Source organism: Nelumbo lutea, chromosome 3 (genome assembly GCF_056320005.1).
Source record: "Nelumbo lutea isolate HS-2025 chromosome 3, American lotus-T2T, whole genome shotgun sequence".
NCBI classification, from domain to species: Eukaryota; Viridiplantae; Streptophyta; class Magnoliopsida; order Proteales; family Nelumbonaceae; genus Nelumbo; species Nelumbo lutea.
Genome location: NC_142686.1, coordinates 29643456 through 29754559, shown reverse-complemented (window position 1 = coordinate 29754559; position 111104 = coordinate 29643456). Strand labels below are relative to the sequence as shown.

Sequence of the window (111104 nt, the reverse complement as noted above, 5' to 3'; positions counted from 1 at the left end):
TTGGCTCAAGTTCCTTAGCAGGGGAAAACTATCATTCAAAAGGCTCTGCTCAGGTCAGTGAAGTCTATGCAGATCATCCATTTTTCATTAGCCTTTTTTACCATCACCACATTCGCCAACCAATCCAAGTATGTCATTTCTCGGATGAATCCAACATTGAGCAGTTTTTGCACTTCTTCGCTGACCACTTTCCACTATTCTGAGGCAAAGCTCCTCTTCTTCTACCTCACGAGTCAATAGTGTGGGTTGGTATTCAAGTGGGTGATGACCTTGGGGTTAATCCCCAGCATGTCTACTACTGATTAGGTGAATACATCGATGTTGTCTCTAAGGAGTTGCACAATGTCATCTCAGAGGCGACCTTCTAGGAGATATCCTACTTGGACCATCTTCTCGGGGTTATTGCTGGACAGGTGCACCTAGACGAGGTCCATGCTTTTTTGTGGTGAGCGTTTCAATGGCGTATGGTCTCCCTTTGCAAGTTGTCAAGTAACATTGCGTCGCAGTTCCTGGTTTTCACGAGCTACGCCCACTCTGTATGGGGTTGGGAACTTCACGACCAGGTGGTACGTGGAGATTGAGGCTTGTAGAGCGTTCAACGTAGGTTGGCTGAGGATGGCATTGTAGAGGGACAAGATGCGAATGACGATGAAGTCTACCATCACTATGGTGGTGATGAGGTCGTTGCCTATTAGCAGTGGTAAAGTGATTTTCCCCTGGGGTATCAGTGAGTCTCCAGAGAATCCCACCAGGGGGTGTTAACTGGCGTCAGACGGTCCTTCCCAATGTCGAGCAATTCAAAGGTTTCTTCAAAGAGGATGTCAGCTGAGCTTCCTGTGTCCACCAATATGCGTCAGATCTCAAAGTTAGTGATCTTGGCAGTTATCACAAGGGCATTGTCATGCAGTGTCTAAACCCCCATGAGATCGTCGTTAGTGAATGTGATGGGAGCATCCTGCCTTTGTCTCGTTGGTTCCTTATCTTCAACCTGATGTAGTATGGCATAGACCTTGTAGGCCGAGTTGCTCTCTCCTCTGGAGGCCATTCTACCTGAGATGGCAGCAATGACTTCGACTGGGGGAGCTCGGGTTTGTGGTGCATTAGTGTGGCGCTCTTCTCCCCTTGGCTTGTGCTCTTTGATGTCCATCAACCTGCCGAGGTACCCGCACCAGGCGAGGTCCTTTAAGTGGTAGTGTAGGTCATGACAGCTCTCAGTTTCGTGGTTGTGGTCTTGATGGACATCGCAGTAATTGTCTCGATTCCTTTTGTTGTTCTAGGACTTCATTTTTTCGGGCCACCTGACGAAGCTGCGATCATGGATTTACATCAACATTTTGGCCAGTGGCACGTTCAAAGGAGTAAAGTTTCAATACATTGATGGCGGGGTCCTCGGTTTGCGGTTAAGTCGGTGGTCATGTCTCTTGCTGTCTCTGTCCAATCTGTGCTCATCATGGTCCTTCTACTTCCGATCATGTTGGTTCTATTCACTCCTTTGTAGTGCTTAGGTTTCCTCAGCGTTCATGTACTTCTACACATGCTTCACGAGCGCAGTTAGGTTGGGTAGAGGGTTCTTTTGTAGCAAGAAGTTGAACAGTGAGGAGCGCAGCCCACTCATGATGACTGTCACAACTACCAACTAGTCTAGAGTTTAGACATGAAGGGCCTCGTACTTGCATGAGGTTGGCCAACATCTTCCAATGCCTTTGCCTGGCGGTGAACTGTTGTATGAACTGTGTCTCCAACTGCTCCTAGGAGAATATGAATCGTGGCAGAAGGGAGGCGTACCAGGTTCTGGCAACTTCGTGGAGGGTGGTGATGAAGGCTTTGTACATGAGACCCTCGAAGGAGTCATGCAACATCATTTTCGCCTTGAACCCCTCAATGTGATTGATGGGGTTCAAGGCTCCATCGTACTTTTCGAACTGCGGTTGCTCGTGGTCAGATTGGGCCTTATGTCTGTTTGTGTGGCGCCTTTTGGGGCCCTCGGTGTGAGGATTGACTATAGTAAGCACCTGCATGGCAGGGCGAGTAGCTTAAGGGGCATGTTCTAGTTTCCCCAACGTCTCCGTCATGGCTAGGATACGGTCAACCTTCTACTGCATGGCTTGAAACTGTGCGAGGTCGACCGTTGCCTGATGTTGGGGCTCTCGAGGTGGGAAGTTGCGGAGTGAACGGGATCCTCGAGATGGGGAACATGCTCTAAAACGATTGAATGTGTTCTTAGGCATGGTTGTTTTTAGTGCACGATGAAGGGTTTGGGAAATGACATTTCCCACAGATGATGCCAATCTGAGATATTCTAAACCAAGGACATGATCAGATAGTCCTTCCAACTAGACAAGGCTGAGGTGGAAGGACAAAGCCGTGCACCGGGATCTGCAACTAGGAGAAAGGTCAGAGGCATGAGGAGTTGTTCCTTGGGTAGGTATTCCGATGCTCAAGTCAGTAGGATAGAGAATGATGTGGTCGGAATGAGCAAGTTGAGATAATTAGGCATCCGTGTCCTATTTATAGTTGGGCGTTCCCAAAAGTACAATTCCCAAACAGTGCATTTCCCAAAAGTCCCTTACCCCAAGTAGTGAGTACCTATTTATAGTTAGGCATTTGTGTCCTAAATGGATAGGGTCTTCAGGGTTGTCGAGATGAGGGTGTCCGCTGAGGTCTTCGAGAGGTTTTCTCTTATCCAACAGAGTTCACTTCCTTATTCGTATGAGGCACTCCTTTTTAGTTGTACTCTTCCGTAACACATGACATTGACATGGCCTAAAAGAGAGGTGGCCGCAAAGATAGCCATATGACATCCTTGACGAATTCAACCATCATCAGAACACTAGCCTAGATAAAACCCGGCTCTTGGCCTTACCCAAGAATTGAAGATCGAGTAGAAGCCCGAAATTTGTCTTGTTCATGATGATGGTGCATGTGAGGGTTATAATTATATCAATGCCATTGATATGGAGTTTAACCTGCTGTTCAAACAAAATTTGACAGGATAGTAATTGAAATTTTAGTCCAATAATTGAAGTCAAAGTTGAGTTGGATTGAGATCAACTTCGCCATACAATTTTATGTGGTATTGATAAGACGTTGTAGAGAAAAGTGGAAACAATTGATGGTGTGTTTATAGAACAAATGCACTTCAGCTTCATTTACCCAAACAAAATTCTTTACCGTTTAGCTTAACATGAGCAATTAGATGGGTTATTAAGAATTACATAGGATAATTGATTTAATAATTAACATATAATAATTTTACATGATTGTCTTGGATATTCGATTTAAGGATCTTCTACATTTTCATATGGATATTAATTATATATTTATATGATTATTAATTATTATTTAATTAAAAAAAATAACAGCATATGTAATAATTTGTAAATTGATATACAGCGTACATATTGGACCTTTGGTTTCTATATTATGAGTGGCCAGGGAATGGGATATGCACATGTGCAAATAAAGGGTAAAGATAAACTTAACGTTATGTAATAAAATTTAACATTTATGCCTTCACCATAACAGAGGTAAGTATCCACTTTATATGTTATAGATATTAAGGTTATTGTATTATATCCCATGTCTTGGTATGTTGATGCCATACAAACTATTAAAGTACATTTTTCTTGTAATCATAGTTTTCAACTTCAGATTTAGTGTTATTAATGCATCTATGAGATTTATGGGTGTTTTATTAATATTTTAATGTGTACCTAGATATCTTCCCACTATATCCATGCATATCCAAAGCATATCTCAATACACATCTATTTCCAAGTCCCAAAATTGTCATTTGTCAACACACTTTGCCATACCAAAATACCAAACCTTGGCTACAATGCATTAGGACTGTTTGGAAAGAATGCAAATACAAATATATACAGTACGAATACAAGGTTTAGAGTCTTTAGGCGCTTCTTTAATGAAAAGTTTAGAAAGTGATATAGTTGTTTGGGACAGCCCTCCTGCTTGTATAGACCCTCTGTATCTTTGTTAATATAGTTTTTTACTTTTCCCAAACTGAGTCCAGACGAATTTAGGTTACACTCCATTCCCTTTTATTATACTTCACCAAATCAAGTATAAATAAGGCTATGTAATTCAATAAATAGAATAAGGTTCAAGTTCCTCAACCCGAGTAGAGAAACTATAGTAGATGAAAAAATTTCATTCCACTAGAGGGTTGAAAATATAGAAAAGAAAAATCTCAAGTAACCATTTTCCCTCTCACAATCTGACTGGGAATAGCCTTTGATGGCAGAAAGACATCGACAAATTGCACAGTTAGCCTCAATTAGGCTTCTGTGTTCTTCTTGGGTTACTTGACAAGTATTAACTCATCCAACCTATATGAATAAAACAAATTACATTTTAGTAAGAAAATCAAGGTGGGGAGAAAAAATGATGGCGAAAAATAGGTATCTCGAAGTCACAATGACCTTAGGCTGTGTTTGGTTTGAAAGAAAAGGAAAGGAAAGTAGAAAACCTGTAGGTTCTAAATTCTTGCTTAGAGATTTCTAAAAGCCCAAGAGCACCAAATGATTGCAACTGCATGGAATCATAATCCATAAAATACATACAATAAAAAAAGTGATATCACAAAGCAAATTAATAGCATAAACCAGAAATTAGATATAACCAAGCATACATCATTACATGTTTGGCTCTGCACCATATCAGTTGAAGACAATGAGATAAAACAGAATAGAGGTGCACCATTTTCTGAAATCAAGATCGTTCCATTGTCTTGCAGGAGTATCTAGTACCTACTGGGTTTTTATGCAAAATCACTTAAATAAAAGAGCCTGCAAAAAAAGGGCCAGGGAAAATAAAAAACTTACAAATTGAGTCAATTGACAATAATAGAACCTGAAGAATCACTTCACTGCACATGTGAAAGTACATGATCAAACTTCTTGTTTCTTGCATGCCATCATATGGACTCTCATCAGAACCTGAATTTTAGGTAATGTCCACACTGGATTTGGGTCAGTAATGTCTCATGTTCCTAATCAGAAAGATTTATACAAAGAAAATCAATAGAATAGAGGTAGATTGCTCATTTGAAATCAAGATCCTTTCATTGGTCTAGACAAGTGGTAATCAGAAAAATTTATACAAAGAAAATCAATAGAATAGAGGTAGATTGCTCATTTGAAATCAAGATCCCTTCATAGGTCTAGACAAGTGGTAACCAATGAGCACAGACCATACATGTTTATATCTCACTAGACAAAAGATAGGAAAAAATTGGTCAATGCATTCAGAAAATGAGTTTTTTTATAACAAAAAATAATGCAAATTGCCAACCCTAATCAAAAAAGAATTGACAAGAAATAATCATAATATAAGTTGTAATTAGACATCAAAGTTCTGTCAGCATTTCTGTTCCCACAATGTTTTTTTATATAAACCTCAAAAGTCGAAGCAAAATGTTGAAAAAATGGAGTGCGGATCTGCTCCTCACAGAGCACGCCTCACACTGACCTCATAACCTGTCCTGGCCACATATTGGGAACATCTCCCGTACTTGTATTTATTATTCATGGGGAGATGTTCCCAATACAGGGTGGGATGTCGCTGTGAGGTGTGTTCTGTGAGGAGCAGATCCCAATTCAAAAAATGAGTGTGGCCATGATGTGAATGTTGAGATGGATGAATAGGAAAAGTAGAGAGGATAGGACCTGGTGAAGGGACTACAAGAGCTAGGGGAAGACCGGAAAGGACATGGGCTGAAGCAGTGATAATGATTTAAAGGCTCTTTTAAGAATGGATATGGCACTGAACAAAACAGGATGTCAGAATAGGATCCATGTAGCTAACCCATATCACTGGGACAAGGCTTGGGGGGTGTTCAACAACATGGTTGGCCTTGTTTTTGAAAACAAAAACAACTGCCTCAATCAGCAAACTTATAATGCAGCAGTTTTTTTTTATTTGTTTTCAAAAACAAAACCATGTTGTCGAACACCCCATTACATGATGACAGTGAAAATTGGTACAATTTCTATATCACTGTTTCTAATCTCTCTTGATCTCCCTCTCTGAAAATATTTAATGCTTTTATAGTATTCGCCTTTGGATTCTTTTGGATTGTTAGTTCTAATTAATTCCATGGACCATTTAATGATAATTAAAACCAAAATTTATCTATAAATCTTTAAATTTCTTAACAATACCATGGAGAACATATACTAGTCCACTGGATCCACAAATTGCATTCACAAAAGATGCAAATGCTGACTACACATTCTTGGATAAAACCAACATGAAGAACTCAAGAACAAAAGCAACATATCAAGATAGCATCATTACTAAATCAAGTAGAAACATCATGCCTGAATGTGATCCTCAGGAAGTATGGTTTTTCTGACATCAAGAAACTTGTGATGGTAAACGCTTAAGCACAAGTGTCAGTTTGTAATCATGAACCACCACAAGGTAGTGGTACTTTCTGATTCACCATTCTATAAGCTCCAGTGCTTCCTTTGGCTTCCAACAAATTGTAGGGTCAAGGCCAGGCCTTCCACTGTAATAATGGTGTCCAAATTCCATTCCTAAAACAATAATAAAGTGATCAATGAGCAGAAAGGTTAATATGATGAAGTTGGTATATTGAACTCAATTTGCATTTTATCACTCGATATCCATTTTGGCAGGATTTAAGAATGTGAGATTTCATGATTTGCAATGAGGCTGAGATAAATCAATCTACAACTCAGCATTTTGTGAAAAATACATAAGATATACATGTAAAGATCACCAGTGTGGGGGTTTCCCTCTCATACATTCACACAATCCTTTTATACTTTATTCAATAAAATAACCAAGTTTCTGTCTTTGATTGAAAGAGAGAACCTTTTCATTTGTTCCACAATCAGATCAAAATATCTTTCTTAATATCAAAACTGACAAGTACAAACACCTAGTTTCCAAAAGATGGGAACTACACTTTGAATTCAAGGTTCAAAATATTGATACATGAAATATACAAAGATTGTGTATTGGGAAATTCAAAGGGGTGATAAATTTGGTTTAAAAAAATATTTAAGTTTCAAGATTTGGGCCAGGACACCTCTAGGAAGGGTATTATTCTTCAAAAGTGGCCAGATGTCCTAACCCATAGTATTTAGCGTATTGTTGGGTTCAAAACCCAATACTGTACAAAATGCATTGATACATATCGATACTTTGAATCTTGCTTGAACTTTACAAGAAAGTAAGAAGAATGCATAAATTACATAGCAAAAACATGAAGTGCTGCGACATTTGCACTATTTTGGCATAGCTGCACCAGGTACAAAGTTTCTCTCTCCACCTCTCTGGATAGTAGGGGAGTTCACATCTGTGCCCCACAAGGGGGTGCCCCAAAACGTTCCACAGCACATCCCCGCCATGTATTGGGAACATCTCCCAATGATGACATCATCATTTCTGGTACTATCATCGGGAGATGTTCCCAATACACGGCGGGGATGTGCTGTGGGACGTTGTGGGGCGCAGATGTGAACTCCTAGTAGGGGTGATGATCATGGACCAGGCTTAGCACCTATAATAGGGATTATAGTCTGGACTTGAAAATCCAACACCCGACCCGGCATCCAATCTGATTCTTCGGATTTGGATGTTAAAACCTGCATCCGTTTAAGCTCAGTTTGGAAGAGTAAACATACAAGTATGTAGAGTGCAGAACCTTGTATTTTGTATTATTTTTATGTATTTGTACTGTACATATTTGTATTTGTACTCTTCCCAAACCGAGCCTTAGTAATTGAATTGAATGCAGATTTGACCCCATCAATTAAACCCCTTGACTGGAACAGCAAAACTTGCATAAATGCATTACAGACGCACAATCTCTGTAGAGATAAGGTGTTAAAGAGGTGATTTTTCCAAGTTTAACAACAGAACTTTAGGTTCTTCAGACTGGTTTTCCTTGCCAGCACAGAGGGTGTGCTGGCAGTTCTTATGTTCTGCTTTACTAGATACCAATAAATAAAAAAGGATATAATTTCAAAACTGACTAGGCATAAATCCTAGGATCTTATGATTATCACGAGGATTTAAAGAAAAGGTGGTTGAATTACAGAGGATGTCAGAATTGTACCAGTCACTTGTACTCACAGCATCCTTGTTTGGCTCTTGATCATGGTGCCAATTTAGAACTACAACTACCCATAGAATGATACATTCTGGATATGTGCTATTTTTGGCCAGTCTTCTCCTTCCCTGTTCAAACGGCTTTTAAGTTTTTCAGGACACCTCCAGATGGTTAAAGAGCAAAGACTGCTAGGTAGCCCCTCATCCAGCAAGGATGTAATACTGTAACAATCGCTGATTTGTAGTTCTTGGAGAGAGTTTAGGTTATGTAAACCCCTAGGTAGGGTCTTCAATTGATCAAATCCCCCAAGAGAAAGACGTTTAAGCATCGGGGGAAGGCTCCCCTCTTGATCCAGAAACAACATTATTCTATCACATCTATCAATAGTTAATTCCATCAAAGAGGTCAAGTTGTGAAGTCCTCTGGGCAAGTACTTGAGATTGTTACAGCTATATATCTGCAAACGTTTAAGCATGGGGGGATAGGTCATCCCTCCTCCTCTTCCATCATCATTTTCTTCTTCTGAAAATGATGTAAATTGATCACAATCACCAATGGTCAAGTATTCAAGAGAGCTTAGTTTGTGAAAACCTTTGGGCAAGGACATAAGATTATCGCATCCACTGATTTCTAAATACTGGAGAGAAGCAAGGTCTTGTAATCCTACATCCTCTGTCAGCAACCTAAGCCTTGGAAAATCATTGATCTGCAAATTTTGAAGTGATGCTGCCAAGGGTCGTAGCATTGCTCGGGGCAGGGATGTTGGATTTCGAAAATTAGAAATATCCAAGGAGGATAAGGATGTGCAATGATGCATCCAACTTAATATCGTCTCATCACAATTTCCTAATCTTAGCTTGAAAATTGATTGAAGTCTTGGAAGAGAGGTCAAAGCATCACATGAGTATATCTCTAATTCTTTCACAGTGGGCAAGAGTGGGGGCAGTTTACTCAGTTTGCGGCAACATTTAATTACAAGCTCTTTGAGGCAAGGGAACTCACCTTCCTCAGATCCATACCATTCCTCCAATCCATCCATCTCCTTGAATGTTAAGAACTTCAACTTTTGAAACCCCTTTTTACTACCATCTATGTTTTTATCCCCATAAAACTCATGACTGACACATTTAACTTCCACCAGTCCATCAATCTCCAGAGACTCTAGTGCTGGTAGTTGCCCAAGAGGTGGGAGAAACTTGCATTTTTTACAATTGGAGAGTGTCAATGAGACCAATTTATTATAAACTGATAATTCCATCATCATCCAGTTTGGAAATACCAAACTTTTGTAGCCGATGATCTTGAGACTCTTAATAGTTGTGTGTGGTTGTAGGCCTTCAAGGACAGCTCTAATGTCATCCTCATCTCGAAGATTTTGAGTTCTGTCACTCCATTTTAATAATAAGTGATCAAGGTTTTGTTTGTGCTTCAAATCAGCTTCCATGGCCTCCATACCACTAGCTACACTCTCTAGGTTGTAAATATGAAGTTCACCCTTGAGGTACTGAAATTCTTTCAAGTCTCTTATCCTAAAACCATCATCTTGACTCAAAAAAATAGGAGGAAATGTTTGGAGAAAACGTAATCTCCCAATTCCCACTGGTGTGGAGCGAATAGCAGTACCTTCCATCATTATGTGCCGGAGGTGGATTAGGCTTTCAATATTTGTAGGCAACCTAGAAAAGAAGAGACAATTCTTCAATACCAATGTCTGCAAATTGAAAAGGTTACATGTGGATTCAGGTAACTCTCTAATACCAGAATAACTAAGGTTAAGGTATCGTAAATGCTTCAGATTTCCAATGGAATCTGGCAGCCGCATGGGCTCGTATCCTTTTAGATCCAACACACGCAAGCATCTGAACCCTTCAAAGAACTCATGAGTGACCTCTCCAAAGAAAAAGATGTTAAAATCATAGTCTGGTAATAGAAATGTGGATGTCCCCTTACAATCATACAATTCTTTATTAACTGAATCAAGATCATCATTAATCAATGACATGTGACGTGCATTCTCAGAGTTCAATTTATCACATGGTTTGACAAAAGCAGGGCTAAAACAAATCTCCCTAGAAACTGACCGTGATACATCATGCATGAGTTCATGCATCACGAATCTTTCCTCAGATGTTTGATCAATCAATGTATATATTTTCTGAAAGAAAGACCTGTGCAACAGATCATCAAAGTACTGGATACCAATAACTTCCATTTTCTCAATTTCATTAGATGGAAGAAATCCTTCTGCCATCCAAAGTAAGACTAGGGTTTCTTTTTCAAATTCATAATCCTTGGGAAACAAAGAGCAATGTTGGAAACAGATCTTCAAATGTGCTGGCAGATGATGGTAACTCAAACTTAAAGTTGAAAAAATTTGGTTTTCCTCTAGATCTAGCACCTGGCCTTTGAGGATGTATTCCCACTTTTTCTCATCTAGTTCCCCATATAAAAGCTCTCCAAGTGTACTTATTAGCAAAGGCACACCATTGCATTTATGTACAATTTTCTTACCAATTGCTTCCAAGAATGGATGTGCATCAGAATTCTCATCAATAAATGCCTTGTTTTTAAACAATGTCCAGCAATCTTCATTTGATAAACCTCCCAAAGAAAGAGTTTCCACGGAACCCATGATGGATGAAACTCTTTGACTCCGACTAGTTACTATAATTCTACTTCCTTTATCTGCAGCACAAAAAGGAAGCCGTAGGGCATCCCAGATGCCACGGTTTTCACTCCAGACATCATCTAGCACAAGTAGAAACCTCCGTTCCCTCACCCTATCCTGAAGTTCAAGTTGTAACGACTCTAGTTCCTTGAGATCACAAGTTTTCCTTGTTTCCAACTCTAATATTGCTCTAGTTAACCTGTCAACAGTAAAATCCACAGACACACAGATCCACCATCTCATACTGAAATGTTCTTTAATTTCTGGGTCATTGTATATAAGCTGGGCAAGTTTTGTCTTGCCCACACCCCCCATTCCAACAATTGAAACCACAGGAACCTCCCTTCCATCATATTGATTAGACAACAATACGTTCTTCACATAATAAGCCTCTTCTTTCCTACCAAAAATGTACGACTCACCAACTAATGAGCTACTCATCTGCCTGATATCTCTAAAGTGAATAGCTCCTTGTCTATTTTGACTATTTAGCATTCCAGAGTGCTTCACTGTAGAAGGTCCTCCCAAGTAATGGGGTTGGAGCTTCTTTTCAATATCAGCTAATTTCTCATCAATTTTAGTTATGAAACTTGCAACATCAGGTGAACATGCGTTATGGGTATTTAGAAAAGATAAGAAAAGCGAACGCACCTGCTTCTTTTTCCTTCCCTGACTCCTCTCATCCCTCTCTTTGAGAACTTCATAGATGAACTCGTCCAGAGCATCATCAACATAGTAGGCCACACCCCTAAGATCTCTCAACAAAACCTTCACTAGCTCATCTCTTACTTGTAGCTCCTCCATGAAACCCAACATTGCTTGGATCGTTTGAAGTGTTTTGCGGAGCTCTGCCAGCTCAAATCCGACTTCCCATGACGATCCGAAGTCCCGGAGCTCAGGGGAGCTCAACTTGTCAAGCATTGACTGCACAATTGGGGATACCACCACGTCCGTTCTTGTCGTTCGGATCATAATTTTTCTCTTTAAAAAAGGAAAAGCCGAAAAGCAACCAGAATAATAAATCTGCTCAACTTCAATGGTAGCAATGAAATATAAAGGAAGCATAGATGAAAGGTCGCCCGCCGCCCGGTAACTGATCAACTGTTCACTTTCTATGCAGCATCTCATCTTTTTCCCTGAAGTATCATTGACACTGAACTTGTTTTTTCGTTGTTGTTGTTTTGCTCGGGCATTGACTGAACCACGTCCGTTCTTATGCAACAACCAAACCGCCCATCCATTGCACCCGTGCATTGGGAACATCTCTCAATGACAACGTACGGAAAATGTTCCCATTGCACGCTCTGATCTCGCTACAGCTACTCAAGCGTCAACCACAATATGATAACCGGCTAAATATAAAATTATATAAAGTAGGAATGCCAATTAAATATTTAAATGGGTAAAATATAAAAATTTTTGACAATCATAAAGCCTTCCCTTATAGTTTAATTTTAGCATAAACCTTCTTTCTATTTTCAAAAAAATTGACAAAAACCTTCCTTCCGTCAACGATGAAGACGAAAAATATTAAACCGATGATAATTTTTTTCAAAATACCTATTTTACCCCTCCAGCTGCAATGCATGGCACAACCATGAATTCTCTCAATGCGGCGGCGATCTCTTCGTTTCTATCTCCACTCGGCTCAACCATTTCTCCGGCGAGATCCCGGCATCACTTGGGAGATTGCTAGTGACAGTGAGCTTCGATCTGAGGCATAACAACCTCACTGGAGAAATCCCTCAGATTGGAAGGTAGACAGCTAGGACGAGCCTCTCCCCGGCATCACTTTCTTCATGCAGTTTTCAGTTTTAAAAGAGGAAACCTCGTGCCTTTCTCCAATTTAAAAACTACTCTCGTATCTTCCTATTTGTCCAAACTCCTCCTCGCCCCTGGAGTTCCGTCGGCAGATTGATGAAATTTCACCGGGAATCCAGTAAATATGACGGAGAATTTCACAATTGCTTCTTTCCCGGTGATCTTCTTTGATGGGGAGCATGAAATCGACCTCGACAACGTCAATGTGCATTTGTCTCTGGAGTTCAAGAATTTCCGATCCTTTCTGAGTCAAAAAATCGGAATCCCTCCTCAACAGATCGCCATTTCTCTCATCCGTCGGAAACCATCAAGATGATCACCGAGAAATTGCCACAGAATTCCGATTACCGACAAGGTAGATATTTCTACAAATCTTGAAGACAAAGATTGCTTCTTCTTCGTCACAATGATGAAGCGGTCAAGGAGGGAGAGAAGAGGGATAGGGGATAATTACATACTGCCTCGACCAAACGATTTATTGCATGAGAAAATACTTCCACTAGATCCGACGGGATTCTGGCATGTTATTGTCATTCTATAGTCAAACTGCAATGCCGGAGTGTTTATCCACAGGACAAGGGATGCTGGGATTGGGGCGCGTGGATAATGAGAACCAGATATGGAAGCTACATGAACTCACGTCCGTGTATAGAACACGAAAGCGTTATAGAGCATATCCTGATGAATAGTTCAGTATCAGTCGTCTGCGAGGTGTGTGCGGATGCAGAGGTACCATTTTTCCAATGCGTATACGATGCCGTGACGATGGGGTTTCGCTCTTCGGACAGTCCAATTGCTAGGCCGCCCAAATCCGGTTAGCTTGATTCTTACGTTTTTAATTTCTAGGTCCATTGTTTCTTTGATTGATTTGTTTATTTAGGAGGCTCATCCCAGCTGTCTGCGTTCCAGTTTGAGGGATTTCTCCGCTGAGGTTATTATGCCTCAGATCGAAGCTCACCGTCACCGGCAATCTCCCAAGTGAAGCCGGGATCTCGTTGGAGAAATGATTGAGCCAACTAGAATTAGAAACGAAGGGATTGCCGCCGTAGAGAGAGAACTCATGGTTGCCATGCGTCGTAGCCGGAGGGGTAAATAGGTATTTTGAAAAAAAAATATCATCGGTTTAACATTTTTCGTCTTGCTCGTTGATGGAAGGGAGTTTTTTGACAGTTTTTTTTTTTTAATATAAAGGAGATTTTTGCTGAAGTTAAACTATAAGAAAAGTTTTTATGATTGTCATAAACTTAGGGAAGGTTTTTGTATTTTACCCTATTTAAATATAATACTCTCCGGTCACCGTCCCGTCCCCATTTCTGAGTTCTGACCAATTCCCCCACCCTGTCATCGATCATGTCACGTCAGCGAAAGAGTTATGGCAGGGATGTTAATGGGTTAAACAGAAATCCGGCTTGAGGATCGGGTTAAGGTTTTGGTTTTTTTTACCGGATTCAGTTTAAGTTTTAACCGGCCTACCGTCAGGTCATGATAATCTATATTCTTATAATTTTTTGACTTAAAGTTTATGATTTATTTATATAATGGTTTTGATTTTCTTTTTTTTTAATGAAAAAAAAGGAACGCCTTAGAATTTATAAAACATTATCTTAAATTAACGTATTTTAGATCTTCAAAACATGTTAAAAAAATACATTTGAGACGCTAGGTCAGAATTGGATTAAATCTTATAAGGTTGGGTCGGGTTAAAAAATAATGTATTTTTTAGCGGGAATAGATCTGGTTTGGGTTGGGGTGTTGGAGGTTCGGTTAGGATTGGAGCAAACCCATGCCGAACCTGACCCGTTGGCATTTCCTAGGCCTTTTACCGTCCACTCCACCTCAGAACGCGTTCTAACCAGATTTGCTCTCAAGACGGGCCTGCTTTGAACTTGAAGGGTATAGGTACAGAATACAAAACTAACTTCTTTTTTATTTAGTACATAGAATAGTGGTCTAGTCATTTAGGATTGGTATCAGGATCATTCCAAATTTTTAATTCCATTTTAGTTTGGGATTGGAATTTCATTCCCATTTCTCGAATGACATTTCTCCATTTGAGGGATAATCATTTCCCCCTCCTTTAGGAATGAAATCTCATTCCCACTTATTCCAATGCTCATTATGACCTTAACCAAATAGATTATGGGAATAGACCATTCCTATTCTGTGGGATTTTGATTTCATTTCTAATTCTGGCTTCAAAAACAGACCCTAAATGCTTACTATGACCAAGCCATAAAACCCATTTATTGGATGTCCACCTTGCTCTATTTATTTTTCCTTTTCATCTAATTTATAAAAAAAAATTAAATAAGCAAAGTTGCATCATCCTCTTTTGTCTACCTCTGATTCTCTCTCTTTCTCCACTGAAATCCTCACCAGTATGTTTTTAAAACCGGATTGGACTGAATGGTTGAACTGGAAAAACTAGGAATCAATTAGGTGACTGGTTTCGATTTTTCTCAAAACTGGAATTTCTTCAAAAACTGTTGATTTTGATAAGCAAACTGCTGATCCGAGCAGTTAACTATTCAAATTGTTTTGACCATTTTTTTTATTTTTTTATCAGAACAGGTCAACTGTTTGGTTGAATAATCGGACTGTTCGACTCGGTAACTGGACCCCAGACCGGTTCGGTTTTAAAAACCATACTCACTATAGAGTTTGGATCCGGTCCTCATAGAGTGCGTCTCATACCGACCTTAATACAATACGTTTCAGCCATGTATCTGGAACATCTCAGTAATTATAAATTTTTATTCATGGAGAGACATTCTCAATGCACGGCTGGAACGTGCTGTGAGGTCGATGTGAGGCAAGTCCTGTGAATAGCAGATCCGAACTCCTCACTATATCCTTCAAATATGAAATAAACCGGGCCATATAAGGTGGGGAGTCGATCAAATAAATCCATATTGCACCATCAGTGGCCTCCGCATCATCCACGTGTGCAGGCCCCGTCCAGCCCAAGCAAATAGAAAGCGTCTTGTATACTAACTGCAACATAGCAGTAGCTAAAAAAACGCAGTAACTGTATGTAGAGGTGTCAATTGAACTGGATTAGACGGACGAACAAGATGTATTGGATAGGACCAATTTGGTCCAAATTTTTTATTAGATTGGATTGGACTGGACGGATCCAATCCAAAATCGGTCCACTGATACCCTTACATGTATGACCTGCTGATCAAAAAGACCCATCAAAAATATATGGGAACGTCAGCTTCAGCATCCTCGTTCCATAGTTTGCCGTTACCATTCACTTCCATCGTCAGCTGTACTGTATCCATAAAACGGAGAGGATTATCCATCCAACTGCTAGTTATAGAAAAGAATCTAGTATGATGAAAATATTCCTGAAACTGTGGCTATCTTAGAAAAAGGAAGAAAAAAAAAAAGAAAAACTAGCAGCCAGAATAAACTTTCAGCTCAGCCTGAATTGCACATTCCCTAACACCCATTATTACTATAACATACAAGTCCATTTTTTCTAATAATTATATGAACTCCCTTTCACTTTCTAACATTTTCTCAAGGGTCATTACATCCCTTTCTTTTCTCCAATTCTCTTGAACATACCCTAACTTTTGATGTCTCCCCACATATCCCCTCCCTTAGAGACTTTTTATTGTTAGATACTGGCCTTCCGTCAGGGGTTGTTCACTTTGCTAAGGCGGAAGTGTAAGTAGGATGGGAAGGCAATGAAGAGTGGTTTCCTTGAAGGATAGAGGATGACTAGGAGTCTAGGTAGAGATAAAAGGGTAGTTGTAAGAGGCATGGGAGCTTGGGGAATTAGGAAGCAGGAAGGATTCTTGGGGTTGATCTCTGGTGTCTGGGCTCTTGAATCTCTCCTTTTTTATAGAAGAGATCCAAAAACCATAAAGAGAAATGTCAAAATAAGGGCTTTTCTCATTAGGAAATGAGATCATGATTCTTTGATCTTTATCGAATAAATTCCACCAGGGTCTTGCCATGTATCCAATGAGATCCTCTGCGATTAAGATTTTCTCTTCTTTTAGGATGCGACCCTTAATAGACTTTTTTCGTGGTCAAATGTTGGGGATTGGGTTTTCTTTAAGCCATCAACGTGTCTAGGTGGCTTAATTGGAATGCAACTGTTAGGATTAAACTCTGAATTACCGATTAATTAGTATGGCAAAAAAGAAAAAATAATTGAGGAATATGTGAATTATAAAGCAAATAATAAGAGCAAAAGAAAGGTAAAGATGGCACCAGATTTACGTGGTTCGGTCAAAGAGACCTACATCAACGGGAGAAGAAAGAAAAAAAACATGTTTATTTATGTCCTTGATGAGAGAACTACAAACTGACCACCTTACTAGTGCCAAAATGCCTTTAACAAAGCCTTGAAGCACTCAAAAAATGGCATAGATGACTCCTTTGAGCTGGTGTGAGAGAAACCCTTAATGGCAGCAAAGAAGAATAAGAATGATTTAAACAGAGTAGGAGCAGATCTTGTCAGAAGATGATGATGAAGTTCTCCCAATCTTTTCAGTCTTCTAATGCTCTCTCTCCATACACATACTACCCCTAGGAGGCACCCCTTTTATAGTAGAAAATAGGGAAGTGGAGAAGTCACAATAAGTGTAACAGTTTTTTGTGGTGTAATTGCGACTATTACAACATTCATACCAAAAAATAAATGTAACAGTTTTGGTGGTGTAATTGAAGTTGTTGAATTATTTAGCCACACTAAACGTCAATAGCAACAATGCAAATAGTTGTGGTTCATCGCAGTAGGTAGAAGGATGTTCTTCATTGATCGCAATTGTGGCTGATTGTGGGCAATGAATTTAGCTCAATGATTCATTTTTGCCATCCTAAAGTGTTTTTCACTCATCAAGAGGTTCCACAATAGTTTCTACTTGTGAAACTATTGGTTGTAGTAGTGTTTACCATAAAATGTTTTAATGGTTTAATTCCACACCCTCACAATACTCATCACAACGTATAATCTTCATGTATTTACGATTTAAGGCTCTCATTGTAATATCTGCGCTGTTAAACTATATGTACTTACAAAAAGAAAAGAAGAATTACACAATCCTATGGCTGGTACTTTGAAAGACATAAAAGAATTATACAATCCTAACTACTCCATATCTCCTCCTTGACCTTGCTTTGTTAACCAATCTACTGTCTTGTTGCCCTCCCTATGCGTATGTAATTGGTGAATCTGGCTTCCTATTATATATTTGCAAATTTTCATCAGCACCGTAATTATCCACATAAGTTCTCTCTCCTTTCATGCAGAACCAACAAATTAGCCGATCTTGAGAACTATTTTAAGGGCTGCAGGATCAATCGCTTTGTTCCACGTACATATAACCCAGAACCACTCAATCTTTCTTAAGTGAGTTTAAATCAGCCCCCCACAACGTCTCCCGATGATGACATCACTATTTCTGAGATTATCATCCGGAGATGTTTCTAATACACAGTGGGGATGTGCTGTGAGACGTTGTGGGGGGCTGATTTGGTCTCCTCTTAAATTGTTAAATCTCTTTAGGGGCCTCCAATTTTGTTGCTCAATTGTTATCTCTATTAGATCTTGTCTATTCCTCTGCCTTATGTATAGTATCTCATTTGTTCATTAATTGGCTCCACCTGATTTGTTTGCTTCAAACACGCTAGAGTTATTTACATTCTTTGTCAAAGAACAAAAAAAAAAAAACATCCTTTGTAATTGGAGTGTTTTGTTTTACACCCTATCACCTCTGTAACAGGATTCACTTGGCTAATTTGTACATCTAAACCTTAAACCCTAAATCCTAAAACCTATACACTAAAGACTAAACCCTTGTATTTGGCTTGAAAGAAAGGAAGAATTCCTTTTCTACCTTTTCTTTCAAACCAAACACAGACTATTTAAGAATTGTTGCTCGCCGTGCTACGTGTAATGGGTTATGTAACCAACCATGCAATGACGCAATGTACCATATACATGAGATCCACATCCATGGCGTGTTCACTTATAATTTGTTGACACAACAGGTTATACACAGCATGGGAGCAACAGATCTGGACTCAAAAATAAGGGGTAAAATGTATTTGATTGGATGCATGTCCTCCAATTAAATAGGAGCAAAAATATTTCCACCTGTAAAATGGTTGTAGCCTCCACTCAATTTTCTTGGTGGTTGTGGGGTAGGAAGTATCGTGACTTCATGAGTCATGGGATTTAGGTTTAGGCACATGTAGGAAGCTCCCCTCTGTTTATGGCAGGAAGATGCCAATGCCATACACATGGAGGATGACTAAACGGATACCCCTGATTTCCTGTGTGACGATGAAACTTAGTGCAGCTTTCTTGTCCTTGTTCCATGTTCTGGATGTAATCGTAGTAAGAGAATGAATTTTGGTCGAAACACCCTTTAGAGAATCATCGTTATATGGTTCCAGATTTCTGTTGCATGGAGACATTTTATGTAAAAATCACTGAATTCAAAGAAATTATTCAAACCCTTCACAAAGCTAAGCTCTCTAAGAAAGAAAACTAGAAGATGGAGATATTTTCAAATTTTAAGGTTTAGTTTGGAAGGAGTACAAATACAAATATAAATAAATATGTAGAGTGCAAAATTTTACATTATTTTGTATGTATTTACATTTTATATATTTGCATTTGTACTCTTTCCAAACTGAGCCTAAGACTCTATTTGGAAGGAGTATAAATACAAATTTGTAGAGTAGGTTCAGTTTGGTAGGAATATAAATACAAATATGTACTGTATAAATACATACAAAATAATACAAAATACAAGGTTTTGCCATATTCTACAAATTTGTGTTTATACTCATTCTAAATTGAGCATGTAGAGTACAAATACAAATATGTAGACTGCAAAACCTTATATTTTGTATGTATTTGCACGGTACATATCCGTATCCGTACTCCTTCCAAACTGAGCCTAAGGTACAACGGAAGCATCAGGGCATTAGTTCAGATTTAGTGCATTTGGACTCAAAGGGATTTTCTCTTCGAGTCCACTAAAACTTTGACACATCATTTCGTGCTTAACTGTCCATCACTTACAACGGATTGGAGCTTAAATAAAAATTGATAAAAGATATAAAAAAAAATCTACATATTGCAACTTGTGAAAAAGACTTACAGAGCAGTCTCTACAAAGCCCTGTGACTCAAACCTTCTCCCCCCCAACCAGTAACAACAACAAGCCTTATCAATGATGTTCAAATTGCAACAAAACGACAATTGTAGATTTTAGCAACGACAGCAATGGTATTAACGGAAAGCTTCAAACATCAAAGTGTTCAAAGTTGAATGAAACCCCAAAATACATAAGGCAGAAACTAAGAACAAAAAGGCTAATGAACCCGCTGACTTGTGTCCAAGAATCCTTTATAAGACTGAAGATCCTAACTCTAACTCATTTGGCAAGTTCTCAACACTGACCAAGTTAATGAACTCACTGATTTTTGTCCGAAAATCCCTAATACCACTTTTTCGTATTAAAATCTGAAATCCAAGAATCCTTTGAAAATAGAAATTTTTGAGAGCCTATCATGAAAGAAAATCCTGTGCATGACAACGTGACTGTTTGAATATATTTTTCTTAAAAAGATATCTTTAGAGAATTGGAGCTATTATTTTTACTTTCAGAAGCTTAGTATGGAGGAAAAAGAATACGTCTCATGTCTTGCAAATCCAAAGCCAAAACCAGGTTTGTCTTCCAATTAATGGTTGGAGGGGGCAAGGCTTGAGTTGCGTTTGAATTGAGAATGTAAGGATTTGTCTTACAAATCCAAAGCCACAACCGTGAAGAAGGTTTTGTCTTCCCGTTAATGATTGGGGGAGAAGGGTTGAGTATGAGAGCATGAGAGTTTCAAACTTTCTGTCAATATTTAATTAGATTTCTTTACAAAAATTTCATATTTATCAATTTTTATTTAAAAATATTTTTATCAATCATAACCATACTAAAACTTCATCCGATCGCTGCCTGTGATGAGCACCGAAAGACGCGTCAAAATTTTAGTGGATTCAAAGAGAAAATCCCTTCCGGTCCAAACACACTGAATCCGAAGTGCTCTATTCAGAGCAAAATCTGTCGTTGTCGGGGCTCGGATCTGCTACCTATGCGCTGTTCAGTGGGAACAACCTGTGTGTAGTGGATCCCGAATGGTAGTCGTCGTGGGTAAAATTAGAATTTTAAAAGTTATAGTATTATGTTATATTTTCTGTTGGGAGATTAATGGAAGCAGTGTATTTGAGCAATTAGTTAAAAGGTGAAGGGAGGTTTTTGTCAATATAGGAGAGGTTTAAGTAATTGTCAAATAATCGATAGACCCTATTAGGCAATTGCTTATTTCTGTTTTTTGCCTCATTTTAATTTATTGGTTTGTGTTGCAGATGAAGTAAAACAAAGTGTCAAACACCTTCTTGGCTTCTGTATTGTATTTGCATTGTCCTCTTGCCAAACCGAGCTAAAGTAGAAGAAAACCCAAAACAAAAGTGAATCAAAATTTGCATAATTTCATTTGCACTCTTATAAAATGAAATTACATTACAAGCAACCAGAGCCGCACCAAACAACAACAACAATAAAAAATAATTGAAGCAAGTAAAAGCTACATTTCTATAGCTTCTGCTCCAAACCAATTTTGATCAGTTTTTTGGGTGATGATAGTCAACAACAGTATAGATGGTCTGCACCAATGTGAGAAGCAGAGTGATGACAATGAGATTCACAATCTTGTCCCACTTGCTGGGCTTCACATAACCACGAATCTCATCCCTTACGACACAGAGATTCTGGTTGTTTACTACCTCCGGCAGGCGTAAATGCGCCAAGGTATGGTGCAATTTTTCCCCGCTTTCAGTATCGGCATCAATGATCCCATGTACTGCAAGGACCTTGGCATCTTCATGACTACGAACCAGCTCACTCATGAATTTCAGATATGCACAAACCTCACCACCGCTTCCGTCCTGATACAGCTTCCCTTCAAAATCAATCAAGCTCTCAAGCAGCGTATTTGCATTGGGTCCAATGGAGATGAACGGGAGGCAGAGATAAGCGTCAAATTTCAACCATTTTGTTTTGAATTTTATCCCTCTAATCCCCATCTCCTTGTTGTTTCCAAAGCCAATTCCAGCTTCCCGCAGCTCCGTCGCGCTACGGACGGTGGACCATACGTTGTCGCCTTCTTTGACGACACCACCACTTAAGTCAGGCCCAGTCAGAGTAAGCCAAAGAGCATGGAGAAGGGTTGGCTCTTCTTTTGCCAAACCGCTCTTCTTGCGGTGGATTAAGCCAAGAAATGATGTAGCTGCTCTTCTTCCATGTAAATCAAGCGTGGGCTTCACCAGACTGTCATACAGCACCATCCTCGCCAAGTCATGGGGTCGCTTCCATTTTCCCCTACTCAGCACAGCTTGGAAGAAGCTTTGCTCCATCAGCTTCTGGAGGATGAAGAGGGGAAATTGCTTATTGATGGAAAACATGGACGAAACCCACTGATCGATCATTTCCTTGTTCCAGTCTTTGCCCAGATTTCCGTCCTCTGGGTAACCCAGCGGTGCTAAACCACCCAAGGAGCACAAGGCCACTTGAAGTATGAAGCAGCCTGTCTTCACCATTATATCCACGAAATCGCCTCCCGTAGGGACTACATTGAATCTGTCTTTAGTATCATATATTTTTCTGGCTTGGCCCTCCAGAGCTGCAACTTCTTCTCTGTATTTTCATTTGGATCGGAGTTTCGTACAACATGTTGCCAGTACAGTTCTAAATCTGGAGATGCTAACGATTTGGTAAATCTTCCACAGAATTTAACACGCACCTGTTGTATTCTTCCGGACGGGTTGGAGCCGTTGCCCCAATGACAGTTTTGAGTCATGGCGATCCAATTCCCAGCCATGAATCGTGGTGGTTGAGAGAGAGAGATGCGTTGATGTCTTGGCGTAATTACAGGAAGTTGCAATAAAGATGTTGATGTCTGGAGTATTTATATTAATCGTTATCACTTACAGAGTTAATATTCTCGGAAGGATTTAAAACATTTCTTTCCATTTTCCGCTTTGGTGGCTGGTGAGAAACGCGTCTTCTGCTTCTTCCAAGAATGTCTCTCACCCATCCCCCCGGGGGGGGGGGGCATTGGCTTACGAATCCAAGTCTTTCTTTTTAGTCGAAAAAATTAAACATTTCGCCAAGTGCTCGGAAGGAGACAACCATCCTCCTTGATCCTTCTTGGAACGAGCCACCTACATTAATCACAGCAATGTTCAAACTTCAAAGTATATATACCCTTAAAACAATTGAAATCACCTAACTCATTATTAATATTTTTATAGTATCAGTAACCCTGAAAACCAATACCCATCGTAACAGTCATATTAGTTAATAGAGAAACATTGAAACTGAGGCCAGACCTGCATCCACAAGTGGCACATGACTGGAATCCGGAGACTATCTGCACTTGATGGTTGTGTTTAACCAATAACACCCCACATCAGTCATCAGCTATGCACGGGAATTGAGAGATTGGAGTGTGCTAATGGATTAGCCACATCTAGTCATCGACCCTTTCAGTTTAAACCAACTTGAGATATTAGGTTTGGAGCCTGAAGCTTAGTTCAAATCATTAGGCTGGTGTCTTGGTTCAAGTCATTTTACAGTAGTCCCGTGCCTGTTGGTTTAGGCGGGCTCGTATAGTTGACAACAGGATTCCACTTACATAGGCCAAGCTTAGGCAGCAACTAATAGCATTTTTGCTGGGAATTTGAAATAAAAAATCAGAAACATGAAATCCAAGCAAAAGGCAAGCAAAATTTAAGAAACTAGACAATGAACACTAACGCCAATATGGAATGTCTGATCTGACGCTCTGTTTTCCCTCTAAGAAGTGACGTGGACCAAAATAAGTTCTTAGTTTCATCTCAATCAAAGACATGACCTGAGCATTGCTCAATAGAGATCACTTTCCTTATGTGTGTGAATCACACAGTCTGATGTTGGATATGAGATGCATGTCAGCAAGTACCCCTTCTCCATCTGGTTCTCGTCAAGGAAGGATCCATCCGACTGGTCAACTGAACCTGACACTATCTGCCCAGCACAGGTTGAGCATGCGCCTGCCCTGCATGAGTAGGGCAGCTCCACTCTTGCACTCTCAGCTGAATCTAGGATATAAGCATCGTCAGGAGCATCAATCTCCTGCTCTTCCCCATTTGGTCCAATCAGCTTCACCGTGTACACTGCCATGGCAGATACTCTGAAGCAAGAGGAAGCCTTCAAGCCAAATAGCTTAGAAACGCTCTTCGCAGAAGCCGAAGAAGTTGGACTCTTGATTAAGGCACCACCATATCTTCTCTGCGCTACACTTTTGAACATACAAGTTGAGGGTAGGCTCACAGTTGACATGTTTAAACCTATGGCCAAAGATCCCAAACAGAATGATTAGATTTATAAATGAAAAATTATTTAATAGCCATGTCTGGGATAGTAACAATTAGTCAATAACACAACCATGGAACTATGCTCTATCCTCTGAAAACAGTTGAAGGAAATACATTCTTTGTTCCTTTTCCTGGATGCTTTCTAATTGACAAGAATATGAAGAATTACTGGCACATGTATGGCTTGAACCCACACTTCTTTTGTCCCAATTCTCAACCAAATATGATAAAATTAACCAGTAAGGCTTAGTTTGGAAGGAGTATGAAAAAAAATATGTAGAGTGCAAAACCCTGCTTCTAGTATTATTATGTATGTATTTGCACTGTACATATTTATATTCGTACTCCTTCCAAACTAAGTCTAACTGGGATTATCTTCAGTGCAATAAACCTTCTAGGCAAGTAAGACTATACATTCCATGATCCTTCTGGATGTGCATTAAGTGCAGTCCTACAAGGTCTACAACAGGTTTATTGGTAATACCTAGGTAATTTATGCCAAGCCATGGTTGAAGAGGATATGGAATCAAAGCATCCATCTCTCTCCAAAAAAATTGGCAAGTTCTAATGTTCGGAGCTCAATGAGAAGAACAAGCAAGAGGCTCTCTGTTCTTCACTCGAAGCTCTGTCTTTCAACCTGGAAATGGTCTATCCAGGTCAAAACTACTCATACACCAAGGCCCTGATTAAATACTTTGGAATATGAATTCCACTTACATCGGCCAAACAGATGTACCATCAAACAGTTAACTCCATGCTGGAAAGTAAGCTAAAACCATCCATCCATGATAAGCATGCCAATGTTCACCTTATGAGGCATTCAGAAATCAAGGCAGTATGGTCTCAACGATTCTGATTACTTGATCTAACATAGTGCTTATTTGGGAGGGCTTTAAAAACTAGTATAGTGCGGCGTTTGGGAGGGCTTTAAATGTGGAAAGCAAACCAATAGGCTTTAAAAAAAACTAGTGCCCATTTGGGAGGGCTTTCACACAGTGGCTTCTGGTGTTGCATGAGCCAAGAAACCCAGAAAGTTGTCACGCTGTGTTTGGTAAAAATCCAGAAAGTTGAAAAAAGGCTTACATGAGCCAAAACATTGACGTTCAAGCTATCATAGGCAGCTTCTCAGAGGCAGCTCAGTCAACTCAGCTCAATCACTGCAGAAGCCCTCCCAAATGGGGCTTCAGGTATGGAACTTGGAAAAGCCAGAGAAAACATAATGTGTTGCCGGCTATCTGTGGTTTTGGGGGAGAGGCAAACTGGATATGGACCTAATACTTGGCAATGTTTTGCACAAAGTGGCCAGACTCAAAATCAAACTTACATCTCAGACTTATCAGCCCAGTATTTTACCCTTACACCAAGCAATGGCTTCTCTCAAAAAAGGGATACAACATGAATAGTGAAGACTTCCGAAGAGGTTACCCATCACAGTACCAAGCATGCCTCATAGTTCTGAGTCTGGTATGGTTGTACCCAAGTTTCAATAGATGCTAGGAGCTAACTCCTGCCATTGCTAGAGACTACACACACTGGACTATTCATCAAAAGAATTACAAATAAAAAATAAAATAAACATGAAATTTGTGGAAGATGTCCGGAAGTCCAAGGGAAAGAGGGGGGGATGCAAAACTTGGATAGGTGATAGGTCATCCGCAACCCCCAGATCACAAGTTTCGCATCCCAGATAGGTTGCTTAATGCAGGTCCCATGCAAGGACAATCATATTAATAGCAATCAGGCTACCTAAGCCAACTCAGACCAACTTGTGAAAAAACTCAGAGTGGGACCTATGTACCTACACAAATTACACAAAAGAAAACAAAATAAAACCATGAAAACATAGATTAAAACAGAAAGAAAAAGAAAAGAAAAGAGAATGAAAAACAATAAAACCCTTCTATGACAAGGATGAGGTTGCTTATTTAAAATACTTTTAGTGATCACCACTGAAGCAGGTCTGGAGCTTCCATAAGGGGGAAAAGAAGATGAAAAAGAAACTAGGTAGGTTCTTTCAATTATTTGACTAAAAAGAGATGGCTTAATAGGAGCTTGATATGCTCCTGATTTTCTGATTAACCTAAGGAATATAAACATAAAAGCATTCAAATGAAACCCCACAAATAAACATTACCGTTTGTGAAAACTCTAATACTTTCAATTATGAACTGTAGCTACCCAAGAACAAAGCCATACTAGGGATTAACTCAGATCTTTACAGCAGAAATGGCAACTGCATTATTCTAATTTCTATTTTAACTGTATGGTTCTGGTTCAGTCCAGGTTTATTCAAAATTCATCAAACTTGCTTGATTTAGAATATATATCACAATCGAATAAATGCGAGGAGTAATAAGGATAACAATTTACAATAAAACAAAATAGGATAATAGCACAATTGTGTTATGTGGAATTCATAGAACACAAAAGGCAATCAAATAAAACCAAAATAGAAACAGAATAAAGAGTATGCACCAAAATAATCATCCAAAAGACCTGGACACGTTCTTAATAGAGATAGTTTTGCTCATGGGTGCTACAGAAAACCTAATAATGCTTTGGTGTTCAAGGTCTCCAACAGAAAACTTAACAGAGATAATTTTGCTCAAACATCGAGCTTGGCCATAAATATATTGGACTAAGGATGTTGGGAGTATGTATGTACTGTTAGAGGTGAAATGATGTTTGGGGGAAGAGAAGTATTGGAAAGGAAGTAGTGATCCAGAGAATCTCCAAGTGACAAATTCCACTTTGGATAATCAAATAAAGTATGAAAATAATGCAAGAATTTCTAGCAGCTGTCCAAGCATTAAAAACCAGATGTAAAGGAGAATGAATTTTCAACAACCATGTAGTCACCTCATACACCAAAGGCAAAATAAATTCGTAGAAAGAAAACCCTAATTTCTAAATGTTGAATTATCATATCAAGTGAAATCCAGGACAATGATAAACAAAAATTATGCAGCCACCACTAACTTGTCAAGTAACAAAAAAATTAAGAAAACAAAGAAAAAAGAGTAGATCCAACTTCCACTTGCATTTAACCACTTCATAGAATGAACATACTCTCTCACTTGCTAAGAAAATCTACACCTTCTTGCTTCAATTACGATTTTATAGTCCAATTGTCTAAATACCAAGGTCTATGATAAGCATAAATCTTCCAGCCTTACAAAGCATGGGCTAATAAAACGTACAGGGATTAAACAAAACAAACCAACTGATACAAATGAGCTAACAGAAACCCCTCATTTACAATGCGAAGGATGTAGAGATCTAAAACCTAAAGGACTTCAATGATATTCAAGAGAGAGAAATAAACCAATACAAAAAGACGAACAAAAAACAGAAATGTAGCATGGAACAAGGATAGAAAAAGCTTGCACAGATAGATCCCGATTGAAAGGAGTCAAAAATAACAAAAATAGATATCTAACCGAGCTGAAACAATCGAAGCAGAAATGATTCTAGAACAATTATTCCTTTATTTGTTCGCGTTTTCTTTTCTTTTTCGCTCTATTCGAGAGCGGTTTAGCCACGACTCACGAGAGTGCCTGAAAGGCTGATGAAACACACAGTATTCAAATGAAACGGGAGGATTCGCTTGGGATGCGTTTCGCAAGCCATTTTATATCTGACGACTGACGAGGCAGGCGAATGGGACACGTGACACTAATGAGCAACCCTACTGCCCGACAGAGCCAGACCGTTGGTCATGGACTGAAGATCAGACCCCAAAGGCCAAAATTTACTCGGAAGCTGCTATCGACAAGTTGTTCTCACATACCTCTACCCACACAGAACCACCACCACACCGTGTAATGGGAACATCTCCCCCTAAATGACAATAAAGATATTCCGAATGCGCAGTAGAGATGTGGGAACAGCTTGTGTGGGTAGTAGTTCCGAGCACATTTCCAATTTCAATCAGAATGTACCAATTATTAGCCACGTGTCTTATAACTAACATTGTATGATGTGGCAATCTCCAACTAGCCAAAATTTTAAGATAGCTTATTTAGATAACGACAATCGATTTGATCGGTATTGATTTGCCACTCACCGATGTTCTGCACATCGTTTTGAAAAAGCCCGCATCTCGTGTAGAAAAGAACCTGAGGGCTGAGGCCAACTGTAATGGTGTTGTCAGTACAGATAAATCACGAGGTTTCTACTACGCTGGGCTGGGCCTGCCTGGCCCAGTCATCACTCCTGTGTTACAAAGCCCAATAGTTTTGCCAAACTGTGGGTGTATAAGAGTTGAATGGTGGCCCAAATCGGTGGACTTCGATCCTATGCGGTTCAAGTCGTAAATTTTTGGCGAGTTCTCTTAGAGCGCCACATTAAAGGATTTTGTCCGGGTATTATTTAATCCATTAGCGGGGAGCCGTGTGATGCACGGAAAAATCTGAAAGATTTAATAATTTTATTTATTATTAATTAATATTAAATTAATAATCAAAATATATTGTTAATTAATTAAAATTATTCAAAGTTATTGCTAATATCTAAAATTTTAAAATTTAGATTTTTATTTAATGTTGATTTATAAAAAATAATTATTGTTAATTTAATGTGAATAAATATTTTTAGTGTATTTAGTTTTATTAATAATTTGTAGTAGTTTTAATAAATTTTTTATTACTTTTAAACAAATTTTTGATTGACTTTAAATAAATAAAAACAATTACAATATTTTATATTTTATTAATTTTACTAATAATTAACAATTATATAGGAATGACAACGGGGTGGTTAGGGCAGGGCACCCCATCCCTATCCATGCCCCATAGTCAAGACACGTTACCCCATCCCTGCCCCATCCCCTGTGTCAAGCGGGTTTAGGGCAAGGCAACTACTTCTCAATGTTGAGCGAGTTAAAGGGCAAGGCACCCCACTCCTCATCAATGATGGGGAATCCTTGAATTTTCCCACCCCGTCCCCAATATTGGGCAGGTTCAAATAGAGGTGTAAATTGAATCGTGTTGGGTCGATACAAGACGATCTACATGCGGCCCGCACAATGTGGGTCATTTCGTGCTGGCCCACAGGGCATCTCGGATCGTGCCTCCCTCCCCTAGGATCATTTGGGGGATTGGTTTAGCATAGCCCATGGCTCGAGCCTAGGGCCAAGCCATACCACATACTAGACCAAGTTATAAGAGGTTCATTTAAAAAAAAATGAAAAAGATGTTTAAATTTTTAATTTATATGATTTTTTATGTATACAATTGTTTATATATACAATTATACCAATTCATGGGCCAAGTAGCCCGACGACCCAACCCGGCCTAACTTGTTATTTTTCATGCTTGGACAAAATTTTAGGCCCATGGGCTCGAGCTTGGGCTTTCTCAAATAAGCCTGACCCGATACTATTACATATATAAAAAAAGTACTTATGTTATAATGTATATATATATATATATATATATATATATATATATATATATGCTTTTAAAATTATTAATAAATATCATTTTACTATTAGGAAATATAAATTAGTTTATTAAATTATTACTAAATTAATATAATATTAGTTTATAAAAGTATACTAAAAATAAGACATTCTGTATACAGATTGAGCTTTGGGGTTGAGTTTTAGGCTTTATATAAGGGCTGGGCTCGGGCTTGGGCTTGCACATTTTCTATTGATAAAGAGGCTCGTGTTAATTATAAAATTGTGATTTTTTACAAATTAAAAATTTATTTAATTCTAGTATAGTATACAAATATAAAATGTGTTATTTAAATATTATATAAAAATATTTATCATATAAGCATATAACTTCTAAGTTGAGATTATTCGGGATTGTTTAGCTTGGGACCTATTTGCTAAAGCCATCATTTGACTCCTAAAGTTTGATACCCAATAGACTTCAAATCTGATTATCCTTGATAATGTATGGGCATGGTGCATATCTCACCTAAACCTAACTCAAAAGAAAATAGTTGCTTAAGTCTCGGCTAAAACTAATTAAATATAACTTTTTGGTAATTAAATGTAATTTTTTACTATTTATAGCTTAAATTATAATTTAAAAATAATTATTGTTAATACGATTAACTAGGGTTGGGGGTAAAGATTAAATAATTGATATTGGGTATCATATTAGATAATTTGAATATAGATACGCTTTTGAAACTTACGGATAGAGATGAAAATTATGAAACCATTGAGATACATTTGTACAAATTCCATAAATGTGTTAATAGAATTAAGTTTAATGTCCATAAATGTATTAATAGAATTAAGTTTAATGTCCAAATAGCTACAAATAATGTATAAATACATAAGATTTGTATATTTTAATGATATATATCAAAAAATATATGACAATTAATATAGTGAGATGCATAGATTTTATACAAATTTATTGATATGTATCAATCAATAATCCAAGACACATACTATATAGATTTTTACAAATTAATACATTCACAAAGCCATTATTATTTTATTTTCTAATAAAGTCCAGGGCATAAAAACATATGAAACTATTATATTTGAATTATTATTTATAATTTTTTTATATTGACAAAAAAAAACTAATTATCAAATGTTTGGCAAACAATATTCTCATTTTTGTAAGCAATAAATATGTTATTATAAAATGTAAATTAAAATATGAATTAATAATTTATAAAAACATATAATCTTAACTTAAAATGTATCAAAACTATTAAATTTTGAAGATACCTATCATATGAAAAATCATAAATTTTAATTACTAAAATAATAATTTTATTATTAATATTTTATCTTTATATATTGTCTAAAATAAAAAGATTAAAGTATTAGATAAATGTATATTAGTAGATTTGATAAAATTAATTTGTGTTATTTTGAAGTATTTTGTAAATAATATTTTTATTTTTACAAATAATAAATACATTATTATTTAATGCAAATTAAAGTATTATATGATAATTTCTAAAATTTCAAGATTCATATTATATTACCATGTGCAAATTTATAAATTTTAAGTATTGAGATAATTGTTCTATTGTTAATATTTTTATTTATATAAATTTATTAAAATAAAAAAAAACATTTTTTGATATAAATGTAGATTTAATAGATTATTTATTCCATTGGTTTTTAAAATACTAATTTTGAATATTATTCTTTTTCAATTTGTAGTTAGAGTTGTTAACATGAGTGTATGTTGTTTGTTTGGAACTTTGGATTGCAGGTATACATTAACATTAATAAAAGTTAATTTATTGTGTTCATTGTCATGAAATAAAAGTTTGGCTTTGTGGTTAAGGATGTGTGTATTCTTTGGTATTAGACAATATGGGTTTTTGTGGTCAAATCGTATTATGTGCATTTTTTTTAATGAATCTATGCTTTTTGTGATCATATCATACCAATACTGTATGATATGCAGTAATACAGTGGTAATACAGTGGTGTAATAGACCAATATGCACTACTGGTAGGATATACATCCACAGCGCATCTCATGGCTGATATGATATTCATAAAAGGAAAAACTAAAATAAGTAAATGAAAATGAATACCTCTGAATTGTATTAAAGCAAGGATTATCCATAGTTTCCCCACAAATTATTACAATGAAGGTGGTATCTATTTCTCGAAACCACAAAATTAACTATTTTATTTATTTTTATTTGCCACACTGGGCTATACAACTAATGTAGGAATTCAAATTAACTTCATACAAAGCATGCCCCAATGCATATCTTAGCACACATGACTTGATCCAAATTCTCCACTACAGCTAGTATGAGACCTCAACTAGCATGTCAACAGGTAAAGTTGCTTGGATTATGACAATTTTGTGGTTTGATCTTCTATTTGGGTGATTGGTTATGCATATGTTTATGAATGTGTGCAGGCATGCATGCATTTATGTATTACATTTAGTTATTTGGTTACATAGATCATTGGTTTCTTGCTTATGTTGGTAATATTTTTTCTTTGAATATTTAATTATTTTAATGTAAATAATAATCATGTAGCTCACTAATTAGGGTTTTTAATGACCAATTATTTTGGTTTGGATAGTATATTAATTTCTAACCCATATTTAATGATAGAAGACAAGTCATGTCAAGAGTAAGAATCAACCTAAACAAGTTTTATCTTATTCAATCATATATTTCCTCATAAAAACTTATGAAGATTACAGCCAGTTCTTCTAAGGTTAAAGTTGTGGTTATCTTAAAAAACATTTTTTTTTTTATCTTATTAATATTATCCTATAAAAACTTTTTACTAGAATTGTAAGATTATGGGAATGCAATAGATGGCACTCATATCCCAAGAAAGGTGTCTATTAAGAAGACAAATTTCATTGAAGAAAAAAAAAAAAAAGGCAATGCAAAATGCGATGGCAACAGTTACATTGGTCGGGTGGAAGGGCTTAGTTATAAATGCTATAATTCTTTGTAAAAGAATTATAAATTTAATATGCCTATAGGTAAACTGCATAATTATTTGATCATCTATTACATACCACCAATTATTGCATAAATGTTATGTTATTTTTTCTTGATTATGTTTGATGAAAATATAGGAAAAGTAATAACTCGTATATGTTGGATACATAAACATATTACGATTTCTATTTCTTTATTAAAATAAATATACCACATTAATAAGTTAGGGGGTTAATTGTCAAAATCTTTAAGAGAAATTCAATCATTGACATTCCTCATTAAGAAATGCAATGGAACGTGTGTGCGAAACCATTCTTAATGTCACACAATACTTTGACTTTCCTATATAAGTAAAATTGTTGTGGCATTTAGTGTTATAGAATCGCATAATGGAAGTCGATCAATTTGACCAAATTACTTGATAAATGAACTAAAAAACAATAAACGTTTTATAGTAGATTAAGTAAAAAACGTAAATAATGATCCCCTTCAATAATCCTTAACGCAAATATTTCAAATGAATGAATTATCAAGATGGTCGTCATTTAAGGATCAAAGATCATGCATGTTTCGTGACTGGAGGAAAATGAACACATTATCTTTATTATTGTATGCTGAACATTATCACTCAACCCTAGTTGAATCTCTCTACCTTTTTGTGCTTCTATGACCATTCGGTAGGGTGGAAATCATCATCCGTATTTGGCGGGCAACCAATTCCATTCATGTTAATACCAAAAAAAGAATACCATTCATATTATGATTCCCGAAGATCCTAGTAGAGCATAGAGAAGTTCTGGTGTAATTTTATGCATACTTAAAGGGGTATTCTGGTAATTATGTAGAAAGGACAAGCATTTATTCCAAAAGTTTAAAAGTTGGATGAAGGTGACGACAATTCTCTTGCCCCGGGTCAAACCCATCCGACCAAACAGCCGGTTCATGCGAATTCGTCGTTTAGTAGACAACGTTAGTGGCACATTCCGTAAATACAGATCAATCCAGCTCTACCGAGATTAAACGCGGTGGCCGAGACGACCAACGGTAAACGCAGAGATTGTGAGAAACGGAAAGAGAAAGAGATTCAGAAACCGGAAGAAACATAAAATTAAAGGAAAAAAAGGAATCTCCCGAGGGTCTCGTATAGAGGGACGGACAAAGATAGGGGTTTTGTCTCAATATTGTTCGATCCGTCAGTCTGTTTTTACGATCTTTCGTTGGAAACTCACATTAGGGCACGTTTGGCTGAGTTTTATTTTTTTGTGCGATGCTTGATCTGCTATGAAAAACCTTGCAATGTTCCGATTCGAGGAGGAGAAGATTCGAAAGCGACTTTGAGTGTCTGAAGAAATTTTGGGCGCCATGGCGGACGCTCTATCGATAATTCCAGCGGCTGTGCTTCGAAACTTATCCGACAAGCTTTACGAGAAGCGCAAGAATGCCGCGCTTGAGGTTTGTGTATTTTCATGCAATTTTGGTTCTTTTCCTGTTTATTCTAATTGTCTAGGGTTTTTACTGGTTTAGGATACTTCGTTGCTTTTGGTAAATGTGAAATGAATGTTTCAGATTGAAGGAATTGTGAAGCAACTTGCCGCTGCTGGAGATCATGAGCGAATTACGGCCGTGATCAATCTATTGACCACCGAATTTACATATTCGCCACAGGCGAACCACCGGAAGGTTTGTAAATGAAGGGCACTATATGCTTAGCATCTCTGTTGTAATTCTTCGTGTTTGTGCTGACTTAGATGTTAAATGTTTTTGATCATGTAATTGTCTTGTGCTTCGTTTTAGTTCCAACGTTTTTATATTTGTATTGCTTCAGGGTGGATTAATTGGCCTTGCTGCTGCGACGGTTGGCTTGACAACAGAAGCCGCTCAGCATCTTGAGGTAAGCAATTCAAGAACTGATGATGGTTTCTTAGGGCCCATTTATGGAGTTGGTTTACAGATCGTTGTGTAATTTCTTGGGTGAAATAACTAAAACATTTTAAATTGGCTATGATTTGATAACTTTGCACTTGTGCATTTTGTGATGACTAGCTTGGATGGTAAAGTTGAAATGTCATGCATGACTGACAGAGACAATCCACCTTAACGTTGGTACGAGAATTAGTGTATATGGTATGTTAGACACACAATTGTGGAAACCATTTAAAGAAAACAAGAACACATAACTTTCAAAAATCAATGAGCTGACAGATCATATAGCTACCTTGTGTTAATATTTAATATTAATTCTTGCAACTAAAACATCAGAGCAATACTGTTAAATGGAAATGCATTAAGTTATTTTAATTGATATATTAAAAAATGGACAAGGAATCTGTAGTCACTGAAAACCTAAACAAGTGTCGTGGACAAGGGACAGCTTGTATTGGGGTCAAGTGATGTAATTGTACTGGTATGTTGCTTTTTCTATTACATATATTACAAGCTGTCCCTTGTAGCCCCCTGTTCTGCCAATCCACCAGTCAACCTGTTTGAAGATCTTGGAACCCATGATATGGTTGCTCTCAAAACACCCATATGTTTCCTATCTCCAGCACAACATATCTATACTTCCATGGAACCTTGTGGCTTCCCCTTACCCAGCCCACTACTACTTTGGGGTCCCCTTCTATAATTAGATTTGTGATATTCATGACTTTGGCTTTTCTTACTCCATGTAAAATTGCCCATGTTTCTGCCTTGAGAGAGTTTTCAATCCCTATGGCACCTGAGAAAATAACCATAATGTATCATGGGCAATATATTGAATTTATTATATGCTCAAATATGTAGCAACAGTTACAATATAATTGAGAAATTCTTTTGTAAAAGTCACAAATGGGTTGGGTCTGGGCTATGTCAGGGGAACTGCACCAAACTGATAAAGTAATATGCCGATCCAATCCTGACACAACTTACCCAGTTATTAATTGAGCCTATCGTGTCTGACCCTATAAGACCAATTATAATTGACAGCTCTAATTCAACCTATAATTTGATAATATATCTTCTTATGTGATAATAAACTTAGTATTCTTTTAAACAAAGATAATAAATTCCTATTTATTAGACATTGCAAGCATTGTTATCTTTTTTTTTGGTAATATAATCAATTAAACTAGAAACTAACATCATAATATCCCACATATAACAGACCAAACATAGAACTGAAACATGTAAGACCTAAATAAATACCATACCAAACCAAACTATGGAGGTTAACTTGATTTCAAGCTTATCCTATGAAGCTAAGCCTCAATATATCCCTTAAATCAATTTCAGAACATTTTTAAGGCGAAAAAAAGAAAAAAAGGAAAGAAATCACTTGAAAACTTGTACCATGGAATAAACCTGCCAGCCTGTCATAACTCTTTTAACTCTGGACTCATGAAAATATTGTGTTTTCTTGCCTTGCGAAACACTGGATTTCCTTCAAAGATCTGATGATACTGTCAATTCCCTTGCCCTTGTTTTATAGCCAACCCACCACCACCCCTGAGTTGCCTTCCACCTCCAAAAGTGTTGTAATTTAAAGATCTTGCCAATCTTAGTCCTCGAAATGCAATTAAAAATCGGTATATTATGATGTCCTTTTACACCTTTTGCCCTTATCCATACAATAAGATATTGTTTAGCTGCACTACACCTGAAATTTATACACCCCAATCATAGTTTTCATGGTGTCTAGGCGATTCTAGGCGAAGTGGAGCACCTATTTGCCTAGGAATTGCCTATGTAGGCAATAGAATTTCACAAAGAAATTACTAAATCCTATGTTAAATTGTTAATTCCATAATTTTGTATATTTCAATTAACATGCATATATTGAAAATGTAACCATGCTCTTTACTAATAACATTAATTTTCCAATTGATAGAAAACAGTAAGTTTTCTCTAAAAAAATAGAAAAAAAATCATTATATGTAAAAGGCAGGGATATTTTCAATTGGGCTTCCTAAAACTGAATTTTAATGGCAGCAGCCTTCGGAAACCCAGGTTTGTCAGGTATTGGGGGAGTATTCAGGAATGAGGAGGGGATTGTTTCAGCTATCTACTCTCTGGCCCTATTGGAGAGGGTGATTCTCTATGGGCTGAGGTCTTGGTGGCATTGGAGGGAGTTCAAAGAGCAAGGGAATTGAACATTAGGAGACTGATAATTGAAGGGGACTTGGAGGTGGTAATAAGATGGCTGGCTAAAGGAAGACAATGCTGCTATGTGCAATTACAGCAATGAAAGAAGATACCGAGATAAAATTCAGTTGGGTGTTGAGATCTGCTAACTCATTTGTGGATGGGTTAGCAAAGCAAAGGGTGATTAGGGATTCTTTGTTTTGGTCTCATTTCTAATCCTGTAATTTTGTTTTGTTGGATGCAACTTGCAAGGGAGTTAAGATAGCTTACCTCCCTCTGCTTGTATGTATACTTCTTATTTAATCTTAATGAAATTCTTGGTTATTGATAAAAAAAAATCAATCAATTGCTTTTAATATTTCAAACACAATGCTGTAACATAGTAAATATTTAGTAGAGCGATTGCATATCAGAAAATTATTAAAACTAAATAAAGATATAATCTTTACTAACCAAAACCTTTTGAGAGGGAGAGTAAAGAAAAGGGAGAATAACATGGGGAGATACTTTTTTATTTAATGTAAGAGAGGGAGAAACTGCAGAAAAAAGGAGAAAACCTCTTACTTTTCTCTACCTTCTTTATGTTTCTCTTGTGAAAACCCTTGTATTTGTTATCCTTATATATAGGCAACAGATAAATTTGATTAGTGAGGAGACCACTGCTTAAAAAGCAGCAGGCTTAAGCAAAGTACAGCAGGTTTCCAAAAACATCCAAAAACAAAACCAGCTCCAAAAGGCATGGAGCTCTAACAACAGAAATACAAACAGAAACCAGAAGTGATAAATAAATATTACAAGTCCCTCTAAGGCTGTCACGAGGCCATCTTGGTCTACTTCTTTCAGTGGATTTATTAAGCTGAACTTTGATGGTAGTAGTGAAGGAAATCCTGGTCCCTCGGGCATAGGAGAAATTTTCATAAATGATGAAGGCCGAATTGTTGCTCTCTTTTCAGGTTCTATAGGTGTGGGAGACTCCTTGAGGGCTGAAATTCTAGCTGTTATGGAAGGAGTTCAAAAAGTGAAGGAATTGAATATTTCTAAACTGGTAATTGAAGGGTACTCAAAGTTGGTTATAAGTTGAATTCAAATGGAGGTGGAGATAGGTTGGTGGGAAGGAATCAGATCCTGCTTCTTCAACCAGAAGATTAAAGGTTGTCAATCACCTTCCACCTCCACATTTTTTAAGTCCTTTAGCCTCAATTCCAACCCCTGAATTAAAGCTTTCTTTTCAGCCCTTGGGGAGTTGCCCTAATCCAATAGGCTCAGAGTAGCTTAGTAGGATGATATATGATAGGATCTCTTTTCAAAACCAGAATAAAAAATAGGTTGTATAGGTATTAACAAGCATAATAATAAGTAGCCCTAGTAATGATATTACAATAAAGCACCAGTCTTGAAATTTTTGTTGCCTAAGTTGGCGCTTAGTCGCTTAGACAACCGCCTTTTGTATATAAGCCATGGCATTTTGGTGAGGCACCAAACCATGTGCACCTTGTTGCCTAGGCGATGCCTTGACAATCATGCTCCCAATACAAAAGCACCAAGGTGAGGCATAAGGCAACTCCCAAAGAATGCCTTATCGCCTAGGCATTGCCTATGATGAAAGTTTACTTGCCCTTTAATGTTATATTTCATACAAGAAAACTGAAGTTTTAATACTTGTCAATAAATAGAATGAACTGAGCCATTCTTGCTGTTGTCACATGAAAGTTTTAAGTCTTGTCAATATTAGTGGCCAAGTTGGCTGAAGTCTTAGATGTAATAATGTTATTTAGTGTGACATACAGGAAGCAAGTTTGATTAGTTAGATGTAGTGAGATTCACATTCATAATAGGAAATTGTAATTGTCTTCGGGAAATAAAATAATTTACCCATATCTCAATTGTTTTCACTTGGGATGGTTGGGTTGCTCCGTTGTGACTTGGGTGACTGGGGTCAATTCTTGAAAACAGCCTCTGTATGTGCAGGGGTAAGGCCATAAGGCTGCATACATTTGTCCCTCCCTGGACCCCGCATTGATGGGAGCTTCATGCACTGGGCTGCCCTTTACTGTCAAAGCAAAACATGAAGCTTGTGAGATATGGGGCTAGGTTCATTGTACTTCCCTGTATCTGATTCATATCCTCACACTTTTGGGATACCATGTACATGCTATCTTTCTGCAAACTTTTATATTTATCATTTATTCTATATACTAATGAAATCACTAGTTACCTACTCAAAAATGGTTTGCATGTTTGATGTTCTTTCCCCATTATATCGTCATCGTATAAGTGTTATTCCAGCTATATGGAGTTGGCTGCACGAATCCTGTTTCTCCTTTCCTTTCTGTTTAATGCTATATCCATTGTTAAGCCATGTGTGCGTAAATCATATCTTACTACTTCGATCCATGTCCTTTTTGTTTGCCTGCCCCTAGCCCTTTTAGGCCCTTCAACTTGTAACTGTTTGCTATTCCTTATGGGTGCTTTAGGTGGTCTTCTATGCACGTGACTGAACCATCTAAGTCTACTTTATCTCATTTTATCACCTATGGGAGTTACTCCTAGGTTCCTCCAAATAACTTCATTTCTGACCCTATCCTTTCTGATTTTTACACTCATCCATTTCAGCATATGTATTTCTGCCACACCCACTTTTTGGACGGTTCCTTCTTGACTGCCCAATGCTATGCTCCAAACAGCATTGTTGGTTTTACACTGTTTTATAGAAATTTCCTTTTGATCTAAGTGGTATTTGCCTATCACATAAGACTCCAGATGCACACCTCCATTTTGCCCACCCTGCTCTAATTTTATGGGCAACATCTTCCTCAATCTCTTCTCTCCCTTGTTATGAATTACCAAGGTACCAGAAAAGGTCACATTGAAGTATCTCTTGGTCTCCAATCCTAAGTGTACCTTGATTTACACCCCTGTTATTATTAAATTTGCATTACATATATTCTGTTTTACTCCTTATTTTAAAACCTCTAGTTTCTAAGGTATCCTATTTATATTTCATTTCTTTTGGTATCAGCAAATTGTACCACCTGTTCTTAATTCCTTCTCTGATCAAGATAGCAGAGTTCGATATTATGCTTGTGAAGCCTTATATAACATTGCAAAGGTGAGAGTGGATCAGTTGGCTTTTACTCCATTGTATTATTATCCAATTATTTTCTTTGTGATGTTTTTAATATGTTGCTGTTGCAGTAACCATCGTCTCTAGCTGGTGTGCAGGTTGTAAGAGGAGATTTTATTGTATTTTTCAATCAGATCTTTGATGCACTATGTAAGCTTTCAGCAGACTCTGATGCTAATGTGCAAAGTGCTGCTCATCTTTTGGATCGACTTGTAAAGGTAATCGATTACTTTTATTCCATCTTATTTTGGCTTGTTTTGCTCATATTTTATAAATGCATATGCAATATTTTTCTTGATCAGTTATGCATATGCACATATTGATCTTATGCCTTTGGATAAACAGGATATTGTAACCGAAAGTGATCAATTCAGGTGAACTGTCTTCACTTCTAATTTTATATGTTCCAATTTTGATTTGAAGGCCAAAATTTGAAAATTTGAATACGAGCTTTGAAATTTGGTTAACTGACCAATTTATCGTTTTTGTGATCTGCATCAGTATTGAAGAATTTATACCATTGCTAAGGGAGCGCATGAATGTATTAAATCCCTATGTCCGCCAGTTTTTGGTAGGATGGATTACTGTATTGGATAGTGTTCCGGAAATTGACATGCTTGGTTTTCTGCCAGATTTTCTTGATGGTAAATATTTTTTTTCCATATCAAGGTCTGAAAGTTTCCTTTAAAGTGATTGGTAACTGTAATTACTCGTAGATCTTCTCCAAATTTCAGGTTTGTTCAACATGTTAAGTGATTCTAGTCATGAAATACGCCAACAAGCTGATTCAGCACTTTCTGAATTTCTCCAAGAGATCAAGAATTCTCCAGTAAGATTTCTGTTAATGTGGTAGGGGGAGGGGAGTTCTTTATTGATCATTTTTATTTTATTTTTTCTTTTGAAAATGTAAGCATTGATCAGTGTAAATGGGCAAACTACATCAACACCCATTTACACCAAGGAACTATGGGAACGTACAGGGCTATCCTTTATTGTTCATTTTTATGTATTTATGTAGACACACAACGTTATCCTTGAGAGACTGGTAGAAGATAGTGAAAGTTTTAAAGCTTTTGGTTTAAATTAATATGCAGGATGTGTCATAATTTGTAGAAGTGAAAAAAAAACATTTAATGGTTCTCTCTCTCTCTCTCTGTTTTTAAATTTTCTGACTTAAGCAGTGCTGCTTTGAAGTCTGTAGATTATGGTCGCATGGCTGAAATTTTGGTGCAGAGGGCAGGTTCTCCAGATGAATTTACTCGGCTCACAGCTGTGACATGGGTAAGGTGTTTGACATGTTATTGGATCACAGTAAACAGTCAGGCTGTCGGTTTCATATATTGGATTTATCTTCATGCTTAGTAGTGTAGTTTTTCCTATATTTCTTATCTTTGTAAAGGAGAATTTACTGTGTTATTATGAATTTAAACAAATGAATAGTTATTGATGTTTAATATCAGTGTGAAATGATACTTAGTACATCTGCTTGAGCATGCAGATAAACGAATTTGTAAAACTTGGTGGAGATCAGCTCATTCCTTACTATGCTGATATTTTGGGAGCCATTTTGCCCTGCATATCCGATAAAGAGGAGAGAATAAGAGTGGTATGGCATTCTTCTCTTGCACTGAAGTCAATCTGATTGCATGTAGCAATCAACCTTTTTTTATCATGCATCTCATATTGGTGCGCCTTGCATTTATTTTTGTTAGGCTGCTCGTGAAACCAATGATGAACTCCGTGCAATCAGGGCTGATCCAGCTGAGGGATTTGATATTGGTGCTATCCTTTCCATTGCAAGGAGGTGCAGTTTTTGTCACCTGGGAAAACAGCTAGGTTTTAAAGGTTACTAATGCTTCTGTAATCTGTGGGTTAATGTAGCTCCTGTGCTTCCAAGAGAGCAAGAAAGCTGTGAAGAAGGGCTAATTGTTTCATATTATATGATTGTTCGTTAACAATATTCATACTGAATGGCTTTGCCACAAGGTAAAATGACCTAGATTGTGATTACCAAGTTCTGTTTTCCATCAGGCAATTATCTAGTGAATGGGAGGCTACTAGAATTGAAGCATTGCATTGGATTTCAACTCTTTTAGCTAGACATCGTGTTGAGGTAATCACAAAAGCTTTCCTAAAATATGATGGCATACATGTATACTTCAAATCTGTTGTATGATTTTTTTTTTCAATTTTTTTTTCTGCTTTAGAATGTTGACCTAAATATTTGTCTTCAAAATTCCACAAAAATATGGATATGATTGAAGAGAATGCTAGGATTTTGCAAGGGCAGAATGAACTATTGGATCATTAGAATCTGATCCATCTTTTTTTTTTCTTTTTTTTTTCACTTGCTAAAATCAAGCAAGAATTAATTCTTGGAAGATTTGAGATTTCAGTGGTGAAATCTCTCTCTTTTGTGCCTCCTTGTTTAGATAAGTTAGAGAGCCTGTTGTTTGAGACATTAAGGGCTGTGTGCGAGGTGTTTAATGTTTGTTCACCAGTATTACATAGACTCTCCTGAAAGGATGATATATCCATGTCAAACACAAATCATTCTGATACTCCATGATGCCTTGAGGGACAACTATGTGTAACATTCTCTCATCTCTTAGATTATTTGAAATGAGCGAACAATTAATGTAGAAGATGAATTCCTAATAGCTAATGAATGTGCGGAGGACTTCAAGGAAGGGGAAAGAAAGGCTTTGTTTGTAAATTGGATCCAGAGAAAGCGTATGATTTAGTAGATTGGTCATTCTTGATAGAAACCTTGAGGAATTTTGGTTTTGGAGATAGGTGGTGTGGTTGGATTGAAGGCTGTGTGGCAACTGCTCATTATTTTGTGTTGGTTAACAGAGTGGTTAGAGATTTCTTTCTAGCTATTAGAGGACTGAGACAAGGGGATCCCCTCTCTCCCTTCCTCTTTACCTTGATACAGATGTTTTCAGTAGACATATCTCTAGAGCGGACAGGTTGAATTTGATTAGAGGATGGAGGGTTGGAAGAGAGGGTGTTATTGTTACACCCCTACAGTTTGCATATGACACTATCCTCTTTTGTGAGACTGGGGACCCTCAGATAACAAGGAATTTGAAAGGGGTGATAAAGTTGTTTGAGGTTGTGTCAAAGTTAAAAATCAACTTTCAAAAGAGTTGTGTAGTGGGGCTGAATTTGGAGGAGGAATTGGATGAAGTAGCCAAGGCGTTAGGTTGTTTAACATCTAATTGGCGATCGAGATACTTGGGTTTACCATTAGGAGCCAACCCCAGGGATGGAAGTTTTTGGAATCCTGTGGTGGAAAGTTGTGCTAGGAAATTGACGACCCGGAAGAGAAATTATGTGTCACTTGGGGGTTGAATCACTCTAATTTAATCCACCCTAGCGAATCTCCCAATTTACTTCCTTTTTATATTTAGGATGCTGCAAAGGGAGGTGGTGAAGGTAGAGAAGGTGATGAGACACTTTTTCTAGGAGCTTGGAGAAGGAAAGAAGGATCATTTGGTTAGATGGGAGTTAGTATGCAAGAGATAGGAGTAGGGGGTTTGGGATTGGGTAACCTAGAGAAGAAAACTCAGCTCTATTGGGCAAATGGCTTTGGAGAGGGAAAGACTTTGGCACAAAGTTGTAGGGAGTATACATGGAGCAGAAGGCAATAGTTGGGATGCTGACATTTCTTGAAGGGCCACGTTGAACTAGGGGTGATCATGGGCCGGGCCGGGCTTTGCACTTACGGTAAGGGCTATAGCTTAGGCCTGGGCCCGGCCTGGCCTGGCCTGGGGTTCTGGGCCTGAAACATAAGCCCTAGCCCAGGTCCATACGGGCCTAGGCCAGGCCAGGCCTGATTCTGGGCTAATGTCTTTCATATATATATAACATTACATATCTATAATATTTTATATTAAATGACATAACATGCATATAAACTTATTTTATACATTATATAATATAAAATATTACATATAATATAAATTATACATGTCATGTTATAATATTCATATATAAAATATATAATATAATGTAAAATAATTTGTATGCATATGTATCCATTATACACAAAATGTGTAAGTTTAAATATATGTGGGCCGGGACGGGCTTGAAGTATTAAGCCCAAGCCCGGCCCTAAAATTTGCCGGCCTGATGTGGGCCCGGGCCTGGGCCGGGCCTGAACACAAAACCTAGGCCCAAGCCTGGAATTTCCGGGCCGGGCTGGGCTGAAATGATCACCCCTACGTTGAACTCTCCTTGGAAGGCAATCTATGGCATTCTTCCCCAATTCTTAAACTTAATCGGGTATTCGGGTATGATGTATGTTCTAGGGGTTTTTGTTGGCTTTTTGATTTAATGTAATACTTTACATTACAGTTCTCAAAAAACAAAATGATGTACTGGGGATAGGGTTCTTATTCGGGTGGATTTGAGAGATTCTGAGCTTGACCAGACTGCACAGTTACTTTGTTTGCTTGATTCTATCTGTTTGGATCCTTTTAAACCGCATGCTCGTATTTGGTCCCCTAATTCTTCGGGTACCTTCTCTTGCGCCTCCTCCTTTTCTTCCTTATGCTCTGCCCCCAGCTCTCAGCCTTTTCCTTGTAAAGAGGTTTGGTCTAAACCCCTTTCTCCTAAAGTGGGAGCTCTTTGTTGGGAGGCCTCTCTTGAGAAACTAAACACCTTGAACAACTTGCAAAGAAGAAGACCTTATCTCAGTATCTCCCCCAATTGGTGTGCCTTTGCAAAGCAAATGGAGAAAGTTGTTACCATTTACTAATATCCTGTCCTTTTGTTGTAGGTTTGTAGGAAAAGCTTTTTAGTCTTTTCGGATGTAGGTGGACAATGTCGATGTAGATTAGAAATCTATTTGGACCTACAACTTTCAGGTGACCTAAGAAAAGAGGTAAAGTCTTGTGGAAGTGTGCTAGGGCTGCATTGGTTTGGACTGTCTAGGGGGAAAGAAATTCCAAAATTTTTGATGAGAAAGAAAGGAATGAGTTCATTGTTTGGGAATGTTTAATTAATAGATCCATCAATTGGGTGAAGATTTTGGGACTATGTTCTCCCTTCTCTTTTGATGATTTATGGAGAAATTGGGAAGTGGTTGCCAAAAGTTCTAGTATGAGAACTAAACTGACGGCAGAATGGAAACCTCAGAAGGCTGATGTTGATCAATGTTTTAAAATACGGAGGTGTGAGGTGTTCCACTACCTAGAGGCGTGAGGCGTAGTTTAGAATGTAAGAGGCGTAAGCCTCCTTAAGAGAAAAGGGGTCAAGAGGAAGGGGGAGGAACAAGAGGAAGGGGGGATCTCATTTTCTCTTTATTTTTAATAAAAATCTTTTATATTAAGAAGAATAAAGGTGCATAGCACTAGTTAAAAGGGGGGGTGTCTTGTTGAAGTGGAAGCGAAGCTTGCTCGTCGGAGCGGAGCAAGACCCCCCCTAACACAAAAAAAATGACTGCATTGAAAAGGGGGAGGGGTTTGGGGGGCTTTTCCCCCCAGCCGAAGGGGCCGGGGGTAGACCACTTTCTTTGCCCTTATTTTTTCTTCCCTTCCCTTTTCTTTCCTTTCCTTTCCTTTTTTTTTTTCTTTTCTTTCTTTCTTTTTCTTTCCCTTCCCTTTATTTTCTTTTCCTTTCCTTTCCTTTTTCTTTTTTCTTTTTTTTTTTCCTGTGTTTTTGTATGAGGTGTGCATGAGGTGCATGAGGCATACACCTCTAGCATGAAAAGAAGAGAGGAGAGGAAGAGAAGAGAAGAGGAGAGAAGAAGAATGAAAAGAAGGGAGCAGTTTTTTTCTATTCTGCCACCCAGATTTTGTATTTATAGGTTTCTATCATAAAGCAACTTACAAAGACCACTATACCCCTACTGACTAAGACTCTACTTAACAGAATATAACAATAACTAATGTAGACCCAAACTGATAAAATAAAGAAATAACTTAAAGAAATAACTACTACACTGTTTCTTTATAACCTCCTCAAGAGTGTCTCGTTAAGCTCAACTTTGATGGTAGCAGTTTAGGCAATCTGGGACCTTCTGGTGTTTGGGGAGTGTGTAGAAATACAGAGGGGTTAATTGTCACCTTATATTCTTGCCCTATAGGAGTAGGGGATTCAGTTAATGCAGAAATTCAAGCAGTGTTACAAGGAGCTGAATTTGCCAAGGAACTGAATTGTGAACAGCTTTTAATTGAAGGTGATTCCAAGCTAGTGATCCAGTGGTTAAAAGAACCAGAAACAAAAGCGTGGTCCTATAAGGGGGCTTTACGAAGATTCAAATGGCTAACTAGTCAGTCCAGTTCCAATGGGAACGAAGATCAGCAAATGGGTTAGCAGACTCACTAGCTAAACAAGGGCTGCATAGGAGTCATATGTTTTGTGCTAAACTGTAATTCTTTGTTTTAATCTGAGGCTGCATCTTGTGGCTCATTTTGGGAACTCTCCGTGTATCTTTTTGCTCCTAATCTTTTAATAAATCATTCATTACTCGTAAAAAATGTAGAAGATGAATGCCTATCAAATGTTACTTAGCAACAAAGGCAACATGTTAGACCCCTTTTGCGTACGTATATAATGTTAAAATTCAAAATAAAGCTGAACTGTGTTAATAGTATATGCTTCAACATAAATGTGTTTGCCAGAGCACATTTTTTTGTTTTATGGAGTTAGACTCTTGGATACATATTAGATCCTGACTCTTCTGTCAGTGTCTATGCAACATTTTTGTTGACTAGTTGCAGTTATGAAGAAATCAAGAGATAAAATTACCATCTAATATTTAGTCTGCTAATGTCAGTTTGAGCATGGTGGAATTTGGGCTTGGATATAGTGATGCTGTAAGCATCCCTATTACAACAATCAAACTCAATGGGGCAAATTACCTCAAATGGAACATCTGACTAGATGTCTATTGGTGGAAGCCCAGGAGGAGTAAATTGGGAGACTTGACAAGCAAGGTGGCTAAGCCTGTTATAGATGATTGCAAGTATGCATGTGTGTTTGATAGATTAGCCTCAAAGTATTTAAATTATAATATATATTAATATGTATTATGTATACTATAATTCTTTATTCATTTGAGGATACAGTTTATTTTTCATATGGAATTTGTATATTTATTTCTTTATTACATATATTTATTTTAATATGAACCATATGCTTTTAAAATTTTATTTGGTATTGTATTTTATTGCTAATAACCTTCTTTTCCTAAATAAAATAACCCATTTACTTAATTTGTATATTTACTTTATTTACATATATTCTAGTGTATTTTCAATATAAACTAATTTATATATTTTTTAAATTCATATTTTTTATCATATACTACCTTGTTGGAACTAAATGGCTTGTAAGTGAGAGTGGATATAATGAGTTTGACAATTTTGATTGTATTAATAAATTTTATTTCATTTATTTTTAGTTTAAATAAAAATCATAAATATCATTTATAGTTCTTAGATGGGTGGGTCTCATTATCATGTGTTATAAGTAGTGAATGGAGATGCTATTCTCACATTTGGTACATTGAGACATAGAATAGCATGTTATGATTATCACATTTAGTAAGAGAAAAACAGTGAGATTTTGGGTTGGGATATATTATGAGAGATTTTTGAGTGTAACCAACTAACTTATAAAGCTTTATTATATTTTGGAGGGTACTGTGTATTAATAAAGTTTTATTATATATATATATATATTATTTTTTTCTCAATTTTAATGATACTTAGATGAGGCCTACACCTCACCTGCCTCTTCTCACAGAAAAGGCAGGTAAGGAAAGGCGGTTTGGCTCTGCCTCACCTCAAGGTCTATGCCTCACTTCCCTTTAAAGCAGCGCTCTAAATTGGAAAAAGAAAATTTTAATGGTAATGTTGTGACTTGTTAATTTTATATAAGTATAACCACTTATTAGTAGGAATATCTTTTCCTGACTTGTAAAAGAAATCTAGGATAAGGTCAAGGGTAATTATTAATAGGCACTAAATCTTGCTCAAGTGTATAAAGGTCAACACTATTCATTAGGGAGAGAAGGTCCTAATGATGTACTACTCATCCCTTCAGGGCTTGTGGAAAGTGGTTGATTATTATGGGAGTATTGGGTGGGACACTGATTCTGATATGGAAATATTCATCAAATTGATAAAAAGGAATAAGGTGTTTGAGTTTCTTCTTTCTTGTAGGGCTAAACCCAGAATATTATATGACTGAACAACAATTGTCAGTTGTGACATTGTTTTTGTCAGGTCTATACTTTAGTTCACGGGGAGGAGAACCATTGGTTTTCTATGAGATACTTCATTGTGTAGTATTCTGCTTTGTCTCCTTCAAGCTGAAACTTGAAAGGTACTTCTGAAAAGGTGGTTTAGGGAGATTTTAAGGAGGAAATGAAGTATGACTACTGTGGGAAACCAAGGTGCACTAAATATTTTTATCGGAAGCTGAATTCAATCCATAATCGAGACTGGCCAGGTTCATGAAAGAAGATGGGAATAGAGAATATATGTAGAGCACAATGTAAAAAAGAAGAGAACTGCTATGTGGACAACATCTATGATACCTGGATATCTATACATGCCTAGCATGCCAGTATTGGATATGGTACTGAATACTGCATGGGTACTTCTAGATGTGCTTTTATTTATTTTTGATAAATGATGGTAATTTTAATATATCATAAATAGGTTCAAGATTGAAAGCTCATACATCACTTGGAGAGGCGCAAGTTGCAGCCTCCAACAAGATACAAGGAAAATAAAAAGCAACACAGATCACAATTGAGCCCAGAAAAGGTCTTCCTTGTTTGCCCCTTGTTTGGCTAACACATCCACCAAAGCATTTGCTGATCTTCCCATAGAAGTAGACATTATTCCTTATCAGCCATTTGAACTTCTTGATTTCATTTTTGTAACATCAAGCAGCATTCTGGGGGTTATTCAGTCAGCTCACCACTACCTTTGAGTCCCCTTCAATAATCAATTGCTATACCTCTATCTGGTTTGCAAAAAGAACCCCTTGTACGGCAGCTAGTAATTCTGTCCTAACAGAATCTCCATGTCCCAGAGGACCACTTCTAAAACAGAGAAGGTTCAGATCAATAGAGAAGAGGGGGAAATAGGATTTTCAGAGAAAGGAATTGTGGTTGTCTCCCAGCCCCTAAGATACTTTTGTTTGATCTAAACATAATTAAAAGTATAGTACCATAGTTACAAGAATGCCCTAAATAGGGTCGCTGCTAGAATAAACAGATAATTGGACCTTAGGCCTATTACAACTAAAAAAAGGAAAGTGAACAGCATCGGCTTGGGCCATCAGTTCAACAGTTAGAAAGGGAAAGAAGGATGCACGAGCTTTTAAACTGCTGCCAAACCTGCTCTGGTACCATATAGTTAATTGACAAGAGAAGAAAAGAGAAAATAGAGAAAAGACAGGTTTGAAAAAGGTTCTAAGTGGTTTGGTGGCACCCACTTAATTATAATATATTAGGATGTTGCAAAGATGGATAAAAAGACAAGTATGCCCTCGGGTACACCGTACACCTAAGTGACATAATACATCATTAGACGCAGCATTACAACACAATTCATTATTGGAGGAGTGTGAATTTATAATCCAGTTATTTATTTCTTTTAGTTGTGTTTGTGAAGTTTCTTTGGTAATTACCATTGGATCATTCTTGAAGATAAACCATCAATTATTGTTGATCTTAATTTAGTAATTTCACAACGTACCAAATTCATGTGTTTGAATCATTTTCTTCAAGGGTCTTTTCTTTCCGACCCCTTACCAAACTCAATATTTGTTTGGGTTATATAATGGGCCTTTTGAGTTTGTTTTCCATCCATACATATATTAGTTGGCATTGAAGTTGAAATTGATTATATCGCCAATAAAAATTATCAATTCACATCCGTCGTTTTGTTAATTATAAGTATTTTTTGATTATATCATCTACTGGTTAGTGCAAAAGTGGTAATCTTGGTGATAAGAAATTCATATGGTTGATGTATATTGTAAATGGGGAGGAATAGTTTTCCATCTGTTTGTCATTTTGTCATGTCTGTGTATATGCATTTTAGTATTTGAGAATTTCTAAAAAGCAGAAATAGTCTTATTATGTAAAATACAATTCCTTTATCCTTCTTCCTGAACAGGTCTTATCTTCCTTGAATGACATATTTGATACTCTTCTTGGAGCATTATCGGATACTTCTGATGAGGTGATTGCTTTTTCCTGGTTTTCTCCTTTATGCATGATCTTGTTTTTGGTTCATATATTTTTTTGATAAGTCTTGTTTTCAGTTCGTCTTAATGTTGGATTAGTTTTTTAAGTTGGTATTTTGCTCTTAGAAGTTTTTTTTTTTTTTTGTCTCTCTGATGTCTGATATTGAGAGAACATTTTGTTTATTGATTGTTAAAAAATGTATACTCACTATGTAATCAAAAAAATAGAGAAAGATTTATAAGTGCATTGATTTTCTAGAATATGATTTTGTTCATTGATTTTCTCCAGTATCACTTACTGAATTAGTTCTAGTCAAATCTTAGCAAAGTATATGGTTTAAAGCTTACTGTTCTCTGGAGTTATTTAAGTTACTTCGTTAATCAAACTCCCCTTTTTCTCATGTGTTGTTTGAGTTATGTAAGTTACTCCCCAAGAACAATAGAAAATAGAAGAACAAACACCAAAAGAACCTAATAGTTCATATCTGATGATAATCAACTCCAGATTTGATTGTTATCAATATGCATCATCAGTCTTCTTATTTCTTATGCCATCTTGTTTTTCTAGTTTAAGAACACTATGATATCTCCAAAAATAAATAAATAAGTAAATAAATAAAAGTTGGGTGGCAAGGGAATCAGTTATAACCTTTCAATGGGTGCAAAGATCAGAAAATGCCATGGCTGATGCTTTTTCTAAACAATGGGCAATAGGGAACAAATGTTTTGGGCTCAGACATAAATTGGCATAAATATGGGGTGCGTGGTTAGTCCAGCCTCAAGCTATGCAAACATTTTATTCTCAGAATTAGTAATAAAAATTTGTTACCTATGAAAAAAACAACAAAAGTAAAAATAATAGGAGTTTTTACAAAATAAATGACAAAATCAGTTATGCTTTTAAAATAATGACAAAAATGGTGAGCAAGAAAGATTTTTAATTTTTTAGGACAACATTGCTCTCAACTAAGAGAATTGTCTGAACACTATTCAACTTCTTACCTTTCGACACCGATGAAATCGACTATCCGTCTCTTGATAGAGGCGGTGGAACAGTGGGACACCCCTCTCCTCTCCAATCTCTCTCTCTCTCCTCACCGATTCTCTCTCTCTCTCTCTCTCTCTCTCTCTCTTCTAATCATTCTATCTCTCCACCCAATCGCCGAAGACGCGGTTCATCTTCTCCATTTGACACAACAGCGGCAGAGGACAATTTTCCTCCTAATCATTCTATCTCTCCACCCATAAGAAGTGATTTGTTTCAAGTCGAAGGGGCTAAAAGGGCTAGGGATAGACCAAAAAGGACTTGGGTAGATGTAGTAAAAAATGATTTAAGCGCCAATAGTGTAACAATGGATATGGCTTTGGAAGAATGAAATGGAAAAATTGGATTTAGGCAGCTAATCCCATATAATTGGGATTACACTTTGATGATGATGATGAAGCTGTAAACATTGCTCAATTATTCTCTCCCAAATTTTCATAGGCACTATAATTAACCCCATGGTAATTATTAAAACTTTATCTTTCACCTTTGTTTTTAAATATAGGCACTATGGTGTTCTTTCTCTTTCTCCATTCATCAGGCATCTTTTTTTTACTTTAATTAAGTAGTTTAGTTAGCCATAAGAAGCCTAACTTTCCTAGACCTTTCAACACTTTTATTGGAATCACAGCAGGTCCTAATGCCATTCCCTTAAGCATCTTATTTAAAACCTCCTTTACTTCATTAATTCTAATTTTATAAAGATACATGTTATTATTGGCACTATTAAGTTACTCCCCCCCCCCCATTAGCACCCTTTACATGTTGTTCATTTAATAAAATTTCAAAATATTTCCATTTTTCATTCCTTTCTCTCATCTTTGCTGGTTTATATATTCCATTTTCTTCCTTTTTAGAGTCTAAATGATGATATGGCTCATCATATGCTTTAAATTTAACTTAACATACTTTCTTTTTAACTTCATTTTTATTGTTTTATATTTTTATAAGTTTTCCCCATTTTTAGTCTTTTGTCAATCTTTATATATGTTCGTTATTATAAAAAATAAAGAACTCAGCTTGGTATGACATCATCATCATCATCAAAGCCTTGTCCCTGACTGTATGAGGTTGCTACTTGAGTCCTGTTGCCATTCCATTCCGTTTAGTGGCATAAGGTGTCATGATGCTTTTGAGAAACTGAAAATGACAGAAATACCTCTGCAACCATAATCTATTAATAAACCAGAAAATAATAATAGAACTAAAATAATAAATAACTGCCAAACAGAAACATATTCAGGAGTTCAGAGGTGCATGTTGTTTTTACATTACTGCTCCATTTGTTCTTGTTATAAATCTAGAGAACTGCAGATTGGATCAGGAATGTTGCTTAAGTTTGTGGTTCTGGTTCAGAGGTGCATGTTGGCTTTCTGTATTTGCATGATCTCAATTCTCGTTATTCTTGGTTCTGTAATGGCATGGTTAACTACAACATTTAAGTGGCATTAAGGATCCATTTTCCAAGGTTTTCCATTTACTGCTTTATCTGCCCATGGCATTTTTCTTATTAAGACAAGTAAGGATACACTCTGTATATTTGTCTCTAACCTTTATTTTGTGCTCAATATATTTCTGTGCTGGCAGCATGAGAAATCTTTGTATAAAATCAAGTTCATATTCTCTTGTTTTATGAGTTTAGTTGTGGTTCTCATAACATGTTTTTCTGCAGCTGTTCCTTAACTAAGGTGTTGTCATTGCGTAGGTAGTGCTCCTTGTGCTTGATGTGCATGCATGCATAGCAAGAGATGCACCTCATTTCCGCCAGCTTGTTGTTTTTCTAATGCACAACTTTCGGGTCAATCACTCGCTTCTTGAAAAGTGAGTTTCTTCCTTTATATTGACAATTCAATTTAATGAGTTCATTCTTGTTTAAAATTGGAAGTGTGTATCTTAGCAATGTTGATGAAAATGTCATGTTTGTGTTTTCCCAGGCGCGGTGCTTTGATAATCCGTAGGCTTTGTGTACTTTTGGATGCTGAACGGGTCTACAGGGAACTCTCTACAATCCTTGAGGGAGAAGATGACTTGGATTTTGCCTCCATTATGGTTCAGGTTTTATAATTTGTAATTATGCTCATATGTCCCTATTGAAAAAAAGAAGAGAAACAAGAGTCCTTGTTGAAGCCAAAATCATGGTTCCTAATGGTTGTATAATACATTTCCTTTTCATTTTCAGGCTCTGAATTTGATTTTACTTACTTCATCTGAGTTGTCTGATTTGCGGGATCTTCTAAAGAAATCACTGGTGAATGCTGCTGGAAAAGATTTATTTCTTTCTTTGTATTCCTCTTGGTGTCATTCTCCAATGGCAACAATAAGTCTTTGCTTATTAGCTCAGGTGTGTATTTTTCCATGGCTATCCAACCCCATCTTTGATTGACTTGTTGAATTTCTGTAATTGTTTGCAATCTTTTTTGTCAGGCTTACCAGCATGCCAGTTGTGTGATTCAGTCATTGGTGGAGGAAGATATAAATGTGAAATTCCTGGTTCAGCTGGACAAGTTGATCCGGTTGCTGGAGACTCCAATCTTTGCTTATCTAAGACTGCAGGTTAGTTGCGTTAGTTGCCAGCTAGGCAGCTGCTAGTTTTTTTCTATAATTGTAGAACTTCAAAAGTTTTTCTCATTCAATGCTTCAGTATCATTGCCATGGTACATAACCAATTTTCTTAGAAGGCAGAGGAATGAGGTGTGGGATTAGGCCGCCTCCTCCTCCTCATTGTCATTATCATCATCATCATCATCTCTCTCTCTCTCAAGAGTTTTAGGTGCTTTAAAACTAAAACATTCTTGAAAATAATTCGGGACATATGTAGATAGATTCTACTGTGAAATAAAACTAATTACAATTCTATTAAATGCTCGCGAAATGTTGCAAGCTCAGCTTGTGAGTTCAGGTGGCACTTGCCTGAGACTAGATTTATTAAGTTGAACTTTGATGGATGCAGTTTAGGCAGTTCTGGTGGTTTAGGACTTGGAGAAGTGTTCAGGGATGGCCATGCCATTATGACATCATCCTCTCTATGTACTCTGAGGCCATAGGACATGGTGAGTCTACAAGGCAAATCTGTTAGCAGTTTTACAAGGATTGGGATTAGCTAATACCCTGAACTATAGGGGTATTAGTGGAGGGAGATTTAAAGGTGGCTGTGGGATGGATCAAGTAACATAGATGGCATTTGGAAGTGTGCACCAATGCTTTAAAACACGGAGGCGTGATGTGAGGCATTCCATTACCTGGAGATGTGAGGCATAGTTCAGAACGTAAGAGGCGTAAGCCTCCCGAACACAAGGAGATGTCTTAAGAGGATTGGGATGAGGAGGAAGAAGGAAGGGGAGGAGGAGGAAGAAGAGGAGGAGGAAGAAGAGGAAGGAGGATGTCATTTTTTTTTTGTCTTTTTGTATGAGGCATACACCTCTAGCATGCCTCATGAACCTGAGGCATATACCTCTATCAATGCCTCTGGCATATGCCTAAGCGTTTTGGGGGCACCTTGCCAGGAGGCATGCCTCCAGGCACATGCTTCCCATGTCTTCTAAAACACTGGTATGGACATATCACGGGAGTAGTGCATAACTTGGATAGGGAGATAAAGACAATTTTCAATTGGGTTCAGAGATAAGCCAACTGTTTAGCTGATGTTTTGGTTAAACAAGGGGTTACAGTCTACAGAATTCAGTTGTATTGGTAATTTATCTCCCAAGTAGACTGCTTGTAAATTGGAATCTAAAGGTCAGTTTTTGATATTATAATTCATTTTTCATCATAAATCAATAAAAATTTCAGTTTGTTACTGATCAAAATCAAAAAATAAAACCTGAAAAGTGTCCAGAAAATGTGAAGTGTTAAGAACAACAAATATAGATCATCAGTTCGTTATTAACCCCTTGTTTGGCTAGATCAATAAATTTCAGTTCGTTATTTCCATATTTTCCATGTTGTTTTTCAACCATCCCACTACTGTCCTTGAATTCCTTTGGCAAATAACTTCTACTGGTTAAGTGCCGTGGCCATTTTCAGCCTTTTGCAATATCACTTCCATTTCAGCTTTCAATTAGGGGTGCAACTTGGGTGAGTTGGGTTGGGTTAAAGGTCAACCCAAGCCCAATCCTAATGGTGCAAACTTCAGGATCGGGCCTCGCCCAACCCAAGGTTAAGCCCAAGTTTATCAACCCAGGCTCAACCTGAGCTTAACCCAACACAACTTGGACTTGGGTTGGGTTAGTCGGGCTTGAGCAGGTTGGTCAGGTTTGAAAGAATTTATGTATATATTTTTACATAGTCATCTTTTATTAGGCTTTATGGCCCAGTTTAAGAGTAGAATTTTTTTTGAAGGTATAAGGTAAAGTATTTCTTTAAGATCAAAAAGCCAAAAATTTAAGAGTATAATTGATTGAAAATATGTTCAAATTTCATTTACAAATGAACATATGCATACTCATATATACATAATTAGAAAATGAGGTATTTTTTTATCAATAAAAGGAGATTATATTAAAATCAAGTTGAAGTATTACAACAATGGGGGAGTTTTCCCCATCTCACAGACTTATATATAATTTATAATGTTGCCCAAAACATTTGGTGCCTAGCTGTCCTTTGTTTAGCCAGATCATCTGCCATCCCATTTGTTGTTCTTTTTAATCATTTAAAGACAACATTAATCTCCCTTGCTATGCTTTCTATTTCCCAAGAAGTATGTCTATATATCCATGGGATTTGAGAGTTGCATTTTGTCCAAGAAATGACCACCTGAGACCCCTTCTACCTCCAAGTTGTGGAAACCAAATTTCTTAGCAAAATTTAAACCATGGAGTAGTCAATGCAGTTCAGCTGTCAATGCAATTACCATCTGCCAGGGGTCCTGAAAACAAAGCTAACACCTTTCCTTCTGTATCTCGGAAGACTCCACCTAATCCAGCTGCAACTTGATTGCCAATATAACTTCCCTCAAAGTTGAGTTTAACAAAGTTGGTTGCTGAGGGTGTCCAGTCCATATTATACATATTGTGTATTTTTATATAAATATAATGTACATATTATATCTTTTTTGGGTGGGCCTGGGTTGGATTGGGCCGGGATCGGGCTACCCAGGGCCTCAACCCAAGTTTATGTCAGGCCTGAGTTTTCTGGTCCAGTCCCAGTCCGTAGTTCGTAGCCTTAAAACTTAGGACCAACCCGTGCAAAAAAACTTGAGTTGGACTTGCACAAGTTGCACCCCTTCTTTCAGTGAATCACCTTGGACTGCTGAGTGGCTAAGCCTGAAAACTACTCTAATGCCTGAAGGGCCTAGGTTCCCTGTGGAGCAGCCATCAAAGTGTAATTTAATTATAGTAAATTCTGCTTCCAATGAATGGCAGGGTTATTCTGAACTCTATCTTTCCATGATGTGAACATTGTAGGTTCTCCTATCTCTTTGCTTTTTTTTTCCTTTTTTTTAATGGTGCGAAGGGACTGCCTTTTGTTAGGCCAGTATTCACTACCCAACCTTTTCTGAATACACTAATTTTCACATACAATTAATAATTCCATTTTGGTTACTCCCCTAAACATTTCTTTCCTATTAATTCCTTGCCTTGCACATGAATTGTCTAGATTGTGTTCTGATCTTGGCACCCATTTAACTGTTGCTTCCAATTCCTTTACTAGGCTGCTTATCTCTCTTAAAGTGTGCCTGTAATTCCTTGTGCCTTGATAGTTATTTCTTAACCATCCTTCCACAACTAGAGAATCTCCTTTCCACTGCTATGTTACTCAAATTTGATCATCCTTCCACAATGCCTTGTGCCTTGTATCTTGATAGTTATTTCTTAAGCCTTGTGGGCAGCCATCAACTCAGCTCTTGTAGAGTCCCCATAGCCTGTGGGACCTGAAAAAAAGAGCTATTTCTTTCTTTTCTTCCTTTTTTTTTTGAAGCCTAAAGAGCTACCTCTTTGTTTTTTTGATAAATAAAAGTTCATTAAGAATTCATTATCAACAAAAAGATAAAGACTGTTACAAGCATCCCAAGGGGAGGTGCAACGTGCAGCCTCACTTTTTAAAAGAAAAAAATAGCACAAAGATTACAATTGGGCCCAATACAACTGATCCCTAGTTACTCCTTGCTTGGATTGAAAGTTAGCAAATGCATTAGCCTCCCTTCCCATCTGTAGAGAAGATGGGCTGAAAGGCCCATAGCCCACAGTTGTGCTTTATATTTTTTATGTTCTGTTCTGTTAATGAGCCTATTAGCATTAGTTTTTTCTTGTTTTAATTAGCTAGCCACCCCACCATGGGCTTACTTGCAATTTTCTGATAATTAGTGATTAACCATTTTAATTAAAAGGATTAGGGAAGGGAGAGAGTGTACGATCAACTCATCTCTTTCATCCCTTTCTCTTCCATTGTTCTCTTTCTCTTCTTCTCCTCTTTTCTGTCTTTTTGCCTCTTCCTTCCTTTTGAATCAGATATTATTTTCTTTATTTGGGATTTCTTTTCTTCTTGGTATCAGAGCAGGCCCCTTTTCCTTTTTTTTTCTCTTTTTCTTAATCCCATAAACAATGTGTATGGAGAACTGAATCAATGATTGATTGAAGAAGATACTCAACCCAGTTGGTAGTGGTTTCTAGGAGAAAGGAGGATTGCTCACTTTTCAAAACATTTTTTTGGAATTTTGCCCGAAACCCTAGACAATTGGAGATTTCTGATTGCGGGTCCCATAGGAGGTTTCACCTTGGTGCTCAGTGGTTGAAGGGGTTCTCCTTTATTTTGTTGAAGATCGATCCAAGCAGAGTTTGGTTCTGGGAAGCCTACAAGGAGCGGCTGCTATTTCTCTGCTTCTCTCGGGTGCTGGGTAAGGTGCAGTTCTATTGTTGGGGATCTGTGAAGGTTGGTACTTGCTGTTTTTCTTTTTTGTCTTCCTTATTTGTCATCTGAAGATTGTTTTGGTATTTTTTGAGGAGGGAGGATGTGTCTGGAGTTGAGAATAAGCTTGGCTTTATAAGCACTCGTAGACTCTTTATTTTCTGTAACCATAGTCAAGCGTGATGGGACTAACTATCTAGCATGGTCACAATCAGTAAAGATACATGTTTGTAGTAGAGGCAAGTGGGGATATATTTCCGGTAGCAAGAAAACACCAAAGGAAGATGACCCATCTCATGAAAAATGGTTGCAAGAGAATTACACTGTTATTGGGTGGTTAGTGAATTTGATGAGTAGAAGATCAAGACTGTAATCAGTCTTGAATCCTAAAAGGTTTTAGGTTTGTAAAACAGAAAAGAAGATGAGAGAAAAGGGAGAGAATAGAAGAGAAGCAAGAGAACACAAGTTGCTGAAAGGAGGGACAAATTCTAACAGATCTGCCGCCGCCACTCTCTTAATATTTATAGGTTTATGTTTAGTACATGATGAAAGGACACATCTGCCCTTGGTACTTACATAATAAAGAACGTAAATAAAACTGAAATAAATAACAGCTGAATTAGCAAACTGACTCAAACTGACACTACTATAACTGAAACAAATACTACTGTCCTACGAACACAGTGGGGACCACTGTAGTGGGGCCCACATCAGTGTTCTCTACACTCCCCCTCAAGTTGGGAGTAGATATCTATCATGCCCAACTTGGATAGGTCTGTCTCTAACTTCTTCCTCGGTACAACCTTGGTGAGGATATCCGTGAGCTGCATATTGGATGTGATGTACGGAAGACACTTCTTGGGATATAACTCTTTCTCGCACAAAATGTCGATCAACTTCGATATGTTTAGTTCTGTCATGCTGCACTGGGTTGTGGGCTATATTAATAGCTACTTGATTATCACAATACAACATTAAGGGCTTTTCATAGTCAATACCCAACTTTTCAAGTAGTGACCTCAGCCATAAGATTTCAGCCACTCCATTAGCCATTGACCTGTATTCCGCTTCAGCACTGGAGCGGGAAACAACACTTTGCTTCTTACTCCTCCAAGAGACAATGTTACCTCCCACAAGGGCACAATATCCAGAGGTAGGCCTTCTGTCATCAACACTTCCAGCCCAATCGGCATCTGTATAGACTTCCACCATCATGTGATTATTGTTCTTGAGTAATATACCTCTACCCGGGCATCTCTTCAGGTATGCTAATATTCGTTCTGCCGCAAGAAGATGAGAAGTTCTAGGGGAGTGCATGTACTGGCTGACAACACTAACTGCATAGCTGATATCCGACCAAGTGAGACAGAGATATAGAAGCTTTCCAACCAACCGCTGGAACATAACTTTGTCCTCAAGAGGGTCCCCACCCTCTGCACCAATCTTGTGATTTTGTTCGATGGGTGTATCGGCCGGCTTAACACCCAACTTTCCAGTTTCCGCCAACAGGTCTAGAACATATTTTCTCTGAGAGATAAAAATCCCCTGCTTGGATCTAGCAACCTCAATACCCAAAAAATACCGTAGTGCACCAAGATCTTTTACCTCAATTTCTTGATGAAGGAGCTGCTTGAGAGACTCAATCTCATGACTGTCATTTCCTGTCACCACAATATCATCTACATATACTGCTAGTAGTGTCAGAGAGGACTCCATCCTTTTGATGAATAGTGTATGATCTGACTGGGCTTGTACATAACCAAACCTTCCAAGGGCTAATCTGAACCTATCAAACCAGACTCTAGGTGACTGCTTCAAACCATACAATGCCTTGTTCAGTCGGCAAACCTTCTTACCTGTCTCTGTATCATAGAATCCAAGAGGCAACTGCATGTAAACCCTCTTCTTGTAAGTCTCCATTCAGAAAGGCATTTTTAACATCCATTTGAAACAGGGGCCAAGAATGATTTGCTGCAAGGGATAACAAAACTCGAATGGTGGTCATCTTGGCTACTGGGGCAAAGGTCTCCAAGTAGTCTATACCATAAGTCTGAGTGAATCCCTTTGCAACCAGCCGGGCTTTGTATCTTTCAATAGAGCCATCAGCATTATGCTTCACAGTGAATACCCATCTGCATCCCACCGGTTTCTTTCCTTTTGGTGGGTCAACCAGTGTCCAAGTATTATTCTTCAACAGGGAATCCATTTCGACTTGCATTGCATCTTTCCATTCTGGAACCGATAAGGCTTCTTGCATTGTTCTTGGAATAGGGACATCGGCAATGGAAGTGAGATAGGACCGGTAATATGGTGATAGACGATCATAGGATAGGAACTGTGAGATGCTGTGAGCTGTAGAAGTGGTGCAATGTCGTTTCCCTTTGCGAATGGCAATAGGGAGATCAAGGTCATCCATAGGAGGGGAAGTGGCAATAGCGAGAGGTATCTCAGTAGGCTCTAGATCTGGAGCCGTAGAAGGAACTGGATCTGGCCGGGACTGCCGAAGACTAGGATCAACCTGCCTGCATCGCCTGTGATAGACTCTCAACTCCGGCTCCCTCTGACCACCCTCACCACTACAACCTTCATTACCCAGTGGAATAGGTAAAGGAACAACCCCACTTCCACTCTCACTGCTCAAAACAGCCCCACTTCCACTCTCACTGCTCTCCCCCTGAGGAAAGAAACTCAAAACAACCCCACTTTTACTGCTCTCCCCCTGAGGAGAAACCCTAGGATAGTAGGGTGTCTCCTCAAAGAAGGTGACATCCATAGAGACAAACCGTTTCCCTGAAACCGGATCATAGCAGCAATAACCCTTTTGAGTTTGTGCATAACCCAGGAAAATGCATTTGGAGGCCTTAGGGTCAAACTTGGAATGATGAGGCCCGAGAAGCTAGACGAAACAGGTACAACCAAAGGTTTTAAGGGGAACAATGAACAACTCCTTGTCTGGGTAAAGAAGGGAAAATGGGGTTCTCATATCAAGGACCCGGGAAGGAACTCGATTAATGAGATAAACTGCCTTGAGGATAGCATCACCCCAGAAGCGAATAGGTACATTGGAGGTAAACATAATGCTTCTAGCCACCTCCAAGATATGCCTATTCTTCCTTTCGGCAACGCCGTTCTGCTGCGGTGTATAAGGGCTTGTGCTCTAGTGAATAACTCCATGGCTACGAAGGTAGGAGGTCAATGGTTGAGCAAAGTATTCCTTTGCATTATCAGATCTGAGGACTTAGATTTTAGTTCCAAACTGAGTGAGAATCATCTGATGGAAGTTTTGGGTCAGAGCAGGAACCTCATCCCGAGAACGCATAAGATATACCCAAGAAAACCGGGTATAGTCATCAACAAACAGTAGAAAATATCTGTACCCACCCATAGAAGAGATATGATATGGCCCCCAAACATCAGTATGCACAATATCAAAAGGGAAATTACTCCTTTTATTACTTAAAGAATAAGATGTTCTACAATGTTTGGCAAGCTCACAACTCTCACACCTCAACTCTGATATCTCAACAGACTCAAATAAAGCAGGAAACAGACTCTTCAAAGACTTAAAAGACAAATGACCTAATCGGTTATGCCAAAGCATAACCGAACTCACAAATTGGGAAACAAAAGACTTCTTATCCACTGACTCTTCCCGTCGGGTACTCTCCCCAAGCAGATAGATCCCGTTCGTCTCACAGCCAGTTCCAATCACCTTCCTCGTCTCCAAATCTTGAAAAACACATCGGTCAGGGAAAAAGGTTACTGAACAGTTCATGTGTTTGGTAATACTACTAACTGAAAGGAGGTTGGTATCAAGCTTATGAACATGCAAAACAGAAGATAAAGAGATAGTGTCCGATAACTTGATGTCCCCCTTGCCCGAAATGGGAACAAGAGAGCCATCAACAATGGATACTCTATCTCGGCCAGAGGACAAGTTATAAGAGGTAAACAAAGATGGCAAGCTAGTCATATGGTCAGATGCACATGAATCTATTACCCAGTAGTGATTAGTATTACCTGGAGCTGAAGCATGGTAAGCTGAGGCTCGAGTACCTGAATGTGCAAATGCAGATGTAGCAGGAGCTGATGGGGACTGGGATGGCTGACCTGAACTTCCAACTTCTTTTTCCAATTGTATGAGGGCAGCCCGAACAACAACTAAAGTCTCCAGGGATGTACTTGATGAGGATGTTGAATCAGTGTTCACTGCCATATGAGCATTACCCTTCTTATTTCTCAGTTTTGCTGGGACCAAGTGAGGATGTAGCTTCCAACAAGTATCTTTTGTGTGCTTGGGTTTCTTGCAATGTTCACATACCAGATCCCGTTTATCTTCCTTCCGGTCCCTTTCTAAGTCACCCCCTGGCTTGGGTTTAATAGCTGTCAAGGCTGGGAAAGAAGGCTGAGGCTGCATCATAACTTTCCTCCTGGTCTCTTCACTATGCACCAAGGAGTATGCTTGAGAAAGGGTCACACTATCTCTTGTCAATATCTGTTGTCACACAATGTCATATCTGAATTCAAACCAGCCAGAAACTCAAATACCCTATTCGTCTCAACTTGTTTTCTCTGAGTCTGTGCATCTTTGGGACTCTCCCACTCAAGGGTCTCCAGATGGTCAATCTCATGCTACAAGGATTTCAAGGTAGAGAAGTAGACAGAAACTGGCTTCTCTCCTTGTTTAAGGTTGTTCACCTCACACTTCAGTTCATAGGCTCTGGAAACATTGATGGGTTGGGAATAGGTTTCTTTCACAACATCCCATATTTCTTTGGCTGTCTTTGCCCACAAGTAATTTCAGCTGATATGTGGCTGCATGGAATTACACAGCCATGCCATAACTAAATAGTTCTCTTGAACCCACTTGGTGTATATGGGGTCCTCCTTGGAAGGTTCTTTCACATCTCCCAAGAGGTAACCCAGTTTTCCCCTTCCTCCAATAGCCATCATGGCTGATTGTGCCCACTCCAAATAATTTGACCCATCAAATCTCATAGTTGTAATTTGAAACCCGGTTTCAGATACATTACCATAACTGTGGTTTCTAAAACTACTATCTCCCTGACCCTTGAACTCCATCTCCGATCAAGATTCAGTGGCTACAAACTGTTAGAGCAGTTATACCAAAAAACAGAGTCAATGAAGTAAGTCTGAAAGCTGATCCGAAACTGATCTGATCTGAAACTGATCTGATTTGATCAGAAATACCAACACAAAACCGATCTGAAACTGATCTGAAACTGGTCTGATCCGATCAGGAATACCAACACAAAACTGATCTGAAATCAATCGCCTATCAATCTGAGATGCTGTTCTCTGAAACCACTACTGTGGGGCCCACTACTGTGAGAGCAAAAATAGGGTTTCAACTGTAGGTTTGAAGAAAATTAGTGATCTGAAATCACTAAAGTGCTCAGCTGCACTCTCCAAGCAGTCCGCACCAGTAGGATTTGTTGTAGGGCACTGTGAAACCCTAAAAACTAATCCCCTTTGAAGAGGGGGTTCGGCCCAACAATCAAACCCTAGACACAAACTTAATCACAGTTCGGCAAGCCAAACCCTAGAGCAAACTTGAACACAGTTCGGCCCCTCTTTCTAGATAGGTCCAACCTATCTCGGCTGATTGCAATCTCTAAAAATCAGTAAAGAAACAAACTTACTTACTGATTACCTGCCTTCGGTGTACTGTCTTCTAGGGTTACCTGAACCCTAGCCTTCACTACCTCTTCCTGATTACCAACTCTCTGCAGGCTGTGGCAAGTCTTCAACTGCTGCGAACCTCTCCTGGTAATCTCCAAGATTCAGCCGCCGAAAAACTTCTTCAAGGCTTCCAGCCCTAGCTAGTTCTCATGTGATCGGCTGGACTAGATACACATGAGAAGCCCTAGATAGGCTCTAATACCAAGTAGAAGATCAAGACTGTAATCAGTCTTGAATCCTAAAAGGTTTTAGGTTTGTAAAATAGAAAAAAAGATGAGAGAAAAGGGAGAGAATAGAAGAGAAGCAAGAGAATACAACTTGCTGAAATGAGGGACAGATTCTAACAGATCTGCCGCCGCCACTCTCTTAATATTTATAGGTTTATGTTTAGTACATGATGAAAGGACACATCTGCCCTTGGTACTTACATAATAAAGAACGTAAATAAAACTGAAATAAATAACAGCTGAATTAGCAAACTGACTCAAACTGACACTACTATAACTGAAACAAATACTGCTGTCCTACGAACACAGTGGGGACCACTGCAGTGGGGCCCACATCAGTGTTCTCTACATGATGCAACCCCAAATTGGTCAGCACTATCTATTGGATCAATTCTGCTAAGGAGATATGGGATAGTGTTGCTGAAACCTATTCACAAAAATTGAATGTGGCCAAGGCATACAAGTTAAGAAGTGATGTGAACAATCTGAGGTAAGAGGAGAGACCTTTGGCAGTCTATTTCTCAATGCTGAAGTCCTTGTGGCAAGAGATAGATCTCATGGAAACTATTGTTTGGGAAAGTACAAAGGAAGCAGAAACATATAGGAGATTGGTTGAAAGGAATAGTCTTTGGATTCTTGATAGGGTTGAATCCAGAATTTGACATTACCAGGCATAATGTCCTAGCTAAAGACAATGTATCTTTGTCTTAGGCTTATGCCATGGTGAGCAGTGAGGAGATTAGGAGGCTGGTTCAGGTTCAAGGGGCAATTTCAGTTGACCATTGTGCTAATATGAGACTGAAACCTAAGGCAACTGAAGGGAAGAAGGAGGTTATATGTGAGCATTGCAAGAAGCTGAAACATTCCAATGATACATGTTGGAAGATCCACACCTTCTTCCACCTCGCTTTAGAAAGAAGGCCAAAAATGGGAAGATTGGGAGTGCCAATGCAGCCATAGTTCTAGATAATGACAGGAGTGCAATTGATGAGAATGCCGCTAGTGAACAATTAGATGTAATGAAGGCTGAGTATGAGAAATATGGGAGGATGATTAGCCATCTTGTGAGTGCAACCACTTCCTCCAATCCTTTAGGCAATCCAACTACTTTTGCATTTGCTCATTCAGGTATACGAGCTATTGCCAACCATGCAACCATCTTAGGTAATTGTAGAATCCCTTGGATTATAGATTGTGGAGCTTCTGATCATATGACCAGCATTTCTACCCTATTTAGTTCTTATGGCCTACTTTCTAGCTATGATAAGATTACCTTGGCCGATGGCTCTCTTGCTTCTATCTTTGGCAAGGGAGTCATCAAGGCCACAGACTCCCTTTCACTTACTTCTGTCCTTCATGTCCCTAAGCTGCACACTAATTTGATGTTAGTGAGCAGCATAACAAAATCCTTAAACTGTAGTATAACATTTTTTTCTCTCTTATTGTGTTTTTCAGGACCTGAAGTCTTAGAAAGTGAATGGGAATGGCCATGAGGCAAATGAAATATATCTGCTGGATACTCTTGGACAAAGCCAAAGACAACCTGAGAGAGTTTCTTTTGGGTCTACTTCTTCAGAGTCTTTTAGTCGTGTCATGTTATGTCATTTACGTTTGGGCCATTTATCCTTTCTTGCTTTTGAGTCATTTATTTCTAAAATTGTTCAAAGGAATTAACATGTTTAGTCTTCATTAGGAGTCATGTGAGTTTTCAAAACATTGTAGAGACTTATTCCTTGAGTAATAAGAGATCCACTTTTCCTTTTCATATTGTGCACTCTGATGTGTGGGGGCCGTACCACTTGTCTTATATGGGTGGCTATCAACATTTTATCTTGTTCATTAATGATTTTTCTCGGTATACTTGGTTATTTTTTATGAAATATTGTGATGAGGTTCCCAAACTTGTGAAACAATTCCATGAATTTGTTCTTACCTAGTTTGATACAAGAATCATGATGTTTTGGTTTGATAATACCAAAGAATATTTTGAGAAAAACCTCACTTCTTATCTCATTGACTTTGGGGTTATTCACAAGAGTTTTTGTGTTCGTACTCTGGAACAAAATGGAGTAGCCGAGAGGAAGAATTGTCATGTAGTTGAAGTTGCAAGGAGCATTTTGTTTGCTTCACATGTTCCTACAAAGTTTTGGGGGGACGTTGTTCTCACAACAGCATACCTAATCAATGGTATGCCATCTAGAGTCTTGGGCTTTAAGTCTCATTTTATTCTTCTTTATCCAAATAAGGAGCTTTTTTCTCTTCCCCTTCGAGTCTTTGGCTGTACCTATTATGTGCACATTTCTAGTACCTAGAGACATAAGTTTGAATTAAAGGCCCATAAGTGCATTTTCCTTGGTTATGCCTCCACACAGAAGGGTTATTGTTTATTGGATCCTAGTAGTAGCACTCATTTTGTCTCAATGGATGTCACTTTTGTCGAGTCTACTCCCTTCTATGGTTCATCTTAGGGGGAGTATTCTTCACAGTTGTTTGCACTCCTCCTTCCGATTCCTATTGAGTCTTCTTTTGTTGAGTCCAGAGGGGAACACTCATCCCCTAGTCCCTCCACTATTCTTGTTTCTTCACCATTGCCTCCTCGTCCTCCTACTATTCACAGGTGGTAGTAGCGGCAAAAGACCAGGAGTGAGCAAATTGTTTCTCCTACATCACATGAGCCTCCTACACTTCCAGTTGTTGGAGGAATCCTTATCTCTTATGGTCTCTCCAATTCCAGATAGGCTTGGGTTACCCTGACTGCTCTCATCAAAGTTTAGTTTTATAAAGCCTTTCATGGGCGGTGTCCAAATCAGCTGTGTTTTAGTTTTCTGCACTGAACTAGAACCCACTGAAAACCAATTCCTTCAAATTTCATCAAAGGAGAAATATCTAAACAGTTCCAAAGTTTGTAGCTAATGTATAGTTCTAGTCATTATACAATCCATAATTTGTTGTGTAATATCTAAAGAGCTACCTCTTTGCCATGCTGTGTTAAGAGATTCATTGGTGGCTTATTTTTTTAAAAGATCCCAAGCAGAACAACTGATATCCATCTTTATTAGAATTCTGGTACTTCCAAGTTCCAACAAAATTTAACCTAACAGTGATGGTTTCAGTATATTTTTTGGGTAAGCTCTAAGTGCTTTCCAACCAAACTTAAAACAAATCCAACTGAAGATTTCAGTAAAGGGAAAATTACTTAAACCTCTCCTATGTTTTCTGACAAATCTCTTGGGTTAGCTTTACCCCAAGAGTCAGCTGAAGCAAACAAATGGCCCAGGTTCCTAATGCTCGATGGTGCCACTGCTTCTTGTTCAAACTCTAAATGACCTGCTCTGGTTCTCCTTCTAGAATGATTTTCTTCATGTCATATGTTCTGGCTATTTCTGAGCTGTCCAGTCTTCTGCCACATTAACTGATGAAACTCCAAGAATATCTGCCTTGATGAAGGTTACTCTCCCTTTGCAATCGCTTCCTACACAATCACAAGCAATCTGACCATCTTATCTTTTATAAGCATCAAAATTAATTTTATATTCCTGATCCTTTGTCAGAACTATTTGATAATTACACTAGCCTTCTTATTATAAGATTCCGAGGCATTTAACTCCCACATATAATTTGGACATGATCCACACTTTTCTATTATAATAGGTGGGTATTCCTTTGTATTTTTTGAAAACAATTTCTTTCCTAACAAATTACACATTGCCTATAGAAATAAAGCGATTTTTTCCCAGTAGTGCTTAGAACTATCATTTTTATTAATTACTTTTACCACCATAATTAGATGTGTCTATCATCCAGTTTTGTACCTGGGCATGCTTTCTCTACTGTTATCCAGATCTGCTGTGCCAAAGGGCATCGCATGAAGATGTGATTGTTATCATCCATAGGATCATCACAACTTGAACATTCTGGATTAATATTCAGACCCAATTGAAACCTCGTTTCATGTTTCAAATAAATATGCAAACACACCCCTTCCGTTAATTGTCTTGATAAAGCCTAAAGTTTATACAAGTAGGTTTAAAGTTTTTAAAATCCTGTTTTTGCTCATGAAAAGTTTATTGGGATGAAGATTTATCAAATTACCACCCCCCCGGATAAAAAAGGTGATTCACTTTATGTAAGTAGGTTTCATTGTTTCATTTCATTGAGTGCATAAAGGCCAAATTGGGATTGAACTTGAGCATCCCTTATTAGCAAAATGCCATACTCAAGAATTTGAAGAGAGAATAACAGTGTTCGCTATGTACATTATGACAAGGACTCCGTTGACAGCCCTGGATGTGGTACCTCCAATTGAATATGGATTCTAAGTACTCAACTGAATGGATGATCTAATGAAATTCTGTTACTGTTTCTCAAAAAAAAAACCTGAATGGATGATCTTCAAGTGTTTGAACAATCTGTGTAAATGGTGAAATGAAGTACTTCATTAAATTTTATAGCTGTTGGCATTCTTCATTCTTATAAGATGGTCAATACTTTTCCAAATTGTTGAAAAATTCATACTTTAGTGCTCTACCAACTTTTGGGAATATTCATTGGTAGTTATTTTATTGGTTAGCAATGCCTTGGTAATTTGTTTGGGAAATACCTGTGAAAGCTAGGATCTTATAATGTCTAGCTTATCCAACTTTATGTGTCGCAGCTTCTTGAACCTGGAAGATACATATGGTTGTTGAAGGCCCTGTACGGTCTTCTTATGTTGCTACCGCAGGTATGCCTGAACAGCTGATTACTTATTCTCACCCATTTCTTTTTCTTTGTAATCCATGATTGTGTCATTGTGCAAGTCAAAGTGGGGGAAAAAACTTGGGCTGAAAAGTTTTCTCCACACATTAAGAATTTTAGTAGGGTTGGAAAGGTTAGTTTCTGCCCATAAAGAATCTGGATGTTGGCCATTGAACCTAAGTTATCTTGTAATCTTTTGAATACTGAAACAACTTGAAAGGTGATGTAAACTGATTGAAATATCAAAAAAGCAGCTCATTCAATGCCAGCAAAATTCAGCCTTCAAAACACATTGCCAAGTGGTTCACATATCATGATCTGCTTCAAAATTCAGCCTTCGAAAAACATTGAAATATCAAAAAACAATGCCTATTTACCAAATCCAGCATTTTTAATGCACCAACTATTGGGTGTACTTCTTGACATTTCTTCTTTAATATTGGTTTGTGCAATTTATCCCTTCATTGGTAGTTCATTCAATGCAGCAAAGTACAGCTTTCAAGATACTGCGAACTCGACTGAGAACTGTACCTTCATACTCCTTCAATGGTGAGCAATTGAAGCGAACATCTTCGGGGAACCCATACTCTCAGATTTTACATCACATGCCAAGCGGATCACATATCATGGAGGATGGTGACAGGAATCAGGATCCGGGGAATGCACATAATGGAATCAACTTTGCTTCACGGTTGCAGCAGTTTGAGAACATGCAGCACCAACATCGTACATGTGCAAAATCACAGTTGCAGTCTCGAAATTCCATTTCATCCAACTTATCCCAGGTTTGCTGAACTACCAGGCTACATTGTACGCCTACAAGTGCCTTGTAATTCTTGTTTGGGGAATAAGAGAATTTGATAATTTAATGTGCAGGCGGTTCAAAGACCTTTGGAAGAGTCCCGCCGACCTTCACCCATGCCGGATATGACGCGACCTCCTTCAAGGTCATCATGGAAAGGGCCAGGGCAATAACAACAATGATTATGTTTATTTTTCTTTTTTGTTTTTGCTATTGTTCACCTTTGCTATTCCACCAAGCCTTTGACAAATATGCGGATCCATTTTATATTCACAAGTCAGAATATCATCTGGTAGTGTAATTGTAAAATTGTATATCTTGGAGGTTTGTTGTGTTGAATTTCTGGAGGTTGTGGTGGTAGGAATTGAGCTTAATTGGCATAAGCCTGGGCATTTCCTGGGCTATTCTTTTGTGTTTATGGACAGGACTCGTGCTCATGTGGTTCTGTTATTTTTTTATTGAAGGCCACATGAGCAATAGAGAGAATTCGAATTTAGGGTATGCAGTTGGTTGTATTGTCCATTTGTTACAACAATTTCAAAGAGGTAAAGCATTCAGGGAATTATGTAAATTGATCTTTTGTAATTGTGTTTGTTGTTCCTTACCCATAACCCGTTTTCATTTTCATTTGATAGCCTTCTGTTAGTCTTGCTTTTTCTTTGACAGCCTTCAACAGTAGGCCGAGCATTATGAAGAACAAAGAAAATCATGACACCCTAAAATGTGTGTTAAGTGGTATCTACTGCGCTGAGATTCCTGGTGTTAATATACATATAAAATAATTTTCGGATTTTCCTAATTTTTGGGGGAAATCCAATAAATCTACTAATAAAAGTCTAAAACAGTAAAACATCATGGATCTAAATGAAACTTCAATATGAATTGTTGCTTGCTTATTTAAATATTTTTATATAAATAATACTTTTTATTTCTTCAAATAATCAATATGTTTTGTTTACTTATTTTTTTTGTAGATTAATTTATAAGATAAATAATTTTAGTTTAAAAATATATAGGGTTCATTAGAATTTCTAAGATACAGATAACGTGTGGTTCAAAATTCAGTTAGTAGTCATAAATACTAATATAAATATTTTATTTATTATTATATAAAGAAAAATATCACTTTTACATAAATTGCTTTTGGATCAATGGTTTTGATAAATCATTGGTAGAGATCATTTAAAACATATAAAATAAGTTATTTTGTAATTTTTTATTTTTTAGGAAAATTCGTAGACTATTAATCACAAATATAACAACAAATTACCATATTTTTACAATTGAAACACCAAAACACAGATCCATGGAACACGAGTGTTTAAAATTTAAATGAAAATAGTGCGAATACATATGCTGTCATTTTTCATGAATCGTGTTATATTTATATTTACACTGAACACATTTATATTTACACTCCTTCCAAATGGAGCCTCATGCAATTTTGAATTATTTTTGGTTTTTTGCAGGTTGGGGTCTCTCCAAATAGCTTACGTAATGAATATATGAGATAGTAAAATGACAAGAGGCTATTGTAGAGGATAAACTGTGTTGTGAAAAAGTTAGCAGAGAGGTTCCAGGTCCAACTTATACGTGGTATTTGTATCGATTGATACGTATCCGAGACAATACTAATACGGTTGATACCTTAAGAGCATAAGTGGAATGTTTGGTAGCAGGTCCATTCCACCTGTGGCCACATGTCGGTGGTGTTGGATACTGACAACATGTCTCCATTGTATCATGTCGATATTTTCATATTTTGAACCTCGGCTTGGCAGAGACGGTACCCACTGAGACTGAGCTAATTGAATAAACCATTGTTCTGCCGTAAGTTTCCAAGGGTTGCTCCAGATTTCTGAAGCAGCAGCATCAAATTTATCCAGGGCAAGTGGCATCCATGAGATTACTTGGTGAAGATTAGTTATTCTTTATATATTAATAATTCAGTATCCTACTAATATCCATCTCTCTTGCATTATAATTCGGTAAAATACTTGTGCTTCTCCTGGATTTTCTTAATATTTTGGTCAAATACTAAAACCTCCCTTTGGGTTTACCTAGTAACCTACCCAGTTTGAGATTGAGTCATTATTTTTTTTAAGTCTCAGTTTGGGGTTGAGTTATTCCACCCCTCCACTAACATAAAATTTAAAACTTTTAAAAATCCATTTTATCCGTTTTCTTACTTCTTTACAAGTTATGACATATAAATTAAGCTATTTTAGCCAACCCCATCTCAATATATCCTTGCATTCTAAATCACTGAGATATGTATATCTTCCAATATTGAAGGACTAAATGAAAAGAAAAAGATGCATTCTTCCTTTTTCTTCTTGATTCCAATAAGTTCTCTTGCATTGGTAAGATTTCAAGTGTTTTTTTTTTTAAATGCAAAACCATCTCATAGCCATAGGTAACTAAGATAAAATGTAAACCAGCAAAACATAAATCATTCGACCAGTATGTGGTCTGTATCAGTCTTGTCAACCTATGTCAATTCATATTGACATATACAATGCAGTATGGACCATATATAGTACCGAATCTATCGGCATATAGAACGAGTTGGCACCAAACCCATTTCCATATGTTGGCCTTTATGGAAACCAACACGGTATGCCTTTAGGAAATTTCTGTCATTGCCTTGCCATGGTCTAGAGCATGACATTCCGTTTCTCAGCATTGTGGTTCAAAGAGTTCTTATTATATCCATCCTAGAGTCAACAACTAATACAACATTTTGATCTTTGGGTTCTTTAAGAGTCTCTTCAAGATAAATTTCAAATACACCAAGAGAGTAACTTTGTGTTGGATTAGAGATCATATGGAATTGAATTCTCAGCATTTCATATGAGCCTGAGAACTACATGAATCCTGTTTCGCCAGTCCGTTCTGTTTAATGATACATTCATTGGTAAATTATTGATGCTCAAATCATTTTTTTACTACTTCTACCTACCTATGTCCTTTTTGCTTATCCCCAACCCTTTAGTTCTAGCCCATTCAATTATTGAACCATGAGCTCTTGCCCTCAAGAGCAACTGATAATTGAGAAGGACTAGCGGGGATTCTAACCACCAGGGTTCGAATTACCTGGACCCTGGAGGGATCATAAAACTAGAGGCCTAACTTAAGGAATGTACAAGCAGGGTAGGGAACCTCTGGACAGATAAAGAAGACTCAATTCTAACACTTGATTAGAATTCAAATATGATAAGTTAATAATGTTGGGTGGGTTCTCTTAAAATGATTGTTGCTGTTGCTGGCTCAGTTTGTCATTGTGAGTTTTGTTTGCATTGGTGTAAATGCATAGGAGTGCAAATGGGCTGAGTGTAATTCTAGTTTACTTTTGCTTTAGATTTGACTTTGTCTTATTTGTTTGTGAAAAGTAAAATGGAATGTAAAATGAAGTGACCTCCACTTTAAATGGAAGAGAATGGAGGTAGGAGGAGGATTCTGTCTAGGAATGAGGTAGGATGTGAGACGATGTAGCCCCCACTTTATTATGAGAAAAAAAATTGAGGTTGGAGGAAGGTGGTGCAAGTTTAGCATCGGTTTTTTTGGATGCAAAATTTGCACGGTCAGTGAGCGCAAAAGAGACAAAAAGTACAAATTTTGTATCAGGTAAAAATGTAAACCATAATAACAAACAAACAAAGTAAAACTAATTCACATCCTGTCAAGATTTGCACTGCACCCAAACACAACTTGCTAGAAAAATTTACAGGGAAGTAATGTGGATCATTAAAATTCTATCTGCTACCAGCAATATCTGACTTTTCACATCCTTCTATACCATCTTCCCTTAAGATACCCAAGAGATAAAGCAACCATTCAAGTCTGTAAGGGTGGTTGACTCACTGATTTATTGCAGGAAGCAATCCATTCGTGAAATCAAATATAAAATTGCAGGGTAAAATGCATGGGAGACCAGAACAACATTTATTTCTGAATCACTTGCATATACATAATCTACATAACGTTCCCCTCTATCTCCACTACAAAACAGAAGATTGCATCCAATCAATTTCCCCTTACAGAACTTGAAACCCAAAATTGGGTCTATGATTAAGGTCAAAAACAAACTTGACCAGCGGATACCACTGCTGCTGACCAACATCAGAGAATAATATATTTACAACACCTGAAATCAGTCTTTCACATGCTTAACACAGTTGACACAGTTATAAAGCATAGATCTTTTCATGGTCAGAATTATAAGCATCAGGATCTGAATAAGCAGAGTACAGAGACCACGAGAAAGACTTACTGCCACTAGCCCTCCTAATCCGTCTCTGGGAGTCATCACTAAATATTCTGAAATATTGTCGGAAAACAAAGTAGCACATGCTAACAAGAGTGCCCACAAGAATTGGTATACCCAATAATGTTATGGTAATAGCCATCCATGAGCTTTTACTCCCCACAACTATAAATGCCAATGACAAAAATGATCCGCAAGTGCTAAGACAGGCCGCCCACATTAGCTTGTTCACTACTGAAACAACCTGCTTTTGAGCCCTGGTATCCCAGGCAACCAGAGTGATCTGAACCACAACAACTGCTAGAGATATGAATAAAGATGTGGCATTCAAGAGGCAAAATACACGAAATCCAACATGATCAGCTATATGAGCTTTCCCAGCATCTTCTCCATCTTGAAAATATTGACCGGGCAAATTGAATATACCCATGAAAGCAATAGATGCAAAAAGAACTGAAACAACAGTCACAGAATTGGTGGTATTTTGAACTGCTTCTCTGTGTAGTTTCTGCAACTCTTTGGCAATTCCAGACATTCTTTTGTTGGTCTTTGCATTCTGTATAAATTGTGACTGCACCTCGTGCTTTATATCACTTACAGTTCTTTTCAGCTCCATGGTTTCATCCACTTGGCCTACATTCCTAGCATATTTTGCACCAGCATCTACTAAGGCTTCCTTAATTTCCAATGAAGGTTCTCCATACTGGAGCTTTTCTGCCAAATCCATTGCAGTTTCTTTCTGATTATTTATAGCATTGACCTCTATGGAGGTATAGCTTAATAGAAGGATTACTATCTGAAAAGAACAGAGAGCATATATGAGAAAGACATTAAAATGAGTTGTACAAAGCATTCAAATTCTACTTTATTATGTCAACTGCTTCCATTATCATTTACAAGAAATAGCATTTTCAACTGCTGAAAATATTTAACAGGGAAATATCATACACCAAAGTAATGCATTCCTTTCAATCAATTGAGAAAGAAAGTAGAGACTAAGGGAAGAGCCTAAACAGGACCACTGGACCAATGGCCCACAAAAACTCGTTAATATGAACCATAAATTAAAAATTCTTGGATCTTGTAACCATGATATTGGACACCTGAAGGTGCCAACACAACATTGACAACAAAAGTATATCATGAATTACTGAGAGTATTTTTACATCATGAACACTTATAAAATATATAGATAGTTTATTTTAATAAAGCATATTATAAGAAACTTTGTAAATATTGAAAATTCTATTGATACAAGCAGAGGAAATTTCACTTGGCCATAAAAAAAAAAAAAAGTAGAGCTAAAAGCAAGATATCATCATGTTGAATATGATACTTTTGTCCAATATGAAAATCTTGGATGATGAGACATTGAGATTACTTTTTGGTATTACATATTACACATTACAGGGGGTTAAGGGGTGGGGACAGAGCAGGATGCACGTGAGGTCCACTGACCTTACAACGGAGGGCCTGCAGTTATGTGGTTTGGTCCCGTGCCTCCATACTTGGAAGGACAACTAGTGACAATCTCAGCTACTGGGCCATCGTCAATCATGACCATTGACATTTAAGATTACCTATATCTATATCTATATCCATACCCATGTATGGCAATCTGGGGCTTGTGAAAACAAAAATTCCAAAATCCCAAGTGTGTAGTCTGAATTTACAGAAAACATAAGAGGGATACCTGGGGACGACATTTCCTTGTAGCTATATGCACAGCTGTGTTTCCCTTCTTGTCACGTGCATTTAGTATTGAAGGATCAGTAAGCAATATCTCCTCCACTACAGAAGGATCCTGACCTTTTACAGCCATATGAAGTGCAGTCTGGCCCTTCTTATCTTTGATAGAAACAATTCCTGGGTCTTTATCTATAAGTGCTCTTACTATTTGCAAATAACCATATCGTGCAGCAGTGTGAAGTGCAGTTTTCCCATTTTTTCTCACAATCCTTATTGAGCTCACATCTGCATCTAATATAGCATTCACTACATCCAAATGTTGCTGAACAGCAGCTGAATAAAGAGGACTAGTGTTTGAGGGATCACATGATTTTGTACAAAGCTCAGGCCACATGCTCAAAAGCTCTTTGACAATCCCTGTGATAAAAAAATAGTAAACAAATATTTCATAAAATAATAATTAAAATTAATAGAATGTTTGAAATTTGGTAAAATGCCAAAGTTATAGGAAACTGGTCCGAACTTATAAATGTTGGAAATTAAAAACTTCCTAGATTTTAAACAAAACCATAATATTCCCAAATCCCCTTCAAACTCTAAGACCATACTTGCAAGAATTACCATGACTTCACAGTGCCAACCAATGATTTGAATTCCAAAAATGATAGAACAAACTGTTTTTGGTGAACCGTTATATATATATTTTAAATTAATTATGTGGATGTGATTGTGTGATATCTTTGAATTTAATTGTAGAAATTAAAGGTTTAAAGATGAAAGTTTAATCAGTAAGTAATGGACCTGTTTAATGTCAACCAAAACACCAACTTAATTCTATATGGCAATGAAGACATTAAGACATGCCCAAGGGTTCAAATTTGAAGGAAGGAGAAAAGCCTAAAGGATCTAGGCACATAGAAACATCAATTAGTTCCATTCATCATGTTGGAAGAAGCCAGTTCACATGTGAAGACATTAAGACATGCCCAAGGGTTCAAATTTGAAGGAAGGTGAAGATAGATGGGATGATAGAGGAGAGAATGAGATAGGTATAAATGGTAACAAACATCAACTTGTCAAGAGCCTAGATCTAGGTTTTGGTCATGGAATCATATGTGAACTGGCTTCTTCCAACATGATGAATGGAACTAATTGATGTTTCTATGTGCCTAGATCCTTTAGGCTTTTCTCTTTTCTCTTTTACTTGTTTATTTTATTGCATTAGAGTTCATACCATAATGGAATGCACTATTAAGATTGTGGATTCAACATGCCACATTTGATGCGTAAGTTGTTTCATACGATGAAGGGATGTTGCTACAGAAGCATCCAGGAAAACATTGAACAATGTTTACAGGAAAGCTTCTATAGGAGTAACTAGGGTAATGTTTAGCAATCAGTATAATTGTTAGAGGTTCTTGACACTGCATCACAAGTGAAGCAGTTAACTACTGAAATCCCAGCTTAAGTATTTGCACTTAGTATTGTTCACTCTCCTATGAGGCTATGACTATTGCAACATTATCAAATCTTTAAATCCCTGATTTGATCAAATAGATCCCATTATTTATCCTAATTTATCAGGAATGCGCATGTTCATGAAACATGGCAGGACCACTGAAATGTATTTTAAAGTTCCTGTTCAATTTTATTTTCATAAGTTAAAAGAATAGTAATGGAAGAAGGATCTATTAAAAAAAACTAAATTAATTTCATGCTTTTGGGGACTCACATTATAAATGTAGTCTTCCTATTTCCAGAATTCTCCTTGAAGTTATAGCAGTGGACATAAGGTCCATGTGATTTACAACTTGGTCCTAGGAATTTCTATCCATTCTCATTGTAGGGTGAAAGGAACAATCAAAGTGAAAATCATGAGATTGAAGCCTGCCCGAACTATTAACAGGCTAATATAATAGCAGTGAATATCAGATCACTCTTATCTATAAAAAAGAAGCAGATCACGCTTGCTGCACAGCATATATGGCTCCTACATCATAACAATTGAAATTTTATACTGGACACATCACTGAGATTATTAATGATTTATGCACAGAATCTCAGAAAAGGAAATGAAAAAAAAAAAGAGAGAATGAATATTCTGTTATTTGATGGTAGAAGAGTATTTATAATTACACCACCGACTTCAGGCAACTTGTGCCAGGATACTTAACAAACTACATAACAGCCTGACAGATCAAAGAACACGTGGGCAAATTCTTCTCTAAGATTATGAACTTCAACCTCATTTTTTGTAGGAGATACATCCAAGTTATGGTATAGAATCATTCATATTTATCCAGAGTAGAATTGCATCAGCTCTACTTCTTATTTGACAGTAGAAGCACTTAGTTTGCAAAGCTGAAACAATCGCATAGAAAAAGTATGATCAACATATATGTTAGAAAAAAAGAAGTATTCCACTGTAATTAATATTTATCTAAAATCACAACATCGTAATTCAGAAAAAAATATCAATAGCAAGATATGCACAAATCTAATCTCACAGCGAAAAATCAGATAATAGTTTCCCCATCATTCAACTTAAAATCTCACATCAAAGACTGATAGTTCTATTAACAATCTTTTCCACATCAAAAGAATTCCACAAACAGTTCAAAGAAATCACACATCATCAATCATAACAAATTAACAATGAACCAAATTTTCAGGAAAATAAGGTACCCAAGTGTCCGCGCTTAGCAGCAACATGAAAAGCATCTATTTTCACAAACAGTTCAAAGAAATCACACATCATCAATCATAACAAATTAACAATGAACCAAATTTTCAGGAAAATAAGGTACCCAAGTGTCCGCGCTTAGCAGCAACATGAAAAGCATCTATTTTCATCTTGGACCTTATCATCACTGTCTGGAGATTACAAAACTTGATCAAGTAATTAAAGATCTCCTCAAAATTATTGTCAGCAGCGATATACAGAGCTGTTTCTCCAGCGTCGTTCTGCAGCGCCATTAAAGAAGAAACAGAAGCTTGATCCTCTCCTTCATCTCCGCTCGACTCTTTGACAACCAGCTTCAACGACTCGAGATTGCCGGACCGGACGGCAGAGAAGAAGGACTGATGAGAGATGAGCCGAAGCGATGTCGTGTCCATTAGAGAAAAATTTTATGATTAATTTTAGGGTTAGGGTTCTACTTTGTCCTTCTTCTTCTTCTTCTTCTTCTTCTTCTACTCTGTGGAAGAGAAGCTGTCAGGAGATATAGCTCATTAGCTCTATTCATTAAAACTTTTCCTCTCGGGAACACTTGACAGTAACTCGTCCGTTTACAGTTTACTGACCTTAACTCGAAACAGTTAAGCACCGCCGTGAGCAGAGATCATTTTTTATTTTATCAAAATAATGAAGTTGAAAAAAGGAAATAACGGCAGTTATGACAGGTATTTCCGTTTTTTAACTGCTCTAACGTCAACCCCGTTAGTCAACGAACATCGCTCAACAGGAAAAGGCCGATTTGGACCGTCCATTTAAAAGGACCCCACCTTTGAGATGAGATGGCCATAAATCAGTAGGTCCAACTCAATTAGGTACGCGTAGATACCAACTAACCGCTGATGTATGATTATGCCATGTGAATGGTAAGATGTGAGTTACTGTAAACGCCGCCCTATGAAAATCAGGTGGATAAGGGATTTCTGTTAGAAATTAATCAATTAAAAATTTATATTTAATTTAAGTGAAAGTCTAACGTGAGCCACACCGACTTGGTTTATAAACGCACAATAATGGCAACAACGTCATGATCTAAGGGAGAGCCCACGTGCGCATGTTAGCAGATTCCATTTATGATTTTTCTATCTATCTTTTGACCATACCTGTACCAGATCCTTAGTCGTGAAGTTATCGAAGGAGAGGGAAGGAGGAAATCATCAAGCCTAAGAACCGTAAGAACCGTGGATCAGAATCAAAACCACTCGTTGACTCAACTCAACGTAGTTAACTCTTTAGTCTTTACTCCCTTTTAAGTCACTTTTGATCGGATCTGCTCCTCACAAATGGGCGCCTCACAGGTATATCCACGTGCATCGAGAACATCTTCGATAAATAATAACAAAAAAGTATGGAAGATGTTCCCAATGCATAATAGGATGTATGTGTAAAACATATATGAGGCACCACGTGTGAGGAGTAGATCGGGTCTCCTTAGTATAGCAGTATATGCCCCACAACGTCTCACAGTACATCTTCACCGTGTATTAGAAGCATCTCGATGATATAGTAAAAATGATATAGCAAAAATAATGATGTCATCATTGGAAGATGTTTCCAATACGTGATGGGGATGTGCTGTGGGACATTGTGGGGCGCAGATCTGAACTCCCAAATTGTTTCTTTTAAATTTTTTTATTTAAATTTTGTAATAATGATATCAACTTGGACTGGGTTATTTCGAACCCGACTCGAAATGTCAGTTTGGATCGGATTGAAACTCAGGGTTTGGATTGAAAATGAAAACTACGAGTCCGATTTAACTTTGGGGTTGAAATCCAACCCAAAACAAATTTAATTTATATTTTGTGTGTAACTGTCTACTTACACGGTGTGAGGCACGTTTTATGCATTTGTCTAAATGAAGTTGCGTTTGGAAAGAGTACAAATACAGAAATAATGAGTACAAATTCAAATGTCTAGTTTAGAAAAATTCAAAGTTGGTTTAATTTTGTATTGATTGATACTTTGGTATTCTTTTCAAATGATTTTTAATTGTAATAAGTATAAACTAGCGAAGGGGGCCCTGCGTTGTAGGGGCTCGCTCATAAACCATCAGGCTTGAGCTCGATTCAAATTAGAGACTTGAGCTCGAGCTCGAGCTCGACTTGAGTTAAAAGCTCGGAAGTTCGAGCTTGGCTACCTTTGATTGCAGGTCTCTCAAGCAATCGAGGTGACGAGCTAAGGTCTCCCTCAATTGCTGAGGTGCCAAATCGAGGTTTTCCTTAGCTATTGAAGTGTTGAGCTGAGGTTTCCCTAACAGGCGAGGTATCGAGCTAAGGTTTCCCTTAATTGACAAGGTGCCGAGTTGGGGTTTCCCTTAGTTGTTGAGGTGCTGAGCCGAGATCTCCCTTAGTGACCGAGGTGCCGAGCCGAGGTTTCCCTCAGTGGTCGATGTGTCGTCTAGCTCGAACTCGATTCGAATTAGAGACTTGAGCTTGAGTTTAGAAGTTTGAGATCGGCTTGGCTTGAACTTGACTAACTTTGATTGCAGGTCTCTTAGCAACCGAGATGCCAAGTTGAGGTCTCCTTCAATTGGAGAAAGAGTGACATTTTTGTAATTTGAAAGAAAAAAAAAGCAAAAGAGAGAGTGACATTCTTATAATTTTTATGAAAAAATGCAAAATATAATGTTAGATTCCATTTCCCTCATCCTTACGTACACATTCCAGCTTAATATATTTACATAGATATGAATGTGGAGACGAAGTCCACCATTTTTATATTTAACAACTTGAGTGCAAAGTTTTGTTCTCATTTAATTGCAAATATGTTTTAGAATTTGTTTTTCTTGTCATTTTCAATACGCAAATACACTCTTTACCCAACAATGCAAAACTGTACTAGCGCATATATGTTGAATCAGAACTTGCACTTTTCCCAAATGCAGCCTTAGGGTAAAGATTAATTTGATGTTAATTATCAAATTTTACTTTTATGACATGCATTGAAACCAAGGCAAGTATTTATAATATTATGTAAGCAAGTAGGTATGTAGATAACTATATGAAACTTTGTATCCTTAGATAACTTTACTCTTTTACACATAATAATGCTGAAATTAAATCAACTTCAACCCTTGAGTGTAGCAAATAAGAGCATTTTACAAAAAGTAGAGAAGTTGGACCAACCCAAATCCAATTCAACATAAAATTCTCCAGTTGTACTTTCAATAGCTCAGGTTGGAGTAGTGTTGATCTCAACCAAGGTTTTAAAATGTTAAATGCATAGTTCAGGGGTAATGGCCCGAAAAGGTGAGGCATAAGCCTAAAAAATTAAAGTTCGTAAATGATAGGATAAAAAACATGGTATAACAAGTTAGAATGATAGAGGATACAAATATTCATTAAATAAAAGTTCAAGTCTTTAAGCATTAAGTTAAATAGGAATGGCAATAGGACAAGTTTGGGGTGGGAATCATGTTCCCCATCTTTGACCTCAAGTTTAAAATAAATCCATGTCCCAACCCTAATCCCATCAGAGATAAAATTTATCCTCCATCCCCATTCCCCGACAAAAATGGGTTCTTGTGGCAACCCAAATCCCCCAAAAACATTTAATTAACGGTATCTTTTGAAAATAATTAATAATATATATAATTGGGATTAGGGTGGGGTGGGAACTTCACTCCTCATCCCCGACCCTATCCCCGGTCAGGGATCCCTTTAATCCCTGTCCCCATCTCCACCCCACCAAGGCAATCTCCATCTCTGACTCCATTTGGGTCAAGGAGGCTGGGTATTTAGTGGGGAGGGAGAAAATTATAATCCCTAATGTTAAATAAAATAATGACTAATCAATTAACAATTATGAACCTTTTACATTTCAAATTTCAAAATCCAAAGTTCCCAAATTATTCAAAAGACCAACCATAATGTTTTAGATTATAAAAAATTCTGCATCAAAATTGTTTACATCACAAATGGGATTATATGATCAATCATTCATGCAATTGATATTAGATTTGTGATCAGCCAACAATTTAGAAGAAAGGAAACAACTTAGTTAATTTGCTCTATGCAAAAAAAAAAAAAATCAATAAAAAGAAAATAAATCTATCGAGAAGATAAATGAAAAAATGACAAATTTGGGATGCTAAATCTAAAACAACAAGAAAAAAGTCCCACTTGATTTGATCAAGAGAAACTAAGAACTTGAGTGCTTGATTGGCCCTTTTTTGTGTTGAATTATCTTAAAACCCTAAGAGAACTTGATATGTGTCGTTGGTTTTTCATTTTTACTCTTTTATTTGGCCCATAATTATGAAAGTACCCCTTCTATATATTTTGAGCTATAAAAATACATAAAATATACTTTTGTACTAAATCACTAAATAATCATTGATTGTTGATTTACCGTCTCAAATTATATGCTTTAAGCACATACCTCTTTCTAACAAAGGCCTAAGTCTCACATAAAAGTTGTAAGACTTAAGCCTCGACACAAATTCTATGCACCACATGACCGCACCTCAAGAACCAAAACTAAACAAAAAATTCCGTATCAACTTAGTAATAGCAATTCAATTTGAAAATAGACTCACAATTTGATTAATCGAACGGTGAATACCTCTCTGACTTAGGCCTTTTAAAACTTCGAGCCAGTTTAATTTGGCCCGACTTACACCCACTAGGTTATCTATCAACAGAGGGAAAACAGTTCAACCTGCAGCCACGTTTTAATAGTTGAAACAATAAGAGGATTCGAGGGGATAAATATGGCAGAGTTGTGATGCAACTCAGGCAAGTCATATAACGTTGACTCATGAAACCCTTTCCTTGCGTTTGGAATTAGTGTAAAACATCATCGATGTAAAAGTATATCGATGATATTTTAACCGTTACTTTTTAAAAGATGTGATGGGTGAAGAGTGTAAAGTTTTACATCAATAATCCATGTAAAACTTTACATTTGATAGGTTTTAAATCGATTATCGATATAAAATTTCACTCTATCCAAACATATGTAAAATTGAACCAGAGTGGTGTTTTACATCAATCATGATTACACTTTTATTCCAAATGCATATAAAATCAAACCAATATAAACTTTTACACCATTTTTTATTTACACTGATTCCAAACGTAGCCTTAAAAGCTAATCCTAAACCAAGCCAATCTTCTACTCAATGTGCTCAACCGTCAACCTTTGATTTGTTTGAACCGTGATAATCAATTTATTGCAGTCCACCAATGAGTCGCTATCTGCCCATGTGCATCATGTTTCTAGACCGGAAGCCCACCATTGGATGGGTCCAAAATCCAAACAAAAAACATTGGGTGTGAAAAAAAGAAAAAAAAAAAAACAAAAAGAAACGTAGGCCGCATTGGGTTTGACTGGTTTGTTTCTTGAAAATGCAATTTTTTTTCTCTTTTTCAAACAGTTTTTTTAGTTGCAAAAAAAGACACTTTTTAAAAAAGCACTTTTGTCCTCTCAAATGTAAAAAGCACAAAAAAAAAAAAAACTGTTGGAAAAGAACTCCTAAACGTGGCTTCAATATAATTAGATGATTTTTAACCATCTGATCTGATTGTATCATGGTTTTTAAAATCGGACCGGATCGGACCGGATGGTCGGACCAAAAAAATGGGAACCATCATTTGATCGATTCCGTTTTTCCCCAAAACTGTTTTTATCTCAAAACCGTTGATTTTGATCAGTAAATCGTTGAACCGGCCAATTAACCGTTTGAACGATTTTGACCATTTTTAATTTTTTTTAATTTTTTATTTTTTTTGTCAAAATGAACCAACCGTTCGGGTCGAGTGGTCCCAGTAACCAGACCCCTGACCGGTTCGATCACCGGATCAGTTTTAAAAACCATGGATTGTATCATTATTCTGCGGTTCATACTGATTGTTGGTCCAACTGAACCGAGAGGAGCCTTGTCTATGGTTCATACTTCATACACATGCACATAATAATGCATGCCTCAACTCGACCAACCAATTTTTCAGTCAAGGCCTCAACGTCAACTCGTCAAAGTTTGTCTGGTTAGATACATGCTTAGGTTTTGGCTTTGCCTAGCTAAGCCAAGTTATATTCCGGTGTGCTTAGAACCAACCTAAGCCAAATTTGTATTCCTGTGTGCTAAGGTAGGTTTCACAGCAGAAGAGTGACCATTTGTGCAAAAATTTGTCATTTCTTGCCTAAAAAATAGTTGTCACTGAACAAAATAGGGTGAACCTGAGGCACAACAGGGTGCATGTGAAGACTGAGGTCCCATTGGCCATACTTCCTCTCCTAAAAGGAGGGGTGTCAACTTACTCATGACTACTCCTCCCGATAGCTTCGTAAGTACTTTAAACCCTGGTCCATAGGTCGAATCACTAATATTTTTCCCCCTGGGCTAGTAGGTGAAGCCATAATATATTATCACTATAAAAACGGGAAAAAAAAATGGTGTCATTTGGTAATTTTTTTTTAAAGATTTTTTAATAAACTTGATAGTTAAAAGATGATGTGAGTTTTTGCATTAAAATTTGAGTAGTTTGAATATCGTTTGGTCAAGACGTATCTTTTCACACGAAAATGTGATGAAAAAGGTTGAAAATCTCCATTTGAAGCTTCTCGAAAATAGCATAAAATGGGCTTTGCGCATTTTTTTGGGGTATCATCTTTTAGAAGTTAGATATTTTTCCAACCAAATAAAAAAAACCAAAATACGAATTACCAAATTTCTAAACAGCTAACAGCCTATACGAAAAAACACACTAACGGGATTTATGATACCAAAAAGATATGGTTGAACTTTGATGAATACCACCTTATTGCCATCTCTATTATGATAGTCATAAGTTTTTACAGTATTCTGTTTTTCTGATATCATAGTCGAACAATTATAAAAAAAAAAAAAATGATACAAAAAACCAGTAACTCGCTAAATAGGTCAGATGGATCAACTGTTTAACTGTATGGATTAATCTGTCATTGACCAAGTTAACAGTTTTTGTAATATAATGGTCACCGAGTTGTGTGATCCAAATCGGGATTATCTGACTGGTCATCTTAATGACAAATTGACGATACTAGTTGAAAGAGATTTTGGTTTTGTTTTTTCTTTTTTGAAAGAGGAAAGAGAATTTATTTATTTATTTTTCTTTTTCTGAGGAGAGTGATTAAGGCATATCCAATTTCAAAAAAAAAAAAAAAAGCACCTCGTAGTGAAAAGACAAAAAAAGCCTATTACCACAGAAGCTAAAACATTGAAGTATTTTTTTTTTCTTTTAAGACATATTTTGAGTAATTCCCATCTCATCAAAATTAAAAAAAAAGGGATGTGCTCAAATCACTCCATATTATTTTTCTTTTTTTTTTTGTCACATATACCTATAAAGTTATTAACCAGTCTTCCATTACTTATTTGACGAAAAATTCTTGCACTTAATATTGGGAATTTTTTTTTTTGGGGGGGGTCTTCAATGTGAATTTTTTTCTAAACAAATTAAAACCATTTGGTTTAAAAACAAATTGATTCTTATAACAAAAACATGTTTTTGATTGTATGTGTTTTGAAACCAAAAAAAGGAAAAACACATTTTCTTAAACTTCTGATTAAAAAAAACATATTTTCATATAATGATCTTTCCTCATATTTCATCAATCATACAATATCTATACTCCATAATTTTGATGATTTCAAAAACATGATTTTCTTTTTGCAGTAAAATCTACTTGTGTTTTGCTTTTTAAAACAAAAACACAGTTTATTTATCAGAAAAAAAAGCAAAAACACAGTTTAATTTGCTGATGTGGCAAATTAAAAAAAAATGAAAACAAAAGCATTCACATTCTAGAACACCCCTTCAGTTGAATTTATGGGAGTGATCACAGTGAATAAATGATGTGAACGATACCATGCATGTCAATTGGCCCATAATTAACAAAAAAAAAAAAAAAGCTATACTGAGGATTTAGCTAAACCAATTGGAGTTACAACAATGAACATTCAGTGTGGCAGAAGCCTGGGCAGAGAGAGGGCAGCCCACATCTTTGCCATGAACTTGGAATTCAAAGGGTCTGTACAGAAGCAGACTCAAAATTAGTAATTTTTGTTGAGCAAATTACTAATTTAAAACTTAGTAATTGACTTCCATTGAACATGAGGGTGCTCATTGAAGACTGTAGGCAAATCATTTATCAGACAGAGGTGCAAGTGAAATATGCTACCCCTGTGTAGGGGGTGTAACTCAGATGAGCTAGGTCGAGTTGAGGTAGGGGTGTCAATGGACCGGTTTTGGATTGGTCCCGTCCAACTCGGGCCTGGCCCAATCTGAGGTCAAGCCCATGTTTACCAACCGAGGTCAACCTGAACTTGACTCAACACAACTTGAGCCAGGCTTGGGCTAACTCTTACAACAATGGCATAGCAACTCTGATAACCTTGATGGAGGAGTATTTGGGGTGTCTGTACCAAACAAATCATCCCAAACTTTTATAGATCAGATTTTGTCTGACTTTAAAGAGACAATAAGGCAGACCCATAGCAGAAGGATGTTATTTGTCCAATCGTAATGGGACTAAGACAAGGAGGGGGTATAAATTTGGACCTCCAATGTACTGTTTGGGCCTGAATATCAACTACCGCCCCAAGCTCGGGCTTAGGAGTGTAACTTGGGCCGGGTTGGGCTGATTGTGTATGACATGATTCAAAGTGACAAATTCTTACATTGAAATATTCTAAGTTTCAAGAATTGAACCAGGATATCTCTAGAAAGGGTATTAACCTTCAAAAGTGGTCACATGCCCTGACACATTAGTATTTGGTGGGTTCAAAATATTATTATTATTATTATTATTATTATTATTATTTCTCTTCAAATTTTTTATTGATTAACATTTCACAAGACGTACACAAAAAATGTATTTATCATTAAAGACTTTAGCTTCGTTAAAGATTCAAATGTGACATATCAATTTATCAATGGTTCATGTTTCTTGCTTCACGATATACACCGTAGATTTAGCCCTGTTTTAAATCAAAACAATTTCAGCCAAATAAAAAATTGAAAAAAGATCACCTGTCTTTTGTGGCATCAGGCGCCAAATATCAACTTAGTGAATCAATTACTCAATTCTTCAATGAATGAATGTAGAAGCATGGTTTGTGAATATATTCTTGGGAATATTGTAGGTAACCAGTGAATGGTATGGTACCCGAATTTTATCTTGGGAATATTGTAGGTAACGAGTGAATAGTATGGTACCCGAATTTTATCTTGGGAATATTGTAGGCAACAAGTAAATGGTATGGTACCCCAATTTTATGCCCTAGTAGCCAGACACTTTTAATTATTAAGCTTCATATATTTAGTGGGCGATGATTTAGAACTCAGATTAGGATGTACGCAGCCACGCACCACTGGATGGTTCCAGCCAAATGGCCCTGACCAAGGTTTGTTTCGATTTTGGAGACAAAAAGCAAATATACAATTAAAGAACTTATTTTTCCTTTTTTTTTGTTTTGTTTTAAGAATCAATTTATTTTCAAATCAGATGCTTTTAATTTGTTTTTAGAACTCACAACAAAAACAATTTACATTAACAACTAAAGTTGGGTCTGGTCTTCTCAGTTTAGAAACTGAGAAGCATCAGGCATCAGAATCCCAAAACAAACAAGTTAGTTGGTTTTCTTTTTATTTAAATAGAAACCCCATTGGATTGAATTATTGAACAGTTGTATCAAACAGAAACAAATCATGAACCTCTCTGGTCACAATTCACAAAAGCATGAATTCCTGAAAGGTACATAATATATCATTCTTCTTTCTGTTCTTCTTGGTTCCTCACATGACCTCCTGACAAGGGAAGCAGTGATTCAACAACCCGGTGCTAGTTCTAAGTGACTGATTTCCTGATTTAGAAAAAAAAAAAACTTTCTACATTCTTTTCAAACTCTAGAGTTAGTCATTTGGGTGGAGGGGGTTCAGTTGTTTCCACAAGCATACTCTATCTACTGTAAAAGGATTTTTTTTCCAAGTTTTATGAACTGGGCAACTACTAAAGAAAAGCTTCTCTAAGCCCACTGTAATTCTAAAAGAAGATGTGAAACCCAATTTGTGAGTTATTTTAGTTATATCAAGGAATTCTTCCTCCTTCCTCTTTCTAAAGGCCAAGCTTGCATTGCATTGGGCAGATCACAGCCAAGTTAAATGCAGAGAGTAAGAGAACTATATCCTACAAAATGCATGCTATTACTTTTTTGCTTAAATCTTAAAAATACTTGGTGGATCAAATTCAACCCTGTGTCGCATCGATTCATCTACAAAAACCTATCTCCTATGAGTGAATTTTCAAAGACTACAAATAAAGGTGGGGTATGGGTGTTAACTAGATTCCATTTCTAATGTCAGAGTAAGTTCACATGATGTGAGGGGCCTTATTAAAATCAACACCCTTTTGGAAAATAAGTGCATTGGAAATTGAAGATTCTCTTCCCCATTGTGTCATTGGTCGCTGTAAATGCGATTACCCAATGTTGGTCCCAGCTATCTAGGGTCTCAGGAGGAGGAATAGACTGAATATAATCCTAACCTTTGGCATATTTTTGTATAAGGTATTCGCTCTCAGACTTGAACCTGCATTTTGATGTTTGTCAGCTCAAGTTTTTATTATTTGTAATTTCTTTTTGTTGTAATTGTAGGACCGCCACAGCCAAATTTATCAATTATACTATTGGTTGAAAATACAAGACAAATTAAAAAAAAAAAAGCTTCCCAAGTCAATAGTAGACATCATGCAATTAAAGCAATGACAAGGCAACCATGCTTATCAATCAATAACAACAAAATGCAGTCAACTTTCCTTTGGTTGCATATACAGATTGGATAATCATCCACAGTGGGACTCTTAATCCCATCTAGCCTCTTTTATGGGCTGAGATTATCCAACAACTTGTTGATCTAATCCTCTGATTAACTTAACAAAATCATTAAACCATCCAAAATTTTTTCTCTCTACTGTGAATTGAGAACCTTGAATCAATTTCCTCTAGAGTTCTCCCTATTTGATCTGAGTTTTAATCCAAAAAGGGTATTTTTTGAATATCCATTTTTTATTTGGAATCTTGGCTTGGAGATGTGTTATTTGAAAAATAGAAAGGAAACAAAAAGGAAAATGACTTTCAGTTCATGTGAGGCAAGATTCCTTTGCAGGAATCTGTCTCCATCTATGTTGTAATCCTCTCCCTCTCAGCATCTCTTAATTAAACAATATATATTTTGGTGTTTACAATAAATAATGGATCTTTGTAGGTATTATTAGTATTGATGACTGCAGATGATGCAGTTGGTTTTTAGTCAGCTAAAATTAAGCAAAAAATAAATAAATAAAACAAGTAAGAAGCAGTTTTTTTTTTTTTTTTCTATATGGATCATGTAGCAAAGAGAGTCAAATGATGGGATTCCGCATGTTCTTTACATCACTCCTACCTCATATTCTCAAGTGAACAGCCTCAATAAGAGAAAGAAGCCCTTTTTTAGTGGGCATTTCCTAGGGTAGAAACACCACCACAAAGGCGTTTGAGTTTAATGGTCAACTATCTGTTTGGTTGGAGGCATTTTGAGTTATAACAGTCATAAAACATTTTGCATGGAAATCCCCATTAAGACTCAGTTTGGAAGGAGTATAGATGTAAATAAATACAGCGTAAATACATACAAAATAATACAAAATATAAGATTTTGCACTCTGCATATTTGCATTTGTACTCCCTTCCAAATTCAGCCTAAGGGAAGAAAAATCACTTCTGGGAAGCTAAATCTCAACACACCCTGACTGATGTGGCGCTTACATAGATGAAAAACACACATTTTTCACCAAATAAAATTCAGGTACAAAAAGCAATTTTTGTGTTTCAAGTATATACAGTGTTTCAACTCAAAGCATTGCAGATTAAAACACCAGTAATACCAAACACAACTTTATTGACAAATAGGATTGCTTATTTACTAAAACACTCTTACCCAATACCCATGTGCAAACATAAAACTATATCTATGTATTATTAATGCATAGCTAGGAGGACAGAAAGCTGCTCTAACCCACAATAATATGATTATTAAAGGGTTGAGTATCAAATGGATGGTTTGGATTGGGCCACATCATCCCTTTGGGTGGCGGATGGTTGAAGTTATTATTAAACTCATAAAGAATTTATTTATTTATTTTTCAATTAAATAAGAACAAAGTACTTAGGGGATTAGAGCCTTAGGTTTGAAAATTGAAGCAAAAGAGAGAATCGAAACCGTGCCATTGACCTTAACAATAGATTAATTGAATAAGCAGAGCAATTTGACCTAAATAATTAATGAATGCTTGTGTGACCAATTGCGTATTGATCTCATCTCTCATTCATGATTCTGCTCTGATTTATAAAATGTATATTTCAAATACAACTGCATCAAGTGACAATGAATGAAGATTAACTAAACAGAATCAAGAGTTGGGGCATCATCCTCTCAACATAAAATAAAGTCCCACTTGTGATTCTAAATTCCAAACCTAGAAAACGGCCTGTATGAGACATAAGAAAGCAAGCTAAGCTAACTTTGTTATATTATTATTTCATGTTTCTCAAGGGACATGCTTGATTAAGGAAATGCCATATATGGTTGTAATTTTTAGATTAAATTAAGCTAATAATTAGGATTATTTTAATTCATCGACTTAAGGCTTGATAACCGATACATGGAGCGACGTCGAATCTACATCCGGTTTTATTAATTTGATTATTAACAATATATTTTAGTATTTTTTATTATTAATTATACCACACTACCGCTTAATTAGTTGAGCTGATTGCTTTATCACCTACATTCAGATAAAATAAGTGAATATTAAAATAAATATTAACAACCCTAGATGACAGAGGGAGAGTATGCTAATGTCATCTATTTATTGAAGTTATTTTTATATAGATTTATTTATTGTAGAATGTAGAAATAATAAACCCAAAGTACAAAGAGAATGCAATTGCCATTTATTTATTTATAATAGTTCGAATCTGATCAGTGATCACAGATTCACAGTTGCGGTTTTGGGCTTCCATGGCTCGTCATGTGTTAGCTTAATCGGATGATTATGACCAACCATTGGACGGGACCCATGCCCACACCTAGAATTGCAGGGTAGACCATTTTTAACCGTCGGATTCAGGGTTAATAGATCTTTTTCTACTGTCTAGATATTAAGAAACCAAGGGTTGTGATCATGTGTCAAGCTGATTTTTGGCTGGCAATTTTGGGTGGGGTCTAGACCATGGTCCAAGCTTCTATCTTGGCCCACATCTATGTGTTCTAGTACCACTCACCAATCAATGGATCTCTCATAAGCAAACCCATCAACTCCTTATAATGTTAAGAAGTCAAAGTCCATGCATTTAACGGCCGTGATTTTATGATTACTTACAAGTGCAAGATATCTTGAGATTTGATGGAAGATTGGTAGGTCCCATCGACCACAACTCCACAAGCAAGAAAGATTAGGGAGGACTGAATCTTCACGTCCTCACAGTTACAGAGGTACACATCCCAAGGCTTGAAAATGGCAGATACTTGCATCAGATGGCCAGTATTTTTTTATCATTATTTAGATTTTTTAGTATTTTAATTAATAAAATATAATTACATGAAACTAAAAATGAGGAAAAGGCCAAAAAGGAATAAAAAGAGGGAGAGGAGTATTTATTCGGTGAAAAGCGAAATACGTCGAATCTCGGATCGGAGGAGATGATGTGTGGCCAGAGATTCAGCCAATCGGACTACCGGAGACTGGCCGATTTTTGCAGAAAAATACAAAAAGAAAAAATTTCTTATCTGAAAGTCGCTACACCGGTTGTCGTAGCTTTGTGCCGAAACTGTGGAATCATGGCCTTTGATGTATTGTACGGCCCCACCTTTAACCTCACAACAACAAGACATCGAGGGCCGTGATTCTATAGTTTTAACCCAATTCCTACGCGAGTGGCGTAGCAGAATTTTCTCGTCCTATGATGACCTCAAGTTCCAAGGCTGCAGTGGGTCCCATTCATTTAGGACCCGCGGAAACCGCTGCCCGCTGGAGCTATTATGGTTTCATGGACTCTACGCTCTAGGTTGTGCTGGAGGCACGTGTCGGTAAACCAGCAGTCTTAACCGACAAAACCAGAAGTCAGATTTTTTCCATCCCGGGGTTTAAATAGAAAATCCTGTGACCATAAATACCCTCTAAAATATATAAATTGGCAAAACTCACTTTATAGTTTATACACCCTGTTGGCCTCATTTGGCTTATACAATAAAGAAATGTGAATGAAAATCACTTCTGAAAATGGCTTTTTGATATCCAATAGCCTTTTCTATTGCTTGTTACTATTGAAGAGAGCTTCATTTTTATACCTTTTTATCCACTACTTAATCCACACTAACAAACCCATCTTATTTATCCATATTTGGATATTTTTTATATTTCTTGCATTTGTCTATTGATATTCGGTGCATATTAATAACTGACGGTTCGAACTTTTTTTCTCAAAGTACTGGTTGCGGGATACCAACAAACCACCGCTCAGTTGGTTCTTGTATTACAATAAGTGAGAATTTCTCCCTATTTTCTAGGGTATATTCTTCACTTGGGCAAGGTTTGGTGGTTAAATTTGCTAAAATGAAAATTTCTCCCTATTTTCTAGGGTATATTCTTCACATGGTTCAAAAAAATGTTTCAGGATGAGAGAGGGTAGAGATGGAATAAATTTCAGCTTTTCTCAATCTATATATTGATGTAACGTGATTATAGTAATATTTCCAGTTTTCTTTAAAACCTTGAATATGAGTCTATAACCATATCTGAATTACAAGAACAAGAACATGATCTTTTCATTGCTTATCATTCTTTATTCTTGTTCAATCAGGAACTTAAACTTATTCTTTACAACTTATAATACATTTCTCCGAAAATTTGAGAATATATGTAATGGAAGGTAGCCGGTAAATCTGACCATTACATATTAAACTGTGACTGTTGTTAATGTTAGAGAAAGAGATTCTTCACCGGCTATGGCTAATAGGCGACCTTTTACGTAAATTTTTAAGATTAATTATTTAATTTAATTATAATATTTTTTTAATGTTTTCAACTCCAAAGCACAGTATAAAAGCTACTCATCTCGCTTCCTTCCTTCACGTCTTATAAAGAACAAAGACACGATCCCAAGAGAAGTCTCGCTGTGTTCCTGGTTTTGTGTTCGATATGTCGCTGCTTTCTGATCTTGTCAACATGAACCTCTCCGACTCGACGGAGAAGGTCATTGCAGAATACATATGGTGAGCTTTTCTTTTTTTTTTTTCCCTCTGTTTTGTCTTTCTGGGTTTTTGCTCCTCTGCTTTTGATTAGATTGTTGTGTTTGTGGGTTCTTTTATCTTGGATTCTTGGTTATTGAATGGTTTTCTAAATTCTGTTTAATGGATGTTTGATGGGTTTCTTCTTCTTTTTTGTTTTTTTCATTTCTTGAGGTAGTTTTACCATTTCCATGGATCTGTTTCTTCAATGCTATTTTTGTTTGGGATTCTTGTCACTATTCTTGACTTCTGTTTCTTCAATCCAGTTCTTCTTCTTCTTTTTTCAATTGGCCGAAGTCTTCATTAACCCATGATTTAATTTTCTTTCATTTTTAATTTTGTTTTATGGGTGTTTCATTTTCTCTTTTCCCAACGTTGCTTATCCAAGAAAACAATCTTTCTTTCCCCAATGCTAGTCTTTCCTCAATGTTCATTTTGATTATTCAACAGGGTTGGTGGGTCTGGATTGGATATGAGAAGTAAAGCAAGGGTAACTACTTCTTTTCTCTGTTATTTGGTTCTTTTTACTTGTTTCTTGCTGATTTATCAATCTCTTTTTTCTGACATATTTGGCTGTTGGGTTGTTTTAGACGCTTTCTGGACCAGTTAGTGACCCCAGCAAGCTTCCTAAATGGAACTATGATGGTTCAAGCACAGGTCAGGCTCCCGGTGAAGATAGTGAAGTTATCTTGTAGTAAGTTTTCTTTCTTTGTCCTTTTTGTGTTTGTTCTTTTGTTTTTTGTTCTGCTGCTATGAGAGGTATATTGCCTTTTCTTTTCTCCCGCTATCTTTTCCTAATGAGGGCTTTCTTTTTTGTGATGTTTTAAAACAGTCCTCAGGCCATCTTCAGGGACCCATTTAGAAGAGGCAACAATATTCTTGTAAGCGCTTTCAGTTAATTCACATGAGCTATAATTCCTTGCTTCTGTTAATTTTCCTAATTTTCTCTGTTAATCGTTATTCTAAACATATAATTCATTCAGGTCATGTGTGATACTTACACTCCTTCTGGTGAGCCAATTCCCACCAACAAGAGATGCAATGCTGCAAAGATATTCAACCATCCTGATGTTCTTGCTGAAGAACTCTGGTATTTTTGTCTTTTTAAAGTTTATGACTCGCAGATATTCAAGTTGTCTTTGTTGCCTTTTTTGAAGTTTTTGATCTATTCTGTTATAGTGTTATTTGGTTCTTTACAAATTTTGGGTTCCTCTTGTGATTTTCCCAACTCACTTGATGCCAAAAACAGGTTTGGTATAGAGCAAGAGTACACGCTTTTGCAAAAAGATGTTAAATGGCCTGTTGGGTGGCCTGTAGGAGGTTTCCCTGGTCCACAGGTAATGAAATTTTGCACCAATTCCAGTTTCAATTTCTTGGGCTTCTTTTTCTAATTTTCTTTGTCTAGTAAGATTATTTAGGTCTAGGATTTCAATTAATTTCCTTTTTTAATTGTATTTTCTAGGTAATTGTTCCAAGTCTTAAAAGATTCTGGATTTACTTGAACTAATCACTTAAAATTCTAACTTTAGGAAGCTCAGTAAGGAAACATTGAATCAATTGTTTGTCTTCTCCAATTTCTAGCAATTCTGGGATACAATTTTAACCTAACAGGGATAATAGGAATGATTTCATTTATTTAATATGATGCTTAGTGAACCTCTTAGCTTTTGATGCTTCTACCTTATCTTGTCTTCCAGATTAGACTTAACTTGTCTATTACTGGAATGAGTTCAAGGCTTCTTATGAGTAGTTGTTGGCTCCTTCTCCTTATATCTTCTTCTTCTTCATGCATGTATGATAGAAATTTGAAGCTAGCTCTGGACATGTTTCTAATTGAAAATGCCAATTTACTGAAAACAGGGACCATACTACTGCGGTGTTGGTGCTGACAAAGCATGGGGGCGAGACATTGTTGATTCTCATTACAAAGCATGCCTTTATGCAGGCATCAACATCAGTGGAATCAATGGAGAAGTGATGCCAGGACAGGCAAAAACAAAATTCTCTGTTTCCTTATTTCTCTGTTTGGTTAAATTGGCATGTCAAATTTTATTTTCTTTTTGTACTTTCCTCACATTTCATCGTGCTTAATTTTGTTCAGTGGGAATTTCAAGTTGGTCCATCTGTTGGCATCTCTGCTGGGGATGAACTGTGGATTGCTCGTTACATTCTGGAGGTAATTTCTCTTAATTACGATCTGGAAAGATTTCTTTTTCTTAATGGATATGATTTATTTTCAGTTCTCTGAGATGCAAAGAATTGGATTGTTCTATGTTGTTCTTTCTATTTGAAAAAAGCCTATTAGAAACATGGGGTTTTGTGATGGAAGAATTCTTGAATAGTATTTTCTTTTGAACCTTCACAGAGGATTACAGAAATTGCTGGCGTTGTACTCTCCTTTGATCCCAAGCCCATCCAGGTAAGTCTTAATTTCATCCTCATCCACACCAAGTTTTCCAACATTTGAGCTTCATCCTAGTTTCCTGCAAAGTAGAATACAAAGGATATTTAAGCAGGAAATCTTTGTTCTTTCTTAGGGTGACTGGAATGGAGCTGGTGCTCACACAAACTACAGGTAACATGTCTGAATTTATTGAGAGGTTACCCTCATCTGTTTTGTTTCTTTGTTCCCAGTTCTGCAAATAATATGTAAACTCTCTTTTCTTCACCATATCTGATGAACTCTGTTATGGGGATTTCAGCACCAAATCCATGAGAAGTGAAGGAGGGTATGAGGTCATCAAAAGGGCAATTGAAAAGCTTGGGCTCAGGCACAAGGAACATATTTCTGCCTATGGAGAAGGCAATGAACGCCGTCTCACTGGACGCCATGAAACAGCTGATATCAATACCTTTGTTTGGGTAATAAACACTTGCTTCCCTCTCTAGATTGGAGCTAATACTCCTCACAGATTCTAATTCCGAAGATGGGTGCCCTTATTTTCCTTCATTATTTTTACAGGGTGTTGCAAACCGTGGGGCTTCCATTCGAGTGGGCAGAGACACAGAGAGAGCTGGCAAGGGTTATTTCGAAGATAGGAGGCCTGCTTCCAACATGGATCCTTATGTGGTTACTTCCATGATTGCAGAGACTACCATTCTGTGGAAACCATGAGAAACACAAAAAGGCCCATCTTCTGGTTGGTGTTCATTGTGGGACCTTGTCATGTTATTCTTCTAATTGGCACTTGTCAACAGAAATTGTCTCGGATTATGACCTCCGGTTCCCCATTTCTCTGCAGCGTTGGAATCACCGTTCATGTTCAGTCACTTTGTGGTCTTTGTTTTTTACTTCTGGTTTTGAGGTCGGCGGTTGAATGTACTAATTGCTTCCTGCTTTTGATTTTGCCTCTGTAGTTTGTTTGATAACAGCAAAATAATATCATCATTCATCAATAATATGAAAGGGCTGATTCCCGCTGATGTCATACAAGGAAATGTCTCATGTTTTTATATTTTGCATATTTTTTTTCTGCCAAGTGCTTAAACTCGGGCCAGGTTGGTTTGGGCTGATGTCAACCCTAGCCAATCCGATGTATCAAAATCTCAACGTTTCTCAAAAAATAAATAAATAGTAAATAATGAAAAATTAAAAACCCGAGACTAACCCAATGATGGTTGGGTGGCCGGTTGGAACTTTGTCTATCAAATTTTCATGCATAACTACAAGAATATCATATTCACGTAAGACACATATTACATGTGAAACTTTGGTTTGGTTGGATTGAGAGTTTTCAACGGGTTTGGATTGATCAAGTTTAGGGGTGCAACTTTGGTCAGGTTGGATTGAGAATTTGTGAATATTTCTTTTTTCAATAGACCAGAACCTTAACTAAGAGCAATGTAGTTGAAATTCTTTAAGTTGCCTAAGGCATCAACCCTCTCATCCAACTCAAACTTAAACTGGATTGGCATTTTCCACTCTGGCTAGCAAGGCTGAGTTTGGAAGGAGTAAAAATGTAAATATGTAGAGTGTAAAACCTTATATTTTGTATTAATTTATATGTATTTATGCTGTATATATTTGCATTTGTACTGCTTCCAAGCTGAGCCCAAAGGATCAGAATTAACCTATTTAAATTCAAATACAATCAAGTCAGATTCAGATATCATTTTAGACATAATTGGATCTGAAATTATGTTTTATTTATTAATTAGAAATATGGGTATGAATTTATTGTATTTTAATCAAATTGAATTCAAAGAATCTCCTACCCACACCTCACTACAGCTGTACATTGGGCTGTGTTTGGTTGCAAAGCAAATAAATTTGCACTGATGCAAATTTATGATTGTGTAAATTATTTGAATGTAAAATCTGCATATTGGCCGAATATTGGATCAATGTATGTATATTGGGTTCTTATCGAATTGAATTTGAATATACATTTATTTGAATTTGGCCCAATCTAATTACAGTCCTATTTTCCACCCTAACCCCGACCAATCCTTCAACCCAATCATAGTTGCAACCACCTTAAAATAATAAAATTAATCTTTTCTGGTAATGAGTCTAGGAAATTAAGGGGAATGTGAAAATTCTCATGCCGTTTATACTTTGAAGGAGTTTTGTTCTATATGCATGGCAGAATATGGTGTCTAACTACCATTCTTGGTTGTCTGGATCTCAAGCTGTCATCTGCATGCAGAAGCAAATATTTGCACTAGAAGGAAGCTTCCCCACCTAAGGATTCATAGAATTTAGTAATTGCATGAAGTTAAACAGCTCTTCTATCTCATCCTGCTGCATTAATTGTTCTTGGAAATACAGTTCTGATTTGTTACTTGATATATACTGACTACTGTACACATTCTATTGTGTTCTTTGTGGTGAAAATAAGAGACTTTGCTTTCTGAATTGCCATCTTCATTGGGTGGCGCCTGAACATGTTGAATTTGTTATCTGTTGCACCAATTTGGGTCCATCCCCAAAACAAGAATCCATCTGCTTCTGACATGAACTAAGTAGCTACCTTGTAACTCAAACCCTTGGCCACCATCTCTGGTGAGATGAGATGACTACAGCTTTAGATGTGACCTCCCAGCTTCCCATGCAGCCGTATTGGATGCCCCATGGTCTCCTTCCTGGGTCTCTGGTCACTTTGGCCACTTAGCCTGCAAGTTCACGAGGCATTTACCGGTCATTATTAGGATTTTGGATGATAATCAAAACTTAAAAGCATTTTCTCATAAGAAAATGTGAATAGGGACACACCAAACAAACCTTTTCTCTGTTAAGGGTATGGCAAACTTCTTAGTTGGCAAGAAGCAATCTAAAAATTCAGATTCTAGGAGGAGGTTGCACCAAAAAAACTTGAGCCTCTAAAACTTCATTTTCTCAGAGCTAAGAAGTTTATTCAATGCAAACAAAAACACACCCCTAAAAGCAAATAGATCACTTCCATATCCTTTTAGCTTAGGTGGCGTTTCATTGCACTTTTCAGACGTCTTAGATCTGAAAACGTTGCTTTTCAGACGCCACTTTCATTTGGTATGCCCTCTTATTACTAGATCAGAAATCCAATTTCAAATCTTAATTCCTAAGAGGTGGAGTGGGTCCTTATTGCGGTCAGATGTAATTCAAAGATGTGTAAAAGACATAAGTGTCATCAAAGAAATTTAAATATGATATGGTTTGTCTTTCATATAAGCTCAAAAATTAGGTCATTCGAACCCTCATTACGACCTGAACAAAACTTCACCGCCGTCAAGCTCTCTCATAGGTATAATTTCGATTTGTAGATCTCTCTCTCTCTCTCTCCCCTTGTCTTCCCGCCAAGTGCAGCGGTGGCAGTTCTCTCTCTCTCTCTCTCTCTCTCCCCCCCCCCCCTATCTTCCCACTATTGCCACCATCGCTACAACTTGTAGCAGCGGTTTGGTGAGTTATAAATTATTTTTACTAATTATTCATTGTTAATTATTTTAATATTTTTATTAATTTTACTTATGCTATTTATTATTTATTAATTATTTTTATTAACTAGTAATTTTAATTATTTTGTTAATTTATAAAAATTATTTTAATTTTTATTTGTGTAAATTATTGATTATTTAATATTTTTATAGTCATTATTTATTTTTAAATTTTAATTGTTTCATTTATTAATTAATAATTAATAATTAATAATTTATTATTTATTATTTGTATTGTTTCAATATTATTTTGAGGTTGAAAATTGTTTTTATGAGATAATGCAAAATGAACTCAACATTTCCAAATAGTATGTTCTAGGGGTAAAATAGTAAAATCAATGAATTTAAGATGGTAAAGGGTTGATCGAACACAAACAAACTTATGGATTCAAAGCCTCTAAAAAGTAGAAAAGCACCTATGCTTCCTTTCAGATTTCAAACAATATTTTTTGGGAAAATTCCTGATTAGTACCTTGTACTTTGGGCCTAGTGCCACTTTGGTCCCCGAACTTTAAAATGTGGCAATCCAGTATCCAAACTTTCAAATTGTGTCAATCCAGTATGATAACTTTGCATTTTGATGCCTTAAGGGCATCAATTCAGGGGTATTTTCGACCTTAAAATAGTTAAATCGTGTCATTTTCCTAGTTAATTTCAATGTTGTGACCTCTAAGGGTCCCCGTGCAAATTCTGTGCAAAACTGAGAATTTTTCATGGCTGAAATGCAGATTTTGGGAAACCGATGTGAAGTCCAATTGAGAGAGAGGGTGTTTTTTGTGAAAAACTAAAAGCAGGAGGGTGCCTCATAACTGCTAAACCTAGTTTGAAGCCCCTCCTACTGTATTAGAATGCTCCCCATGCCTTAACAAACCCTAGGGTGCCTTTTAACCCATTCTTTTCACTCTTAGCAAATCCTAGCCGCCCCTAGGTGTTTAATCTCCACCCTCCACCTCTTTTTATCTCAACCACTCATTTTAGGGCTCTCCTTTATAGATTTTAAACCTTAGAGCTCCACCTATTCTGCTAATCTTGGCCATTCAGCTCCCCACTATTAAATCTCAGCCACTCCCTTATATCCCAACCATCCATTCTAGGGCACTCTTTTATTAGCATTCTAACCCTAGGAGCCATATAACTTCTAATCTTCATCATTCAGCTCCCCACCATTAAATCTCAGCCATTCCCTCCATCCTATATCCCAACCATTCAATCTATGGCGTCGTCTATTCTTTTAATCTTAACCCTTCAACCCTAGATGTTCTAATCTACACCCTCCATTTCTAGGTGCCCAAATCTCAACCTTACATAATATTGGGCACCATCTCCTTTTATTTTCAGCCATAGGATTACCTCAAAACCATCCTAATCATCCATTAGAAACCCTAGGGCGTCCCTAACTTTGCTAAATCCTAGCTGTCGCCCCCATCTTTCTCCCTATTTCCAGTTGTGTCTACCATTATCTATAAAAAGGGTCCTAGGGGCCCTATAGAAGGGGTTGGTCAATTCACCCAGCTAAAAAGGCTAAGGTGTCTTGAGGAGTTCAAGGGTTGTAGAAGGGGAGGATGCCCAGATCTTGTCAAGATGGGTTCCTACAAGTTGTTCAACCATTCTACAACTACCACCACTAGATTTGACCAACCATTCTTTTCTTCTCTTTATTTTTTTCTGTTATTTTTATTTCTGCAATCTTTTGGATTAAATTCTTGTTCGTTTCTCTGTTTTGCAGATTTGAATTCGTTTGGTTCAAGGCTAAGATGTCTCGAGGGTTCGAGGGTTGTAGAAAGGACAAATGTTCGGTTCTTGTTAGGAGGGGTTTCTGCAAGCTGTCTGGCCGATCTGTAGCTACCACCATTAGATCTGGATTCTAGATCATTTTTTTTATTTATTTTATTTCCTTTGTTGATTCTCATACTTTATTAAATTCCAATTTTAATTTATTGTCTTGTTTAAATTTGAAACATTTAATTTCAACAATAATAGATTTTATTTTCGTATTTTCTACCATTCCCGATTGCATTCTCTTGTTTGGATCTAAGTATAAATTAAATTTTCACTTGCTTCCCTATGAATATGACCCGTTTTCACTCATTTACTATGTTAGTAGTTGTTTGAAAAACAATAAAAATTATAAATGTTTAAACTGGTGTTCTAAGGTGTTTAACGACGCACTTCTAGACACACCACAGTACTTGTCGTTAACCAATCGTTAAGTGATATTTGAAAAGACACAAATTTCATTTGAGTGTCATCTAATTTTCTTTATCAACCATCCACATGTTGATAAAAAATGAACAGTCTCAAATCCTTGCCTCTTCTGTTCAAGAAAGTTGGGGTTATGTCTCAATGGGCATTCTAGTGACTCCAACTTTCTTGAACAGAAGAGACAAGGATTTGAGATTGTTCATTTTTTGTCAATGTTTGAATGGTTGATAAAGAGAATTAGATGACACTGGAAGGGTATTTGTGTCTTTTCAAATGACACTTAATGGCTGGTTAATGATAGGTACTAGATTGGCACGTTTTGAAAGTTTGAGTACTAAATTGTCACATTTTAAAATTTGAAAACCAAAGTGTCACTAGACCCAAAGTACAAGATACTAATATAGAATTTTCCAATATCTTTTTAACTTTTCAGATTTAAAATTTCAAATTTATCAAACGCCAGAAGACGAATAATGTAAATGATCATCTTATTTGTTTTTTCATGCCAAATAAATATAATATCTTCTCTCTCTCGAATAAATGACAAGAGTTAAAGTAACTTTATAGGAATACCAGAAACATCCTTATCACCATTGTAGTTTCCACCAAAGGAAGAAGGTCCTTTTGACACTAGTGGAAGGTGATGAGGGAAAAGAATTGCTTATTTTTTGTGGGGTGGGGGGTGGGGGTGGGGGGGTGTGTCAACCAAACAAAGATGGGAAACTAGCTTATGGTCTTCTGATTGTGGCCATGGCGCATTAATGGGCTACAGGGTGTTTTAGCTTTCTCTATATTCTTATAGCACATGAGATCTTGGGGGCCCACCTTTGTCCTTACAAAGCTAGTAGGACAGGTATAAAAAGGAACTTCTGGTATCAAGGTATCTATGGGTGGCCAGATGGTCGGTAGAACCTAAAAAAAAAATATTCATTATTTTCACTGTATTCTTCTAATGCAAATCCATGTCTTCATGATCCTTTTTGGAACCTTAGACGTTTGGCAATCCGTGGACCTTTCTTTCAAATTTAATTCAAAGAGTTGGATTTTTTTTTCCTTTTTCTCTAAACAACTTGGTATGAACCCAAATGACAGTAAATGGACTTGATATGGATGCTAATTAGGGTTGCATGTCTGGTAGTTCTGAATAGGGATTGGAGGACAAAACTCCCAAGAATTGCAAAAAAAAAAAAAAAACTCCCAAGAATTTTTCAGGAAAATTAATGGGAATTTTGTTCTGGTATGGTCAATGTATAGTTTAAGAATAATCTTTATTCCTTTTTTTATCCTAAAATGTCATCATCCGGCAGTGAAATGTCCTTGCCTGATAAAGAAATCCTCTTCTCGTATGAATTTGGATAAAAGAATACCATTCTCAGCCCTAGTCCTGAGGTAGATTATGAACCTATTTTATCGTGTAAACATACTGAAGTTAATTATCATTCATCCTACCAATGCCCACCTAATTTATCCCAAGCTCAAACTAAGCCCAGATACTGCTGGGCCTCTATGTGCTGGCTTAAGCTGGGCAGGAGCCTTTAGCAAGGAAACTCCCAATCTGGAACTCATAGAGACAATATTGTTGTCGCCTGTGACAAAGTTCCAATTCCTCGGCCAAGGAAGAAGAAGCTGGGAGGTGTCTGAAGCAGGGAGTCTTGAAAGTAAATAAAAAAAATATCATATTGTTGAGAGTGATGCTACTGAGGGCCTGTTTGGGAGGACTGAAGCTTTGGTTGAACCGCTTTGGAGGAACCACTAAAAGAAGCTTCAGCTGAAAGCCATGCTTTTAACTGCAAAATAATTATTTTGTACTATCCGGGGTTTTCACCACAAACTCAATCTACCCTTCATTTGAATTGATATTATCACCTTTAATAAAACGTATCAGGCCAATATTTGCCAAATTGGTTGGGTCTATTAAGTATCCGTTTGGGAGGGTACATTGTGGCTTTTGGGTTTGTGAGATGGGCCCACTCAGAAGCCAAAAAGCCTATAAGCAATGTTTGGTCATTGTACAGCTATTTACACAGCCTCTACAAAGAGCACTCGCCTAATAGCTTTTTCATGTAGTTGACTTGAACCAACAGCAAAGTGAGCACTAAATAAGGCTCATTGCTAGGTGCCCGTAAAATCCTGGGCTGACAAACACGAGAATGTGGGCTTGAGTTTGTCACTTCGTGCAGAAAAGAGCGAAGATGAAACCGATATCCAGTCAACCGCTCCCAAAACTCTACAACAAAATTGAGTTATGACCAAGGTTCAAAATATCATTCAACAAGTGATATATATATATATATATATATATATATATTATTTTTATCTTTCCGATTTGATATTTTACCGATAATAGGCATTAAATTAACATTTGAAATTATTAAAATGTCCCAATTCTCATCTCAGTATTTATCAGACCCTAAATATCAATACTTTAAACTTTGGTGGTGGCCCAATGGTATGTGACCCGGCATGTAAACTGAGATGATGATTTCAGTATATATGATTTTGTCTTTCAAAAAAAAAAAATTACTGTCATTATCAGAATTTACAGTTGTTCTATGGTGAACAGAGCCTCGGGAATTGTTTAACAATATGGTTGATTTTGATTTAGAAAACAAAGAGACCGGATCTGCTCCTCACACAGAGCGCCTCACACTAACCTTAAAGGTATATCTCACCGTGTATTGAGAATACCTTCCGTACTTATATGTTATTATTTACAAGAGATGTTCCCAATATATGGTGGAATGTGCCTGTGAGGTTATTGTGAGATTCCCTCCTGTGTGAGGACTAGATCCCAATTTGTAAACAAAAATAATTGATACATTAGTAAAAACAATATAATTTTACTGACGTGACATTCAGAAACAAAACCACCCCCTAAATTGTTTTTATTTAGTGAAATCAAAACTAAATCCAAATCCATTGTCACCCACCAGATTTTGGAACAACTTGGCTGTGGTCCTCATGGAAAAGATATTCTGCTATTTTAAATGATTCTCATTTCTTGGTGATGCACTGATATTCTGATTCCACGTATGCCCGACCATGGCAAATATTGACCTTATCTAAGATCCCACGCAAGCTGTTGACACTAATCATCTTTATCAACATCATCTAAGCCCTAAGTCCCAACCATATAAGATCGGTTATATGAATCATATTTTATCATTTTGTTATCTTTAATGCAAATTGTTGATACCAAGGTTTAAAATATCAATATGTCTGATACGTCGGTAGGGGTGTATCAGGCGATATCTATACTGTTTTTTATTTTTTATTTTTTCAAAATCGATTTAGGGGGCCGGTTTAAGGCTCCTCCACCCCCTGAATCAGTCAAAACTCTAATATACCCACTGTAGGGGCATATCAGGAAGGCCCCAAAATGATACGTACCGACTAATATAGATCGATACGTATCGACCAATACAAATCAATACGTGTCGATACTTTGAACTTTAATTGATACTACACTATGCAAAAAACTATTGGGACCAAACATGGAACGTGAAATGACACTGACCTCATAACTTAAATGGGGTGGTCTCGAAATTGAGAGTTTGCCCAATCAAAATTGTTTGTCCTGAATTTTGATGAACTTTCGTTGGATAGTGTACATGTTAGTAAAAGGTGTTTTAAATGTAAGGGATTGGACTGTGGTTAAGGCATTGTCTTATATTAATCAATGAGAATTCATCAAAATGTTTGATCTTAATTTCTATATCATACCCACCCACTCTCACATTTTAGAATTTGATGAATCAAAACCAACCCATGAACAATATAGATGAATTCTCATGGGTTGGTATACAATTTAGCACAAATAACAAGTCTATCCAGATGCTTGGCAATATATGCCTATGTAGGGATATCAATTGGACTGGATTTGGTCCAATCTGATCCAGTCCAATGTATCTTCATTACAAATGGATCGATCAGGTTCGATCCAATCCAATAAATGTTTTGGAGTATTTTGGACTAGTTCAATTCAATGTCTGGACCATCCAATCTGTTCACATTTGTTTAAATTTACATTAATTCTAACTCAAACCTGGTCCATTGACATCTATATTCTTATCTTCTATCGATGAACCAGATATTGGCTTAATCCAATCCAATCTGATATAAATTCATCATTAAGTCTAGACTGGTCCAGTTCAATATGTCTTGTTGGTCCATCCAATCCATCCAAATTGAGTTTGGTTTGAATGGGGTCCAATCCAAAACCGGTCCATTGACACCCCTACACTTATAGTATATGACCCATACTTGCCCCAAAACAATTATGACAGCATAGCTTTTTCCTTTTGTTTTGAAATTGCCATATCAACAAAGCAATGACATTCTTGAATTTTGTTTTGTCTTGGAAGGAAAAAGCTAGCTTTTTTTATATAAAAAGTTAAAAACATAACATGTTTTTGAACTATCAAAATAGTGATTTTTAACACGAAAGCAAATTTTGTAGCATGGAAATTATATGGTTCATGAAACATGAAACTAAATAACTAGATGAAAACATGCTCTTTAGGGGTTTTTGTTTTTTAGATTTTGAGAGGGGGAAAGTTGGTCAATGGGATTTTGGTTCCCGTTGATCAAGAATCCCATATTCATTTTCATATTTATGTGGGGACCAGGGAAAGTTCATTTTCCTAGGTATCACTTACCTGGGTATGTGATACCTCCTAGATGGGTAAATAACTTTTCCACCTATGGGGAAAGTTGCTAACATTTGAATGGGACAAAAGTGCCCATTTTAATAATGGATTTTTATGGATAAAATGGTCATTACCTTATTTATCTAGGAAATAAAAGAACATGGATAAAATCACTTACCCGGATAAATGTTACTAGGAAAATTTATCTAGATAATTGCATTTACCTAGGTAAGTAACTTACCAAAAAATGAACGGGGGGGCCTTAATTCAAGAATTTATTTTTGATTTCAGCTTTGAAAATGCATATACAAATCATAAATTTAAGAACCAACTTGTTTTCAAATCAGCTGAGTATATTTTGTTTCTAAATTCATGACAAGAAAAACAATTCATATAACATCTTCTTGAAGTTCATCATCATCATTGTCATCATCATCATTACCTTATCCCAATTATATGGGATTGGCTACATGAATCCGGTTTGGTCAATCTGATCCATTTAAAATCACATCCATTGTTAAGTTATCATTACTACTTAAATCATTTTTCTATACCCATATCTTTTTTGTCTATCCCATGCTCTTCTAGTCCCTTAATATCATTCTTTGAAGAAAAAGACAAAATCATAGATATTGACAAACACCCCCTCAGATATCGGCATTTTATTAAAGCATTGGATCAAATCAAATCACGTAGCCATGCGGCCATGCCTCCTGGGCCAACAGCAAAATCTTAATCACATGCAAGTATGCAACAAGCCACATTGGCTCCACAAAGCTTGGCCGCTGGTTGAGGTAGCCTAGTCGCATCTCGGGTGACACAAGGAAGCCCCCGGCCGAACTCACAGCTAGCTGTAGCTGTATGTGTATGGTGCCAACTGCATTTTGGGTGTAGTAGCAGTACTTACTGCCTAACATGGGCCACGAATCACGATGGCCGTGGATGTGGATTTTTGTGGACGTGGACGGTACACAAATTAGGGCCTCACCGCTCGGCCGGTTGTAGGCCTGGCCGATATTACGCCAGTTTTGACTAGGCAGATCACAGCCTCGCCTTGTCTTCACGTCTTTGTTGCCCTGCCTGAAAACGCGACATGCAAACCTTGACAGATCTTATGTGGGATCCAGGTGGTGGGACCCACTCTAAGGTCAAATTCATTGGCTCCCTTTCTTTTGGGATTCTTTTTTATATTTTTTTTTGGGGGGGGGGGGGGGAGGGGGTATGGGGAGGTAGGGGAGGGGGACAGTCGAGATCCGATCACATAGGCACACCATTGTAAGTACATTCAATGAGCACTAGAAAATTTTTGTCACTTATCCCTTAAAATACCCTTTATTAAGTATTTATCGAACATATTTACTATATTGTGCCTACTAGATTCCGTCCTGAGAGAGGGGTGTTGTGTGCATGGCATGCACGTGTGTGCATGTGCATGTGTGTGAATTCACAAACTGTAAATTAGACCAATTGCTTGGTGTACCTAAGGATTATGACATTCTGACTTCAGTTACTTAAAAAATAATGTCTTTTCTGTTGAAACTATAAAGATAGTTATAAAAATAGTAAATAAATATTAAAAAATTATAGCTGTTAGAGAATAAAAGCTTATCCAAGGACCTTACCTTATAGTAAGTTTTCAGGTTGAACGTTTCTTTGCAGAGTTCAGATCTGTGCCCCACATGGAGGTGCCCCACAATGTCCCACAACACATCCCCGCCATGTATTGGGAACATCTCCTGATGATGACATCATCGGTTATGATACTATCATCGGGAGATGTTCTCAATACATGACGAAAATGTGCTGTAACACATTGTGGGGCACCTCTTTGTGAGGTGCAGATCTGAACTCTTTCTTGCAATGTTATTAAAGCATGTTTCGTTAAGTGATGTAATGTTTTCTTCATGACTCCCATTATAATTAATTAAATTTCAGCTCAAGGTATGATTGGGCCTACCTATTTAACCAAGTGTCCTGTTGCCTCAATATGTATAATTAATTAAATTTTATCACAAGGTATAAATGGGCTTATACTTTTAAGACTGAGTGGCAGCGTGCTAGAAGATAAACAACTATACATTGAACTCATCTAATACCTTAAGCTTTTATAAACAGCTCATTGAAAAAGGAAAATAAAGTCAATTTGAAGTTAACAAACTTAAAAAAAGCATGCTAATAATCTTTATAAAAGTGTTAAATAACATTTAAAAATATGATCAATTTCGTTGGATATTAAGTAAAACTTTGGTTTTTCTCTCATTTAAAATTATTATGCACTTTTTTGTTTGATGAATCCAACTTTAGTGTATTAACAAATATTTTGTGACATTTCACAAGATGTACTTTCTCATTGCACAAGATGTACTTACTATCAAATTTTCAACCACATTGTAGATGTCAACTGTGGTGTGTCAATTTATCACCATGTTTTATTTGATTATGTGTCAATGCTTTTTTGTTTTTTGCTTGCTTTGCGGTGCTGTATCTGGTTTGATTTGAAAGAAAATAAAAGAGAAGCAGAATATTGAGGGAAAATTCTTAAGGTTGCGTTTGGTTGAAGTGCAGTTTTATTTGCACTAGTGCAAATGAAAAAAAATACAAATTCTCATTTAATTTGGTTTTGGGCTTTGCTTTGTTATGCTTTCATGTCTTAATTTACTTCATTCTACTGCAATCAAACAAAATAAGCTAAAATTTAAAACATAAATGGGTCAAAATTTACAGTGCATGATTTTTTATCAATGCAAATTTATTTGCATTGCAACCAAACACAGCCTAAGGATTTTTATAAATTTTTAATGAATTTTCTATCAACTTTTTGTTTGTTTCACATTTTCATTCAAACCAAACATAACCTAGTGTATTTTTCTCTAGCTTTAACTTGCTAAACCCATTTTAGACATACTATACTCCAATAGTTGAAGAAGCAACAAAGATTGATGGGAAGGTCTTAATTTGACAATCTCGATGTGGACATGAAAAAATAGCAAGATTCAACTAAGGCTTCGAAAAAATAAAATTATAAAAAAAAAAAACTAACTACTTTTTATAACACCTAAACTTCTATTCACCCAATGTTCTCTAAACTCTAAAGCCCTTGATTTTTTATTTTAGTTGCCAAACAGCCCTTACGTCATCTTGATTGGACCGTTTGATAATCCCCTTGATACGTGTACATTGACTTCCTACCATATCAATGATCGAATGACGGATGATGATAATGATAATCGTCTAGGCCCATTAAGCCCAAAACATGAATAACCCACAAATCCAAAGGTCCAAAGTCAATGATCGAATATTAAAAGAAAATAAAAATTTGCCAAATCTATAAGATTTTTTTGTATCAAGAATCGGGACCCACCATTTAATTGATTCCAATTAAAACAATGGATATTCCAAAATAGTCTACTTATATGAGTTAAAAAAAACCAAACAATCTGTTTCTCGACCATCTAGTTAAATGCAATAAAATCAGATAATTTTTGGCCCATATGATCTTTAAGATCGGCCCATCCTATAGAGACTCTGTATGGCTTTGGTCGGTTCGGGTCTACTTCTATCAGTAGACCCGATCCATTTACTGCTCTCTATACATGGTTCACTTCTGATCCTTCCTTAGAAGTAGCATAGGACCATCACATCGGCAGAAAATATGCCACGTCTGCCATAGAATAGCCCGGTTGGAGAGAAGTAACATAGATGACGTGGCCAATGGTTCTCCACTCCCTCTAGAAGCAAAGCAACGTTAAAAACTAGGAGATTACAATGACCAAATTGTCCTTAATGCATTGTCCTTTTCACATGCTCATTGACGGTAATGCCCATATTGAAGCCGCTACACGAGTTTCCTTTCCTTTTAATTAACTGTTTTCCCGCCATTGACATTGACACGTGTCAAATCCACATCGTCTAGCATCACGGGTAAAGCAGTATAAAGCACAACACGCGTGAACCTTTCACCTTCAGAGCACGGGAAAAGGTATGCAGCAGCGTCCAATATAAAATGCTTTTATCACGGGAAAAAAGGACACGCGATCAACGGCGATGGCGCTGCTACAATCAGAAAATTCTCTTGAATCAGATTCTTCGCCGTCGATATCAAAATCAATGGCTAATGATGTTGTGATTATAACTTAATAGAGAACCTCGTGATCCATTCCAGGCACCTCCTTTTCGTTTCTCCACTTGGCTCCGGCACTCCCAAAAGCTGGATCCCTTTTCCTACCTTTTCTCACTCCTTCCCATTTTAATTTACTCAGGAAATTAAAATATTCTCAAAAATGGAATATCTGTCGCGCTGCAAAAAATCAGGGTATCACGCCTTCCCATTTCTAGACTTCACACAATGATCCAACTCAAGTACTCAACCAGAACCACTGAATACCGGTTCTCCTTACACTATCTGTCGTTCATTCTGTCAATTTAGTAAAATATCAAATCAGATTCCAATCCAACAGTCAGTACAGTGCATTTATGACATCGATGGAAGACTCTAGTATATTCCAGAACGTGGTTGCATTATTATAGAAGAAAGTGATGGTACTGGTTCGAACCTTCCACGCAGTTTCCCAAAATCAATTAATATTTAATTACGACGAGTATAAATTGAAGATTATGAGACCGTTAATCTCGTCGTTTATCAATAGAAATATAGAATCCTCTCTCTCTCTGTCGCATAGAGAAAAATTTCTGGTAAAAATAGTCTCCAATTACACAATTTTGATTTTGGAGCTCCACTTTTCACGGGAATACAGATTGTACGCAATACCCTCAAGGGTTGTGGTTTTAATCACCTTAAAACTTCTGTTTCTTCTTCATCGCTAATTCGCTCCCCAGCTTTTTATTGCTTTGGGATCTCAGGATCTTGAGTGTCTCTTGAAGGTTTACTGTTTTTGAGGCTTGAAACCCAGAAAGGAGTCATGGGTATTCGATCTTTTTTCGCTTGGAAAAGGAAGAGCAAGTCGGTGCCGAACTCCCCTCGAGGGAACTCGGCTGTTTCGAGATCGTCTTCCGTGAACTCGTTGGTGAATTCGAAAAGCCAGATCGAGGAACTGGAGCATGTTTTTAACAGATT

At 37.1% G+C, this 111104-nt stretch overlaps 7 protein-coding genes and 1 long non-coding RNA gene across 14 annotated transcripts in view; 4 read left to right on the top strand and 4 right to left on the bottom strand.

Annotated features, from left to right (window-relative positions):
- Positions 1–4078: 4078 nt before the first annotated feature.
- LOC148863945 (putative disease resistance protein RGA3) lies at positions 4079–12471 on the bottom strand. 5 transcript variants are annotated; one of them, XM_088974295.1, is made up of 5 exons: positions 8108–12313; positions 6339–6557; positions 4649–5008; positions 4487–4548; positions 4079–4346 (listed from the first exon to the last, which is right to left on the bottom strand). In XM_088974295.1, the coding sequence occupies exon 1, from the start codon at positions 12030–12032 to the stop codon at positions 8172–8174; it is 3861 nt and encodes a 1286-aa protein (XP_088830421.1). In that variant the 5' UTR covers positions 12033–12313; the 3' UTR covers positions 4079–4346; positions 4487–4548; positions 4649–5008; positions 6339–6557; positions 8108–8171. The 5 variants fall into 5 exon arrangements, 4 of the variants coding, with proteins under 4 accessions (XP_088830421.1, XP_088830422.1, XP_088830423.1 ...); XM_088974296.1 differs by having other exon boundaries at positions 4842–4955; XM_088974297.1 differs by having other exon boundaries at positions 4649–4805.
- Positions 12472–13265: 794 nt separating this feature from the next.
- On the top strand, positions 13266–13898 carry LOC148863944 (uncharacterized). Its single transcript, XR_016108910.1, has 2 exons — positions 13266–13404; positions 13500–13898. It is a non-coding gene; the product is annotated as an uncharacterized LOC148863944 (long non-coding RNA).
- Positions 13899–21085: 7187 nt separating this feature from the next.
- Positions 21086–27793, bottom strand: LOC148863942 (uncharacterized). Of its 2 annotated transcripts, XM_088980262.1 has the most exons (4): positions 27471–27635; positions 23432–24003; positions 23005–23346; positions 21086–22836 (listed from the first exon to the last, which is right to left on the bottom strand). In XM_088980262.1, the coding sequence occupies exon 4, from the start codon at positions 22210–22212 to the stop codon at positions 21238–21240; it is 975 nt and encodes a 324-aa protein (XP_088836388.1). In that variant the 5' UTR covers positions 22213–22836; positions 23005–23346; positions 23432–24003; positions 27471–27635; the 3' UTR covers positions 21086–21237. The 2 variants fall into 2 exon arrangements, with proteins under 2 accessions (XP_088836388.1, XP_088836386.1); XM_088980260.1 differs by having other exon boundaries at positions 23005–24003; positions 27471–27793.
- LOC148863943 (ferredoxin, root R-B2-like) lies at positions 23540–23995 on the bottom strand. Its single transcript, XM_088976292.1, has one exon. The coding sequence runs from the start codon at positions 23993–23995 to the stop codon at positions 23540–23542; it is 456 nt and encodes a 151-aa protein (XP_088832418.1).
- A 5635-nt stretch (positions 27794–33428) lies between the features above and the next one.
- On the top strand, positions 33429–69836 carry LOC148863941 (protein VAC14 homolog). The gene is made up of 20 exons (XM_088977629.1): positions 33429–33893; positions 34008–34121; positions 34267–34332; positions 39583–39672; positions 39786–39905; positions 40033–40061; positions 40189–40331; positions 40422–40516; positions 40882–40968; positions 41186–41293; positions 41400–41491; positions 41719–41800; positions 49836–49901; positions 52656–52771; positions 52885–53005; positions 53130–53291; positions 53375–53503; positions 68381–68449; positions 68949–69248; positions 69340–69836. Exons 1-20 carry the CDS (start codon positions 33804–33806, stop codon positions 69436–69438), a joined length of 2178 nt encoding a protein of 725 aa, XP_088833755.1. The 5' UTR covers positions 33429–33803; the 3' UTR covers positions 69439–69836.
- Positions 69837–73187: 3351 nt separating this feature from the next.
- On the bottom strand, positions 73188–78507 carry LOC148863940 (ankyrin repeat-containing protein At2g01680-like). 2 transcript variants are annotated; one of them, XM_088981494.1, is made up of 3 exons: positions 78029–78507; positions 75226–75638; positions 73188–74328 (listed from the first exon to the last, which is right to left on the bottom strand). In XM_088981494.1, the coding sequence occupies exons 1-3, from the start codon at positions 78336–78338 to the stop codon at positions 73453–73455; spliced, it is 1599 nt and encodes a 532-aa protein (XP_088837620.1). In that variant the 5' UTR covers positions 78339–78507; the 3' UTR covers positions 73188–73452. The 2 variants fall into 2 exon arrangements, with proteins under 2 accessions (XP_088837620.1, XP_088837621.1); XM_088981495.1 differs by lacking the exon at positions 78029–78507 and adding an exon at positions 77907–78007.
- Positions 78508–92226: 13719 nt separating this feature from the next.
- On the top strand, positions 92227–96699 carry LOC148863939 (glutamine synthetase cytosolic isozyme 1-like). Its single transcript, XM_088977628.1, has 12 exons — positions 92227–93251; positions 93717–93756; positions 93857–93960; positions 94099–94147; positions 94250–94356; positions 94516–94603; positions 95127–95255; positions 95368–95442; positions 95632–95685; positions 95804–95841; positions 95969–96128; positions 96229–96699. The coding sequence occupies exons 1-12, from the start codon at positions 93178–93180 to the stop codon at positions 96379–96381; spliced, it is 1071 nt and encodes a 356-aa protein (XP_088833754.1). The 5' UTR covers positions 92227–93177; the 3' UTR covers positions 96382–96699.
- A 13956-nt stretch (positions 96700–110655) lies between these two features.
- LOC148863938 (EF hand calcium-binding protein family) overlaps positions 110656–111104 on the top strand; it is a 1184-nt gene continuing 735 nt past the window's right edge. The window contains exon 1 of the mRNA XM_088980311.1: positions 110656–111104. This exon is cut by the window's right edge and continues 735 nt beyond it. Within this exon, the coding sequence (XP_088836437.1) occupies positions 110950–111104 (155 nt within the window). The 5' untranslated portion in view covers positions 110656–110949.

What these genes read in the sequence shown, in the direction of transcription:
- LOC148863943 (XM_088976292.1), bottom strand. Translation starts at nt 23,995, where the DNA reads ATGTCAACTGTGAGCCTACCCTCAACTTGTATGTTCAAAAGTGTAGCG.
- LOC148863945 (XM_088974294.1), bottom strand. Translation starts at nt 12,032, where the DNA reads ATGTTCCCAATGCACGGGTGCAATGGATGGGCGGTTTGGTTGTTGCAT.
- LOC148863940 (XM_088981494.1), bottom strand. Translation starts at nt 78,338, where the DNA reads ATGGACACGACATCGCTTCGGCTCATCTCTCATCAGTCCTTCTTCTCT. An exon ending in TGCTAAGCGCGGACACTTGG is followed by an intron (nt 75,639 to 78,028) that starts GTACCTTATTTT and finishes TTTTTATCACAG; the next exon opens with GGATTGTCAAAGAGCTTTTG. An exon ending in CAAGGAAATGTCGTCCCCAG is followed by an intron (nt 74,329 to 75,225) that starts GTATCCCTCTTA and finishes TGTTCTTTTCAG; the next exon opens with ATAGTAATCCTTCTATTAAG.
- LOC148863941 (XM_088977629.1), top strand. Translation starts at nt 33,804, where the DNA reads ATGGCGGACGCTCTATCGATAATTCCAGCGGCTGTGCTTCGAAACTTA. An exon ending in TATCGGATACTTCTGATGAG is followed by an intron (nt 49,902 to 52,655) that starts GTGATTGCTTTT and finishes GTCATTGCGTAG; the next exon opens with GTAGTGCTCCTTGTGCTTGA. An exon ending in TTGCTTATCTAAGACTGCAG is followed by an intron (nt 53,504 to 68,380) that starts GTTAGTTGCGTT and finishes TATGTGTCGCAG; the next exon opens with CTTCTTGAACCTGGAAGATA.
- LOC148863939 (XM_088977628.1), top strand. Translation starts at nt 93,178, where the DNA reads ATGTCGCTGCTTTCTGATCTTGTCAACATGAACCTCTCCGACTCGACG. An exon ending in GTCATTGCAGAATACATATG is followed by an intron (nt 93,252 to 93,716) that starts GTGAGCTTTTCT and finishes ATTATTCAACAG; the next exon opens with GGTTGGTGGGTCTGGATTGG. An exon ending in GGTGCTCACACAAACTACAG is followed by an intron (nt 95,842 to 95,968) that starts GTAACATGTCTG and finishes TGGGGATTTCAG; the next exon opens with CACCAAATCCATGAGAAGTG.
- LOC148863942 (XM_088980260.1), bottom strand. Translation starts at nt 22,212, where the DNA reads ATGGTGAAGACAGGCTGCTTCATACTTCAAGTGGCCTTGTGCTCCTTG.